Source organism: Schistosoma haematobium, chromosome 5 (assembly GCF_000699445.3).
Source record: "Schistosoma haematobium chromosome 5, whole genome shotgun sequence".
NCBI classification, from domain to species: Eukaryota; Metazoa; Platyhelminthes; class Trematoda; order Strigeidida; family Schistosomatidae; genus Schistosoma; species Schistosoma haematobium.
Genome location: NC_067200.1, coordinates 8,987,570 through 9,131,748, shown reverse-complemented (window position 1 = coordinate 9,131,748; position 144,179 = coordinate 8,987,570). Strand labels below are relative to the sequence as shown.

At 35.9% G+C, this 144,179-nt stretch overlaps 4 protein-coding genes across 8 annotated transcripts; 3 read left to right on the top strand and 1 right to left on the bottom strand.

The window, feature by feature from the left end:
- Positions 1–20,107: 20,107 nt before the first annotated feature.
- Positions 20,108–43,688, top strand: EIF3L_1 (Eukaryotic translation initiation factor 3 subunit L). 2 transcript variants are annotated; one of them, XM_012942537.3, is made up of 12 exons: positions 20,108–20,404; positions 20,438–20,514; positions 20,550–20,681; positions 22,496–22,738; positions 24,218–24,372; positions 25,932–26,236; positions 28,759–29,002; positions 30,985–31,236; positions 32,431–32,659; positions 36,354–36,494; positions 38,037–38,242; positions 42,617–43,688. In XM_012942537.3, the coding sequence occupies exons 1-9, from the start codon at positions 20,280–20,282 to the stop codon at positions 32,515–32,517; spliced, it is 1,620 nt and encodes a 539-aa protein (XP_012797991.2). In that variant the 5' UTR covers positions 20,108–20,279; the 3' UTR covers positions 32,518–32,659; positions 36,354–36,494; positions 38,037–38,242; positions 42,617–43,688. The 2 variants fall into 2 exon arrangements, with proteins under 2 accessions (XP_012797991.2, XP_051064851.1); XM_051217451.1 differs by having other exon boundaries at positions 24,218–26,236; positions 32,431–36,494.
- A 2,625-nt stretch (positions 43,689–46,313) lies between these two features.
- On the top strand, positions 46,314–52,910 carry NOB1_1 (Nin1 binding protein; the record flags this gene model as incomplete). Of its 2 annotated transcripts, none has more annotated exons than XM_051217449.1 (8): positions 46,314–46,677; positions 48,963–49,045; positions 49,088–49,220; positions 49,262–49,383; positions 49,427–49,644; positions 50,522–50,692; positions 52,273–52,414; positions 52,459–52,910. In XM_051217449.1, exons 2-8 carry the CDS (start codon positions 48,974–48,976, stop codon positions 52,840–52,842), a joined length of 1,242 nt encoding a protein of 413 aa, XP_051064850.1. In that variant the 5' UTR covers positions 46,314–46,677; positions 48,963–48,973. The 2 variants fall into 2 exon arrangements, with proteins under 2 accessions (XP_051064850.1, XP_012797993.3); XM_012942539.3 differs by lacking the exon at positions 46,314–46,677 and adding an exon at positions 46,678–48,560 and having other exon boundaries at positions 48,895–49,045; positions 52,459–52,842.
- Positions 52,911–55,657: 2,747 nt separating this feature from the next.
- Positions 55,658–65,262, bottom strand: SYF2_1 (pre-mRNA-splicing factor syf2; the record flags this gene model as incomplete). Of its 2 annotated transcripts, none has more annotated exons than XM_012942540.2 (4): positions 55,658–56,207; positions 59,048–59,385; positions 62,314–62,389; positions 65,234–65,262. In XM_012942540.2, 4 exons carry the CDS (start codon positions 65,260–65,262, stop codon positions 55,943–55,945), a joined length of 708 nt encoding a protein of 235 aa, XP_012797994.1. In that variant the 3' UTR covers positions 55,658–55,942. The 2 variants fall into 2 exon arrangements, with proteins under 2 accessions (XP_012797994.1, XP_051064849.1); XM_051217448.1 differs by lacking the exon at positions 65,234–65,262 and adding an exon at positions 64,773–64,969.
- A 16,836-nt stretch (positions 65,263–82,098) lies between these two features.
- On the top strand, positions 82,099–143,921 carry ASCC3_3 (activating signal cointegrator 1 complex subunit). 2 transcript variants are annotated; one of them, XM_051217446.1, is made up of 34 exons: positions 82,099–82,140; positions 84,433–85,178; positions 86,387–86,627; positions 88,664–88,757; positions 90,251–90,282; positions 91,090–91,323; positions 92,759–92,887; positions 94,798–95,001; positions 97,184–97,324; positions 99,317–99,481; positions 100,973–101,221; positions 102,772–102,906; positions 107,847–108,104; positions 109,648–109,806; positions 111,820–111,939; positions 113,128–113,379; positions 115,448–115,723; positions 117,921–118,059; positions 119,536–119,792; positions 120,343–120,511; positions 121,943–122,163; positions 123,049–123,134; positions 124,433–124,625; positions 125,351–125,651; positions 127,275–127,417; positions 128,620–128,757; positions 129,925–130,045; positions 131,053–131,311; positions 132,727–132,982; positions 135,543–135,767; positions 137,271–137,428; positions 139,584–139,710; positions 141,881–142,108; positions 143,039–143,921. In XM_051217446.1, the coding sequence occupies exons 2-34, from the start codon at positions 84,454–84,456 to the stop codon at positions 143,483–143,485; spliced, it is 6,882 nt and encodes a 2,293-aa protein (XP_051064847.1). In that variant the 5' UTR covers positions 82,099–82,140; positions 84,433–84,453; the 3' UTR covers positions 143,486–143,921. The 2 variants fall into 2 exon arrangements, with proteins under 2 accessions (XP_051064847.1, XP_051064848.1); XM_051217447.1 differs by having other exon boundaries at positions 125,351–127,179.
- The last annotated feature ends 258 nt before the right edge of the window (positions 143,922–144,179 follow it).

Genomic DNA, 144,179 nt, shown 5'->3' with positions numbered 1-144,179 from the left:
AACTTTCAGTTGGTGATAATTCTTTATCATCCAAATCAATAAGTTTACTGATTTTCATCTTATTCGAATGCGAATTAAAAAGTAAATAATTAGAAATAAAGAGGAAATTTCTAATAAATAAATTCGACATTTAGAGAATTATAAATAAGATCATTTTGGTGAGATAATAACTTATGACGTAAAAATCACCCAACTTCATCGCGAGGCAAGCGTCAACTTGGGATTGTGAAGAGAAAATGAAAAGAGGAAGGCTAAAGAACAGATTGCACTGGGAATCGGAAGCAGACATCTAAAAGATAAATAGCATCTGGAAAACACTGGAAAAGATTGTTCAGGACAGAATTCGAAGGAGAATGTTGGTGGGTGGCGTATGCTCCTCGACGCGGAGTAAAAGGCGTAAGTAAGTTTTTTTTTATTTTGAGCAACCGTTGAGTGACTGAAGTGACATTGAGAATATCCACCTACTTGCTAGGGCTAAATGAAGGTTATAAACTAGTGTGAGGAATTAGGATGATGATTTACACTTGCTGATTAAGGTTAAAAATTAGATTCAGAGTGTTTGTTACAAATTAACATCAGCAAAACTGCCAAAACGTTATTTAGTCAAATAGATAAATAAATATCGCACCAAAATCCAAGATCTGTCATCCTTATTCTGATTAGTGCTTTGATAAATTATAGTGTCGCCATGATCTTTTGTTCTTATCGAGATAGTATTGATTAATTCCCTTAATTTTATCTAGTTCAAATGATTCAATTAAAAACAATCAGATAAATTTTAATAATAAACATCGTGTATAAGTGACGACATACCTGATGTCTCTATCATAGTTATCAAGATGAAATATAATAAATGAAATTATTTAAAATCAATCTCTTAAAATTCGGTTTATACAGTACAATTTTTAATCTCATTAATGTATATAAATGGTAATGACAAAAAATACTTTGCTTTTTTGGCATAAGATGATACAACGTTTCGTCTTTCTATTATGCTGTATATATACTGAGTGGTAGTTGGAGTATATCCCTATATGGTCCAAGATCTTTGATTTTTTCGCACGATTGTCCGTCAGTGTGAATGTTGTTAACTAATGACTCCCTTACTGTTTGTTACAACACTTAAACAAACAATTTTTTTCATTTTGATGTTTTGTCAAATTCTACACCGGGGTGCCCAAACAGAATCAGGTGGTTTTCTTTGGGTACCACATGGAGCCTTTAACCTGAAGGTCTAATCTACAAGATAACTGAACAATATTAGGAGATGCAATCTTATGTTAGCCGATGTTTCATACGCCATTTGTTTCCTCAGTATCCTAGAATCCATGTGCACCAGTGGTTTGAAATCAGGGTTTTCCAATCCCCTTAGGTGGATCCTCCGTGTTCATCAACCCGACTAAAGTTCAGGACACTCACTTTTCGTCCTCCCGATTTCGTAAACAAACTTTCCGTTGTGAGAAGGTAGTGCGTAAGACTTCCCTGACAGAGGCTGTATACGCATATCCATGTAAGGGCATTAGGGAAGGGAGAACGGACTCTCCCACCCTCGGCTATACCAGTGCATTTGGGAGCATCACACAACATGTACAATAAAGATGTAAAAATAAGTTATTGAGATCAAAACTAATCAATTTGCATAAATGTAGGCTGGTCATATATTCTCGTATTAGCTCAGACAATATGACTTCCTACTTACTCTTGGTCTTCTTACTCATGTAGCTGGTTTAGATAAGCATAGAGTTTGCCTTTTATATCATTAGCAGAATCGAACGACCGTACAATATGAAAATTTATTTTCAAAAATCTATCTCCCTTAATCTAAACTGATCAGAACCTTTTCATGAGTATAAAATGAAGTATTTAAACTATCGATGAGCAAGTATCTACAACTGCCGTCGATTTCTAGATGTTCAACACTAATCGATAGTGAAATACCTGGCGGCAGATATTTATGAAGATCGAAGAGAAGAGAACAAGAACAAAGAGTGATTGGTGTACAAAAAAATACGAAGAATCATTCAAGTTTGATACAATTGATTAACATTTACTGTATGGTTCACAGATTTTACTAATCGATTATGTAATTTTGTTTTCAATTACATCCGACTGTTCCCAATCATGTTCTCGTTCACTACAACCATTCAATTACATAATGTAAAAATAAATGTAAATCTAATATTTAATTATTAATTGCACATCATAACAGACCTGTTGTTGATTCTAATTTCATTAGAACAATGAAAATTAAACAAAGATTATAAGGTTATAATTTCATTTGATTTGATTTTACGTTTATATTGTCTATACAATCAAAGTGTAAACAGAATTATTAAGTAAGTAATGATGGATAGTGGCTAGGAGTGGAATCGAGGGCACGTGTTTCGTTCTATTTGGGACTCGTCAACTGGATGTACCTGCATCTGTGTTGATGTTTACTCTGGGACTCGAACCCAGTACCATTCGCTTCAAACAGACTGATCAATTGCAGTCCTAAACCTCAATGGGAAAATACAAGCCAAACAATACCAAGTGAAGAACTATTAAGGTTAGTTTTTTATGGACATAGAATAAACCTATCAATATCAGTCAATCTGATTTTAGTGTTGTTTCGAAAAAGTTCATTTTTTATGGAATGGAATTACTAACCCTATCCTAACCCTTCTCATTTATCTAGGCTTAAAAGTGTTAGCAACCCTAGAAGGGCTTCAGATGGAGTTACGTTTATTTAATTATTAGTTCCAAAAACAATATGGAAGCTGTAGAAAACATCGAAGGCACCAGAAGAATATATATTCTAAGGATATCAAACGTTTGATAAGGAACGAAATAATTTATTGTTAAGTTAACGTGTTTGTTAGATGATAATAATAGTACTAATAGTAATATTTCTACTTTTGTCTCTTTTACAAACAAAAGGATGACAACATTATAGAAAATTCTCTTTCAACTCCTACTTTATCATTTCAGCCCAATATAAGTTGGATTAATCGTGTAACTTAAGCAATATTTTGCTATTGAAGTATAGTATAATTTTCCTTAAGTGGCTATTATCTTCCAGTTCATTTGATTCTATGGAGCAAGAAAGTTTTACTTTGGTTAAACTTTGCTTTCCAACATGTATCCGATAATGTATACTAGAATGGTTCTACAAGAATGTTATAAAAACAATTAGAAGTTTAATTTCCAAACATTTAAGTAACTTTTATCATCTGACTGACGCACAGACTGGTTTTAAGGTTATTTTATGATACCATCGTGGCCCACCAAGATCTATTCCTTCTTAACCGCTTAAAATAAAACATGCTATGACGAACCATGAGAAGTAACCGTAACTGAGTATGAGAAAGAAAGAAATATGTCCGGTCATTGACTTAACTTCGATCTTAACACATTACCTTTACCATTATTAATTTAATTTGTAACAATTTGGTTTATCCCGTAATTAGTATTTAATTTGGACTTTGAACAGTCCTAGTTGACATATGTGCATCCTGAGCATACCTGTGAATTCATACTAACTGAACAAGCAGGCGACGGTCGGGATTCAGTAGGTAAATATATAACGTGTTGATGTTCGAAACAAAAGTCACTGGGTCCGAGTCACGAGGTGAACATCAACTCTTAGATTAGTTACATCCAGATGACAAGTTTCAAATAGGACAAATGGACAGCCTCATTTCCACTACAATCCACATTCCATCTATTCTTCATAAACTTTACCGTTACTATTATCATTTGTCTAAAAACAACTGAAATCCTTGAAATAATTTTCAGTTCTTTTTCATTTTTCTAATAATCATTGATTGTCAGTCTGCAAGGACCCTAGATTTCAGCAGATTTCATAGTTTGTAACATGAACTGATCTTAGTTGTTGAAAACAGCGAAGCACTGGATAAGTGTTTCCTTTTAGTATGGAACTTTACAGTAGTGATCATATATAATCTCGCTGACGATTGAAACCAAGACCTTCAGTTCTTATGGCGACCAATTGATCTTTATACCACTGAGTCGGTATCCACTGGTTTACATGTCTAGATTTAATCGATGGTTATCGAACCAAGAACCATCCATGATATAAACCATTAAATTTTAATCATTTACAGTATAATATCATTTAATTTTCTTGATGCTTTTTTATGATGGAATTAATGGAATAACAAATGCTTGTTTATAGTTAGAACACTGAATTCACATTGTAAGTCATCGTTAGTTATCTACACATTTATCCATATTTCCTCATATCCTGTAGATGTTAGATAATCTATATTTAAAGACATTGAATAGCATGGCTCAAAATCAATCGCTATGGCTCATATTCATTCAATTTTGCTTCTCGATTACTTTGTCTGCGTTTAATCCTTTTTAATACTAATGTAACTGCCACATTTGTCATGGTAATTTTCTTTTGATGTAGTGATATGTTGTAGCAACTTGAACCGATGCATATATCTGTCAGCTTCCATATCGCTTATGACTGACTGACACGATTTTTATTTATACCTCTAATTATAACATTATGATGATTATGGCGGAGTTTTGTTCTCTGAGCTGGATGGTTTGGTCGTCCTGAGCTACAAATCTTCTCCACCATCTCATTATGATGATTATTTGTTGTTCATATTTCTTGATGAAATCAGTCTTTCAAATTTGTATATATATTTGTGTTTATGAATGTACATCGTGATGATAAGCCCACTAAAAATATAATGATTCACTAAATCTTATGCCTTTGATTTTGTAATGAGAATTATCAATATCTCAGTACATTTGGTTTATGTATAGCAGTGAAACCTAGAACTTATGTTCCGTCCTGTTTTGGATTTATCATCCAAATGCACCTTCATCCATGTTGATGTTCATACTAAGGCTCAAACCCGGTACTTTTCAATTTAAAGATCCATTGTATCATTGAGTGAACTACTTAACCCACAAAGTTTAACCATTTTCAATTACATACGACCTCGTATTTAACTACTTCAGCTAGAAACATTTGAAATAAAAAAAATTTTTAAGTATGACATTTAGTTAACCGTTGAACATAAGAACGTACCTGTTGTCGTTGTTGTTGCTACTAATATTTTCAAGAAAATTTAAGAAACTACCATTATTATGTATAACTAATTTGTCCATATGAAAGTTTTTAAAAGTCTTTCTAGAAAATTCGCAATTTATTTAGTGTCGTATCACTAGTTGAATAGTGTAAATTCGATATAAAAATGATCAAATAATCTCACAAGATTTAGTGATTATTGAGATTATATCAGTATAAGGTTGTGGAGATTATCGAGTTTTGGTCGAGATTGTGAATTGATCAGTGTTAAACCACTATTGAAGACGTGGTAGAAATGAATGGCCGTTCCATCCTAGTATGCGGCTGAACAGTGCACATCCACGACCTCGTATGTGGGGTTCGGGCATAGGACGTTCGGTCTTGCAAGAGAATGCCTAACCTCTAGACTTCTGGGTCGGAATCAAACGATGTTATTTTCTAAATTCAACCAATCCACGATACCGTGCGACCATTTTTCATTGTCTTCGGTGGGTAGTTGCCTCGCACTCGACACGGATTAATACGATTGGTCACGAACATTATAGTCTTATTTTGATCTGTTAACTGCTTCAGTAAAGTCTAAAATGTATGTACCTTACAAAATGAAAACTACTCACTCAAAGGTGATGTATACAATAAGTTTAAACTAGTTACCACATGAGATCTTCGTTCATAGACTCATTTCTGAAACAACATTACTAATGAGATTTCCTTTCTAAATTCCTTGAAAAGAAATGTTGATTTACTTTACGAGAGACTATGAATGCTTAATCTAAAGTAAACCTCTGTAACAACACTTAAGCAAATCATCATGTCCACAATAAAACCCTTTCTATAATCTTCATATTTGTTCTATTCCGATTACCAACCACTCCTTTAAATGATTCGGTGTTTAATAATTGGGATTATTTAACTATTAGCATTAATTTATCATTTATAAAAACCTGTTTTCATATACTATCGGTTTTTCTCCTAGAATATTCTCTTATCGAATGATCGATAGAATCCCTATATATTAACTTATTGTAGTGAAATTACTTCTATGTGATCTGTATCCTCGATCAAATCTATTCTCTGAAAACAATATAAACAAAGTATTTACACTAATTAATCGAATAATGATCACTTTTCAGTTGAATAATCAATAGCAAGTCTATGAAACAAATGAATTCATACAATTCCACCATGACTGTTGCATTCGATACATTTAAATTTTGTAGAATGAAGGGTTGTGCAGATTGTAGTAATTTTAAATAGTTGGATTCATGAATCGATTTAAGCTAGACCACTATTCATCCCCAGTGCTCTAGAGGTTAAGCGTTCGCGTGCGAAAATGTAGGTTCTGGGTTCGAGCTTTGTATTCGAGATCACGAATGCGTACTGCTGAGGAGTTTCATACTAGGATGAAACGGCCATCCAATGCTTCCAGGTTTTCATTGGTGGTTTAGTTTAAATGGAATCGTGAATTCAACTATTAAATAGTTACGTTAAAAAGTTCAGAATGTTTATTTAGTTCTACTAATAAACTCATCAATGAACATCATGAACATACCTGTAGTTGTTGCTAATATCATCAAAATAAAAGTAAATTGTGATAACACTAGCGATATTTCATTCCTTTAAATTCGATTTTTCTATTCTTGTTTCTACGACTATGATAAAACTTGTACAACCTTTTATTCCTTTTAATAAACAACTAATTCTATGACTTACTATTGTACATAATCTATGTTTCTTACTAATTAACTACTTAATAATAAAATGTGTCTATAATATTGAGAGAACTAATAATCTCTGTCATCTCTAAATATTTATCACCCAATGTTACTAGTCAGAAACATTATCACTATACTATTCTACTTTCAAGTGTCTATCTACTGGATTAAATAATAACTATTTTCATCTTTATATTATATTAAGTAGCGATTATTTGAAATAAACTTTAGAGAATTGTGATTATCTAATACTGATTACTAGGATTACTTAGTTTACTCAATTGAATTTTTTTATAGGCGAATAATATAACTAAGCAAAGATGGATAGTGGCTAGTAGTGGAATACAGGACGCGCATTTCATCGTATTTTAGATTCGTCAGCTGACATATGCCACATATGCCAATAGGAGAGTGATCATTTGCAGTCCCAAAAAAACAGTGGGAAGGTACAAGTAAACAATACCAAGTGAATTTGAAACTGCACCCCATTACACAAGCAAGTGGCTATCACGTCTCAGTAATTAATTGGATTACGCGATGGTGTTTGAAGAGAACGGTAGTGGGTTCGAGTTGTGGAGTAAACATCAAATCTGAGATACAGGTACATTCAGTTAACTAGTCTCAAAGAGGATGAAAAGCGCGTCCTAGATTCCACTCCTAGCCACTATCTATCTTTGCTCAGAGTGCTTGTGATATAAGGCAATATCAAAGCAATACGAACAGTATGCACATATGCCAATAAGTGACTGATCATTTGCAGTTCTAAACATCAGTGTGAAGATTCACGCAAACAATACCAAGTGAACAATATAACTATTTGAAAATTCCAGAATATTTCCATTAAATAATGTAGGTCAAAATCAAAATTTGATATTTGATTTAATCACCGTACACAATTACAAACCTACTACTGATTTGATTTTTCGTCAAAATAGTACAAATTAAGTCATATTCTAAGTGTATTAAATGTTTAAAATTCAATTTTCAATATGTTTCTGTATTTCATACTTTTCTTAGGTAGAAATAATTTGTTATAAATACGAATACATGATACCCTATTCTAAGACGATCTGTTTGAAGATCTGGGTTACCTGTTCCTGTCATCTAGATATTTCAACAAATTATCTGTCTTTCACTAGATCATTATGTCAATCAATTGCACAACTTATTCAGGTGCGTTTGTGAAAAGTTCACGACTTTTCGCTGTGAAAGTTAGAAAAGAACACAATCAAAGACATGGTTGCTGGCTATATACATCGAAAAGAATTTACATTATTCAGATATCGATTTCTGAACTGAAAACTATCTAATTGGCGATCACTCAATATTTATCGTCAGGATCGATCAAGAAACAAGAAACGGAAACTTGTTGAAATACTTCGCGCTGAGAAATCTATATTGTACCAAAAATATAATACTGAATAAAGCCATTAATAATAATTTTAGAAGTTGAAATCATGAGTCAATTGAAGCTAGACCATCATGGAAAACCTGGAAGCACTGGACGGCCGTTTCGTCCTGATATGGGACTCCTCAGCTGTGCACATCCACGACCCCGCACCTCGCGGGATTCGAACCCAGGACCTACTGTTTTCGCACACGAGCACTTAACCATTAGAGCACTGCTGAGGAGTCCCATACTAGGACGAAACGGCCGTCTAGTGCTTCCAGGTTTTCCATGGTGGTCTAGCTTCAATTGACTCATGGTTTCAACTTGTAAAATTTCTAAAAATCTCCACAAAACCCATTCTGATATTAATAATAATAATAATAAAGGACAAAGCTATGAAATGTAAAAATCGGTAACATACTTGTTTGTGTTGAGACTACCAATCAGTTTAATTACATAATTATTGTTAAAAGAAGTTTATATAATGGTAATTATATTTTAACAATTACAGCTGAAGAAAACATTTTTTGTTATAACTTGTGACCTTGTGCCCTATTAATATATAACGTAATAATATCGCTAATCAGAGAACACTGATTTATCGACTGGACAAATGATGCATAAACATGTACGAGCAGTCCACACTATTTATCACTCGCTCCTACTTCCTGCCTAGCCCTACCTAGTGAGTCTAGAACACCAATCTCAACTTCCACGATATGATTCATGTATTTCAAGCATACTTCGTATATATATAAACCAAACAGACCACATCGCGCAACAAAATGGGGAACAACATTTGTACAAGATCTAATCAAAGGTGTCTGTGAATGTGGGAGACTGTAATTAATAGAGTGGACATAACTCAAGAACGATAAATCGTATAATAATAGTTAATAGGTCAAAGTAAATCTTGTAATAAGAGGAATATAGATGTACATAATCTAGCTGCTAAATAGTTATACATTCAGGATATACGTATAATATTTGTGCATAAATAGTCGTCAGAAGTTACCATTCATAATTCTCGTCGGGATATATCACCTTTTTCTTATATATTTTAATCGATTGTATAAGTGTGCTCCTGATGTTCTCTTAAATAATCAGTATAATTTATAGTTCCTTTTGTGAATGAAGAAAATAAATCTTCGTTCTAGGCAAAGGGTTATGTCTACAATATAAACATGAAATAGTTATATAGGTGTATTGAACGATAACACTTTAGAATGTGTGCGTGAATTTTATTGAAACTATTATAAATGTATTTGAGACACAAACATGGTATGCCATTATAATCCACGATAAATGTTCTGTTGTTTACAAGAAGCAGTTACAAATAGAAAATATATTAACAATTTTATTTATTTAGTCAGTAAATAGGATGACATACGTCCTGTGTTTTCTGCATCCAAGAAAACAAAATACATTAATTTCATTATTATAATATAAACTTTAACTCTTTCAAAATGAAAGAACAGATTTATATATTATGTTACTTTCATTGTTTATATCATTGGCTGGTCTTAGTTAAACAACCATTGAGAATCAGTAGGTTTTCGACGGCTGCCTTGTTATGGTGTGGGACTCCTTAGAGGTACTCACCTACGACTTTATCACAGATAGAACCCATGGCCTTTAGGTCTTGCTAAGAGAACTGAATCTCAAGACCACTGAGTCAGTATTCAATTGTATATATGTCTAGGTCGGGTCAGTTCACGATATTTTGCGACCATCATCCACTGTTGAAGGTGAACACCTATCACACATCCGATATGCTTGAACTCCATTAGTCACATCTTTACATTTGAACTCCTGGAATTACAACTAGAAGTTAATCACTAGTGAGTAGATGATTATAAGTAATTTTTTGGTGGAGACTGTAGAGTTTTCATAGTTTACATTACTGATCTTTGTTAGACAACCATTGTATGAATATATCTTAATTGTTGCTTTGTTGAGACCCTAAAGTAATTTTATGAGTACGGAAGGAAATTTGTTAAGTTTCCTTGTATAATGTTCATATGCACCGAAAAGCAAGACGACTATGTACATCTGAATGAAATGCTAATTTCGACTATTAGTATACATTTAACTGATTGATATGATCTCCATATTCCTTGAATGAGAATTTCTACTTTTCCAATAGACTCAAGTAGTCATCAGGTAACAAAGCCAATCAGATTATCAGTTTCATCATGAAAATATGGAATGTAGAAATACACAGTTTGTTCAATAGTTATGAGAAATGAGGTTACATTTTGATTAATATCTTGAAACGATTGATGTTAAACCACCATTGAAAATCTGGAAGCACTGGACGGCCGTTTCATCCTATCGTTGGACTCCTCAGAAGTGCGCATCCACTATTCCGCTCGAGGGACTCGAACCCGGGGTCTTCAGTCACGAGCACAAACGCTCAACCTACCAGACCACTGAACCGGCATCCAACGGTGTTAATGCCTAACCTCAACCTTATCTGATGCAAACGTTGATGTAAATCAATATTCTCTTCCATGAAATATTCCTGATTAATGACAATACAGTCCTCCCAGTACTTAGAAAGTTAAACTGTTAACCACATCATCATTTCTCCGGTAGCTTATGGTCAACTATCAGCAAATGTGGGACGATTTTCGCAAATAATTTTCTCATTTCTATTTGTTTTACTAGAATGGTATACAAGAATGATCTTACCGAATACAGTTCATAAGTAATCATCCGAAAAAAAAGCAGTCATTTAAGAATAGTAGAGAGTCAACATGTTTGATCTCTCCATTATTACACGAAGTAAACGGGGATCCTGACATTTAATCACTGGCAGGGTCTACAAGACCTATACAATTTAATCCAACCTTCGGATAGATAAATCATTTTAATCCTTCAAGTTATTCTGTCACCCATGTATTTGCCCTGTCAACTACTCACGTGTAACCTTGACCATGTTATGTATATTTTTTAATGATAATGTTTGCCTATCCACTTCTTGTATTTCTTGCAATAAATTATATAAACTGAGTTATTTTGTTATTCGGTGTATTATCATACTCCAGTATTTTATACAATCTCTCCATCTTCTGTTGCTTGTCTACCGTTCAACATAAGCATATCTGAAATATACGAATCTTAAATATAATTTGTATTCAACTTTCAATATACCATTGTTCTAAACCTGTCAACCTGACAGAACATTCACAAAGTTAAGTAGGATATGTATCTTATTACCATATTTTTTTATCATACTGAACGAGCTGAACAGGCACTTAACCTTCACTGATATATCAGTATAAGGATTCGTTGAGATGGTAGTACTTTCACTGTAGAAATCACAAGTCAATCTAAGCTAGACTATCATTGAAAACCAAGAAGGTGTCCCACACTCAGGCGAAAGGCCTGTTCAAAGAGTTATTAATTTGTGTTCATAATTCAATTTGCGAATTTGTTAGGATGATTATCCACAATTTGTCATACAGGTTGAAAGTAGTCATCTATTTGTTATGTGATAATTGATAAAATATGAAAAGTTTTGTATATTGGCTTTTAAGTTTCATTAGAATGAATGTAATTCTAATGTAAATAAATTTCCCCAATTATAATTAACTATATGAACTCATGATCAGTTTGTACAAACGTATAACCGTGGAAAAACGAATCTCTTGTCTCATTACTTCAAAACTAACATATGGATATGGACATAGGGTTAATGATCCCATCCCGTAGACCACTAACTAGCTATAAAAAAACGCTAACCAGAAAATTCATCATTTTTCACCAATGAAAGGATAATATGATGTCATGCACAACTTTTTCTGATTGGCAGATCGTAACCGTTTTGTAAACCACATTCTATTAATCATATATGTGAATGAATGATATTTGGATCAAATGTTAAAGCGTAAGAAGCGTGTGAAACTTTTTGAATTTCATAATTTACATCACGAAATGATTATAGTCTGACAACCGCTGAATTCTACGAAGCACTAAACAGTTGTTTCATCTTAGTATAAATCCCCTCAATTGTGTGCATCCACAACTGTACTCAGGATCTAATCCACGATTTTCAGGTCTTCTGTGAAACACTTAACCTATAGACCATTAAGTCAAAATCGAATAGTTTACACATCTCACTTTGATCAGTTACATAATAAGATGTAACAACTGTTGAATGCATTGTAGTTTACAATCATTAATTTGTGTTGTATGCTAAGAAGCAGAATGTTTTGATTTAGTAATAAAATACCCAATGTATCAAAAATCAACTATTCAACTGATTGCTTACGACTTCGACCAACTGATATCATTAATAACACAATAATTAAACAATAAAGTAAACAGTTTAGTTCAATAGTTTATATAATGTTAATTGTAATGAATACGAATCATCAAGAGATAACTGAAAAAGTAATTTCTTAAACTTTGGTTCACATAGATTAACTCCTTAAGAGGAATAAACATGTAAAGGGCAGATAGGTATTCTTTTGATAAGTTATTTAACACGGTGTTTATTGACAACTCTTTTACGTAAATAAAAGAAAAACGTTTTCATTGATAACTGATTGTTGCTTTTACACAGATACATATTATTTTATTGGTAAGTATTCCATTCTCTTCGTTAGAGATGTTAAAGATTAGGTATTGATCAGTTTCTTTTGGTAGTTATCCATCCTGAGCTGATTCTCTTAATATTTCTACGTAGTTACAAGTACTTTAATAAAGATGAATAGTAGTAACTAGTGAAATCTAGGACAAACATTTCATTCATTTTATTTGGAACACGTCAGCTGAATGTACCCGGATCCCTGAAGTATACTCAGCCGATTAGTTTCAATTAGCAAAAAATACACGGTCTAGATCCCACTGATAGATAGTGTCTATATCTACCTAAATTAATATTGAACTTTATGTCACATAGTTACCATTATTATCTTGAAGACAGTAAATACAAAGATTTTAACAAATTTCATTTCATTTCGCTGATTTCTCATCATCTGTTGCTTACAGATGGTACTATTTTAAAATTATAGTTATTCTACAAAGTTAACATACATGGTTACAAGTGAAATCAGTTAGAAGTAACTACGTACAATTATGGTGAAGTGAATATTCAAAGAGATTTGATATAACATCCAAGAGAAAATTCTAGAATACCAAGATGGCAACTAACAATCATTGAGCTAAACATTTATTGATTACTTAATGAAAAAGCTGATTAAGCTCAACTCATATTATTTTAAATTACCCTTATCTTTACTCCATCACGATGTTTACATATTTAGTTTTAAACAACTTCACTTGTATGTTAACTTCCATGTACAATTTTGAAATTTTCTTTTAAACCGTTGGTTGTAAGCAGCATTTAATGAGAACCTAACAAAGTAACTAGATTTATGTTGATCGACTTCAATTTTATATTCTTTCTCTCTTCAAGATCATTTTTATTTCTAAATAGATGTATTATAATGAATTGACAGATATCATTTTCTGAGAACAAAACTCTCAGATATCTTTATTTCTTCATCTATCGGATTTTCAAAAAAATGGTGTTATGGTTTGTACTACTGATATCAACAGATATAAGTAGTATGTATTTTCAATCGAGAGTGAAATGTCTGACAACAGAAGGTTAAGAAGATCACAGTAATGAGAATGAGAACAGAGAGTGATTGGTTTGGTAACGAAGGAACAGTCAATTCTAAGACCATTGATTGACTTTTTTTCAAATGAAGATTTTACTGTATAGTTCTCAGATTTTACTAATAGATTCTGTAACTTAATGTTCAGCTACATTCAATTGTCCTCACTTGTATTCTCGTTCACTACAGTATGACCAGATAGATAAGTTGTCAAAAAGTGTAAATTACCATTACAAACATTCCTATGGTTAAAATAATTTGTAAAACGCAAGTAAACATGAAACTCCAAACAATCCACACGTAACTTACATTTATCTGTAAACATTAAATTCACAATGCATGATCTCATTATAAAGAGATGAATCAAAATGATGATTTCATTTTCCTTTTATAGGATATATGAAATTTTAATCGATCATTTCTGAATAGTTACGATTCATGTTCTAAGAATATTCATCTTCTTTATACTACAATGCCGATAATAAGTTTTCATTATATAACTGATGAATTTCATTTTTAAAAAAACAACCCAGATACATCACAATTCCATGAAATCACCACGTGAACTTGATGTCATCTTGTCTATTATGTAAAAAAACTGACATAATATTGTTGAGTAGGCTAGTATTTACATAAAGTGGTTATTAACACTGGGTTATTAACACAATTGAAGATTGTTACAAAACGTACAATGCCAAAGATGTATTCATTTTATGAAATCCAACTAAATGAAATCAAATCTTAAACAGTATTTGGGAAGTATGAATTGTAAAAGAAAAGTTGTTCATCTACAAAGATGATGTGTCTACAATAAAGTTACAAAGAAGTTGGCTAACTAATTTATCAATCCCTTTATGCAATGTAATTGTTAAGAATATTGCATACTGTTTAGTGATCTCATTATTGGTGGTCAATTCTTAAGAACAACTCTAAATTTCATATAAATACACATTCATCTTCATTGTTGAGTTGATTGACCATAACACTTCTGTGTTTATTTTGTTGTCTAGATTATCCAGTGTTGAGTGGAAAGTTATTGAAAGTATAATGATAAATTGGTGGTGAGTACTTCCATGTGGTTACTGTTGTCTATGAGAACTGCTCATCTGGGCTTTTACTTTACACTTACAATAACCCAAAAGATAAATCATTAGGTAGTTTTAATTGTAATATTATTAAAAACAAACATAAATAGTTTACTCACATGAAGCTAAATATAATAACAGTGATAATAAAAGTAATTAATGACAAGTCGATTAGTTACGACTGAAATATATAAATTGTGTGCAGATTTCTTTGATATTATTTGGGAGCTGAAAGTGATAGATGAATGGTTGGACTCTCAAAAGGAATATCATCATTAGAAAAATACAGAATACTTGGAAGACGTCAAGATAATTGAAACTGATTATTATCATTTCTCACATTGGATACCAAAATAATGACGTTAAAGAATTTGGAAGGTGTTTTCAATATTATCACCACTGGTGAAATCCTTAGATAATAAATCATATTTTCCTAATATCTTGCAACGACTTGCCTCAAAGACAACCAATGAAGAAAAGTAATAATGATATGAAGGAAATGTATATTTGATGGTGTCTAAAGGTACAGAAATAGTAGACTTTTAAATGAATCATCTGGAGGAGAATAAGTGTTTCATACCATACGATACCGTGATCTGATGGTATTACGTGATTAAGTGCAATCATCTAGTACTATCCATTAAAACTAACATGATTAGAATCAATATTGAATGAATACAACACTATTTATTATTGAATATAAATGAACTTATTTCATTAACTATATACACGTTAACTTACCTTTAATTGATGTAATTCCTGTTTGAATAATTAAAATTACATACCATAATAAAAACATGAATTGAGACATCTATATGAAATTTTGTTAATCAAAAGTAATAATCATACAGTTTTATAATAAGTTCACACCCAAAAAGAGAATGTAATGGGTTTTACAATACGGTACAACTTAAAAGGAAATAACCAATAAACAATAAATAGAATGTTTGTTTAAATAAAGATGTATGAAATATGACAGTACACATACTATTGATTGATTTAACTATTTTTTTAAAATAACTTACTTAAGCCTGTTACTCCCAGTGTAGCATAGGCTGCCGACCAGCATTCTCCAACCCACTCTGTCCTGGACCTTCTTTTCCATTTCTATCCAATTGTTGTTTATCCTTCTCATGTCTGTCTCCATTTCTCGGCGTAATGAGTTTTTTGATCTTCCCCTTTTTCTTTGGCCTTGAGGATTCCATGTGAGGGCTTGCCTTGTGATGTAATTGGGTTCTTCCCTCAATGTGTGTCCTATTCACTTCCAGAGCTTCTTCGTCTTGATTTATTCCTACGCTGAGATTCCAGAAATAAACTTTGTCTTATTTACTGTGTATAGTGGAAGCGTTGTAAAATTATCAAGAATCTTATTTTTGCAAAATATCAACTTTATTATATACAATTTATCTTTAACATTTTGATTGAAAGTTATCTTGATAAAGAATAAATTTTCCTAAAATGTTAAAACCTTTGAGAAATTTCTGTTATGAAATATTCGAAACATTTTCTGTTGATTCACTGGGTACTGTTTACTTGAATATTAAAATTGATGGTTAGGACTGCAATTGATCAGTCTCTTATTGGCATATGTGCAAACTGTGAGTAATGCGTCGATATTGCCTTAATTCACAAGCATTATAGACAAAGATGGATGGTGGTTAGCAGTAGAATCCAGGACGTACTTGTGACATTAGGCGATATCGAGGCAGTACTCACAGGGTACACATATACTATATTATCTTTATGCCTTTTAAATTGACTAATAATTCGAACCGTTTCTACCATTTTCAACTAAACTCATCATAGTAGTTATTATTACAGTCATTTGGGTTTAAAAAATGGTGTTTAACGTCGGTAAGTCAACAAAGTCACCGTATTAAGACATACTCAATGTCGACAAATTAACCTTATGGTGACATATATTCAGTGATTTTTTGTAACAACAAAAATAAAAACCACGTTTTTTCTCTAACTTGTCACACTTTATTTGTAACCACGTTTTTATTCAATATCTGTTGTTTTGCTGTATCACTTGTTAAAAAGACGATGATAATTGTTTCGATGAATGATATACGATTCTACTACCGCGTTGTTTAAAATATAGAACACTATCTACGCCGTTTGTTCTTCTGTTTTATTGGCCACCGTTTTAATTGAAGACTATAATAGTATTATAACGTCATTATAGGCCTTCCGACTCAACGTTGGACTTTTGGCGCGGATTACTATTGTATAGTACTATTGGATGCCGTCTTCCTCATTACGTCATTGGTGCAGTCACTTGCAGAGGAGCACTTGTCAATCAAGTGAACTCAGTTTGTGGTCGTTGTTCTCACGAGGCAGTTCACAAGTAACATTCATTCTATAGTAACTGTTAGTGTCTGTTTGTTTAATATACCTTTTGTATTGCTAACGGTATTTTGTTACCTTTGGTTTTACTAACGGACAGACATCTAGGTTTCTTTACTATTATTTTTTTTTGGTATACCACTATTAACCTAGTGTATCAATATATTTTGTGTAAGCTCCTCTTGTTTGGGAACCACCACAACCTACAGTTGTTACTAAATAATGTTTTCTCGTGGTTATCGTGTAGTGGCATCGGACCCTAACCACACGACCTTTGAAGCTGAGCATATAATTATTGAAGAGATTTATATTCGACGACTGACACGAAATGTTAATAACAGAGAACACAGAAACATTCATTCATTCCATCAGATGTCATTGATTAGCCTCGCACACGTGGTCATTCTGTATAACTTGTCCTTACTCACATTGAATATATCATTCCATCTTTAGCTTTGTTGTATTCTTTAGAAGCTATGGACAATATGTTGCTGATTGTTACAATACGACGAGTCAGAATAGACAATGATGTAACTTCCACGTTAAACCTTATGAATCAGGCAGTCACATCATGACATATCTATAATTTCAGGGTAAGGTCCATCATCATAATGATAATAACAAAGTGGAACATAATTCTACAATCTCTATCTATTATAGAATATTTCAGCATGTTTTTCTACCACTTGTTCATTTAGATAACATCTCTAAACCTTGTCAGTCTAATTGAGGGTTTAGCCTTACGATCATGCACGCAGATCATCAGTATAAGCAGTTGAGCGAATCTCCTGCAAACTGAAAACACTGTCGAATTTACCGCAACACTGACAAAGGTTCATGCCATTATCATAGACATGGGTTTGGAACTGTATTCTTCTTGGCTACAACTTATGCTCTCCCTGATAATCGCATGAACAGCATTCACAGTTTGTAATCTCGTAAATATCTGTTTAACCGTACAACACCATGTCACCTTAATTTGTAGCACAACGGCTTTATCGATTTCAACATCTTATATCACTCAAGTTCATATAAATCGATCTTTATATTATCTTGTAGTGACTCACATTTATCACGAGAACACGACTGGTTTAATAAAAACAATTATTATTATTATAACCAACTGTACCAGTGTTTGTTTTAACGTGCTTTTGTTTGACTGTGCTAATGACAGCTATTTTGTGCTTCCATTCTTATACTTACACTTTTGATTGTAACTTCGCGCGAATTCGGTCACGTTCTGTAACCAAGCTTGTATCCTGGCACGATCTCGGTATCCTTTCGATGCCACGAGATCGCCAGCAAATAAACATCGACTTGGTCCATTAATTGCCTTCTGGTATTTGGCTTCTCGGAGATTTTATGGGTTTCTTTGGTTACGTTCAACCTACGCCTTCTGATTTATTTGGCACGTGTTTCTTTGTAGCGGTGTTCATAGTTAACCTCAACTCGACACCACGCTACAATCTCAAACTCGATACCTTCAACTCATATGTATACAGCGTCGACCAGCATTCAACTCATTCGAACTACATTTTAATATGAACGTTGACTAACTTTATAATTTTGAGCAAAGTTAATACCAATTTGTATCTTAATGAGACCTGTTAAAAATATCTCCGCTAAATCATTCTTCATTGTTATAATCCTGCTTTGCTCGACGTATAAGTAATGTTCATGTGGATTCTCATTTTAAGCGTGTTAAGCATGCAAGAAAACATTTTGGAATTATTATGTGTTTCCCGATCAGTTACTGCCAACATCTTTTTGATTTGTCTTTCTGTCTACCAATGTCCTCTTCTCTTGGTAACCTCCAGAGCGCGACAATCTCACCCGACTTGGTATTAAACCAACGTAAAGTTGGGAGAGTGATGTAGTGCACTGGTTCCTAACTACACGATTTTTGAAGCTAAACACAGAATTACTGGATAGATTTATGTCCAACTTATAATAGTGGACGTGGGAACATAGCACAGCCTCATAGACATGGTCGTTCTGCAAAGCTTGTCGTTAATCACATTAAATATATTATTCTATCTTGATGGCAAACATATTCATCAAAAGCACTAGATGTTAAATTGCTGATTCTTACGATACGGCGAGTCAGCGTGAGATCTAAAAGATTAGGTGGTCATACCACGACAAACCTACAATTTTAGGATTTAGTGTATCAGAGTAAGACTAAAACCGAGCTAAGCCATAATTCCACAAATATATGAAATCGAGTTATAACACAAGCAGTGTCACAGGTATCCCGAGTTTGACAACGCCTCTATACGTAACATTTCTATAATTGAAGAATGCCAGCTCATTTAAATCAGAACTCGGAAATGAAGTGGTCGGAACATATATTTAGAAGACTATCGTGAAGCAGTTGATTTCAGATGGCTAACTGTTGCAAGGGATGCGTAGTAGGGTGTGCTCACTTGTGATCTGGTGTGGATGCGTGACCAAACACCTTCAGCTAGATGTGACCGTTAAAATGTTGAAGACTTACAAAACCATTTAATTTGGGGATTAATTTACTGCTACAACACTGTGAAACAGTTGACGTTGGTGACGGAAAGCATCAGAACAAGAAAGACTAACAATAATAACAATACATAGATCTAGCCTTGAACAGGTGTGAGGTCATTTTTAGATGGAATTCAGAAGTATCGGGCATTGCTTTATGTGGTAATTCAATGAAACGCAGAGATAGAGTAGATGGGTACTGTGACTCTTGCAGAATTTTTGAAAATATCACGAAAAAGCTTAATCATTTGGAGGTTAATACAGGAATTTTGAGAAACGAAGAAGTGCTTGTCTAGAACTATAAATTAAAGAATTGCGTAATAGCTGAACAAAATTATAAGGGTTTACAGAATATTCAATTTCATTCCAGTGTGCCTTATGAACTGCTGCATATTGTCTTTGTTATAAATAAAATTCTCGAGCTGTAGGACCTCTTCTTAGAACGATTTCACAATAATGCTGTGAAAATTGCTGACGAATGAACTTTTTGTATTGAATGATATTCGCGGGAAATAGAAGGCTTGCGGTGTAACACGCATAAAAATGAGCAAACAGTTTTCAGAAGGATATTCTTCACTGCGTGAAGATGTGAGAGCCTTCATCGTAAATTTACATATCCACATTAAAGAGCAAAATGTCGTGGAGATTGAAAATGACACTCAAGTTAAGTGAGTTACAATTAATTGATAAATAAAATATAGGTTTCCCAAACTAACGGAGCAGTATTTCATGACTACCAGATGGCCAAGCGTAGATATCATTAAACAAATTGTTGACGGTAATATCATTTTTTGTCTTACTCAACGTTTGCAGATTCATTTTTTCTCATGCTGTATAACGAACTCTATTATCGACACATTTACGCTCACGTGAGCACCGGTTTAACAGTTGAAGATAGGATTCAGTCATATTTAAACTATACTAGTTTATTTAATGCACTTTTAGGTAAGTGAGATCTTATCCGTCAGTAATTTAAAGACTTTGAAATTGCACTAATTATTACTAGTTATGGATCGGTGTCAACAACTGAACATAGCGTTGTACATATCCCTATATATCAAGAGCAAAAGTGGCTTGAGGTTATCTAAAATACATTAGGCTCCGTCAGGATTTTAACATAATCATGCTAGGCTGGATATACACTTCTGTAACACTAAATTAGGGCGATACTATGATTTATAGACGAACCAATCCGATATAAGATAACGAGTCACAAATTTTGGCGCGAAATTCGTCCACACATTCGGCTAAATAGAGTTTTGGCATTATAGCTGACGTCAGTTCGTGATGAAAACCGTAATTCTGGTCTTTAGCCCTAACTATTAACTGTAAATGAGAACTCCAATTGCTCTATAATCCTCATTTACTCCTTATCAGTAGGTGTCCCCTCTCAAGACCACTTCAGCGTCGCTCTAAGGTTGTCCAAAAATTATAGTTTCACCCTAATTAGCATTAGGTCGTATTAATCCTACCCAACATCAGAGCTTACAATTTCCGAAAAATATTTGTGTTCTGCCGTCACTCCCCAAATGATAGCTAACACCATGATTATATCGAGGAAGTGATGCTTCTGTCATATCAAATAGTTATATCGATGGATTAGATAAACTTTGCTCGTGTCACATTGGCCTTCATACTTCTCATGATAGAGAAGTAGCCTGTTTGTACAGTTGCACAGCAAACGTAAAAGCAAAACTACTGCGTTGGCGTTCTGTTAAGAAGCAATGACTTAAAAATCACCAGTATTTGAAGTCTAGATATAAAGTGACCTCATGATTCATTATAAAGCTAATGATTGTATCCCTTATCTAGTTAAATATACCTCTAATATTGGTTGTTTTCCATATAACGGAGCGGCACTAGTAGTGAGTGGAGTAAATCCATTAAATATCAGAATGAACACTCAATACACTAGATACTTGCCTGCGTGTATACGACTTAACATTTGAAAAACATTATATACGATAATTTGTTGACACAAATTACAAGCAGTCAATACAGTTAAGTCCAGAGTAGGTCATTCTTTTAGTACCATAGTACTTTAAACTATACCCTTTTAATACTCCTATTGCTATTGTGATAACGCTTTTCATCGTTGTGTTTTTTGAACCATTGATATCTAGTGTTGTGACACACTTCTTGACTGTCCATGATTATTAAATTAATCATCAAGCGTTTTCGTCCTATTGGTTTTATTTTGGTATTAATGATTATTTATCTATCTGTAGTTGAAAGTTCTTTAATATGGGCAAATAGTCTCCTGTATGTAACGACTCGAGTCAAATTTATTGCACACTGGAACTTGAAAAAATGAGATTTTTGGGTGAGATGTCCCTATTAGTAAATTGTAATAGACAAACCAAACCATTATACCAGAGTAATAGTAATCAGTAAAACTCTCTACTTTGTATGTCAAGGAAATGGCATTTAGCTCATATGTGTTTTCCGGAGGAGTTCCGTTGATATTGATCTATCAATGTTTTTTCATACTAGCAACGCAAGTTTTATTCAACTTACCAATAGTCAGTTTTTATACTAAACACCCCGATTGACTACTTGTATGGTTGATATCAATAGGTAGGATTTTGTACGATTGGGAGTGTAAAGAAAGCAGCATAGATCGTATGACCTGATATTCCCCTTTTGTACTCGTAACTGTTCTTGTTTCTCTGTATACGACAAATGTGTTTTCGGTAGTTGGTGAATCTCAGCTTGTCTTTTTGGTTCATATGAATATACATTTTAATATTTCATTACAGTTGCTGAGCAACCAGTTAATTTGGTTCTCCCTAATCAGTGGTTGTGGGATATAATAGACGAGTTTCTTTACCAGTTTCAAAAGTTCTGCAGTTTCCGCAGTCGGTTAAAACTCAAGCCTGAAGATGAAGCTCAACTTTTAAAGAATCCAAAAATATGGAGCATACATAGCGTTTTGAATGTTCTATACTCTTTAGTTGCCAAGTCAAACATCAATGAGCTACTAAGCTATTATGCTCAGCAAGGTTAGTTACATTTTTCTGTACGTTTCTACCAGACAGAAACGCTTATTTTTTCGTAAAACTTATGTGGACTTCGTATTGTTTAGGGTTTTTCTTGTGATTCCTAAGGGACTTCATCATCATAATTTCGCTGCTGAAAGCGAGTATTTATTTGCAGTGAACAGGCTCTTGAAACTAAGCGAAATATCAATGGGTGGTTAAATCCCATTAAATGTACTACGTAATCAGAAGCTAAAATATGTTAGTAGCCTAAATTGTTTAGACTTCACCAAGATACAATATTGAGAAGCGGAAAAGTATTTGTCGAATACAATCCAGTCACTCTGTAAATCCCTTTCTCTGACATTTGAATAGATATGATGCACAAGAAGTCAAGTTTGATTGATAGTTAAATCTTAATTCTGTGGGTTGGTTAGTAGTTATTAGTCAATCTAGAATGCAACTAGTTCTATCTTTTTCAGCCATATTTATATTTTAAAGTCTTGTCTTTCAGTATTTTATCTAGCTACTTTCTGTTTAAAATAGAGTTTTTATTACTTATCATTATATAATATTCCTACGTTATAACATGTAAACAACTTACGTCATTGATGCTTAACCGTAAAATGTACTATAACCCTATGAAAAACTATTGCGCCAAGTATGACGTTCTTGTTGAGAGCCCCCAAGAGTTTCTCGATTTTATTTTATTATTATTTATTATTATAACACATAGATATTGGTACAAGAAGGCACCAAATACACGTGCGCCACACAAATCTTATTCCATATGTGTGAGGGCTGTGATACTGCCCGGGTGCCCAAACCGAAGCAGGTGGTTTTCATAGGGGGCCACTCCCCGAGCCTTTGACCTGAAGGTCTGACCCACAAGGCAGTGGAGCATCGTAAGGAGATGCAGTCCCATGGTAGCCGGTGACCAAAGATTGGTTCATACGCCATTTGTTCCCGCAGGATACTGGAGCCCATGTGCACCATCAGTTTGGGATCCGGTTAAAGCGCCGGACATTCGCTTTTCGTCCTCTCATTTTTGTAAATAACACCCCCGCCACGAGAAGGCAGTGAGTAGGACTTCCCTGGCAGAGGCTGTATACGCGTGGCCGTGTGAGAGTATTTCGAGAGGGAGAGCGGACTCTCCCCACTCTCGGCCGTACCAGGGCATTTGGGGGCAAATCATCTCACCCAATCAGTATCAAATAAAAAATATCTAGAAAAACTAGGGATTGTGTGTTGCAATTTGATTGAAAAACTGCCTATTTTACCATAAAATTCAGGGCGTTTCTTCAAGCTTATAAGAGGTAAAGGCAACCTGTAAACCTATAAAGATGCTCATTTTCTTTACATAGGTAAACCTTAAAGTAAAGCTTCCATTCTTCACGCATTTCTTCTACTATTTGAGGCTCAATTGTAAGAAGTTAATGTCAAGCGTCCGAGCAACACATATCATTTCTGCACACTGTTTTTGTTATTTGTTTTAAATTTAAGGCGACCCGGATGACATTGCAGATGATTTTGGTCGTTGCGTACTCTACAAAATGCTCGGGTTCTTCAGTCTTATTGGACTTTGTCGATTACATTGTTTACTAGGTGATTATTATACAGCTATTAAAGTTTTGGAAAATATTAAATTCAATCGTCTTGTAAGTTCTTTTTTCTCAATTACTATTGTCATAAATTCCAACTTCTGTATCCGCACCCATCAATAGAATTACTGATTTGAGTCCATTAATAAGAATATCTGCCTTACTCTTAATATTCCCAACCACCACTTTACCCCTATAAAATCAATATCACCGCCAATAACGACTGCATATCTCGGTTCCCATTGGTCCACACAGCTCTAGTTTTTATCCTAAATTGCAAGTGAGAACACGAAAATAGCCAGCCGAATTATTCTCAAAATTTATCTTTTTTCTACTCATTGTATTACTGTGTGACTCAAAAACTCATGATTAGTTACATCAATTACAGGACCACAATGCATCGTAAGTAATAAATTACAATATTTACCTGAATAAGTCATTTGTAGTAGAAAACTGAGTGATAGGTATATTATTAATTAACTGTAAACTATGATCAATTAACGATATGTGACTTTACTTATAATTATTTCAGTATAAAAATATTACTGTAGCCTAAATATCTGGTAAACATACGATAAAAAATATAATCTATCGTTGGATAGTCCTCATCGTTCCACCCTTTTTCACATCCTTCCAAATCTTACAACTTTCTACTCCATCAGATACAATTGTTTGTCAGTTAATCCTTAAGAATATTTCTTCCGGTTGACTGTACTTGGTGATTTGGATATTTGACTAAAATTATCTACTTACTTATCTGTATATCAACCAACACTTTTGATCTCTATCACTTTGTCAATTTTTATCATCTATTAACTCAAATTTTGCGGCTTCTAATAGTTATTTGTGCTTATTCAAACTCTTGTCGTCAATTATTTTGACATCACTAAACTCACTTGTTCGATGTAATAATTCTTTATTTGCAGTTACGTTTAATGGCCAAGGCATTTAGCTTTATATCATCAGATCGCATATTTGAACCCTGCCCTCGGTTAGTGTTAAGTAGCTCTCAAATCAAAAGTATCACACGAATTTGATGATATCAACCTTTGCTCAAGTTTACCATTGTTTCATTTGAATCGACTGCACATTTATTTGTACACCATAGATGTAACATTGATTTAGTTTGCAGGGAAGACTAGAATTTAACAAAAGTTTGAAGCAAGTCACTAAACCCTTTAGTCCATACATTTCCGTATATATATATATATATATATATATATATATATATATATATATAACTTGGTTATTGCTTGTTATTTATTATAGACCACTCAAAGATATATTACTTGGAATCTGGAATTACCCACCTTACTTAAACCTGTTATCCCTCTTGGAACATGCTTCCGATCAGGGATCTCCAAGCAACTCTGTCCTAGACTCTCCTTTCTGTCTGTCGACGAGTGTCTTTCACGGCTATAATGTTTACTTCCAATTCCCGGCTCCTGATACCAACAGTAATTCTAGACAGGTGCTCCGGGTCGAGTTGATAGCTTACGTTACATGTATGAAATTATGTATGTTTTCTTTACTTACCTAATACCAACATGCTTGCTTGTTTGCGTTTTGCTCATCTCACTTACTGTAAATATGTGTATCCATTATCATATTGTTAGGAAATGTATCATGAAGTACCTACTTGTCATATTACAACTGGTTATTATGTTGGATTTTCTTATATGATGATGCGCTCGTATCATAATGCTGTATCTACATTATTAGCCACATTGTCATATAAATCACGTGCAATAGGTCTTATATCTCAACGTGCTGATCTAAAAGAATATGTTAATAAACAGGCGGATCAAATGATGTCTTTGTTAGCTATCTGTGTAACTATGATTCCCACTTCGGTTGATTACAATATTGATTTGGATAAACGAGAGAAATTCACGGAGACGCTTAATCGATTGCAACAGATGTAAGTATATTTGTGTATTTGAGTAGCGCATATATATATATATATATATATATATATATACTTCGACTTATATCGCATTAGCTTAGCTAAATTTTGCAAACTGACCATTGTCCTATTGCGCGGTTTTTATAATATCACACTTACCAGTAATCATAACATTTGTATTTTGGCTGGGATATTGCCCATGGGTTCAAATCAAAGTGGATAACTTTTTAGGGAGCGATTCTTCAGACCTTTGACCTACAGATCAAATCCACAAGGCAGTTGAGTGACGTCAGGATATGTTTTCCCATGGTATCCGATGATCTAATCAAGTTCATACTCTATTCCTGAGACCTATTTACTCTATTTGTTTGGAGTCAGTGTTTTCAAATTCCTGTAAGTGCTCTCCGTATCTATCAACTCAGGTTACTCACCGGATATTCAATTTTCATCATCTCACTTTCGCAAAAATAATTGCACAGCTTATTGGCAGTGAGAAATGCTTACCTCATGGCCGATAGATTAATGGGAGCGAATCAGTAGTACGATCAACTTAGTACCTGTAGTCACGATACAACGTCAACTATGGTAATTCACATATACTTTGTGATTATCTACTTGACTAATTATGTTTCTAATTTACCGGTAGATCTATTATTCAAAAATTATCCTTATTGTTAACGGTGTCTTAGCGACACATTTTTCCATGCTTCTAAAATTATCAAATGAATAATGTAGTTACTTTTAATAATTTTTGAAGATGAAATGTTTGACAAGTTTTAAATTAATGTCTTTAAAATATTATGTTCTATATCTATTTTATGTGGCATTGTACTGCAGTAATGCAATGTATTTAGTAACTATCCCGTCTTATTTACAGTAGACATTATTTTAAGGTTGAACTCCCCCAGTTTAGCGTTACAAATACCCAAAAAATAAACTGAGTCATGTTAGTAGATTCAGAGTATCTGGTTGAGGTCTATGTGGTTATCGTAATCAATTGATTGGAGATGTTGAATGACAAGTTTCAGAATCGGTTACAATAGTGCAGATTCATTCCCTCTTTGTCTTCCCTTAGATCATAAGTCTTAAAATATCCAAATACCTCTTATTGTTAATGTAATCTTTCTCGAATCATATTCCCATGCTTAATCTTCTTTGCCATCAATAGCATCACTGTTATTTTACCAACTACTTTGATATTCATCTTAATAATCTCATACTAATGTGATAGTAACAATAATAATAATAATAATAATAATAATAATAATAATAATAATAATAATAATAATATGTAATATCAACTCGAACTGATTTACATATGTTGTGGTTTTATGTCAATTTTGGATGACTGGATTTGAAATGCAGTAGATAACATCGCCGACAATACCATTTTCAACTACATAGTTATCTCCAATTAATATTTTAGTACGTAGTCTATCGTTGCCTTCGTTTATCTCGTGGCTGTAAGATATATATTAACTCATTCACTAGGTACTTGAGAATAAGTCTAATAATACTATCTGGTTGCTCAAACCAAATTAGGTAAAGCGGGGTTCGAGGCTAGAGGTCGAACGCCTTAATTACTAAGCTACCGCTTCATTGTACGGGATATAGAAGTAGTGTGTTCAAAAATCAAGAAAAATTTTTGTGTTACAACTAAATTGTGCAGAGTGAAATGTTATTTGTGAAGATTAGTACTTTCCTGTTGTTAAAGCGATGTATGTTAGGTTTAATTCTTAGTTTGTAGATTTTACGCTAAAATTTAGATTCACCTAATTATTAAGTTTTAAATTGCGTTGAAATTCCCATCTGTTATTCTACTGTTTGGTACTAACAGCAAATGTTTCAATCGTTGCAGTTCACTATTTTGATGTCTCTAATTTACTGGAGTTCAATCCGTGTCGGGTGGAAACAGTTATCCACTTCAGACTACGGATAAAGGATCGTGCAGGATTATGGATCGATTGAAGTTAGACATTAACACCGTTGGATGCCGGCTCAGTGGTCTGGAGATCAAGCGTTCGCGCGCAAGACCGACGGTCCTGGGTTTGAGCCCCACGTGCAGGATCGTGGATGTGCACTACTAAGAAGTGCCATACTAGGACAGGACGGCCGTCCAGTACTTCCAGGTTTTCAATGGTGGTCTAGTTTAGATCGACTCACCAATTCAACCATTAAAATTATTGCAATCTCCACAAATCCCCATTCTGATTTATGTCAATTCCAAAGTATAACCGAATAGCACACTGTATATTGCCGAAGTCATGATATCATATCGTTCCTTATAAATAATTCCATTATAATATCGCTACATTCTAATGGTATTTTTAATTACTACTGTTCATAGCCTTCTGAACTCATTAGTTTAGTGGGTAACGTGTTGCTGTTTGAAGCGAATAGTTCTTGGTTCAAGTCTCGGTTTAGGCATCAACACTTGAATGCAGTTACATACAACTGAAATGTTCTAAACAGTATATAACGCGCATCCTGGCTTCCACCGCCTAGCTTTCGTATTAATTACTGTTGTTATTTTGTAGAGATGAAGCCGAATTCGCTAGTTCATTTGATCTTGGCTGCCCAAAATTTATCTCACCAGAAACTCCGTATTACGCCAAAGCTTTACCAATAAGTGATTCAATCACTCCTTTGGAACCACAACGTCAACAAACTGATTTATTCAAAACAGAAATTATTCAACAAATTGAACTATTACGTCTTCGTTCATATCTTAAGCTTTATACAAATATCTCTGCATCGAAATTGGCTAATTTCATGAGTGTAGTGAGTCTTTTATGTATAATTTTCAGATTGTGAAACTTATCCGCTGTCAGTTGTAGGATTCCGTGTGCTTACAGATGATACTTCTCATTAGACCCCTATACTGTCGTAAACAGAGTCTCAGCAAATCTTTAGTCAAAATAGGCCAAAAATTAGTCGAAATTAGCATATCTACTCAGACAATTATCAGTTATGCATGTTACTTTCTAACTGTTATGTGATGATCAATATATCGAAAGAAACTAAAGTAGATTATCAACAAATTGCACAACATTTAAAAATCTTTTTAAATGTTCTGATAATTACTATAGTCTTGAACATAGATTCTGTCGAAATCTTTTTTGTTACTGCTATAGATTCTTGAATTTTTGTTTGCTTTTCTACTTTTACCAATAAATAATAGCTCTGATGAACAAGAAACGCCTTAATGACTCATTTTCAGTTCATACTACCCCTATTATAGGAATGGTCTTTTTTACTTTGAGTTTGCTATTTTCGTTATGTCTCAAAGGCATAGTTGTTGTATTCAACATTCAGCTACATGGCTGCAAGTTTGAATCTCTATGTTGGTTTTTACAACCTGGTAGTATCATTAGTTCAAAGCTAGGTAACATGAATTTGTACTTGGTAAATAATTTTAAACGATTTTGTTAAGAGACATTTACCGAAATCGAACAATCCATTGAACTGAATTGTTGTCAAATTCTAGTTAATAATTACCACTTAAAGTTGATCATATTGTAATTACGTCACATTTAATATTGTCTACAAAACTCTATAGAATTGGTTAATCATAGCTAATAATAAAATTCAGAACATACATTTCATCCTATTTTGAACTATTTGTCAGCTAAATGTACATGCATGTCAGTGTTGATGTTCACATTGGAACTCGAACCCCTAGTACCTTTCACTTTAAATAGCCACTAAAATCAAGTATATTCAAATGGTTATTTACGTGGTATTATTTATTAGCAGTATGAATTATTACATTTTTTGATATTCAAGACGAAATGTTTTTGACCAATCTATTCATTTCAAACTATTATGATCACAATTTATGCCTATTCTTCTTTTTATTTGTGTATTTAAGTGCTTTGTTGTGTTTTACACAAACATTCTGGTACAGTTGTGAACCAAAAAAGGTATACGCCACACAAATTAAGCCGCAATATTGTGAATATATAGAAGATAGTGAGACAAAAAGTACAATCTACTATCAGGAATAAGTAAATAAAAATATAGCATATAATTTAAGATGTATTTTTGTGAGAAATATAACCAAAAAAACTCGTTTAAGAGGATCCTTCTCACTTTTATGAAGAATGTGACAGAAAACTACGTCAAGATCAGTACTGGTTTCTGCCTTAAGTTATGTTTGATAACATCTCAAGCCTCTTAGATACATCATCTGTAGAACCTCAACCAGGAAGTTAGTCAATCATATGTGCGTTGTTTCAAGTTGTCACATATCAGCAGAGAAATAAGGCAGTAGCATAAGGGGTAACTATGATTAATAGTATAAGAGATTAGGCACAAAAGCTATGATTTGAGAAGAAAATATGAATTTGTTCAGTGGTTGAGATGACTTAAAACCTTATAATATAAGGAAAGACACTGAATAAGTGCACTAGAGCTATTGCAAACTGTTTTGAGTTGTGTACCTAAAAGTCTATAACTATTAGTTATGATAATCATTCGGACTTTAACCAGAAAGTCTGAACCTACCTACACTAGTCAGTCCAACAGTCACTGACTTCATAGATTAGCATATCTTGGTTTGATCGCCCCAGGAAGCCATGATCAACTAACGAATGCCAATCATATTCAAATTTCCTGGATACCACGGGACTAATGTCATAAACTGACTTACTACTTCATATCTTTTTGTACACAGTTCATTTCATTGTGTTTTCTACATTTATGCTTCATTCGTATCATTGTTATTATTTTTTTACTGCTCAACGTTTCTATTCAAACAATAGTCTGAACCATCTTTACATATGGAATTAATGGCTTACAAGTATCGGTTAAAACAAACTATGAGTCAAGCTATTGACGCTGCAAAAGATGGTAACGGTTTTGGTACATCGATCAATTCTGATTTGAACAGTTCTCAGCAAATGCATCCACATTTGGATTTTTATGTTGATAATGATACAATTTATGTCGCTGATACAACTGTTGATAGAAGATTTTCAGAATATTTCATTCTTCATATTGAACAATTACAACAGGTGAGATTATTTTAGATATTTTTGTCTTTTTTTGTAATCGTCCTATTTTCTGTTAGCAAGTTTTAAACCATCCCACTTTCATTGTTCGGGATTAAGTTTGATTAGTTTTAATTGATATATTTGCATACTAGGTGAATTACCTTGATGTAACCATCTCGCCACAAGTTTTTTTATAGAATAGATAGATTATGGCTAGCAGTGAAACCGAGAACGCTCGTTGGTAACGTGTTGATACTGGAGCTTAAGTTCCAATGCGGACATCATCAACACTGAGATGTGGATATACCTGCATATCAGAGTTAATGTTCACTGTGGAACTCGAACCCAGTACCGTTCGCTTCAAACGCCATCGCGTTATCCACTTAGCTATCAAGTTCTGATAGCCACCTTCTTGTGCAATGGGGTGAATTCCACTGCTAGCCACTATCCATCTTTGCTTATAAAACTTGCGACTTGAGGAAATATCGAGGCAATCCGTGCAGGATGCACATATGCCAATAAGAGACTGATCAATTGCAGTCCTAAATAACAATGGGAAGATACAAGCAAACAACACCAAGTGAATGTAAATAGTATTTATATTTTTATGCCTAAAAGTAGTTTAGGAATCAGGACTATGGTTTATAGAATTCAAGTCATTATGACCACTTTTCAGTCCTAGCCCGTTCGTGGCTCTGGTTTAGTGTTAATTCCTACCATATCATCCAAGTTCGATAAAAAACATCCTAAAAGCTTCAAACTCATTGCCTGAGGTCAAAGTTTTGCTTCTGACTGTACAGTAGCAGAATGTTTCGTTCGGATAACCAGCATCTGGAGTAGTGCTGCCTTCTCATAACGAAAGGACGAGGTCAGAAATTGTCGAACCTAAATATCGTACACATCACATATTTCCGTCTCTGATGGACATGTATTAAAAATAAGATGATAACATCTAAAACCACTTTCAAAAGAGCCGTATTTGACTCACCTCGTGCATTCCTCCCTTGAGCCCTGCCATCACACTCTCAAGTCATCAAGATCACCCCCTACCCAATTATCTTCCCATGTGCCTCGAAACAATATATCATCCCACGCCATAGGGAACCAGGAGCTGATATCCATTCTTATAACTCTAATAGCAATCAGAATAACTGACTTCAGATTCGATAATTGCCAAAATTACATCCTTCTGTTTTCTGTTGTTTTTGTTTTTAGATGAACAAGACATTGGATACATTGGAACGACGTATACATGAAGCAAATGTTCAAGAACCAAATGATGCAGCTCAACTCAGATCTTAGCTTCATCATGAATTCATGCTACATTCTGTTAAGTGTCTACTCTGTATCGTTTATTGTTTAATAAAGTTGATCACTTGGACAAAGCTGTTGTGTTTGGTTTTTTTTCTACTATTCTCACTGGACTGTTTGCTTATTAATAGTAGTATGTATGCAAATCATAGTATTTTCATTTTGTACTAACATAATTAGAGGTGATTTTATGCGGTTATTACTCCTCTCGCTCAGTTTTTAAGAAAAACAAGTGTCTAGTATAGTAAGATGAACAAATATAAGTATATAAATAAATAATAAGTTTGTAATATCCCAATGAGTAGAAAAATTAGATTTCGTGACTTAGTGTAAGTCACTTCTTCAGAAAATAAATTACCAAATTAAAATTAATCCAAGTTTAAATAGTACAACGGAACAATAAGAATAATATGTGATCAATCAAAAATGGGTCTGAACAAGTGGATGTCATGTCATTCCTGTCAAGGTGATTCATAAGTGATATGTATGTAAATTTGTGTGTATGTATGTGTGCACTGTTTAAGGATGAAAAATTGTGTGACATTTATGGTGAGAAAACATCAGCATTAAAATCTAATTCGAATGATCTAAGAAGAATTGTTCATAATCTCTCGGACAGAAGCTTAACCAGTCATGAAATCACTCTACTGGAGAAAGGATTCAATTTCAATTTACATAGAAAACCACTTAGTACTGTTGAAATTGCTCCAATTATAGAACCAAGAATCGCACAACTACCGGAAAAAGAGTCGCATTTATTACGTCGAAAACACATTACACCAAACATTTCAAAAGAAGAATTAAAGGCTCTGAATTCGCTTCAAAAAGACGAAACGATTATCATCACAAAAGCCAACAAAGGCAACTCAATAGTAGTCATGAATAAAGCTACTGAACATCTCTCAACAGGACCATACGAAAAGATCAATCAGAAAAAATTCTCAAACGATTAAAAGTAAAGTCAAATCAGAAACAAGTCAACTTTTGAAAGAGCTAAAACCAGTCATTGGTGTCTCGCTTTGGTTTGCTCTGCATCCCAAATCATGTAATTTTTCACGGTTTTATGGTTTATCAAAAATTCATAAACCAGATATCCCTCTAAGACCGATATTAGACTTTACCAACACATGCGTTATCGAAATATCTAAGCAAAATATTAAAACCACTACAGCTTAACTTACATAATATGATTTAAGATACATATTACTTTAAATCAAAATTATCAAGAAGAATGAGATCATGGTAAGCCTTGATGTCGTCTCTTTATACACCAGTATTCCCATTGATAAATGCTTAGAATTCATTAGTGCCTTACTAGAGAACGACAATACTCTTTCTGACAGATGTCCTTTGAGCATCAGTCTAATCATGAAATCTTTAAAACTCTGCTTAAATCCGACTCTATTCACTTTTAACGGGATGTTATATAAACAAACTAACAGTGTAGCAATGGGATCCCCCGTGTCCCCGATTGTAGCCAACCTTTTTATGACACACATAGAATCAAATATCTTCGCCCACGACATTATACCACGAATTTGGCTTAGATATGTAGATGATACATTTGTTGTGATAAAAAAGACTCATCTAAAATCTTTTTCAAAAGAGATAAATACACTTTCATCTCACATCAAATTCACGAATGAAAATGAACATGGTAAGCTACCATTCGTAGACTGCTTAGTGAAAAAAAATCTAAATGGAATTCTAAATCTATCCATCTACCGAAAGCCTACACACTAGTCGCTATACTGACTTCCATTCAGCACATCCTTTCAGTGCTAAGATCTCGCTAGCCTTAAATCATTTTAGGAGAGCTAACAAGATCACATCAGAAGAAGACAAACAAAAAGAACGAAAGAATGTAATTAGTATCTTAAAATTTAATAATTTTCTTATGAAGATTATCAGAAGTATATTAAAACAAGACGGTTTAGTGCGTTATAATAATAATTCGAATGAAATGCCATGGATTGGTACTGCAGTTCTGCAATACCGTTATGGCACAACAGAAAAGCTTCAAAGAGTCTTAAAACAACACAGAATTAAAGTATATTACAAAACAACGAAAACACTCTGAAATACTTTAGTTCGCTTGAAAGAAAAAATCCCTTCCATGTCCACACAGAACTGCGTCTACAAATTAGGTTGTATCGATTTTGATGCCTTCTCTATTGGAGAGTCATCCCGCGAAATCTTGACTAGAGCCAAGGAACATATTAGGTACACAAAGAAGCCTCTTAACAATCCCTTACAATTGGATAAACTTCAAAATAAATCGGCACTAGCAGTTCATGCCATTTTCAAAGACCACCAAATTGATTTCAAAAATATCAAAATATTGCAAAAAGGCTTTTCCAATTACAAAGATAGGAGAGTAGCTGAAGCGTTCCATATAATGCTTAATCCTACTTCTCTCAATACAAAAGAAGGCCTTACCATACATCCTACGTAAACTATCTATCCTAGCCATTCAGTCTGATCTTATTTATAATTCACACTGTCATCTCACAAATTAAACTCTATCCTTTCGCACTTTAAATGTCACACAATTTTTCATCCTTAAACAGTACACACATACATACAAATTTACATACATATCACTTATAAATCACCTTGACCAAAATGACATGACATTAACTTGTTCAGACCTGTAATTCAGATGCTGTATTTCATTTACCAGAAATAGACGCGTTTTTTTCTGTAATCTTAACCGTTATGTAAGCAGTGAAGTGCCCAACATAATTGTTTTGTTGTTTTACTGAATTTCCGTGACTTAATTTTTGTTAACTATAAAATCCTCTATTTGGTGATTTCTATACACTGAAATGGAAACGATACTCATAAGTTTATCATGACCACAGTATGTAAAAAATAATGGTAAGCAAATTTGTAAAACCCTTCATAATCTTTTGGGATAATGAGTTCGCCTGTTGATTAACTCATCTGTTCATCTTTGTGAAGATCGCAAATTCAAACGTTACTTCACCACTTTCACTAGGATTAAGCGTAAAGCATCATTAAAAAGCATAGCACAAAAGCGTCTGACTTATGAAGCGCGAATTACGTAACCATATATATTAGGTAAACAATACAAAGTGATAGTAAGTAGTCCACCGGTTTTCTCGCTATCAATCTTTACTTATTATGTGTGGTTCCATAATCTATTTCATCGGGATCACTGACTCATAAGCTACCTAGATTTATTTAATATTTTCACATACATATATAAATATTCATTTATATTACAGTAATGCCTTATAATGATCTTACTGAAAACAACATTATTCGCCTATTTTTGTTGTTCCAATTTTCATCTTAACCATACACCATATTGTAAACTTTTGAAATTTACCATTTAAATAGTACTATTTTCATCTCTCCTAAGTCATGTGGTATATCCATCCGTTTGTGTGTATATGTTGTGTGGCAAAAGAATTCATTTACGGTTGATACCAAAGGATACCTGATAGTATCTACATTAACCGTACAGTGAAGAAGCAGTTTGTCTTATTTCCCAACAGCTAAATCAATCGTAAGTCAGTCATTGGTAATGTGAGATGAGTGTCACATGGAATAAAGATAGAGGCAAATGGATCTTCCGTTCTATCCCTTGTATGTGTACGCCGATAAAAGAGAGGGAGTCATGAATAATAATGTGGCAGTTGTCCAATACTTTTCGGCTTTTCTTGCAATTCCAACTCGTCAGTTTGTAGTGGAAATAACTTCCACACTATATTTTTTCTTTAATCACAGTTCAATTGTAACTATTATTACTGTTATTCATTTGAAGATCGAGTTTCTTTCTTTTTCTTGTGAACATTTAGAAATTCTCTTCTCTATGCTAGAAAATCTAAATCCAGTGTTACATGTACCTGTAAAGCCTCGGCTAAATAGACTAGGCTTAAATATTAATAACTTTGAGTGGGATGGTCAACGTCAACTTATTGATAAAGCAGAAATATTTGGTGAGTTTTATTTCATTTTGATTCTTATCGTTTCCCTAATTTTTTTATTCTTGAGTATGGATGAAATATTAATTCTTGCTTTTAACGACATAGGTTGTATTTACCATAGAGCGATCTCAGGTGAGGTGCCACTAAAAGCAAGAGGACACTGGGCAACTGTTCCACTTTCGTATGGAACTCAGCGGTGTGCACCTGTAACTGATGATCAGCGATCGAACCCAGGACCCTCATATCTCACACTTAACCATTTGAACCGCTGTTTTGGTACAGATTTTTGCGTCTGCCGTCCGATCACGTACAGATATACACACTTACTGTACTCGAGTCCATGCAAGCGAGGATCATAATAATAAGCAGGAGGCTGTAATCAGCCACTGAGTCTAAATCTTCATAGACTAAGATGGTTGGGCCGTGTGTTACATATGCATAAACACCGATTACCACGATGTGCAATGCTCACTAGTGCGGGGGATGGTTGGAAGAAAGTTATGGGCGGACAAACCAAAGCGCGGCATCAGTCCTTGAATTCACTAACTTCTGGTCTGAGCCATGTTGGTAGATCCAGACTACTTGGTTGGAGTCCGTGTGACTATCATAACCAATAGTTGGAGACTATGGGTGACATGGCTCAGAATGGATCACAGTGGCGTAGGTGTATCTACTCTTTGTCTTCTCTTATACCGTTAGATTAAAATTGCTTTATACCTTTATTTATACGAACTAATTCTTTCTTCCTGTATTATATCCTTATACACGATCTCTTTTATATATTACTACGATTGAAGTAACTACTTCTATAAATTTGGTATTCATCTTGCTGTGTTAATGAGATGTGGTAACTTGGACCGATGCATATATGTGCCTGGTCCTACGTTGCAGCTGACTGACTGACCGAATGATCATGTGCACAAATCATTGGTATATATAACCCTCAGAGACATGAGCTAAGACTTTCACAAACTGCATAATCAACTTTGTCTAATAACCTACCTTATTTATCATCTCTCACCTAACTCTTGACTTTTAAAAAGTATGTGAGCACAAATACGTCTTATGTCTAGCTTTTCTCAGTCTACTACAATTTCAGCTTCAAGCATTTCGATACATAACACGATAATCATTCAGTTTCATTGGCGCTAGCTGTTTCATGCTTAACATGTCTAAACTCCACTAGTCAATACTTCTTACTGGGATGAGACAGTTGATCAGTGCTCCTTGATTTTCATCAGTACCCCGGCTGACATCATGTAGTACTTTTCAATTTTCTTTATCAATTAAAGCGCATAGTTTTATCTTTCATTTCTACACTCGCAAGTGATCACCTATTGTTAAATTAACTGTTAGGTGATCATAACTAGGTTTATAATACTACTTCGTTATTTTATTAAATGATATTTTATCAACTTCCGTATGAGTTCCATAATATGGTTTGCTAAAAACGAAAATAAATAAAATTTTATTATTTATAATCAAACAAATCCATACTATCTCAATACTTGTTGTAGCATATTTTATATTATTAATCTTAAATTATGTATTAAGATCATATTCGTGATATTCGAGATCCTGAACATCCTCATAGTCTTGAAGTGTTAAGTGTACTGACTGATGATTGGATTAATGTGAATGATGCCGAAAGTTGGGTTTGTGTTGAATATTCACCTACAATCCCTGGTTGCAGTATGGCTACATTAATTGGATTGGCTATTAAAGTGAAATTAATTCGTTCACTTCCCCGACGATTTAAAGTGAGTTTTCCTATTAAGATCTATTTTTGTTTCAAACACCAGTTTTTAATTGGCTTTTATTAGGTGATTGTTTTATCTAAAGTATATAGTTAGGCTGTTTGCATGCAACTATATGACCTTAACACTTCCGAACAGTTTGTTTTCTCATCATATGACCTATGGTTGATTAGATTAATAGATTTATATTGAATGGATTACAAAACAACACTCACTTAATTAAAGAAAAAAACATATGATAATTGTTTATTCTGGTGCAACATCTGACCTGTAACTGTATCAGTAATACATATATATTAGGTAACGTAAATTTACACCAGGAAAACATTTGAATGATTTCAATTCATTAGTTAGACTGAATAAAATTACATAGACCATGTAACAGCCTAATGCTTCTCGTTAATTTCAAATATTGATTAGTAATTCGTAACGTAACTAAAACCAACTGAACATTACTGTCATTGAATAGAATGTGTAATGTCCTCTTATCGATACACCAACTATGAAGTATTATCAATATGTGGTGATTGTAAAAGCAAGTTGTTTTAGTCATTATAACATGGAACTATTTGTAAGGTAAGATTATACTTCATTTTAATGGTTGCTAATTCAAGAAACCAGTCAGCTTCTAATTTATAGTTTTCATTCATGGTTATATCACTGTGTATTAATGTGATCATATGTTGATTGCTGATTCACTTTATTTTGATTATAGACCATCATATTAATTGTACTAATTGTCACTTTGTTTTGTGAATATATACATCTTAGTGGAGAAATCTCTAATTATTCAAGTTGTACACCTTGGATTTAAAACTTTAAAATTTAATGTTTATAAAAAATTCAGTCACTTGTTTGTATCATTGAAGAAATGATTAAATACGCTTTCCGGCCCCTCTCATTCTTTCATTTGCTCATTGGGCTTGTTGCGTCGTGGGTGGAACTAAGTTAGTGATTAGTTATCAATACCAAGGTTGGACTTAATAGTTTCAAATAAATTTAGCATTTGGTAGAGATTTAATAATAAACATATTATTTACTCTGAAGAAGTGACCTACATTAAGTCACGAAACGTCAGAAATGCATTCTTTTCTAATCATTGGGTTATATAACACAAAATATATATTTATTATTCGCGTTTAGTTGTTTTCTTCAAACATTTATGGAGATAGTCTGATAGATATTTAGCTTGTGTTCATCCTAAGCAAATTAGCATTCAATTAGTTAGTGTAAAGGAGAAATCGAGTGTTAGCGGGACGTAGATTAGATTAAGGTATACTCAATGCACGATTGCGTTGGTGCACGCTGATTGGCTAATTCTTATCCAATCAGCACTAGTCGATACTTCAGAACGCTTTAGAATCTTCTCATGTAAAAACTATAAATATACTAACATTTTTCCTACTGTGCTTCTTACTTCCATCTAACCTTGTTATTTGGAATATAATCTCTTTCCTGCTCAATCATGTTCTGATTTGGGGACTTGTCGAGTGAATTGGTGTCCAAGTATACTAAGCAATAGGATTAACTGGGTTGTAATAAGAAAGAATTATAACGTCGATTTTTATTTCAGAGGCGTTGAGACTATAATGTATGGACGACTTTTAAATGACCCTAAAGTGACCTTGATAAAATTCACTTATTTACTTAGGTTAAAAAAAGTGGTAAATTAGTGTTAGAAATCTGCATTAGGATTTAGTATTAGAAGTTAGGGTTATGTATTAGAATTAAGGTTTTCATTACTAACTGACATCAGCTATAGTGCCAAAATGCTACTAGACTATATGATTGAATAAATTTAGCCCAAAAACCAAAACTTTCTACCTGAAAAATCTCATTGGTTTGTTCAGAAATTATATAATTGAAAGTTTAACAGCCTAATTCCACTGTCAAATGAACATATCAGAGAATTTCAAATATAACGCATGTTTGCTTTTAAAAATTATATGATTGTAGATCATATCAACCTGGGTTATAGCTTCCTAAGAAAACCACTTCGGTCTGGGCACCCGGGTAATATAGCCCACACACAAATCAAGTGACTTGTGTGACGCATATGTATTCGGTGCCCCTTTGTACCAACATCTATGTGTTCAAATAAATAACCATGTCAACCACTTTTGATTGATAAGATTTATATAGCTAAGATGGACTATCTTATACATTTATACATATGGTGTTGCATATTTTATCTCAGTTTATATTTCGTTGTGTTATTCCTTGAATTAAAATGCTTATATGTGTAATTCAGTTATAATGCTGAGGATAAATTTAGTTCACTGATTCAATTACATTTCATTCCTTACTATTTTAATTATTATTTTTCATCTTTTTCTTTTAATGTGATGTAATAATAGTAATGGTAATTATAAATCTTTATGAACTATTCTGTTAAATGTCAACAGTAATTATATTTTCTTTCGTATAGTCATTTGATTGTGTGATTTGACACACAGTGCCCCTTTGTCTAAAGAATTACTTATTATAAACCAATTCTAATTCTGTAATTTCGTATCTTTGTACTCTATTGTTAGTTCTTGTATGATAAGTAAGTAGTCCATAAGATATCAAAATGGTTCCTTCGTTGCTGGGATTAATAAATGGTATACAGCATTTTATATCATGTTATACCAGTGTCTTGATCTTGTCTTATTGTAGTAATACTTAATATTTAGGATCCATTACTATCGGTAAACTGTTTTTCATTATCGTTCATTTATCATTTCAACCGTAATAAACTTCCTTTTTTCCACTGCTTTTCATTTTTACAAAAATACGTTGGTCTAAATGTTTTTATTTTGATTCACAATTATAAAGTGCAAATGTTGCGTTGATATCGGTGGTTTTATTGTTTTGTTTTACCGTTTTATGTTAACTGTTTTCAACTAAGCACTAGGTAGGGATAGCGGATCGATTGATGGATTTGTATATCTTCACCGATTAAAATAGATAGGACTTTTCACATATACCAAACCTCAGAGTAGCTTAATGGGTGATGTTAGCCTGTGTGACAGGTGATTGGTAAGAAAACTAACGGATGTCAAACAAGAACGTGAAATTAGTCCATGAAGTCATTGACTTTCGAAATAGTCAGAAGTGGTATGCATAGACGACCTAGTTGAGGTCTTCATGATTTCCATAATTAATAGTTGGAGACATTGTATGACACGGCTCTAAATCAGTCATAACAATCCACTTTCATTCGCTCTTCGTTTTCTTTGAATATTTCAATCTTAAAATTTTATTCAACAAATTAATTTTTTCTCCCCGAATTCATAGTGCCTATGCCTGACTTTTTCTTCTTTTGTCGATATTATTACTGCTTATACTACTCCACCATTGATCTTTGAAATTTCTCCCCGATGTCCTTATGTCTAGCTGTGACATCTTGAATCGATGCGCATACATTTGCCAGATTCTACGTTACTTATTACTACTGATTGCCAGCTTTGATATTTAAAGCAATTAATCCCTTTGATAAATTTCAATAATGTGATAAGAAGACGGAAATTATCAGAACTATGTGATATATTAGCACAATACAGTTCGAACAATCTGATCACACATATACTTGTTAAGAGCATTTATGTATAAAAATAAAAGGTCAACTAGACTGGAAATGGGGTAAGAGGAGATAAGGATAGTAATAAGAGTAATAATAATGTGAACACAATTCGAAACCTAATCACTCTGGATAATAAGTCAATATTACCAGGGTAGGTTTAAGGTAAGAACAAACTGTTTTTGAATACACAAAGGGGATTTGAATTTTCGTATGGCGAAGGCTTCAATAAACCTTAGTATACACCCTTTTACACTTAGATACTACATAACAAAAGCCGAGTTTAGATTAATCTTATGGCCTGTTTCAATTTTATGTTTAGCAATAGAGGATGATGGATGTTTATCCTCTGCTCTTATTGGGTCACTTGATTGTACTTGTTTCTGAAACGATTTTGGTACATGTTCACACACCCTAATGTGTGAAGTCTTGAGTGATGTGCTGACTGACATCTGTTCAACAATGCCTAAACTAGATATCTCCGAGCATAATTTGGATTGATTCGGAGCTACTGAATTCAACCATGCTGATACAAGATGAGGAAAGTCCTTGCGGCAGCATCAGATACTCGGAACGTGATTTAACTCCCACTGCTAACTTCTATTTCACCTTTTATTTTTATACATAAATGCTCTTAACAAGTATATGTGGGCTCAGATTGTTCGGAATGTATTGCGCTAATATATCACATAGTTCTGATAATCTTCGTCCTCTTATTATATTATCGAAACTTTGATATTTCCCCTAAAATATTTGTATCACTTACCTCCATATTTTTCTGTCCCTCTTTTTTTCCTGTTTTTTTTCCTCTATAGATTGAAGTCAAGGTGAAACCTGGTACACATGATTCTGAAGATGAAATTAATAAGCAACTTGCTGATAAAGAACGTGTGGCAGCTGCTTTGGAAAATCCCGCCCTGCTTAAACTAGTAAATAATTGTCTAGCAGTTCAAAATGAGTAAAGTATATTTCAGATGGCCCTACTCATTCACTTGTCATTACTTGAAAACAACATTACATGTATATTAACTGAAAGAATGTTTGACTTTTATTTCATAAATTCTTGTATATTGTTGTGAATAAATAGTAATTTAAATGTACTTCTGAAAAGTTATTTATTCTTTCGTTACTAATCTTTAGTATCAAGTTTTAAAGAAGTTTGTAATTAAACTGTAAACTTACATTTTTAGATCAAACTTGTTCACTTCTTTTTCAACTATTTTTAAATTTCACTGGTAACAATTTTACAAAATAAACCTCATTATTTGGTCCTCAGTTTTACACAATCTAGATCATTCACGCGCAGACATGCTTCAGTCCAATGATAATGCACAATTAAACCAAGGTGACAGAAATGCGTAGAATTTTTGTTTCGTGCCTGTTGGAACTGTACAATTTTGATTATTCTTAATCTTCGGTTAGTAGCCGGCCAACATTACTCTGGATTCGAACACCTTGTCAGTCGATCTAACAATGAAACAACTTTTTTGGCCAAACTTTATTTTGGATACAGATTTCGTGCATAAGGATATACTAACCTCGATCACAGATTGTGATAAGAAAGGCAGTTTCCCTTAAGCGAGTTACTACAAAATTAATGGACACACGAGGGTACATATACTGATCTCTACAAACTAGTACTGCAGCACGAAAAAAAATGAAAAATACCTGAATACCATCTTCCAAAAGAGCGGCTACCCAATCAACTTCAGAAAATCACCAGCCACACACATCATCAGGAACAAAGTGAAGTACAGAAATCAACAAAAGGGTCACCCTACCGTACATCGAAGGCATATAAGAAACAACAAGACTGTTGAAACCCTTCGGAATAGGTGTTGCGCACAAACCAACAAAATCACTACATCAGACCTATGGAAACCAAAGAATGAAATGACTAAAGGAGACAAACCAAACATCATCTACCAAATAAATTGTGCCGATTGCAAAAAATACTATCGGGCAAAGCGGACACTTCATCGTCGCCTGCATGAACAATAATTAGCGGTCAAACGCCTTGACATATCCTCGCTTATATCAATGCATGAGGACATACATTCGACGGAGAAAATGTCGAAATTTTAAATAGAGGCAACTCCAAAAACACCAGGAAATCTTCAGAAGCCCAGCACTCAGGTCAACCAACGAGCATATCGAAGTCGATCTGATTATGGACAAACATAGGAACAAAAATCAAACCAACGAGAGATACAACAGAAACAAAAAAGTAAACAATGATAGGCTTCAGGTCAAAATGAACCAGTCAACATCGAGGTCTACAGGACAAACTGTGGACAACATGTGAAGAAATTCAAACACTTCACTTCTACCTGAAGTTTTCGCTGATGATGTCGTTCAGAAGAACGATGTAAGCTCCACGACCAAACCATCCAGATCAGAGAACAAAACTTCAAGTCCATCCACCTGAGCCACAAATCTCCACCATCTCAGCATCTGTTTTAAGGCTGATTAATGCTCGAACATAGATTTATCCATTTGGGATATTATGCATATGCAGCCTAATATGCCATTGGCAAATCAAAGAGGTAAGTTAAAGGTGAACAGCCGTTTGTCAAGATATACAGCCAATATCAGGGAAATCGTTCTCACGGCGGAAATTTTTTTTGTGAAATTGGGAGGACGAAAAGCGAATGTTCGGCACTATAACCTGGTTGGTGAATATGGAGCATCCACCTAGGACAGTTGGGAAACCTGATTTCAAACCAATGGTGCATATGGGCTAAAAGACCCCAAGGAAACAAATGGTGTACGAACCCATTGTTAGCCACCATTTGCATGGTACTTCATCTAACGTTAATCCGCTGTCTTTTCGATTAGACCACTAGGTCAAAGGCTTAGGAGTTGCCCTTTACGAAATCTACCTGATAAATTCAACCAAACCCTTTACCCCTATCGGTCCTCGAGGTCATTTCTTACCCGACAGGAAATCAGACGCCAATAGGAGGCAGATTAGTTCTCTGATGTACCCTATTCACTTAGAGATATGGGATCATGCAACCATATGGTTAGATTGCTTGATCATACAGAACACCAAATAAGGCGTCACATTTCGATCACAATCGAACCACGAACAGAGGAGGGCATAGAAAGCACTGTAAGACGCTTTTTGGAAGTGCTGTATTAGTGTATATGGAAATCCCTCTGCCTTTATATTTTCGCAAATTACTTATTTTTGTCCCTCAATTGAGGTTTTGGTACTGGTTAAGATGGCTTAATTTGTGTTTTATCGTTGTTTTAGCTCATTGAAGTACTGTTTTCCAAAACTACATCTACATTCTTTTACTCGACGTGTTGGACATGGTGGATGTTGGATTGATTGAATGAGCGGAAAAGTGTATTGGACTACCAGATAATATGCACAAATACTTATTTTTGTATATATCATACTAACTCATTAGATATTGATCCGTTTCTTAGCCAAAGAGATGCACTTGTCCCTTGGGTCACTTCTGATTGGCCTACAATATTGGTTAAATAGCTGAGCGATAATCTTTGTTTAGGCAGTAATTTGCACTTTAATTTATATTATTATGTACAATATAACTAACAAAACCGCCTTGTCTATGACGTTGACTGTACAGGAGCACACGTGTTCAGACTAACCGCAGCAGTTATTCTTCGTTCCAAACCACTTCATTTTAGAATCTCCAAGTAGAATGTAACTAATAAGTAATGATTAAAGTCACCAAAATGCGTATCAGTTGAGTCTACTGGAAGCTTACAAAAGGGTCATATAGAAATATAACAATACAGGTATCTAATAGTTATACGATAAATATTCATATAGCAGTGGTTCAGAAAACAGGGATGGGTGGATAGCCAAGTCCGAGTCAATCTGTCTCCACAACCCTGAATAGAATTAGAGTTACATAAATCTGAAAAAAATTGATGACACTAAAAGTTATATCAGAATATAAAGAATGTAATTACATTGGCCTTAGAGCAAGTAACAGACTTATATGTTATCATGTAGTGTACAGAATTGCATTCAGCTCACCAGTAGCACGTACGAAGCAGACTGCCCGTAAGAGTACAGGTGGGAAGGCTCCAAGAAAGCATTTGGCTACCAAAGCGGCACGAAAGAGTTCGCCAGCTATAGGTGTCCTTAAGAAACCTCATCGTTATCGTCCTGGAACAGATGCCCTACGTGAAATTCGTCGTTATCAAAAGTCCACCGAGCTACTGATACGCGAACTGCCCTCCCAGTTTTGTTCCGGGAGATCGCGCAAGACTTCAAGACTGACCTTCGTTTCCGAAGCTTTGCAGTTTCTGCCCTTCAAGAAGGAAGCGAAGCCTGCCTTCCTGGCTTTTTCGAAGACACTAATTTGTGTGACATCCATGTCAAACGTGTAACTATTATGCCAAAGGACATTCAACTGGCTTGCCGAGTCCGAGATGAACGCGCCCAAGTCGACCTATAATATTCAATGACCCAACTGACGGATGATTTGGCTTGGGCTCAGTGAAATTTCGCTGGCACTACAACGTAAAAACTTTCCAACACTGGTGTTTCAGTCTTTTCTGATGAAACTCTCCTATTTTGAAGATCCCTCAAAGGAAGACATTTTTCATTGTTAAGAGGGTTAATATGATATAAGAGTGATAACCTGTCTAGTAACAGCATGTGACGAGTCTTGTTGCAAATTGATACATAATCTGACCAAGATTCTTGACCCGCCACACTAAGCTAGTAGTTTGTCTTGCGAATTAACTATGTTTATAATTAATATTGAAAGGTTACAAGTCGTTCATAGAGAGAGATTATTTTCCTCTGGTGTTTGAAGCTTGAAAGTATGCTAGTCACACTTCCGAATTTCGCACTACACGGGTGGTTGGATCATATGTTGTTTTGAAGGTCAGTGGGTCCTATACTATACAACTTCGATGGATTGCTCGAGGACTTTGTTTCGAATAATTTTATTTTGCATGTATTACATAGATTTACGGTAGGGTTTTTCTATGTAATTGAATCCCACTGCGTAGTTGGGTAAGCATGTACGTATACATACATGCTTATTTTAATATATGCTAAAACCTTGGTTGTAATACAACTGCCTGTCATTAGAAAAACCAATCAAGATTTAATCTTAATTTTAAATTAACAGTTAAAACTTTCCGACAAATAGTTACCAGTTTATTGTTTTTATACTAGTATTTTGAACGAAGCAACTTCTACTGCCATACTTTTTCCATCAAATCTTAAGGTTGGTTATTAGATCTAAATATCTGTTCATATTAATAAAAGTAAACTTGAGTGGTAAAAGTTAATTTGTGTTCGTGGAGTTCTCACATGGTCACTTAGTCACTTGGTTGTTGTTCATACATCTGGAGTCCATATGCCAACTAAATAGCAGTATCGCTGCTCGTACTAATCATAGCTCATCGTGCACCTTTTGTCTAATAATTCGGTGATGTTCCACCTAGCAGAACACAACACTACCAAAAGCACTCGTCAGCTAAATCTTTTCCATCATTCCTGTACATATAGTGGTAGAATTACGGTGTACCAACGCCCCTCAGTCAGTCAACCAGAATTAAAATAAAGCTCTATGTATTTTACATGAAGTTTAGTAATAGATAACTTGTACGCTATCATCAGCTGATTAAAAATTATTAATAACTGATGCCCCACAATCGTAGTATTTCTCGACCTTAAGGTGGAATTTGACTCTGTTGATCGTGAGGTTCTATGACCGTGTTTGTCACTGAAAGTAGTACCATAGAAGTACATTAACCTTGTAAAGGCTCTCTACTCGAACACAGCTGGTTGGGTGAGAAGTTATGGCGAACTGTCATCAGAATTGATCACCTCATGTGGTGTTCGTCAGGGTTGTCCACTTTACTCTTGTTTAACTTTATTGTAGACATGCTTTTAGAGTTATCACCTTCCTCATCTAAATTTCCAGAGGTTGAACTTCTACCGGGAGATCCACTTGTTGACTTAGAATATGCCGATGATATAGTTCTATTTGGTGAAGACGCTGACAAAATGCAGTCTTCTGACCACTCTAAGCAGCAATGCAAGCATGTTCGGGATGCGATTCTCTCCCTCGAAATGCAAAATGTTGCTTCAGGATTGGGTTACATCGACACCCGAACTAGTGATAGGGAGTGAAGTGGTTGAGTGTGTCGACCGTTTCCCTTATCTTGGAAGTCTCATCAGCCATTGTGGTCTGGTGTGTGACGAAATCTCATCACGGATACAGAAGGCTCGACTAGCTTTTGCCAACTTGCGTCATTTATAGCGTAGGCGAGATATCCGTCTATCAACCAAAGGACGTGTTTACTGTGCAGCAGTTCGTTCCGTCCTACTTTATGGCAGTGAAACATGGCCAGTGAGAGTAGAGGATATTCGTAGGTTACTAGTATCCGATCATAGATGTCTTCGAAACATCGCTCGTATATCCAGGGACCACCGGATAAGTAATGGAGTTGTTAGGAAACGGGTACTGAATAAGGATGGCAAATCAATTGATGAAGTAGTGAAACTTCGTCAGTTGAGATGGCTGGGACACGTGTTACGTATGCCCAACAACCGACTGCCCCGAAGTGCGATGTTTTATGGTGTAGGAGTAGGTTGGAAGAAAGCTAGGGGCAGCCAGACCAAAACATAACACAAGACCATGGAGTCACTAACTAGTGGACTGAGTCATGTTGGTAGGTGTAGACTACCTGGTTGGGGTCCGCGAGATGATAGCAACCGATGGTTAGAGACCCTGAATGACATGGCTCAAAATCGTTTGCCATGGCGCAGGTGCATCCACTCTTTGTGTTCTGCCGAATTCTAATCTTCTGAATTCATGTCTCTTTTTTCCTCTTTCCAAATTTATTTCACTGGATTATACTCCTTTCGGATTACTGCTCATACTCTTACTACCTCTACCACTATGAGATTTGAATCGACAACTGCACCTCTGCTAATGTGGTGTGGCAACTCGAACGTACGTACGAAGTTCTACGTTGTTACTGACTGATTAACATCTGATCCTTAAAATGCTCGAAATCCAAAAGGTGGGTTTAAGACGGTAAATTACAGTATAATATAGTATGAAGCACTAATATCACGATAAAGGTGTATTGCTTATTTATTTCTTACTCCTCGACGTTTACTTCCTTTCCTTCTCTGGATGCACTTCCTAGCTTCTTTATTCATGGTTCTCAATGAGCGTACGTCACATATTGTTGTTGATACAGCACCTTTTGTAAAACGTACACGTCTTGAGGTAAGTGAAATTCGTAAAATCTTTCATCATGTGCGTTTCTAGACTTTCGGTGCAAGTATTTACACTATACCACAAGTTTTAGCTGAAATAAAAGATGTTCAAACACGTGAATATATGAATTGTTTACCATATGCCCTGAATTGTCAAGTACCAGAAACTAATTCTATTAACATAAGTAAGTATCAAGAAAATCTGGTACCTTAGTTATTATCATAGTTAAAGGTATTGCAAAACAAACTGGGGATCTGTCAGTTCTTTCTGCAACAGATATTAACGTGATCGCTTTAACTTATGAACTGCATAAAAGATATATCGGCGAACCAAAAATTAAGGATGTGGTAAGTCATTGTTATATCACTATACATATACCCATACCGTCAGAAACCTTTGCCCAGTAACCTTGGGTCTTTAGCTCGTTCTCAATTGCCAAAATCGAACACAAAAAGCAATCCATCCGTTGATGTATGTGATGGGGCAGAAACATCTGGATCTGAAATCAGTGATACAGAAACATCTGAACCGGATGATGATGATTGGATAACAGAAAATAACTTTGATGAGAAGGCCATGACTAATTTTGGGCTTGGAGGAAAAATTGCGTATGCTAACCTTTTTGATGGTGTTTGGTTGTTTCTAACTAATCGGTTACTGTATTTATTGATTTATTTGCTCAATTCATGGACGGTCTTAAATTTATGTATTTCAGTTAACCTATGTAATTTTGCATGCTGTTCCTTCCGATACAGTTGCGCAAGGTTCAGGGTAGTGCCTAACAGAATAAGATTTGAATCTGGTACGCACTGGCCAAATGTCACATTTTTAAATGGCTGACATATGGGTCTAATATTTTTATGATGTAGATATAACAATGTCTCAACAGCATTGTACGTAACACTTTTTATGCCTAACTTTTAATATGACAGTTGACTCAAAGATAGATTAAATGTATGGCGTCGCCACATTTAGTGAATTTCCCCAAACACTAATTTTTCATGCATTTATCACTGATCTTGTGAAGATTTCCATTAATTTATATATTTCCTTGTGCGAGTTTCGCTAATATTCTGCAAAGTAATTCAACCAATAGATCGAAGGTTTTTATACTCTCTCGTTTACTTTAGTTTGGGCATGCAAGTAAAATTACATTTTAAGCTCTAGAACTGATACATACTTTTTGTAACAGAGAGTCGTCCTTCTCGAATCATATCTAAGCGTAATGCTCTTTATTACCACTGATACTGTTACTACTTCTATTACCCTGGTATTTGTCTGGTTGTGCTATGTTGTGGCAACCAATAAATATAAGTGATAAACTGTACGTTGCTTATAACTGATTGTCTGACACAGCAGTACATCTGTAAGCGGGAAATACCAAGTAGTATTTGATAAACAAGATACAGTAGAATAAATAATTATTCATTCTCTTTATTTTAATTTTCTGGATTTGTTTCTTGATACAAACGTATTTTGTTTTAGAGATATACTGGAACCAATCAATGAAGTTGAAACAAACGTTGTAGCTTGCTTGACAACTGATTTTGCTATGCAAAATGTTCTTTTCCACGCAGGTCTCGACATAGTAAGCATAAATGGTTTGCGTATTCGCCAACCAAGAACACATTTACTTTGGTGTTGTGCTTGCTTTAAGTGAGTCTAGGAAACATATGGTTTATATTTACCTATTGATTAATAATGGTGTAATGACCAAGTTTGTAAGTGGTCTACTGGTGATATGATCACTCGTAAATACCCACTTCATTTTCAAATGACCATGTTCAACTGCCACCAGCCTAAATTCCCCATTGCGATTTGCGTGGAAGTAGGTTGTAAAAATGCTTGGGGATGGCCAAACTAAGACAAAGCACTAGTTCATGGTATTATTGACTGTTGGTGGATAAAAAACTATCCAGATGTCGTTTGCATCATAAAATCATAATCACTTATTATACATCGTTGGGTGACATGGCTAAAAATCAGTCGCGTATTGAAAGGATATTCACCGTTTAATCTCACTTCACTTTTCAAATTATATTTTCTATGTTTAGTTATTTTCACCATTACAGACTCCATTATTTCTTCGACTACTGTACTAATACATCTTATTAATTTACTCACGTGCTGCACAGATGTTAGAATTCGAACTAATGCACATTCGTGACTTATTTATTTGTTTAAATTATAATTGATTCGAACTCAAAGTGTTCAGTAGAAGTATTTCCGTTGCTCACTTGACAAGTTTCCCGTGTATCCGTTGTGCAGTGTAGAACTTGACAGCGCTCTGATGTAATAGTGACTGGTGACTTTAGTGCTCAAGTAGGTAAACTAAACGAAAAGGAAAGACATTTGGGCGGACGTTATGGTGTCGATAGCAACCGATGGTTAGAGACCCTGAATGACATGGCTCAAAATCGTTTGCAGTGGTACAGGTGCATCCACTCTTCTAATCTTCTGAATTCTTCATGTCCGTTTTTTCTCTTTCCAAATTTATTTCACTGGATTATACTCCTTGAATAACATCTTCAAACCCTAATCCTCCCGTTTACTGCTTATACTTTTACTACCTCTACCATTATGGGATTTGAAACGACAATTGTATCTGTGATAATGTGATATGGCAACTTAAACTCATGTACGTACGTACGACGTTCTACGTTGTTGCTGACTAACTGGTACTCTATGTCTGACTCAATGATCTCAAAATACGAGACCAATGGTCTGAAAACATCCATAGTCGAATACTAGTACATTACGAATATCCTTTATTCTTAACGAACATGCCTTACGTCTATAAAGCAGAACAAAGCACACTGCTGCACAGTAAACTTGCCCTTTGGTTACCAGAAATATTCTCGTCTACCCCACAGGTAACGCAATTTAGTAAAAGCCAACCGAATTTTTTGAATTCGTGTCAAGATTTCATTAAACATCAGGGATAGTGTTTTATTTGTAGGATTTGAACTATTTTACTAAGTAGTTGACTTGTCCCAGCGAAGATCATCTCAAATCTTACTAATATACTCAAGTTAAACCTGTGAGACACTAGTGACAGTCCTTATAGAATTTAGGAACTGCGAACATTTAAAGAGAAAGAGCAAAATACTTGATTGATTGCATATTGTTCAGTAATGAGTTTATCACATCACGCTTCACTGTCCTGCTTGACGCAAATGAATCTTGATGGATTTTAATATAATTGAGTTCAATTTTTCTCCATTTTATTACTACAGGCCTACTAAACGTACGGACACCTACTTTTGCCCATGGTGTGGACATGCTAGTCTACGTCGAATCCCAGTTACTTTACACGAAGATGGCCAGTTAGAATTTCACTTTGCGAAAAGATTTGTGCACAGACGGCGCGGTTTAAAAGTAAGTAGTATATACTGAATGATGTCATTTTGTTTTGTTCGTAGCAACCAGTAAGAATCCCAAAGGGTGGAAAGTATGCTGACGAACCAATTTATTGTGCAGACCAACGTATTCCTGACCGAAGACCAGCCCGTCCTAAAAATCCAAAAGTGCTTCCATTAGCTACTAACGGCTTATTAGGATTTGAAGATGAAGAACTATCCAATGTTTTGGAATTCCAATGTAATTTAAGCAATGCATCATCAGTGGTGTTCCCATTAAATGACGTTACTAGTCGATCTGCACTCTGTGGTATCCGATCTGATCATCAAGTACCAAGCAGAAGCTATTTACAAGGTGTACATGCTGAGCATGGCCTTAAACCAACAAGAGGCAAGGCTCATATAGTTAGACCAAGAACAGGAAATAAGAAGAAACATAAATCTTAAATGTGATTTTCTTCATTGTATATTTCTAGAATATACATTATTTTATCAATATATATATTTCATTTCCTTGGTTTTTCATTAATCACATGCCTTGCTAGTGTATATCAAGTAGTTGTAGAAGGAACTAACCTTCGAACGGCAACTAAACCCAAGTCTACCAGCCAAAAAGTGCGATATGTTGGAACCAGATTTAAAAATCAAGCACATCCTAATTCGTTTTGTCACTACTTACAAATCATTTATCATCAAATAAACCTTAATGTGTTTTAACTACTTTCACACCTTACTGTCTTCGGAAACAGAACGTGCCGTTTGTCGGCTAAGCAGTAGAGTCATGTAGTTTTATTAGCCTATAGTTTTGTATTAACAAACCTCTTTATTAATGCTTCCATAGTAATACAAGAAGACAGATATCTACATAACCTGTTGGTTGTTTACACTCCTACTTTGTAGTTGGATAAGGAGATTCTTTAAAAAATATCGCGTTAACACGCTCTTATTAACAGAAGTCACTTAGCAATATAGCCAAGCGAATTAATACGACGATAAGAGCGAATCTTAACTAAAAACACACAAATAACAACAAGTAGCTGTTCCTCCGATTACCTTAAATCTTACTAAACCACATACATATCAGAAGACAACACCTAACATGTAAATGCAAAAATTTACTACTTAGCAGAAGTACAAACGCATTTTTAACTAATCAAAAGTCCAATGGAAAAATGATTGGGAAGTTTGTGCTGAATAATTAAGTGGTATAATGGATGATTGTTGGATAAGGTTATTTAAACCATATGACCCTATGATTTAATGAACACCACACAAAAATCCTTACTTCAATGACCAAAAACCTAAGACGTTAATTTTTAATCTAGTGTTATTAGACTTTAAATTAAACACCTTATAATAAAAATCGTCATACGCTTACTAAACTGATGTCAAAATGTGATACCTGGGTTTCTGGTGACAAGCCGTGATTGATAGGGTCCAACTTCGTTGTACATGAAACAAATATTACCAATGGTAGTAGATGGCGGTCGCGTAGTATCGCGAATGGGCTGACGTCAGAGATGTCAGTCATTGAATGACAACTCAGTAATTTCAAAGTTAAGCACTCGCCGCGAAGCTTAAGGATTGTATATTCGATCTCTTGTGAAAGCGCATTACCAGAACGAAATAGCAGTTCAGTGATTATATAGGCACAACCAATTCTTCGTCATGTGAAACTTCGATATCAACAATTTCCACGACATCCTGTAATAATAATTTAGTCATTTCCTATCACAGTGGTGATCCTTTTCTAGTTAAATTTAACAAAATCAGCCAAATAACTTGTGACTATTGCTAGGTTAGTACGAGTGGCCTTCAGAATTATTTATTAATCTCATGTTTTTAAGCTGATTTCGACCGTAAAGAATTGCTAGTTACTAAGGTGGATAGTTATCGTGTCATTACGAAAGTAATAACTGACATCTCGGGCCAATCAGAAGTCGGCTAAGTGTAAAGTGCACATGATTAACCAAGAAATGGCTTTCATTCCTAGAGGATGGAACACGAATGGTGGCTTAACTCTCCTAGGGAGATATATATGATCCTCAAAGTCGTGCATGGAGGACAGCTGGCAGACGCATTCCAAGTAGGGACCGAAGTCAGACAAGGCCGTCTATTCTCCTCGTTTCTGTTCTGGTGGTTGACTGGATTATGAAGACCTGGACATCTCAAGTAAATCACAGAATACAATGGACAGGTTGGATGCAACTACATGATTTGGACTTCGCAGATGAATTAGCCGTTCTATCCCATACACCAACAAATGCATATGGAGCAGCAGCCTCTGTATCACTAGACATCAACATACACAAGGGAAAAGCAACAAGTTCAAATACAACACGGAGAACACCAACCCAATCACACTTGATGGAGAAACTCTCGGAGAGGTGGAAACATTCACGTACCTGGTCAGCAGCATAATCGATGAACAAGAAGGACTCGATGTAGACGTGAAGGCAAGGATTGACAAAGCAAGGGTGGTACTCCTACAGTTGAAGAACATATAGAACTCAAAAATACTCAACTAATATCACAGTCGGAATCTTTAATACGAACGTCGACAGCTTTATTGTATGGAGCTGAAAGTTGAAGAACTACTACAACCATCATAAAAATGTACAAGTATTTCTAAACAATTATCTGCGTAATATACTGAATGTGCGTTGACCGGATACCATCAGCAACAGCCTGCTGAAGGAAAGAACAAACCAGGTTCCAGCTGAGGAAATAACACTGGAAGTGGATAGGACATACATAATGGGAATCACGAAGCAAACGTTAACTTGGAATCCCGAAGGGAAACGAAAAATAGGAAGGCCAAAGAACACACTGCATCGAGAATTGGAAGCAGACATGAAAAGAATGAATAGCAACTGGAAAGGATTGTCCAGGACAGAGATAGATGAAGAATGCTGATGAACGACCTATGCTCCTTCACGACGGGTAACAGGCGTAAGCAATATATCATTCAGTTTGATCAGTAAGCTTTCTTTCTCATTCACTCTTTCCGCTTGAGTGACCAGTTGAGCTCATATCAAGGCAAATTATGTATCAGTTTCAACTCTGGCATACCACATGTCACAACATTATTAGCATCAATTAACCTTGGAGACGAATAGACATGAGATTAAAGCATCTCGAATACCTAATTTCTGAGAATATCTCTTACTCATGTGTTTTTATTCCTTTGAGGACCATATGCCAAAGGATACAGTTTTTGGCCGATTCTACTGAAGCTAAGATGAACAATTCTAATCATTCTAGCAGTTATCATCTAATTGCTGTGATTTAAATACAATCAACACATCAGTTCTAACGTCACACTGAAATCAAAGTGCAATTATTTCAACTGTTAATATGTGTTTCGAAAAAAATAGTCAACTTCAATCAAAAAATAATGTTTAAAAAAATTCAGCATCCTTGTACAATTTGTAGAAATGAAATGAAAGTTACGATAAACCAAACCCACTTCTTGACAAAATAAACATGAATTAGGCGATGAATTCTTTTACGATACAAGAACTGTACATAGTGTTTTCCAAATAAATTATATCGCTGTGCCTCTTTCAAGGTTTTGTTTAATTTCAGCTGTATATTTCCCATAATGTCGGTCAAGTAACTCATTATATCGTTTGTTACGCTCATTAATATAGTCAATATCAGCATCGGCATCGAATGGACGTCTCCGACTGTAAGCTTTACGCTTGACACCTTGTTCAATTATTTGTTTAGCTAGACGCTCAACAGCTTCAGGTGTGTCTTTGCGATCTGTTAATCCTATTGTATCAGCAGTTGGAAAGGCTAAATCTCCTCTGAAGAAGAAAAACAAACGTTTGTGCTAGAATTAATAAACATAACAGTACTAATCTAATCAATCATTATGTTCCTCTTTTTGTGAAAGTAAATCATAGCAACGTTGAATTAAAGACGTACGTGTTTAGCTTCAGGTTATCACCAACTCGGCATAGCAAGATAAAATTGTCAAGAAAAATGCTAGTGTAATAGAATTAACCAGCCGTATAAATAGTTGTAAAATAAAACAGCAACGAAATGCTTTATAACTTAGGATTTAAGGAGTACCTGCATTAGTGAGACTGATTCTGAACCATGCCACCCAAATTTTTCAAACATTGGTCACAACAATAACGCAGACCCCGAACAAGCAGTCTGTATCTACTTACACAGTTCAGTACAATAGTCAACGACTTGGCGGACTGATTCCACTTTTTGGTTTGACCGCCTCTAGCCTGCTTGGTATATCAGCAAACATTACACATCGAGTTAGGCAGTGGACGGACATACATAATACATGTACCTACCACCTTAGCTGAAGATTGACTGGCTTATCAGTCGACTTGTCATTTTTATCTAATACCCTGTCCTAACCTTAGCACTACCAACTCTTATCCCAAGATACGCTTCGAAATGGCACAAGGAAACATCTGTATAACCTAGAAAACAGTGAATACTTTATGAGCAGTTTATTGTACAGGACTTAATCAACCATGATAAATATTCAGATGAGACCAGGTTTGATTGTTTTCCTTGAGGTTCTTTGATGCTGGTGGTATTTATCATGACTTCGTGATTAACACAAGTACTAATTTGTAAAAATCTCACATAGGTAGGCGTAAGGGTGAGAAATTTTACTCCAGTAAATGATAAAAGTGGTCTAGCTTCAACTGACTCATGATCTTAACCATTGAAATTACTACAATCTCCACAAAAACCCATCTGATATTAATCAAAAATATGCTCACTAGTGACTGGCTTCACGAGGTATATCCTGGAGTTCTAGTGAGAAGTAGTGACCAATGGAGTTCAACCAGGTCTGTTGTGAGGTAGTAACTCACTGAAGACAATGGTGAATGTGTCGCTCAATTTCGTGGATTAGTTGAAGTTAGACATTAACACCGTTGGATGCCGGCTCAGTGGTTAAGTGCTCGGGCGCGAAACCAGTAGGTCCTGGGTTCGAATCTCGCAGGGGGCGAGGTCGTGGATGCGCACTGCTGAGGAGTCCCACAATAGGACGAAACGGCCGTCCAGTGCTTCCAGGTTTCCCATGGTGGTCTAGCTTCAACTGACTCATGATCTTAACCATTTAAAAGTTAATAGTCAGCATATGGAGTTAACTGTGAAATATCAGGAAGAAGCAAATGTGCGAATCAGTAGTTTATCATACAGTTAGTTAGTGCAGTTAAATCTATTGACATTTTAAATTGCATACACCCAGTTATTGATTATTTGCAGTTATTATTAGGAGCCCAACCAGGTAGGTTATATCTATCAATGAGCTTCATGAACTGATGGCACGTTTTGGTTTGGTAGCCCCTATCTTCATTCTAGTCTAGTCATATACAACAGAGCATCACTCACCAAGGTAGATGGTGGCTAGACATATATATGTTCTAAGATTTACAACCGACTTTCCATCTTTACCTAGTATACTATGTCTTACATCAACATTGGTCACATGTTGGTCTAAAAATATATGAGTAACGCTTTCAAGATACCCATGATTAAGAACTTGGAGCCTATGCACACTTTCTACTTTCATACACCATGATTCACAGCCCATAAAATAGAACAGAACGAACTGCTGCGTAGTATAAATGCTATTTGGTTGGTAGACGGATATCTCGTGTAAGACACAAGTGAAGAAAACTGGCAAACGCCAAACGGGCTATCAAAACATGTGCCAAGATTTCGTCAGACACCCACTCACCAAGGCTGATGAGACTTCCAAGATAAGTGAAGTGGTCGATGTATTTAGTTATTTTATTCCCCATCACCAGTTCAACGGTTAACCCAGACCAGTTTTGGAGAGACATTTTGCACTTAGAAGGAGAGAAACGGATCTCGAAAATGTTAGCATTGAGGACCAAGGGTCATAGTCAAAAATGACTTAGCAAATATCGGGTAGTTAGTTTTTCTACTATTACTACTATCAAGACATTATATCACTCGGTTTATCAATGAAGTAGCATTGTTAAAATGAAAGGCATTAGGATTGGAATAAAACGCGAGACTATTTTAATTTAATGTGATGTTTATTTATTCTACTTCTAATTTGATATGAAGTCTGTTTAGAACAATATCTGATTTGTTTTAGTATGATACTTATTCAGTATAATATTCTTTTATATTAACTTGGTGTAATATTTGTTAAGCCTAACATGCAACACACCGTGTTGATTCTGCGTAAAATGTATTTTTATACTTCCCTTATTTCGTTTATATATCATATTTGTTAACTAATCATCAATGCTAGTAAAATCTATTCAGACCTAAATAAATATATTCGACTAGAGCGACCAAATTTTCAGAAGATCAGTAAAACCTTTATTCTTTCATTAGATTTGTCTTTTCCCTATGTCGCCTAAATCTCAGTTTTCTTTCTGCTTTAAGTAACAGTTTCCACAGTTATAAGAAATAAAAACGAAGATGGCATTTTCTTTCATTCGGGATATAGGAAATATGGACCCTTCATAGATTCCATTTGAAAAATAATACAAAAATATGAAGGGCAGTGATTGGAGCGGGATTCGGACTTGGTGGTTAAGAGTTGAACACCTTTAACCTACGGAATTACGGCTCAATAAAAATAAATTTACAACATAACATAAAAATTCCAAACACACGCGTAACTTACAATTTTTCTTTCTCCTTTTGATAAGCAATCAAATCTGGTTTAATCTGTTTAGTCATTTTAAGATATTTACGATGTGATGCATCAGCGTATGTTGAAAATCCTTCATCTGTATTACATTTTTTTCTTCGTCTTATTTCAAGACGATCGGCGATTTCAGCACTAACATTTAATGCACGCATTCGATCTGGATCAATTTTTTGTTGATTACATTCCAATCTAAATAGTTCATCTTCTTCTTCCCATTGTAATCGTTTTTGTCGTACTTCCCAGTTTGATGGAAGTTTTGATCGCTTATCCTCTTCAACAACCTGAATATGATTAGATTTTCTAGCCTCATTCTAAAAAAAGACAAGAAACTCAAATTTGTTTTATCATAATAAACAATCACTGTAATCAATATTACACGTTAGTTCGGTAGTATAATAATTCGCAAAACTTTATTTATTTTTTAGTAGTGATAGTGATTGAAATATGTTTTGACGGAGCTAATACTGGGAGTATTGCAACGTTTGGACTTGTTTTACAGACTATTATCGTTTACACGTTTACTATACATGTACCTGGGTTATTGTATGAATCTTCCCATCTGTTGGACTCACTAACTATTGTTATACGACATACTGTTCCTTACTTAATTACGCCTGTTACTCCTCGTGGAGAAGCATAGGCCGCCCAACAGCACTCTCCATCCAACCCTGTCCTGGGTAATCCTTTCCAGCTCTTTCCAGTCGTTATTCATCCTTTTCATATCTGCTTCTATTTCCCGACGTAATGTGTTCTTCGGCCTTCCTCTTTTCCGCTTCCCTTCACGATTCCAAGTTAGGGCTTGCCTTGTGATGAAGTTTGGTGATTTCCGTAATGTATGTCCTATCCATTCCCATTGTCTTTTCCTAGTTTTCTCTTCAGCTGGAAGTTGATTGGATGGATGTTGAGTATCTTGCGTAGACAGCTATTTATAAATACTTGAACCTTGATGATGGTTGTAGTAGTTCCCCAGGTTTCAGCTCCGTACAGTAGAACTATCTTGCATTTCGCATTGAAGAGTCTGACTTTGATATCAGTTGACAGTTTTTTTCGAGTTCCATATGTTCTTCAATTGTAGGAATGGGGCCATTGCTTTGCCAATCTTTGTCTTTACGTCTGCATTTGATCTTCCTTGTCCATCGATGGTGCTTCCCAAGTACGTGGAGGACTCCACATCTTCTTGAGTTTCGCCATCAGGTGTGATTGGGTTGATGTTCTCCGTATTGTATTTGAGGATCTTGCTTTTTCCTTTATGTATGTCGAGGCTGCTGCGGCTACACTAGTTGTCTTCATCTGCATTTGTTCGTGTGTATGGGATAGAAGGGCTATGTCATCTGCGAAGTCCAAATCGTCTAATTGGTTCTGAGCTGTCCATTGTATGCCGCGTTTTCCCTCAGATGTCGAGGTCTTCATAATCCAGTCTACCACCATAAGAAAAAGGAAGGGGGAGAGTAGGCAGCCTTGTCTGAAAACGCTAACCAGAAAAATATTGTTCCTTAAATATTATTAGTTATTTATGAACCGTTTGATCCGATCTCGGCCACTTACGGAAAAATATGGATAAAATCCCCATACCTACGATTCATATGTATAAACCAATGTGTTTAAGATAGATATGCTGGGTACTTTAAATTTAATGATAAAAGATTACTTGCGGTGTTCTCATTCGAACCCAAGGAGCGGTAAATGCTTGTATTGACGGACCACTAACATTTAAAATTATGTCGTCAGTGTACAAGGTTACTCCTGTTAGTTTACGAGTCCTATTGGTCAAGTTAAGTAATAAGGTGGTAGATGGACTAGAATACTCGGACTCGAAAATACCAATAAGAGATTCAACTGCTGCACTTTTTCATGAGTTATAGACTACGAAGTTGCAGGCTTGGGAATATCAAGAGATTTGACAAGTTTCAGCGTAGTTTGGCTTGTGTATATACTGTGACGTTTTAGAGTGACATTTCTTTTATTAAAATACAGTAAATAGACAGATTGACTACTTGGAAAGCTTCAAATTGTTGGTTTCACACGATTGTCATATGACTGGATCTGACCTTAAAAGTGACGAGTATATGACGATCGTTCTCATTAGTTTTACTTAACCTAGTGTTACAATGTTCACAATTTAATTGAACTAAATACCAGTCTTTTGACGACTGATGTTTTGGTCACAACGCTTATATCAATTGGATACAAAACAAACTTTACTTAATTAATATAAGAATTTTCTGACTAATTAATTGAATAAATATAATGTACTTCATAACTGTGTTTGATTAGCAAGACGATGAAATTTAGTGCAGCACAGTATGCGTGTGGATTGTCAACTTAAAATGATGAGACATTGTTGACCCGTAACATGTAAAGCTGTTGAATTTCCCTCAGAAATTAAGATCTTTGAGTATTATTTTAAATGTAAGTATAATCTTTGTTGTTACGGGCTAAGTATAGTGATGAGTTCCATACTTGTTCATTTATTAGAAGACAATTGAGGAATACATGTCGGTTCGATTTTAAGACAGAAATTGATATTTAACTAAAAAGCTAACAGTATTGCAAATTAATAGGAATATACTGGTTAAATGGCATACACGTCATATGTGTGTAAAAAGGCATAAAGTATGGATAACCACGAAGATGATTCAACACCCCAAACGCCCTGGTACAACTAAGAGAAGAGTGTCAGCTCTCCTCTCGAAATGCTCTCACATGGCCACGTGCATACAACCACTACCAGGGAAGTCCTATTCACTGCCTTCTCGTGGCCGAGGTGTTGTTTATGAACGTGAGAGGACAAAAAGGGAATATCCGACCCTTTAACGTGGTTGGTAGACATACAGGATCCACCTAGGGGAGTTGGAAAACTTTGATTCCAAACCAATGGTGTACATGGGCTTCAAAATACTAAGGGAAAAATGGCGTATGAACCTATTGTAGGTCACTGGCTACCATGGGACTGCATCTCCTTACGTTGCTCCACTGTATTGTGGATTAGACCTCTAGGCCAAAGATTCGGGGTGTGGCCCCCTAGGAAAACCATCTGCTTCGGTTTGGGCACCCGAGCAGTATCCCAGACCTTACACAAATCGGATGATTTATGTGGCGCGTATATATTTGGTGCTTCCTTGTACCAATGTTTATGTGATGCAATAAATAAACAAACTTATTTTTAGAACGTAGGCTATTATTACGGCTGTTTAGAAGAATATATGTTTTATATAAACGAATAGAGATCTCGAACCTACCACTCTTAAGTGAAGTTCCCTGAGTTTTTCCATATACTTTGAGGACCCATTGGCCCCGGTTGTGGACATCTTTAGTCTATATAAACGGATAAACAAAATTAATAACAATTATCACTATAGAGTTTTGACTGGATTATTTCAAATAAATGGATGATTAGGTGTTTCATTCATAATATAAGAGATACCTTGACTCAAATAAAAAAGCATTCACATGATTGAACGTATTACGATCATATTGAATGTTCTACCTTGTTCTTTCGTACCATGTAAACTTGAGTTGATTTAGTTCAGGAATTTATGTATTTTCTACAGAAGAAACTTACACTATGCTGTTAGACATCTGAAATCTAGTTTACTAACCAACAGCATATTACAAACATACTGGTATTACCATAAAATTAACAGACATGCGCCCTGATATGCTTTATTTGAACAACAAACTGTCTCTGTAGTGTGTTCTATTTTGAAAGCCCAGTTGGATCAGATTAGTGTGAGAACAAAGCATATAAAGCTAGTCAAAATCCAGTCGAAACAACTAGCAAAAATATCTGTTTTATTAAAATGTCTATTCATACACCTAAATGACAAAATGAAGTATCCCAATGATCAATCTAACCCACTGTCCTAGAAAAGAATTGAGAGATTGAAACGCACGCGTAAGATGACATGATAAGTTACCTTTCGTAGAAGATAGCCTAACAAGACAGTTATACTACTAGATTGTAGAAGAAACTTTACATAGACGTCTGATGCATGAAATAACCTATTCGATCAGTTACTGACGTCGAAATCCTGACTGAGGATGACAACAAAACACTGGAAGCGCTGAACAACACCCGTTACCAATGAGAGCTGAGAATTGTGTGATGCAGAAAGGAAAATGAAGACGGAAATCTTTGCATCACACGCGTTTTTATTAAGACTGAATCTTAGTCGTCATTCAATAGGGGTAAGAGAGCACCATTAGGCACAACTTACAATCCGAGATCAATAACATGGTACGGTCAGAACACTAGGGATTTTCCTAACCACTTAAACAGAGAAAGTCGTTTAGTTTGAATGAGAGCTTTTTCCAGCGTTTACTTTGAGTAGAAATGCTCAAAATCCATCGCATAGGAATAAATAAAACGAGGGGAATTTATTGGGAATAAACGCTTAATAATAAAATAACCTAAGTTACTATCTCAAGGACTTTTACGACGTAAACAAATGAAGCCTGAGTTATATCATCCGAACCACGAAAACCAACATCTGGAAGACCTGTGTAGGTTTGAACTTTGAAAGACCTTATAAATGGCACAAATATATCCGAGAGATTTACTTGAACTCCAAGCAAAATGAGGGTAATTGTATATATGTACCATTCTTTGAGTGGACTGATGTCTGCCTGATGTCCTACTTCAAGGTAATCTTTTTAAAGAAACTAGTTATATGCGAAATATACGACGTTATCTGTATGAAAGCATGAAGATTTAAAGGTGTTAGTGTAGTGATGCAGTTAAACAACTGATGAATCGTATCACTATACATTACGTGGACTCGTGCTACCCAAAGTAAGAAACTATAAAGATTTAGGAGTCATATTAAGCAATGATCTCAAAGCCACTAGTCACTGTAAAGCTGCTGCTGCAAAAGGCTATAGGGTATTATGGTCAATTCATAGGTCTTTCCAGTATTTAGACGATGAAATGTTTAGATTACTATACCCGATTTATGTGCGACCACATTTAGAATACGGGATTCAAGCAGTGTGTCCTTGTTTCAAGTATGAAGCAGATATGCTGGAAAGAGTCCAAAGACGAGGTACTAAGATGGTAAAAGATTTATCTGGTCTGTCATATGAAGACAGACTGAGACACCTTAACTTATTTCCGTTATCTTACCGTAGAATACGGGGTGATCTAATATTGGCTTATCGTATACTGAACGATGACCTTGATATTAACATGTCTTATCTCTTGCTTCCGTCTAGGACCGATCATTTGAGAATACATTCGAAGAAAGTTCCAAAACCGAGATCAAAACGTTTACGTCTGGAGTTCCGTTTCTCGCACCGAGTAGTGAATTACTGGAATTCTCTACCGGAACACGTAATATCAGCACCTGCTGTTAACACATTCAAAAAGAGATTAGACCTCCACAGTATTACAAACTGCAAGGATCATTATAGGTCGATAGACCTCCTATCCTTATTACTGAAGACTGAACATTACCAACAGTATTTATAATTGCTAATTAACTATGGGAAATCCAAAAGCCTTAACTTTTTAATCCAACCCTAATCAACTATAATTTTTACCACCAATATGGATTTAAAGTAAGTTTAAATTGTTAGTACACAGCCTGTTCTACATATATGTAGTAAGAAAAAAAATTCCCTGAAGTTTTTTAGTTGATATATAATGAGAATATAACCTCAAACTTCATTGAAAAGCACACAAAAAATTGTTTCTTATTACCACGATTAAAATTGAATGTTTTCAGGAGGGATCCTGTAAACAAATAAGTGTGTCTCAGTAGATGAGTAAAGTAACGCACATTACAAAAAACGCCATGACTTCTTGTACAGTAAACAATATCTATCGATTCAATTCAGCATCCAATGATAGAAATGTCAGATCACTTGACTACGTCGGTCGCTGAACACGCTTTGACGTACGGCTTTTTAAAACAGAATGTTCGTAGATTGATCAAAGAGTACTTTGTTCAGAAAGACGTTACAACGTGCTTAGAAAAAAGGGATCTTACTTCAAATTCGTGAACCTTCTTCCGATAATTTTAAGACTTTGACGTGATGTCATACAGACAGTAGTATGCGAAACGTAATCCCATTGTGTTCTACGGAAAGGGAATAAGGATGAGGCATTTCTTGCCCTAATAGACACATTATGGTAAGGTCACTGAATAACGTAAAACTCACTTTTTTGAAACATTTGAGAACATCAGCATTTCCAATAATATTTCAAATATTTGATTGGACCTAGTGATTTATTACGGTCCTAGGTGCGTGTGACATAAAACGCGAAGATAAGCTTCCTTAACTGATTCAAAGGTTCCGGAAAATGTGTTAAGGCTTCCGGAACTGCTAGATTACTATATAATCGTTTTTAAGCCATGAACTAAAAATCTAATCAAGTCTTTGTTCGCTTAAGCTTGAGGAAGTGGCATCACAGTAATGGTGGACCAATGAGTACTTGTTAAATCAATGCAGTTGGACTACAGTTCATTCACACACAATGCATGGGATGCTCGCCAAACTCTGACTTGGCACTTAGTCATGTGGTTCAGCATGGGGATCGTGCTTAAGATGATCACTAACTTTTGCTTCTATCACCATATGCAGAGAAGTACTGAAAACTGCCATGTCAATCCATTTATATAGTTAAAATATTAGCGGGCTTAGGACAATATTTTCTTCCAAGTCGCGTGGTATTTATATTCATTTATACAACATCCTATATACTTCTGCCAGTTGTCTTCGACAAAGGAGCAGGTTTTCTAACCAAACCCTATGTTTTCTTGTAACCATGAATTTTGAGTGCTTCTTTTTTCGTCCTGCTCAACTTCTGATCTTGTGGTAAAAATTAGTACCACATTAATGCATTACGTCAAAATACAATTGTAGGTTGATGTCATATTAGTATTGTATTTATTCAGCTTCGACTTTATAACCGAGGAAAATTTTAAGTGGGATCTCCAATACAAATGTTCTTCAAAACATATTTAAGTGGTTGTATTAATTAGCGTTGATAAAATACTACGTGTCCTTAGAATATCTATAGATTGCAATACTATTAGATGAATGGGAGATTTAGCAGAACGGGTTTATTCTTCATTTGCCTGAAAGGATTCCGAACTTCTCGGAGTCGAAGGGAGATGTCGGAATTTCCTATTTTTGATCCAGTCTTTCAGATATCTAACGTGAATGAAAACCGCTATGACTACCATGTGTTGTACCTCAGGAAAATTCTAATTGAACTGGGTACGATAACAGTGATAAAACATATGATCAGGGATATTTCTTCTCTATTGCCTGGATAATACGATAGTACGTTAATGCGATAATAAGACTAGTCACGTAATGTCAGAACCAGGATTCACGACCCAAAATGGAAAACCAGATAACGGATTAGATGGTGCTTTATTCAACAAAGTTACGATCAGTCACGCTAGGTGAGTCCGGTATAGAAATCAGTGGCAGCCAGGAAAATCACATACCTAATAGTCTAAAGATTATCGTTGTTTGCCGGCGCTACATGGTCAGTCACATTTTTATTTTACTACCAAACATCAAACAGTGAGTCAAATAATCACTGTGAATAAATATTGTATGGTTAAATGGCTTTGTAGGTCACCAATGTAGATTGTCTTTGTCGAATGATTGTGGGATTACTTGAGCTAGACGTGAATGGCGTGACTAACAGCTAACGTCAACGTCACACCTCTCGGTCAGCACCTTACAAAGATTACCCCCTCGTCGTATATAAGTATTGTGGATGCATTAAAGACTGTCCAAACAAAGGACGTTATTACAGGAATATATTAGTTGAAGTAGGCACAAACGAAAGTATGACAACCACCGTATAGGCTAGTCGATGGCGTTTGTTTGTCTGCGACCATGAAAGCAGCCGAGGATCTGTTCGATATTCTGTGACATGACTTCCGGATGATTTGACCAGGGCTCAGTAACATTTCACTGGCCCTACCATTTCTTGGCACATCAGCCTGTACTCTGCAATAAGTATAGATTCAGTAACCACCAACAAAGTGCGACCGACCTATCAACGGGATTTCGAAGAGAACAAACCGCAGTCAAGTGACAATACTCCTTAGTGGTCGATAAGTCCCCCAGACAAATAGGTCCGTAAATCTTCAACATTGATGCCAACCGTATGGGTCTTACTAGACAAACCCTAGCTGGAAGCGCCCAGTCACGCATTGATTATTCGAAAATGTGAAGTCGCCAATTCGTTGGAGAAACAATCAGACGCCAGCCCGCTTAAACTGGGTATTTATAAACGAAGAATTTCCGGTTGATAACCTCTCAACCCTGGGTTCCCAGGGTAGAAGCGATCACGCCGTCCCAGCCTTCAGCTTCATCGGCAAAACTGAGCTAAAACATAACGCCAACAAAAGGTGCTGGGATTTCAAACGGTTGGATGTGTGAGCTCTAAAGAACTATCTACAACAGGTGGATTGGAATGTTCACCCTCAACTTGACATGGATGCTCATTAGGATTTCCTACTGCACACAATCTTTTGTGCTAAAAAGCGGTCTGTTCCTCAAATGACCCCGCAAATCTGCAAGCAAACTACAATCGTCAAGAAGCACACTCTTCGTTTTCTAAGCCACAAAGGTACTATTGGGTAGAATACAAAGGAATTGATAACAATGGCGTGTACAGGCAATACAAACATATAAGGAACACATGCACAGAGGTAATAAGAGAGGACAGGCTTCAGTACCAGATAAAGCTTATGGATAAACTTGTCTCCAATCCGAAAAGCTTATTCCGTTATGAAGCCTCTCGACAAGTCAAGACGGGAGTTTTCCAAATGCTAGGTATCAATGGCCCGACCAACAACGACGGTGACGTCGCTAACCTTCTGGATGAACATTACTCTCAGACATTTCAACCGAACCACATTAACCATATTAATGAAAGCTTTATCTGTAAATGCGCAGGACCTTCCGAGGTGAACCTGATCGCTGACTTGGTGTACCGGAATCTGCAGCATCTAAGATAAGACGCTAATCCTGGCCCGTATATGGTTCATTCTGCTATATCAAGAGGAGCAGCTTCACTCCTGGCAACACCGCTTAGCGTGATGTTCTCACACTCGTTAAGCCGTGGCAAACTACCGGAGATTTGGAGTCCGGCTCACACCACACCGATTTCCAAAGGAGTTCAACGCAGAGAACATTCAGTCTGCCGACCGGTGGCTCTTTCGTGTCTATAGGTAACCCTCGTGCTATTGATAGAAGAAACCAGACAAGTAGTGAATAGGTCTTTATTTCGATCTTAGCGCAGTCACAGTGGAGCGTGGGATTATCTGTTCAGACAAACAAAGGCTCTCAACATTCAATATAAGATAATAGGGAATATAACGCTTATACAAAACAAGGAAGTGAATGAATACTTGAACAATACTGTTTTGGCATATACTTGGTTGTTTGGAGTCAACTCTTGACCAACCAACCTAAGCTGTTACATTAGCTTCCCCCTAGAATCGACTTCCGTAGGAACGTCGGTTCGATTAACCTATCTATCGAAAACACCTTAGTTTTATTTCTCATCCCAAGGGAAAATTATCAACTCGCTCACTGTTTGACTTACAATCAGCGACGACTGACGCTGTCAACGATAGTCCATGGATGTCTCTTCTTTGCTAGCTTGTCATCTTATTTTGTAGCATGTGATTTCTTCTACAACTATCGACGACGGTCTGCTGCGTGCTTCCAAGAGAAAGTGTGAGAATGTGGAATAAGAATATCTGAGGAAGTGCCGCGAGCGGGCTACCCAACACCATGTTGGTGAGGTACGATTTTTCCGTGCTCAGACCGGCTATCAGGTGTTTACTCACCTGCCTCTTGAGTCGCCCTCAAGTAAAAAGTAAAGAAGAATCTACTTCAAAGGTAATGGTGAAAATCAAGCAAACCTGAAGAACTGCTCCACTGCCTACATAAAATAATAAGATACAAAATGGAAATACATAAATGTAATTGATAATTGTTCGGTTCCATGTAAGTGCTTGGTCTCCAGAACGGATTGGTATTCTGGAAGAGAATAGACATAGTGTAGATATCTTGTGCACGAAAAACCATGAAAACAAAAAAATACTCTTTTGTAATGCATATATGTAAAAGGGTAAACTTGCTAGAAGTTGGACTTTAACAAAATCGATCAAACGCATGACCTTGAGCCTGTGACGACCGCGTTCTACAACTAGGTGCGTAACCAAGGGTGCATCAGAATACTCCACGAAAAGGAAAGGAATATACGGTTAAGAAGCAAAAACATTGTGTAGAGTATGCGGATCAAGTACAGTTGTGTCAAATACCCTTTTCTTGTTTGATTTAGGTATGCATGATATATTGAAGCAATATATCGTCAATTCATCCAAGTAACGAATTGGTTTGCACCTCAGAAGTGTGTAAGTCCTATTACTCATTAGTATTATGAGTGATTAATTGGTGTAAGGAAATATTGAGGTCACTTTCTCCGTGGTCTGATGTGGCTTAACGGCTAAGCACGCGGTCTAGCATTCAGGAGGATAGAGGTTCGAGTGCGTGTGGAGCCTGCGTTTTTGTTCACCAGGCCCACCTTCAATACGATATTTGTTGCCCGTAAGTCGCGCACATATGAGAGAAAAAATGACAAGAGGACAGATTGATATATCAAAGTGCCATATTGGAAAAGTATAAGTTCTTTGTTTACATGAATATTATCACTATAGAAAAAAAAACTACAAGTTTAGTAAATTTCCATTTTACGTTATATTTAAACTAACGAATATATATATATCAGTTATTGACATAAAATGTCTTTTTTATAACGCTAATGTTAAGTTCCAGGACTTTGTATGGGCCACTAATAATAATTGGTTTAACGTTAGCATAGTCGTGATATTCATATTGTCAGTTCAATGTTATGATTACTAAACAGTTCCCGTATAAGTTGTTTAAAATTAGGTATGTGGAATCAATGCGGCTGACATAGTAACCTTACAGTAACGCACTGTACTATATCTTCACGGTTATTGATTCTTAAATGTCAGAAATTAAAAAAATTCTGAATATTGCCAATAAAGATGGGTTATATGATCACACTAAAAAGCATGCTGCAGGGAAACTGGTTAAGTCATTACGTAAGTTTCCTAAACATGAAAAAAAATGATGAGAACTTTAATAAGTACTTGACTATGGTTTAATCCAAAATGTTTTGTCTAGAAAACTACTTATTAATGGTAGTATTAATCGTATCAAGCTACTAAACATATCCTCAACCGAAAACTTTTAGAAGTAGTTCATATGGTATATATGTATAGCCAGTCTACGTGAAAAATGTATATAAATATATAAGAAGTACAGCCAACATAGTTAATTAACCAGAAAAAGAAATTATAAAACTCGCCTGGGTTGCTTTTTGGATTCGTTGTATTTGCCAGTGTTAGTTGTTTGAGTTTGATTAAAATCCTCAGCCATCGTTGCGGAATACCTAGCTTATGTGTCCAGTATTTAAAAAAAAATATTTAACATAACACGTATATATCAAAGGTAAAAGGTCTGGGGAGTTGTCGGTGAGACGGAATGAGGTGAAAAAATTATTTTTAAGTAGATGCAGGGTGTGATTAGCTGCGTGGTTAGATTTTATCCTGCAGCCGAAACTGTCAACATCCTTGACTGACTAATTGGATGTGCCCAGCGAACCGTTTTAGTCATTTGTAAAGATTTATTATCTTTACATTTCGATTCCGTAATGGATTTGTCAGTTAAACGATCTAACAACACGTATGGTGGTTCATGATCTAGATAAGCCGGCTTTAGCCTATCAATACTTACTGTGTCGATGTTTCCATGTTTTTCTATCACGAAATATTTAGATTTTCTTGAGACGACTTTGAAAGGACCTTCAAATGGAGGACTGAGTGGTGCTTTTATTTTGTCACATCTTATCCAGACGTGCGTGCAATTGCTTAGGTCTTTAGGTATATATACGGCGCGCGATTGTTCACGAGTATTAATCGGCTTAATTTTAGACATGTGGTCCCGTAGTTGATCTACATAATTTTCTAAATTAAGTTTTTGACTGTTAGTATTAGGGTTAATAAATTCACCTGGTAGTCTCAGAGTTGTTCCGAAAACCAGTTCCGCAGCTGAACACTGTGCGTCAGTTTTGACAGATGTTCGTATTCCCAACATAACTAACGGTAGGAATTCTGTCCACTGATTGGGGTTTGAGTGAGATATAAGGGCGGTTTTTAGCTGACGGTGAAAACGTTCTACCATCCCATTAGCCTGAGGATGATATGCAGTGCAGCGTATCCTATTGGAGCCTAGAAGTTTAGCCAAGTTATTAAATAGTTCGGATTCGAATTGCGCTCCTCTATCCGTCGTTATTGTTATGGGTGTACCAAAAATGGTTACCCAGTTCTGCATGAAAACTTTGGCTACTGTTTCCGCTGTGATGTCCGCTATCGGGATGGCTATAGGGAATCTGGTAAATCGATCTATGCATGTAAACAGATAATTAAAACCGTTTGAACGTGGTAAAGGACCTACCAAGTCGATATGCACATGGGCAAAACGTGCATCTGGTTGCGAGAAAACACCTATGGGTGAATTTGTGTGACGATTAATCTTTGATTGTTGACATGCTAAACACTCTCTAACCCATTTGTGTACATCCTTCTGTAAATTCGGCCATATATATCTGGCATTGATTAGTTTTGTTGAAGCTTTTGCGCCAGGATGAGACAAAGAATGAAAGTTATCATATATCAACTTTCGCATATTTTTGGGAACGAAAGGTCGCGGCATTGCCTTGGTCGTGTCACAATAAATTAGAATACCATCGATAGGTGATGGGAATTGTTTTAAATTAAGACTTGAATTGTTTGTTTTAAGTAGGTTTTGTAATTCTAGGTCCTGCTCTTGTTCGTGTCTCAACGTTTCGAAGTTTACTGTAGACTGCTGTAGCACGTTCATTTCTAGTCTGGATAAAGCATCTGCCGCCTGATTGTCCTGACCTTTGACATGTCGGATATCGCTTGTGAACTGTGATATATAGTCAAGGTGTCGGACTTCTCGAGGTGAGTATTTATCGGCTCTCGCTTTTAATGCATTCGTTAATGGTTTGTGATCCGTAAAGACTATAAATTCCCTACCTTCTAACATGTGTCGGAAGTGTTTAATGGTCAGGTAGATTGCAAGAAGTTCTCGCCCGAAGGTAGAATACCTTGTTTCGGCTGGAGCGAGTCTTTTCGAGAAGAAAGCAATTGGTTTCCAGGCGTTTTTAACCAGTTGGTTAAGGGTACCGCCTACTGCTTTATCTGAAGCATCCACCATCAAAGCAAGTGGGGAAAGAGAATTCGGATATATCAACGTAGTTGCTTGAGCCAGTTTATCTTTAAGCTGTTTAATAGCTTCGATGGCGTCAGAAGACAGTTTGAATTCTTTTGGTTTTCCTTTAAGTGAATCTGTCAAAGGTTGCATTAATTGTGCACAACCTGGTATGAATCTGCGATAAAAGTTAATTAGACCTAGAAAACTTCTCAGTTGTGTTAGAGAACTGGGTATGGGGTATTGTTTGATGGTATCCACTTCTTTTTTGATAGGTTTAATCCCTTCTGGGCTTATTGTGTGACCGAGAAATTCTAAAGTTTGAACACCGAAAACACACTTACTTTGATGTATGTTTATTCCATGTTCATCCAGTCTTTTCAACACTGCTTGTACATGCTGTTCGTGTGATTGCAAATCGGGGCTGGCAATTAACAAGTCGTCTATATACCCCTGCGCAAATGGCATATCTCGAAGTAGGTTATCTATGAATCTTTGAAATGTCTGTGCCGCATTTCTCAGGCCGAATGGCATGCGTACAAACTCGAATAAGCCAAAGGGTGTAGTAATAGCTGTGATGATGTCACAGGTATTCAGTGTTTGACAACGCTTCTACCAGTAACACCTTCTAATATATTTCGTTCCCACCAAGAGAAATCAAAAGACAGAGTCGAGGAGATCGGAAGAGTATATTTGGCGATGACCAATATATCGGAATTCTCTGATCTAATCTGGCTAGCGATTGCGGTTGATGTTGAGCACGGCGTTACCACACGTGATCTGGTGCGGATGCCTGACCGAGCGCCTTCAGCTAGATGAGTCCACTAAAACATATGGTCAGCATCCAATGTCGAAAACTTAATGCTATTTATTTTGGGGATTTATTTACCGCTACAGATCACTCCCCCCCCTAGTGGGGCAGTGACGACCCTAAGACGTGGCCAGCCAGAAGTTTAAACCCAACGAGTTTGTCGTTGGTAAACACTCTTCTGATAGCTTACTAAATTTAGCAGCGTCTGGTCGTCTTTCCTTACTATATGGGACGGAGGTACAACATAGTAAAAAAGAAAATGTACAATGAAAATTTCGGATCCTCATAAACGTCATCGTTCTTTTCCAGCCGTCCTGGAAAAGAAAAAAAAAAATGTAAGTGCATGTCGAAATACACTCGTATGTGCGTAAAAGCACAATGTCGGCGGAAAAAATGGAAAATAAACTCATGAACACGTAATAGCATTAAAAAAATTGTTTTTTTTTGTTTTGTTTTTTTTAAATAGAAATAAAAATATATAAGCATATTAAAATTTTTTTTTTTAAAAATAATATAAAATGTCGAGAAGTGCCTTACGTGCAATAGTCGTTTAAATGTTCTGGAAATCTCACCCTTCTTCCAGAACGCGTCGTTTTAAGTTTATTTTCGGATACTGTCGAAGTATCATCGTGTGTGTTGGTTGTCGGATGAGGTATTGTAAGTGTCGGAGTCGTGTCGTTCGATTGTACCGAAGGAAAATCGACGTGGATAGGATTTCCTTCTAAATACGCTGCTTTTAAGCGATCGATGCTGATGCTATCGTTTGTTCCGTTCTTATCGACTATATAGTACTTAGATTCACGTTGAAGAACTTTGAAGGGTCCTTCGTATGCTGATTCGAATGGTCGTCGATGCGAGTCTCGACGAATGAAAACGTGTGTACTATATCGTAAGTCAGGTTGAACGAAAACATCAGTTGATTGAGGTCGAGTGAAAGCAGGTTTAACTGAACGCATTGCGTTTGTAAGCCTGTTCGTGTAGGAGGTTAGATCCATGTTCATTGAAGAGGATGAAGGATCCACGAATTCTCCTGGAAGTCGAAGTGTCGTTCCATAAACGAGTTGAGACGCAGTGTATCCAATGTCAGCTTTCACTGCATTGCGGATACCTAGTAAGACGAGTGGAAGAGCGTCGGTCCACTGTGAAACGTTTGCTGCTGATAGCGAAGCTTTCAGTTGTCGGTGAAAACGTTCTACCAACCCGTTTGCTTGTGGATGGTAGGCGGTCGTTCGGAAGCGAGTGATTCCTAAAAGTGTGGTCAGACGACGGAAAAGATCAGATTCAAACTGACGTCCGCGGTCTGTAGTGATGGTTGAAGGGCAACCGAAGTTTGCTACCCATCGTTCGACGAAGGTGCGGGCCACTGTTTCAGCAGTGATGTCCTTAATAGGTACTGCTTCTGGCCATCGAGTGAAACGGTCAACGCAGGTTAAGAGATAAGAGTATCCATTTGAATCTGGTAAAGGTCCTACCAAATCCAGATGAACATGGTCGAAACGGGCATCGGGAGTTTTAAACGAGCCTAAGGGACATTTATTGTGTCTGATAACCTTAGATTTTTGGCAGCTTACACAGGAGCGTGCCCACTCCCTCACGTCTTTATTCATTCCAGGCCAGCAAAACCTTTCTGCTATAAGCTTGATGGTTGCACGAACACCTGGATGCGAAAGTTTGTGCAATGTGTTGAAGACATTGCGTCGATAATGTTTCGGCACGATTGGGCGATCCCTACCTGTAGATGTGTCACAAAGTAAGGTTTCTTTACCTGTTCCCATCTGTTTGATGCGTAGTTTAAGTGTTGTGGACGATAACTCGTGCTGAAGATCACTGTCTTCTTTTTGAAGCTCGGCGAGTTTAAGAAGGTCGATTCCTTGGAAACTGTTCAAGGAAGTTATACGAGATAAAGCGTCTGCAACTACATTGTTTGCTCCAGAGATGTGTTGAATATCTGAAGTAAACTGCGAAATGTAGTCCAGTTGTCGAGACTCACGAGGAGAGTACTTGTCAGAAGGAGAGCTTAACGAGAAAGTGAGCGGTTTATGGTCCGTGAAAAGAGTGAATTCACGACCTTCGATGTAGTGTTGGAAATGCCGTACAGCACAATACATAGCTAGGAGTTCCCTACCGAATGTGCTGTACCTCGATTCGGTGTCTAGCAACCTTCTAGAGAAAAATGCCAAGGGTTGCCAGGAGTTGTTAACCCATTGTTGTAAGACTCCTCCGATTGCTGAGTCGGATGCGTCTACTGCGATGCTAATGGGTGCTCGGGTGTCCTGATGTGCGAGCATTGTTGCTTTAGCAATCAGTTCCTTAACTGTGGAGAATGCTTTTCGTGCGGTGTCGTCCAAATTAATGGATTTCGCATTTCCACGAAGTTGGTCGGTCAGAGGTTTCATAAGTAATGCGCATTTGGGTATGAAACGTCTATAGAAACTTACCAGGCCGTTGAACGTGCGTAATTGCTTGACGGTGGTCGGTTCTGGGTAATCCAGAATGGCCGCCACTTTGGTCCTAAGAGGTCGAATGCCTTGAGCATCGATAGTGTGTCCCAGAAAGTCTAACGAGTCGGTTCCGAATTGGCATTTCTGAACGTTTACAGTAATGCCATGTTTTTGAAGTCGTTCGAAAACAAGATCCAGATGCTTGAGATGTGTTTCTCTGTCCGGACTTGCGATTAGACAGTCATCAACATACGCGTGTACGAAGTTGAGACCTCGAAAACGTCGTCTATGAATCTTTGGAATGTTTGAGCAGCATTCCTTAGACCGAAAGGCATTCGCAAAAATTCATAGAGTCCGAAAGGAGTTATGATAGCTGTTTTCGGTATGTCGTCAGTAGCCATAGGGATTTGGTTATACGCTTTAACCAAGTCGATTTTCGAAAAGACAGTTGTATCTTTCAAGGTAGCTGTCAAATCGTGAATGTGAGGCAACGGGTAACGATCGGGAATGGTTTTCGCGTTCAATCGCCGATAGTCACCAGTTGGACGCCAATCGTTGCTGTCCTTTTTAGGGACCATGTGCAACGGAGATGCATATGGGCTACTTGACGGTCGTATGATTCCTAAGTCCATCATGTGATCGAATTCGTTTTTCGCTAACCTTAGCTTTTCAGGAGCTAGTCGTCGTGCTTTAGAGAATACAGGTGGTCCTGTAGTCGTGATGTGATGTGTAACGTTGCTGGTTACACACGGTAGTTTCGGTTGAGTTTGTTGTATCCCAGGGTACTTATCGAGTAGTGGTTGATAGAGTGGGTCTATCATATGTTTAACTGTGACTGGGGATACTCTACAACCAGTAAAAGAAGTTACGCAAACGGACAAATTAGTGTTCCCGTCTACTAGCCTCCGTTTGCGCGTATCGATGATCAGATTGTGGTGTTGTAGAAGGTCCATACCAATGATTGGCATAGAAACATCTGCAACAACGAAAATCCAGTGTATGGGTTTGCGTAAACCCACGTTAAGGTAAACGTACCTTTTGCCATACGTAGCGATCGGTTTTCCGTTTGCCGCCTGTAAGTTTAGGGTCGATTCGTGTAGTCGGTCGTTAGGATTTGCTGGGAGAACGCTAACTTCTGCGCCAGTGTCGACGAGGTAGCGAACTCTCGTTGTCACATCTGTGACGAATAACAGACGGCTTTGTTCGCCGGCTACGGTTGCCGTTAACGCGTGCCGGCTTGGAAGTTTCCCGAATTGTTTTTCGAATCAGTCGGTTTCGTGTTGGGAAAATTGCAGTGTTTTCTGCAATTTCTGAAAAGCTTTCCATACTGGTTATGATACCAGCACCAGTCGGGGTTATCTGTCTCTCGTGGTCTAGAGACAGATCACTTACGAGAAATGCTTCTACGTGGTGTGCGCGATCTCTTACGGTCGGTACGAAGACTAAGATAACGCGTGAGTGTGTGACATAAGTCGGTTATATCATTCTGAGTCGTGTGAGGCCTTTCTTTGACTGAAAATACCTCGGTAGTAGAAGGTTTCGTAATTTCTAGAATGCGGTCGGCAGATGCAGCTAGCTCGTCTAAGCTGTTGTTCTGGAACGAGACCAGAACTGCTTGCACCTGTTGGGGAAGTTTTGACAAGAAGAGTTGTTTGAATAGACCTTCGTCGAAAGTTCTTAGGCCTATAACCTCTCTCATCCGTTGCAACATGTCTGTCGCAGAACCGTGTTGCAGGTCGATGTTATTGAAGAGTTGATCTAACCTTTGTCGATCGGTTAGATCTCCTCGTTTAAGAATCGAGCGTTTTAAGATTTCGTAAGGATCGGAAACATCACTAGTAAACATACTAGGTGTTACGTACCTGTTGAATTCGCGCGGTAGTGCCTTGACTACTGCGAGGAATTGTGCACGTGTGTCGATCACGCCGTGCTCGGAGAAGTCGGCTTCTGCGTAGCAAAACCAGGCTTCGACGTTGTCGGGCCAGAAAGGCATCAGTTGAAACGAAGGTGGGGACAAAGTCTTAAGCTTGAGTATTTTAGGTGTCTGTTCAGTCATGATGAAGTATGAAGTACGATAATGAACGAGGGGAAAATATATATATATCCAAGAAAAAACACGAAAAAAAAATCACAATGTTTAAAAAAAGTAAAAAATAAGGCAATGATATATAAAAATCCCAAAAAAGAACAGACTCACAGTTGCAATTAGGTGTACCAGATCACGTCGGTCTCACCAATGATGATGTCACAGGTATTCAGTGTTTGACAACGCTTCTACCAGTAACACCTTCTAATATATTTCGTTCCCACCAAGAGAAATCAAAAGACAGAGTCGAGGAGATCGGAAGAGTATATTTGGCGATGACCAATATATCGGAATTCTCTGATCTAATCTGGCTAGCGATTGCGGTTGATGTTGAGCACGGCGTTACCACACGTGATCTGGTGCGGATGCCTGACCGAGCGCCTTCAGCTAGATGAGTCCACTAAAACATATGGTCAGCATCCAATGTCGAAAACTTAATGCTATTTATTTTGGGGATTTATTTACCGCTACAGCTGTCCTGGGAATATCTTCATCAGCCACCGGGATATTGTGATATGCCCTGACTAAATCAATTTTAGTGAATATGTTCATACCCTGTAAACCGTTTGTGAAATCTTGGATATGAGGTATTGGGTACCTATCTGGTACGGTTTGACGGTTTAGGGCTCTGTAATCCCCGCACGGTCGCCAGTCACCTTCATTCTTCTTTGGGACCATATGCAAAGGGGATGCCCATTGACTATCAGAGGGACGGATAATACCCAATTGTAGCATATAATCAAACTCAGCCCTAGCGATTTTGAGCTTATCTGGTGCTAGTCTCCTGGGTTTTGCAAAAACCGGTGCACCTTCGGTTTTGATAGTGTGACTTACTTTTAGTTTGTCTTTAGAAGGCTGTGGGTTTGGTTTAGTTAAGTTTGGAAATTCCGCGAGTATATCTTGGAATTTCGCTGTTGTTACTGGGGGAGTTTGAATCAAGTTAAGAGAGCTGATGTGACTTTCTTTGCCTTTTGTGTAATACGAAGTTTCTTTTAGTGTTAATCGCCGTTTCTTGGTGTCAACTAGAAATTCGTATCTCTCTAGAAAGTCCATCCCCAGTATTGCCAGATCTAAGTCGGCTACCGTGAAAACCCAAGGGAATTGCCTCCTGAACCCCAAATCTAGGGTTAAAGTTTTCTGCCCAAATGTCGCGATTTTAGTTTTATCTGCAGCTTGAAGTGTAATTGATGATGTTTCTCGACTAATCTCAGTATTTTGAGGGATGATGCTAAGAGCAGCGCCAGTATCCACCAAGAAATTCAAGCCCGAGTTTCTGTCTCTAACATAAAACAAGCGACTGTTTAGGCGCCCCTCCTCAGTCGTCGCGACCTGGGGAGGGGTTACTCGTTTCCCGCTGCCTTAGGATTATGCTTAGGCCAGGCGCATGGTTGCGTGCACTTGGTTGAGTTGACACCAAACTTCCAGTGGTACCAACAAAACTGCCCAGATTGTCTGGACATTTCTGACCTGTTTTGTGACTTGGCTCGTGGTCGTTGTGGTGACTTGCTCCTGTTTCTATGACCCATTTGCATTCTGGTGACAGCCTCAGTGAGACTCTTAACACTCGCAATGAGTCCTTCTATTACGGGGTCTTTTGCTGATTCTACTTTTTGTGTGTGATTTATTGTGCCTGATCCAGTTAGAGGACCTCTTTCCATTATTCTGTCGGCTATACGCGCTAAATGAGATAATGAGGTTTCAGGATCTTGTGCATCCAAACAGTGTTGGACGTAGCATGGGAGAGCTTGTATCCATCCTTGTTTTAGGACTGCTTCACCCACTGTGTTATCACCCACTAAGACTTGGAGGTGACGTAAAAACTGTGACGGCGACCGATCACCTAGTGTTTCACCTTGAAAAAGTCTTTGAATTCTTTGACTATCTGATAATGATAAACGGTTCATTATCTCTCGTCTTAAGATGGTGTATGGTTGTGGTGATGGTGGATCTAAAATCAAGTCACGGACTTCTTTGGCGACTGAAGGAGGAAGGATAGAACACAAATCTCTATAGCGAATCCCTTCAGATTTGATATTGTGTCTCGTGAAATAATGCTCTAGTTGAGCAAACCACAACTCAGGATCACTACGATCAAATTCTGGAAGTCGGGATTTCGTAGTCATAACAGTGTCTATCTCCACTGGTGACAAATCATCCAGATTATGGGTTTCTATTGAGTCTGACATGAGGTATGTGACAAATATAGCAATAAAGTTAGCACGAAAAAATGGTTTCTATAACACGAATAACTTAAGGTAATTAAAAAAAAGAAAAAAACTATTTATATATCCAACTTAGTTTACGGATAATCAGGTCTACTTTTACGATTGAGTACAAAAAATATAATATTAATAACAAAAATGAGGTTAAATTTGTGTTCAAAAGGGCTCACCAATTTCGTGTCTATAGGTAACCCTCGTGCTATTGATAGAAGAAACCAGACAAGTAGTGAATAGGTCTTTATTTCGATCTTAGCGCAGTCACAGTGGAGCGTGGGATTATCTGTTCAGACAAACAAAGGCTCTCAACATTCAATATAAGATAATAGGGAATATAACGCTTATACAAAACAAGGAAGTGAATGAATACTTGAACAATACTGTTTTGGCATATACTTGGTTGTTTGGGGTCAACTCTTAACCAACCAACCTAAGCTGTTACAGCTCTTCTCTCCATACCTTCGAAAATCATGTAGTCCCTGATAAGCGATGCTATACATGACTATCCATTAAGCTAAAACTTCTTTTCACCCCAACATCATGGTTTCAGGAGGCGTCATTCTTGTATAATCAACCTGATGACCACGATGAACAGATGGACAACCATCCTTGATCGCGAAGGGATGGTTGAAGTCATTAACCCTGACTTCTTATAAGCTTTCGCTAGGGTCAATCATATATCTTTTATCAGTAAGCTCAAACGATTAGGTATCAGATCACCTCTAATTGATTGGCTCACTTCATATCTAAAAATCGACATTTTAAGGTCAGGGTTAACTTCCCTTTCTCTCAGGCTATGGAATGTCCTAGTGGGGTCTCCCAGGGCTCAGTACTGAAACTTCTTTTCTTGATTTATAAAAACGATCTTCCACAAAAGGTATCGTCTGAGTTATTACTTTTTGCTGATTATGTGAGACTCTGGAGAGAGGTACGCAACCAAAACGATATACAGGCACTTCAGGAGGATCTGACTCGAATTCAAAATTCGGCAGACAACAACGGACTTACCTTTAACATTTCAGTGTAAAATAGGTCATCTGAGACATCTTGCAGATGCTCTGGAACGTATCCAAAGGCGAGTCACGAAATCAGTTTGGGGATCAGATTCAAGCTTTATGAAGAGCGCCTGAACTCACTAAACCTTTACCGATTAGAGTATAGGAATCTTAGAGACGATCTCCTTATGGCTTACAGTATCCTTAACACTTCTGGACATCCTCTTAAACACCTACTTAAGTTTAGCTCCAACACAAACCTAAGGAGTAACACCTAGAAGCTGGAGATGCAACATATCAGAATGAACTGTAGACACAACTTATACTCCTTAAGAGTTGTCAAATGCTGGAATTCGATGCCGGCTGAGCTAGTCCAAGCGACTTCCCAGGAGTCTTTTAAAAAGGCAACTTGACTTGTTCTTAAGGATCATGGATAATATTTTACTATGACTTATCAATTGATTTTTTTCCTCTATTATCGTTAATATACCTAGGTTGCTGCCACGAGGTTGAAGATGGCACAGGTATTCAGTGTTTGACAACGCTTCTACCAGTAACACCTTCTAATATAATTCGTAACCACCCAGAGAAATCAAAAGACAGAGTCGAGGAGATCGGAAGAGTGTATTTGGCGATAACCAATATATCGGAATTCTCTGATCTAATCTGGCTAGCGATTGCGGTTGATGTTGAGCACGGCGTTACCACACGTGATCTGGTGCGGATGCCTGACCGAGCGCCTTCAGCTAGATGAGTCCACTAAAACATATGGTCAGCATCCAATGTCGAAAACTTACAGGGCTATTTATTTTGGGGATTTATTTACCGCTACAAGGTATTGGTGATCCACTGCTACTAGACACGGAAGCCCGTTAAGCGAGAGCTTCTTCTATTCATTCCACAATCATTTGAACCATTTGAATATTCTTAAAGTCCGAGGTCAGTGTGTCACCCTTATTTCTTGATACTTTATTTACTTCTGTTTATTTCATGTAACAAGGTCCCGACTCGTATGAACAGACAATCTAGTACCAATAGATGCAAAAGCCTAATGGGCAGGAGTTCATTCTATTCGAGAGTTAAAAGTTCAAAAAAAATTAAACAATGTCGAATACATTGCAAGTTATGTGGGTACAAACAAAGTTTGAGGCTAGTTTGAACTGAAGGTCAGGCGGACTTCTGAAATAACGTGAAAATAAGGTATTTAGAGCAGTAAGTCACCAGCTTCTAGTTCAGATAATTGGCTTATCTTGACCTCACGCCTGTGATATTTTTAATCTATAGCTTACATTCTGAAAAGTAGGTTCATTCTGCGTTCATGCAAGTCGTCGGTTCACTTCCTATTTTGTTTTCTTAATTCTCTCACTCTACTTTCACTACCGCAACCCACAAAGTACTTCAAGGCTAGGCACAAATCCATCAAGAACTGAACACTACATGAATCTATTCTTTGGAGGTGATTTTCCAGACTTCAAGGCTTCTTGAGATTTTATGGTTAGTGTCCCCAATCGCACTCTCTTGGGAAGAAACCCCAAAGTGTTATAAGATTCTGTAAGAATGTTGAGGAGGAAAATTACTCAAAAATTTTTGAGATTTTTCCCAGACCTGGGGGAATTTCGAGGTTTTTGTGCCATTTCCCCAAAGTTTTCTATAGTGGTTTCTTCAAAATTGACCTGAACCGGACAAAAATTTCCCCAAAATTCCGTGATTGGGTCCCGATCATTAGGGACGTAATTACGTCTTAATATACTGTTAAGAACACTTTTAGGACAATGTGCTAACAGTACCAACATTAAGGTACTTTGGTTGGTCACATAGAAAAAGCACGATTCTAGTTTACAGGCTTTTATGCATGTCTTCTATTGCTTTGTTACGATTCTGAAAGTGGTGAGTACTAAAACAAACCATCCTTAACAGTTTTTAAAGGGGTCTTCAAGGAGTTTCTCATATAGTTCTCCGTTCACCATCACTTTTCACCCTATCGTGTACAAATTCGCTAACAAGCTTAGCGTTTTTTTATCGCAGGTTTAAAGAGTTCTGGCATAAACCGTAACTGGGGTACTTCATGAATAGCCTGGTTAAAGTCAATAAGCGTTATTTCATCGGAGACTTTGTTCTCTTGGGCAGTTATCTGTCCCCACTTGACAAGGCTCATTGGCAGAAGTTACTATCGCTTCCCAGAAAAAAACTCCAGTTGATTTGACAGTTTTTTGCCTTGAGACTGGAAGTCCTGGACTCGGCCGCAGGTAGAGTCATATACACTCATTGATGAGGACGTAGCGACTGTCCATCGCGTCTCAGTTCTCACTGGTTGTTAAAACATGGTCAACCTTTGACGATAACTATATATATATATATATATATATATATATATATATATATATATATATATATATATATATGGCCACGTGCATACAACCACTACCAGGGAAGTCCTATTCACTGCCTTCTCGTGGCCGAGGTGTTGTTTATGAACGTGAGAGGACAAAAAGGGAATATCCGACCCTTTAACGTGGTTGGTAGACATACAGGATCCACCTAGGGGAGTTGGAAAACTTTGATTCCAAACCAATGGTGTACATGGGCTTCAAAATACTAAGGGAAAAATGGCGTATGAACCTATTGTAGGTCACTGGCTACCATGGGACTGCATCTCCTTATGTTGCTCCACTGTATTGTCGATTAGACCTCTAGGCCAAAGATTCGGGGTGTGGCCCCCTAGGAAAACCATCTGCTTCGGTTTGGGCACCCGAGCAGTATCCCAGACCTTACACAAATCGGATGATTTATGTGGCGCGTATATATTTGGTGCTTTCGTGTACCAATGTTCATGTGTTTAAATAAATAAATATTTCGATCATGAAAAGTTCCCCATTTTGTGTGAATTTAACCATGCATGAAAGCTTATTTCAGGCATTTGATATACGTTATTTATCCTCTAAACCTACTTCCCACCAAAGTAGTCCTGCATCATCTAGTTTAAAAACCTAACTGCATTACATTTGATTGCATATGACCTCGTTTAATTCTTTTCGATGAATCTTACCAAGACTAATAAGTTGCCTCCGTTGTATTTCTAGACTGATACCAATGGACAACTTAATTTAGTTGTTACTCCACATTTTGGTTTGTGATGTTTAGAAGTATTTGAATTATTATACGGACTTGAAGTTCACGAGATTTTTACAGCAATAAAACTAGATAGGCACAAATGAACGTACGGTATTCGGAACTCGAAATTAGGCGAACATTAAGTACAAAAGAATAATTAGTTCATACAATCACCACAGTTTTGTTTGGCCTTAGGTTATTATCTAAGTGAAATAGATATTTTTTATGAGGGAAGTTAAAATACTCTATTTCTTGAGGAAATTAGTTTGTTAATGTACTTTAAGTAGGCAGAGCTTTGTTTTGAGTTGATGTCCAATTTTAGAGAATGAGATATCGGTTTACGTAGTAAATGTAATTTTTAGTTTCCACCAACCCTATATACATTTTTTTTAGTTTTAACAGATCACCTGACAGATGGTTAATTTGGGATTTAATAATAATACGTTACAAGATTTAAATGAATCTTCCACTCAGTCTTGTTCTAGCAGAAATTTTCCAAATTTTCTTGGAGAAAGAAATTATGCTGATTTGAAATGTATAAAGGGTAAAAGTCTTCGAGAGAAATTTCATGAATTATTGCCTCCTAATCATTCTGCACATCTAAAATCTGAACTTGATAAACGTATCGATCGTTTCAGGGAATCTTGTTTACACTTGGTTGGAAAAGATTCAGTTAATATCAAAGAGCTTGGTACATGTGCAATGTTTATTTTATTAGGCGATATGGGTGAACAGTTGATGGAATTGTTAAATCGAGGCGTTTCTGTGATGGACGTACCTCGTCATTGTTCTGTCAAAATCTTAAAACCAAAAATCTTGAGTAAAATTGGTGGTTCTGGTGCTGATGATGTTGATATTGCTTGGATAGAAGTATGTAAATGTCTAGGTGGGATACTAGCGTTTCATCCGTTTAAAACAACCAATCAAGATGAGTTTAGTCAACTTTTCCGTTGTTGTCGTGTGGTTTATCAAAGTGATGAGTTCATCACAAAATCAACCAATACTCACAAACATAAGAAAATTATCATGAGAAATGTTACATGTAAAAAATCTTCGGTGGTTCATAATGTGAAAGAAAAAAATGTGGATATAAAAGAAACAAACGGTTTTTATGATACTGAAATAAGTGATCCATTAAGGTAAGTTATCTACGAATCAGAAATTATTATTCTTAATTCTCGCTTTGTGGAGCGGTAGCTTAATGGTTAGGGCGTTTAACTTTCAACTACTAAGTCCCAGGTTCGACCACTCACCGTATCTACTTCGGCTTGAACAACCGGGTAACATCATTAGTCCTCGCACTTAGAGTGTGGCTCATACCTAAGTACCTGGTAAATGTGTTAATTGAAAATGAGTCCCGTTTTATTATCAGACATTAAAGATCTTAAAGATTGGTTCACTGCATTGTTGATTTTTTACTTCTGATATGCAACGAATAGTGACACTTGAGTTTATTGTGAAACAGACTTTTCAAAAGCGTACACTCTGAGCATTGAAAGCGTTAAACAATTTGATGTTTCACTTTCTATTCCGAATTTGTAAGACATGCTTTTCAACAACTACAGTGTACCGAGATAGAGTGGTGGCTTAACTTAGCAACATGAACTGATCTCAGTTAAACAACCACTAAAAATCAGGGAGTACTGGATAGCTGTTTCTTTCTAGTACGGGAATTAAAGTTCAACCATATCGAGTGAGGCAGTCAGCTACCAAGTACATTAGTTGGTGGTACGATATTACGGATTGATTGAAGTTAAACTTGTAAAAGTCTGGGTACTAATTCCTCGTTCTAGAGATTTAACGCTCATGTTCGAGAACAAAGATCCTGAGTTCGGTCTCCAGTAGCGATTTCATAGGTGATCACTGCTGCGAAGTCCCATACTATAGAACAAAACAGCTTTCCATTGCCTCCTGGTCTTCAGTGGTTGTTTAACTAAAATCAGTCGGTGATATTAACTGTAAAAAGTAAGTCTTCGCAAACCCGTTTAGTAATACGTATTTTCAACCATTGGAAACCAACCTATCTACTTCACTTGCTACAATGGGAGTTCGTCCTTCAAGTCTTCCAACGAATGCATAACATTTATGCTACTGACTCGTCGTCCATTGGTTTGCACTTCTAATTTCAATCAATTCACGATGTTTCTTAATAATTTTTAAGTGTCATCCGTTAGTAAGTGGCTCATTTCCGCCGTGGTTAAGCCCTATTGATTTTAGCTTCCCACTAAATCTCCGGAAATTATCTCTAGAAATTGATTACAAATAAACACATAGTAATTATCATTACTATAGAGCGGAGTTTGCTAGATTATGCCATAAATCGCTTTTCCTTTCTATTCTATTTCAGACGACTTCTTCTTACTCCACTTATAGAACAAGATCAAAAAAGAAATTCTAATCAACCTGGAACATCGTCTTTGCTTTTTTCCTCTTCTACTTCTACATCGTTACAAGCAACTAATTTAATTAATTTAACACAGAAATTATCTTGTAAAGCTAAACAGTTAGATATTACAAAAGAGCAATTTATTCAAATGATTTTTGATATTTTGGCTTCATCCAAATCAAATGATGAAGTACAAGAAGAGGTAAATAAATCATAGATTAATTAAAATTAAATAAAATAGGATTATCTGGCTAGTGGTAAAATCCAAAATGCACAGTTTCGTCGTATATGAGACGTGTCAATCAAATGTACACGTATACACCTACAGTCAAATCCTCATGCTTCTAAACGGTCAGTGCTTAGTGGCTCTTTGTTTTGAAGCCAATTAGATCGGACGATGATTGCTATTGAAATGTACATCCCGGCTACCCTCGTATATAATCATTGACTTAACTCACGTTAGTGAATAACGGAATTAAATAACTCAAATGCGAATACGAGAATAAAGTTTGAATATGCGTGTTTCACACAGTGTTGAACCAGACAGACGACCAGAGAAACGAAGCGAAGAGGAGAGAGCGAAACGATGCGTGGTGTCGGCGAGTGAGCCAACTCCCATTTAATGGAGTGTGAGTCGATATTTCTGGTCAAACAAATATAAGTTACAGACACAATGAATAGGGTAAGTAATTAACACACACACGATCATATGAAAACAGTCAGGGTTAATAAGTGAATAATTGATAAAGTCAAAATGTGGCTTGAGAAGAATGAATAATCTAGTCAGCTCGGAAACTAGGATAGCCTATGTGGGCTTAACATAGTAGCAACCGCTACAAGTGAATTAAACATCATAACTTTTCTCTACAAACGCCTAACATAATTTTCATGAGTTCAGTTATCTGTTGGCTTGTATTAACCACTACTCAGCTTTACAAAAAGAGTATTTAAATCGCACATTCGAGGCAATCCTCTCAGGGTGTAACACATACTAATAGAGAGATTGATTAATTAAAGACCTTAAAGCTAACACAACGAGATAATCAAAGTTCCTACAAATCAAACTAATAACTGAGTTTTATTTTGTGAATTGGATATAAATTAACATGTTTTTATACAGTCAGGCATGTCAACTTGGACGTTATTTAAATAAATTATAACCCTGATTTTTAATAAAAATTGGTTAATGAGATAAGTACGTTTTTATCGATTAAGGTGGTCGAAATATGTATTAATAAGTATGTTCAACTATCGTCTATCTCGACGGTTGATATTTACTTGTGTGGAAGTTGAAGGAAAGTTATGAATGAACAGACCAATACATGACATTAGTTCACGGAGCTATTGACTTCGTTTAAATTATGTTGGTAGGTACACACTACTTGTCTAGGGTCCGTGTGATCATCATAACCATTGGTCGGAGATCGATAACATAGCTTCGGATAGTGAAGATATTTTGCATGTTGAGTGGTGGCATAATTCCTAAAACACTTTGATTTCAGCCCGTAGTTTACAGGTTTAAAATCCCACTTCATCTATCTGTTTATCGCCAGTTGAGTGTTGTTGTCAAACCTCACGAAAAGGCATTATACTTCAAAGCCGGTTATCATAAACTTCTACCTTCAAGTGGTCTGGTACGACCGATGGTGAGGAATCTGCTCTTCCTCTTGAAATACCTGAATGCAGCCATGCATTCATAGCCTCTGCCAGGAACGTCCCTTCATCCATCGGGAATATTGTTCACAAAAGTAAGACGATGGAAAGCGAACATCTGACTCTTAGACCGGATTCAGTCAGTTGCAACGGCTCAAATTACCATACTTCATTAACATAGTGATAAAATTGTCAGGTCGAATCCCAGGACAGAGGAGGTAACAACAGTATTAATGATGATGGTGGATAAGGAGTGCCCAACAAGGGTAGTTTTGAAACTCTGATCCCAAACCAATGGTGTATATTGGCTGCAGGTTCCTGATTAGCGTATGAGCCTGACGCTGCTTCAATGTATTGTGGAGTATACCTTCAGATTCGAATGCTCGGAAGTGGTCTTCTGAGGAAAGCACCTGCTTCGATTTAAGCACTCTGATATTATCCTAGTCCATATATAAATATAACAAGCAAATCTATCGTTTTATATTTGTTAATTAATTTTATCCTTTATCTTTATTTTATATTTGCATTTATTTTTATCATATAACACTCCTCGATGATATTTTGTTATATTCTCTCTGTTTAAAGTTATTTGAATTGATTGGATTGGATTGTGTCGATGTGATTTTTGATCTGATCAGTCGCCGTGCTGAGTGGACAAATGTTTATTTTACAACGGAAGGTATATATATATATATATATATATATATATCATAAGCTTTCATTTAACCTATTGACTACTGTTATACAATTTACCATCCTTAATTTATTCTTAATCTACTAGTTACAGCCTCCTATAATCACAGCAACTTTCGGTTTGGTCTTGCATAATAATTATTTTTTATTTTATGGTGTGATGCTGTGTGGTCTACTTGTATATAAACCAATTATGTCTAAAATATAGATTCATATAACGGAGGGCAGTATTTGTGTTCTCAACTGAACAGACAGGTAAGACGAGAAGCCACTATTTCGGGGACCGATGGAGAATTAGCATTGACTCAAGGTTGCTGGTACTGGTTGACATGTGATTGGTTTAGCATGGGGGCAAGATCATAAAAGTTGGTATTCAGATTAGCGATTTAGTCATAGAACATAGGACATAACAAATTGGTGACGTGGATTAAAAAAAAGCCATAATAATAAAGTTACTAACTGACGTCGTGTTGTCTAGTTTGTCAGTGCTGGTCGGATTCTGTTGACCAAGTTGGAATGTGGCTGCTAATCTCAGTGATTCAAAGATATGGTATTCACTATATCTTGGTGTTAGGTAATAGAAGCTAATCAACGGTAAGCCCTAGTCTTTGGTTTCTTACTATTTGTTACTCGTTAACAAGATGTACCTGTTAGTTTGTGAGTAATGATGGTGTGTGTGAAGTCTGAGTCGGTATCACTCATTATCGTAGTCAGAGACATTACCAATTAGTGATGGGGATCCGCATCCTACTGCGATCAGATACGTCTTGCTGATATTTGCCGGTCATCAGGAAACCTAGGGAAAACAAGGCTTCGTGTTAGCTACCAAATATGCGCGGTCGAGTCAGTTGAACTAGTGGCAAAATTACAACTTGATCAGTAAGTAGGGACTAACGAACCAAACGAACATTGTATTGGACGCTACTCAGTAATCAATCAATCGTAGTTAATTGTCACAGCCCTACTTGCTTAATGTTTACGTCTCAGACATGGCTTGAATTCTATAGAAATAGTCTGTCCCCTCAAGATCCTAGGTACACTTTGTTGACAAGTAACAACCGGTTAGTAACTTAGATTCATAGTGTTAAATTTTTTTGTACGACCCAACTACTCTTAGTGCTTAGTATTTTTCGCACATTTTGCTTCAAACAAACAGTCCTCAAAATCAGAACAGAGCTTGGACAGGTAAGTAATAATATTCCTAAATAAAGCAAGTTGAATGGTAGTAACAATCAGTGAAAATTTATAAATTATACACAAAAATATTGTAGTCTTTCTGATCTATCTATCAATCAAAATTGGGCCAATCTTTGGCCTGATAACACGGGGTTTCTTGCCGACTACCTTCAACCATTTGAGACATCCTTTTAACTATGCCTTCGTAAACAAATTAACCTAACTTGTAAGAAAGAATTTTTCTTTCGAATAGCTTATTTATTGTTATTATTATTTTTATTTCCTATTTTGTTGTTTTTTAAGGATCTTCTGAACAGAATGATGCAAAACAATCCGTAAGTCAGATGTACACTGTTGAGTTTATGCGAGATGCATTCTTGTTTTCAAACATTTATACCTGTTAACAAAGATTGATTTACATACGAGGTATTATACTTTGCTATTATCTTCTACTGCTCATTAATCTGTAGAAGGTCGTTTTGCTTAAAGCCAAATTTATGTCACACGTGATGTAATGCATATAAGCCGTATTTGTCACAGATTAAGGTTTCAGTTGTTGGGATACCATTGAAAGCCAGGATTCATCAGGCACCCGTTTCTTCCTAGTGTAGGACTATTCCTAAATGCCCACCGATAATCCCACTAGAAATCGAAATCAAGCCCTTCAGATTCAGCGACAAGTACTTGGTCGTTATGCAACGGTTAAATTACAAATCCAGTTTCACACAAGGTAAATATTAATGATGTTGTTCAAAATGATAATGAAAACTCAATTAAATCTTCTATTTCCTCGTATTCAACGACACCAAAAGTATCCAATTAAGCTTCAAGTTTTCTTTATCACCTCAGTAATTAATATAGTTGAAAGTTGGTTGGTTTTTAACTTTTGAATCTTCGGTTCGCAATAATGATACAACTTTACTGTCATAGATATTTTGTGTAATTATATTTTAAGGTTTAATCTTCTATGCTTGCGCTATCGGTTACTTATCTGAGGTTTTATACAACTAGCATCGTGGTAGATCAAGTAGGTGGCATGTAATAAATTTGATAATAAATGTATCACTATTCTATCTTCTTTTTCAACAATGCTTGAAATTAGACATTATTTTTCGTCATTCTTTTCTCTTTTTTTTTCAAAGGAACAAATTAAAAATGATGATGTAAACAATTCCAATGTTTTCGCTGATCCATTGACTGCGTCTAATACACGTCAAGCAAGAATTGAAGAGAATGCATTGAAAACCATGGAACGTTTACGTAAAGCTTTGAATAATCGATCATCCGGATCTCAGTCAAATGATAATGATTTACCTCATGTTTATGATGCATCAGCTAAATTACGAAAAAATTCTATTATGACAGATACTTCTAAAGTAAGCACATATAACTTCTCTCCCATTCTTACTCACTTTTCTCTCATACACTACAAATTTTATTTGTTTGGTATGTTGAATAGCATTAATGATTCAGACCATTGAGATTTCATTTTCAACTGAATGTACTTTGACGTCAGTGTGTACTGGTCATGTATTACTATAAGTGAAAGTTGACTCAGTGTTATCCTATGTATAGTGTATTCTTTATATATAACATGACAGCACTATCGATCGTTGCGTTAATAATTTGTTTGTTTTACATAACGACTTATACTTAGTCTTCTTGTATCGAATGTGTAGACAGAAAGACAGGGAACCAGCTTCATGTCAGGTAGTTTTATTTAAAACTTGCTACGTATTCATGTCAACCTACTTAGTCTTAAACAAATTGTAGACTGAATTGTCTGTATCTTTTTTTACAGTGATCGTTGTTTAATCAACTCAAACTGTATAGTGTTCTGACACAAAGTAGGTTTAAACTATTTGAAAAATCGATGAAATTCATCATCTATCTGTCTTACGTAAGAATACCTACTTCAGCATTTTCATCGAAAAATGTTGAGCAATCTGACATACTGTCAAAAAGTTAACTTAAAAATAAATCGTCTTACCATATGTGATAAGTTCTTCAGAAACTTACAAGAATTCTGAAGCCCTTTGGAACCAACGTCGCTTACAAACCAACACAATCACTTTGTTACATTTTAACGTAGACTGAAAAAACAATAACATAATAAGACAAATCCAACATCCACCAAATATATTGCCCTAACTGCGAAAAATGTTGCACTGAAAAAAAAGACACTACGCTTCACCTACGCATACATAAACACACATTAGCAGTGAGGCAACATGATGTGTTATTAATGATACTATTGAAGGTGGACAATGATAGATATGAATTCGATTGAAGGGGTGCTGTAATTGTGAATCGGAACAAAACTTTGGTTATGCCATTGAATTTCTAGAGGCCTGTCATTAAAACCAATTAGCAATCTATAGACACTTTGACATAGTTTCAATTTACCAGCCTATATGGAAGGTCAGTCAACCACATGGTCAGAAGTAAACCAGTAAATCCAATTAATGTGAATGTAAGAACATGTTAAGCCACAGCCAATCGGCCAATTAATATATAACATTTGTGGCATAACTGTGGAGTAACTCACTTGTACTCAAAGTGAGCGTTGCTACTGTTTTTCAAAACGATAATGGAGGCTCCACAATTAAACGATTTAGCTCAGAAAATACAATACCACCAAAATTTTGTCTTCATTTACCTATTGAACATTTAATGACCTTGGTAATAAATACCATTAACACAGCTTTTATCCGTATGTAGACTTCCAAACTAAGTTGTTTTCGAATTTAATGGGGAGTGAGAAAATTAATCAATCAAATATATATATGTGGGCTTTTCTTTTTTTCTTAGCTTTTATTACCGGAAAATGTGAAATATCAACAGTTGGCACTATGTGATCAAGTCGAATTTCCTTTATCCGCTAAGCCGCCGGAAGATATACTGAACGTGAAGCGGGTTAAAATTAGCTCTTTAGATGAAGTAAGTTGTGAGAGTCAATTATCATTACTATAATATCACCATTATTGTTATTGTATATGTCTGTGTGTGTGTGTGTGAAGCCTAGGTTCAAAACACAATGATTTATCTAAAGAACGGTTCTATCATTAAAAATATATTTACAAGTTGTTTACAAGACTCAACTTGTAGGGTATCAACGGTAGTTAACATGTGTGTAAGTCTTGAGACAGAAAGGTTTCCTATAATGGTAACATAAAGATCATTTACAACATTCCATAGCACAAATGAAAGTTGGGCGAGACTCTAATTTAGGGACGACCTTTGAACGAATCTTAAATGACCTTGACAATTATTAGCTAATCAGAAGACAGTTAGTATAAAGTAAGAATATAGTATAAGAAAGTAGTGAACTACGACGGATATTCTTCTTTTACATGATTTAAAAACTTGTTAAGGTTTGATAATGGTTCAGAGGATCTGAATTCATAATACATACGGTATAGAAACTCGGCCATAGGGTTAGGGGTTAGGGTTAGGATTAGGTTAGGGTTAGAGCTAGGGTAGTGAGATTCTAATTTAGGGACAAGCCAAAAAGAAGCGTTTGAGCAATTTTAACGTCACGGAGCCAAGTTCAACACGTGATGTTAACGTACGATCGGTTTACAGCGGATTTTCGAGCAGGTGTTTATTGAGAGGGTACAACCCGTATGCATTATGAATCCAGATCCTCTGAACCATTATCAAACCTTAACAAGTTTTTAAATCATGTAAAAGAAGAATATCCACTGTAATTCATTACTTTCTTATAATATATTTTTACTTTATACTAACTGTCTTCTGATTGGCTAATAATTGAAATTGCTCATACGCTTCTGATTGGCTCGTCCCTAAATTAGAGTCTCGCCGAAAGTTGTTATCCGTGCTTTGTGTAAATAATGACTACGAAAAATCAGAATAGAAACCAAGACCACATAAAATGGGAGCTGTCGCGCTGAAGCAAAGATTCAGGGGATTTAAAAAGCTGGGGACAACTTTGAAAAGGCTTGAGGGAACGTAATTACACTAATACATACAGAGGAAATGCGTTCGAAAATTATCATAAACGAAACTGGTTACTGAATATGAGCAAGTAGTATAAAGCAATACACAAAAATGAGTCCAGCCAGTGGAAAAAAGGGGGAGAGGATGCAAACAAACTTAACACTGGTAATGCGGTGTAGATAGTTTTTAAATCCCCTTCATTTTAAATTTTTATAACGTAGAACAACTTTGGTCAGGCAAATTTTAAAGACTGAGAAGCACTGGATAGTATGGGGCTCCTCAACGATGCTCATACACGATGCTAACAGGAATCGGACCCAAGACATTTAGGTCATTCAGCGAGCGCCTAATTTCAATTCCAATAAATTAGCATTCAGTGGTTTAAATTTCCAATTCCAACCAATCCACGATATTACGTCATTATTAGCTCCATTCCTTGCCATATTCATCTCATTCGCATGAAATATTTATCCATTGCTTCTTGGTCTTCATTAGGTGTCTAACCAAAGTTAGTCCACAATGCAAAACTTAAGATTCTATTGTCTTCATAATACCCTTCATTTTGTTTAACATTTTGTCATAATTTTGGTACGAGCCATGTTATCACAATCAGTTTACGAAATTAAACGCAATTGTGCCAGACAATGACAATCAATTTGATCTCCAGTTTGAGACAATTGATTGACATTTTGCAAATGAACAATTTGATTGTGTGGTTCTCAGATTTTGCTAAACGTTTCTGTAACTTTGTGTCCAAATACATTTGGTTGTCTCCGCCTATGTTCCCGTTCACTACAATGTAAACAACAAAATAGAGTTGATAACGTTACAACTTATTTGTTCGATCATCTCTCTTTTAACTAATCAGTATTTTATTGTTAATTATATAGATTGGTCAAATGGTATTTCATGGGATGAAAGAATTAAATTTAATCCAGTCAGTCGTCTATCCACTTGCTTATCATACATCAGAAAATCTTTTAATCTCAGCTCCAACTGGTGCGGGTAAAACAAATGTTGCACTGCTTACTATTGTTCAATTACTTCGTACTTATATGAAAGAGGATAATGTTTTAGACTTGAAAGCGTTTAAAGTAAGTAGCTTCTATCATTTGAATTGTTGCATTTCAATTTTGGTTATTTAAACTACTAATTTTGTTACGTTATTAATGATACGGGTTTTCAGCTGCAGAAATGTATAACATGTCTGAATCTGTTAGGCGGTTGGAAGTACACCCTTCATGAAATAGGCTTCTTGCTTGCTGGAAATCGTCAACAGTATGTCTTAAGGGAACTGGTGTCTGGACCGAATAGCTCAGCGATAATATTTGAGACTGTGAAGCTCGGTGACTGAGATTAAAATCCCATAAGAGTCATCAGTTTTCTCAACAGTGCGAGTGTACATGCTAACAATTACTAATCAGTACGAAACATAAGTTTAAGATTTCCAACTATCTACCTCCAACCACCTAATATCAAAACATAGTGTAGGGGATGTCAAGTTATTCAGACTAGACTGCAATTTAATCAACAGAATTTGATTAACAGTTAAGGACTAGGCAAACTTGACATCTCTTACTAAATAGTCAGGGATCAATTACAAATATACTGGATCTCGAAATAGGAGTTCCTAAATGCCCTGGTACAGCCGGGAGTGGGGAGAGTCAGCTCGCCTTGTCAAAATGATCTCACATAGCCACGCGCCAACAACCACTGCCAGGGACATCCTACTCACTGTCTTCTCATGGCGGGGGTGTTTAAGAAATCGATAGGACAAAAAGCGAATATCCGACCCTTTAACAGTATCACAGCCCTCACACAAATCAAATGATTTATATGGTGCATATATATTTGGTGCCTCTTTGCACCAATGTTGCCATGTGAGACCGTTTCGAGAGGGAAAGCTGTGTTCCCTGACCCTCGACCGTATCAGGGCATTTGTTAGGAATCCGTTGGGAATTTCCCAAACAATTTTAGAAAGACGATGGACTATGTATTGAAAAGAGCAAGAACAAGCACACCATGTATGAATATCAGATTTTGTGTACCTCCCGTCACAACATACAGAACCTAGTTTATTTTAACAAACATCAAATGTATGAACATTTATAAAAGATGATTACTGGTTTAAATTGTTATTCTATGTTGTCTAATGGTAGAATTGTTAAATTTAATTCTCCATCTTGCTTCGGAACCATCATTCTCTCATTTTTCAGCAGTTTATGCTAAACTCGTATTTTTTCAACTTAATCAACTAAGCTTTTTTGTTACATGTTTATATTCATAGGTGATGAATAATTGAACGGATAATTGTATCCCATAACTTCGACATTAGGTTCTACAGTTACTAGTCCATAATTATGTTACAAAGGTTAAAATATGGCATGGATAAGTGAATTATACAATATTATTAATTAAAAAAGGTTGTCGTGGACCAAGCTAAACACTGCGGCTAAATATACCTTTTTTTGGAATAAGAAGTTGAATCTCCTAAAGTTGATCCTGTTGGTTTTTACCATTTAGAGTTGTAATTTTACTCCTTTAGTGAGATTGTTTGGAACGTGATAGAAAGCAGAGTAAGGTTCATTCGTTTTAATATGATATAACAAGTGAGAAAAAATCGTGTTGTTTGTACACATTTCGTGACATATTTTCTAAATCCTTTCAGTACTTATTCACGACAACTCAAAAATGAAACCTGAGTACGGCCTATGTAACTAATTCCACAGAATCAGTTGACTTGGTATCCACATATGGAGGAGTTCATCATCGGTAATATGTCATCGATTCGTTGTGTAAATACTGGTTTGATTGAGAAAATCATATGGAACTTGGCAGAGTTGAATGTCTTTTCAATAGATTGTTCAGGTTACCGTGTTCATAAATTGCCATCCGCTATGTCTCCTTTTAAGTCGGCTTCTAAATCAATGGTTATTTCACTGACAATGTCGGACTTTTTCATTGTTTTTATGAAATTGATTATGTAACTAACCGTTCTAACCTTTTGTAAATAACCTTTCTAATTTATAAATGACACCTTTCTGAAGTATTTAGTCTATGATTATCATTGTTTTAACATATAATGTTGCTTAATTCACTTGCATATCTTATGTTGTCCCTTGTAATATAACACAATAATAATAAACTTGCAAGTGTAAAGCACGGTAACGAATTTATTGTAAACAATTTTCCGCTCAAATACTCTTTGTTTTTGAATATATTTTGGAAATTTGTATACTACTGATATGTATATATAGTAATATGAATTTATTTCAGATTGTTTATTTAGCTCCAATGAAAGCGTTGGCAGCTGAAATGGCCGATACATTTTCAAAACGTCTTAGTCCTTTAGGAGTACATGTTAGAGAATGTACTGGTGATATGCACTTAAGTAAACAAGAGTTACTTGAAACTCAGGTAGGTATTTGGTTTCCTACGTATATTGTTTGTTTTCTTTTTTCGAGAAGTCTGTTTAATTTTTGTAAAATCTTGTATAAATTTTATGGAGTCTGAATTTAATTGTTTACAAAAATGAACTATCTTGATATTTTAGTGAGGCTGGATAGGCGCTATCAGTGGAATTTACGATGTTTGTTTACCTTGTTTAGAACTCATAAGGAAAGTATAAGTAAGTCATTATATGCGAAAATTAGAACTCATCAACTGGGTTTACCATTATCTCTGTGTCAATGATTTACACTGAGAGTCTGAACCCGTTTGTTATGACTTATGACCCTGTCTAATATCGTGTGGCGAAAACAGCAGTTGGAATCGTCTTCACTACTAATAACCTTGAGTCAACGGATTAGTTCTTATTGGTCCTCGATGTGATAGAATTTCTCCCTGTGCTGGCCGTTGAGTCCAGAACACAGTCATCGGCCTCCAGTATACGAATATTGTATTCCAAGCATACGTAGCTTATATAAAAGCATACTCAACCATATCACATCATAAGATGAAAAAAAGTATTATGTATGATCAAGCGAAAAGTGGCTGTGAATAGGGTGAATAGACTATGAATAATAAACTGAAAACATGCTAAGAATAATAAAACATACAACTATTAATATTTGTTTGAACAAATAAACATTGGTACAAGGAGGCACCAAATATATATGCGCCACATAAATCATTTGATGTTTGTGACAGCTGTGATACTGCTCGGGTGCCCAAACCGAGGCAGGTAGTTTTCTTAGGGAGTCTCACACCTGGAGCCTTTGACCTAAATGTCTGATCCATAAGCTAGTGTAGCAACGTCAGGAAATGTAGTCCCACGGTAACCGGTAACCAATAATTGGTTCGTACGCCATTTATTCCCTCAGGATATTGGGACCCATGTTCACCATTGGTTTGGGATGAGGGTTGTCCAACCCCCTCAGGTTGATCTTCTATATCTACTATCCCGGTTAAAGGGTTGGATATTCGTTTTTCATCCACTCAATTTCGTAAAAAATACCCCCGCCGCGAAAAGTCAGTGAATAGGATGTTCCTGGCAGTGGTTGTTGGCGCGTGGCCATGTGAGATCATTTCGAGAAGGTGAGCTGACTCTCCCCACTCTCGGCCGTACCAGGGCATTTGGGGTGTTATCCACGCTCAGTGATTACTCATATATCACTCACTACCACATATTATTGATACTATGGTAAAGAAATCAATAATATGATAAATATATTAGTTTCTGATAGATGTTTATCTCTTAAAATGTATGAAGTTCTTTTTAAAAAATAATTACTTATTTACATAGATGGATGAAATGACTAGCAGTAGAATGTAGGATGCGCGTTCCAATCTACTTCGGACTCATCAGTTGGATGTACCTTCATGCATCCCAGATTTGATGTTCACTCTTCTTCGAATTATGTTTAATGTGTTTCTTCTTAAAATGATTTTGTGTATGATCACTGAACATGGACGGATAGACAGTCAACTATTATTTTGATTTGTTCTCTACACTCATTGAGTGTAATTGTATGGAGTAAAGTATTCCCCAGACTGTAAAATACTTTAGTTTTTATATTTGACCGTGAATAGTGTATTTAGTATATAGTGATCCCAGTCTGCGCATGTCTTATCGATGGAATGTCTTGTTTAATGATAGTAAAATCCTGTTTATCGATTGTATTGTTACTAATAAGAACTTTCGTCTAAATTTGAACGAATAGTCTCACAAACTTTGGGCGCCGAGTTGATGTGAGACATTAGAGATTTAACAAATACATTCTTCCTCTTTAATATATTGTTATCATACTATAGTAGTATGTCTTGAGAAAACAGAATGTTTTTTTCATTCGTTATATCAGTAGTAAAAATAATGTCATAATCAGTTAGTGTTCATCTAGTTAGTTTACTAATCTGTTTTATACTTTATAACAACAAATGTTTCTACTCTAATTCACTGTATAAATTTAGATGCTTGTTAGTACACCAGAAAAATGGGATGTTATCTCACGTAAAGGTACTGGGGATGCCAATTTAGTTAAATTAGTCAAACTACTTATTATTGATGAAGTTCATTTATTACATGAAGAACGTGGTGCTGTTATTGAAGCCTTAGTTGCACGTACTCTTCGACAAGTAAGTTATTATTAATACTATGCAATAATATAGATATACATATCGATAAATATTTGTTGTTGTTGTTTTACACCACAGAATAATTTTAGTTAAATAACCGTTAGAAACCAGGAAGTTCTGGACAGTTGTTTTGTCCTATTATGACCTTACCAGAAGTGGGATCCAGAATCTTCAGGCCCATGGGTAACTTTCAGTGGTTGTCTAACTGAAGTCACTCTATGTTGTTAACCACTGGAGTTCGACGATGTAAGGTGTGGGGCAGTTACCCAATAATTGCTTTAAAAGTTGATTGCACAGTATCGTGAACTGATTCGTACGGATTTCTGTTGTGTATTCAAGATCATTATCTACGTCAATGCACGAACCTTCAGGGGCAGTTCGATTCAAGAGGTTGCATAAGTCCACGAAGTTCAGGGGCTGTCGGACTAAACCGTTTAGGTAGGTGTAAACTATTTGGTTGCGATTTACGCGATTATCTTAACCCAGGACTGGAGAATTTTAATGACGCGACTCGTTCTCAATGACGCAAATGCATTCAATCTTTGTATTTCCTGCTCCCTTTAGTTCAGAAACTACCCTATCAAATTCTTTTTCATTAAGTCCATATTTTAAAATCATATCTTCGATGCCGAAATTCTTTATTGCCATTAATACCGTCACTATGTCTACTGTTCTGGGATTTTCCTTGTTAATTTTATTTCACTGTGCCAATAGGGTATGGCAACTTGAAATGATGAGTTCGTTTATTAAGTTTTACTTTGTTATGACTAACTTACTGACAAATTGATTAAACTTTGACATTTAGAACACTGAACACTGGCTCTGTAATCTGAAAGCTAAGCGCTCTCCGTAGAACCCATAAATCCTGAGTTCGATCCCTAGTAGTGTTGCGAATTTTTAGTGGTCCATTGATCTGACCCCAACTCGGATACTATGAGCATAAATGTTTCATTTAATTCCGTATATTACCTAGGCTAACGCCGTTTGTGTGGCGGCGCTAATAAGAAGCCAGCTACAGGTTTCGCTGGATGGATTTATTTCAAGCACCCGTTTGTGCAGATAGGTAAGCAAAGCAAAACGAAGAATGCAAGTGTGCCAACTCGATTTGATCAAACGTAACCCAATATTTATAACCAGATAAAAATAAGCTACAGACCTGTGATGAATAGAGTAAGCGGTACACGCACATGTGCTTATATAAAGACAGTCAAGGTTAATGAGGGAATAATTAGCAAGGTCAATATATAACTGAAGAAGACTTAATAAATTGGAATGTTCAGAAGCTAGAATAACCTATGTTGGCTCGACATAATACTAGACGCTACAGATTCACATTATTGGGGAGTATGACTCTCAATGCTCCATGATGTAAACTATAAAAAAACTTATTGGAAATTCTATCTCAGTACTTGGCATAACATTTTCATTCAAAATGTAAGTTGATATTTTTGCTTAATCTATTTCTGTCTCTGTTGTTATTGTCCCTTTCAGGTTGAAAGTTCACAAACGATGATCCGATTAGTTGGTCTATCAGCTACTCTACCGAATTATATCGATGTGGCTCGATTTCTATGCGTAAATTTACAACGTGGTTTATTCTATTTCGATTCACGTTTTCGACCTGTACCATTGGCCATGTCATTTATTGGTATTCGTGGATCAAATCGAAAAGTCCAAGATTTAAATATGAGTATAATTTGTTATGAGAAAGTTTTGGAACAAGTTAAACAAGGTGAACAGGTAAAAGAAGCAATAAAATATATGTCAGTTTTTCCATTGACAATGTTATGGTTTTCAAATTAACCAATATTAATATTTTTCAAATATATTTGTGGTATATCGATTGCAGTGGAATCTCATATGGCCGTTTCTTCCTCTTTACTATTTGTTTGTTAGATGTAGTTATTAGTTATTCGGATTCAGTAGCTAAGTGGATAGTTAATGTGTTCGGTATGTGAAGCTTGAAGTGTGAATGCCAACACAGGGAGATGTGTGCATCCTAGATAGGGCGAAACGCGCGTTCTAAACACCAATGCTAGCCATAAATCCATCTGCTCTATTGAAGAAAAATTGTAAAATTGGCTATATTAAGGCAATCCACACAGAATGTACATATTCTAATAAAGACCGATCAATATTTAGTCAAGATTATCAGCAATGGGATAAATATAAATCATCTTTAGTCATGATATAAATTGCACTGATTTCTGTATCTGTCCCAGCTTTTACATTGATTCTGATTAGTGGATGAAGCGTTGTAATTTTCTCATCAAATTCCGCATAGTTGATTAGTGCACTGATAGACTATTGATCTTTTATTCATAACAGGAACCAAAGTAATTGATACAGCAATAAAATAACCTGACTAAATTCCATATTCAACTTCTTTGTTCCATCCTCATCTCTTCACTCTTAATTAACTATATTGTATTCACTTGAATTTTAATGAACATAATTTGAATCATTCTAAGGCATTTTTTTTTCGATGTGTTCGAACGATTACACACAGTGGATGCGCACTGTCGAGGTGTCCCGTACTAGGACGAAACTGCTGTTCAGTGCTTCCTTGTTTTCAGTGGTGATCTAGCTTAGGTCGACTCGTGATTTCATCTGTGAAAATGATAATCACTTATATAAAATTATGATTATTGTAATATAATTAGGGATTTATTGGAAATTGTATAGTGTAGAATGGAAACTGAAATTAGTTGTACACTCATCAAAACCAGAATTACTGGGCAACTATTTTGTCTTAATATCGTATCCATAGCAGTGCATATCCATGACCTTAACGGGGATTGAATTCAGTTTTAGAAAACAATTATTCTTTGTTTTAATGTTCGATATTTGGAAGTAAGCTACAAACTTAAGTTTCATGTTGGATAACATTCATAGATTAGCCATGTTTACATGCATGCTGAAAACTGATACAGTTCATAGAATTCCATTCCATTCCCTTCCAGTTATTCTACTGTCAGCTATATTATGGAAAAATTTAAATACTTTACTTTTACTTGAAGCTTGTAGTGATGATGCATGTTAAGAACAAAAAAGCTTCACAATTAAATCATCCACCACTCAAAGAACTAAACTCTATCAAAATTCATGAGAATCCCACACATCGCTCTGGATTAAAAAAACACAGTTACCCTTTCAGTTATTATAGTCATGTTTTCTCTTCTTTTTTTGTTGATCAAACACTACCATTATTAAATTATTCCTTTACTAAAAAAAGATTTCTATTTAATTGCATATACTATTTATTTGTCTTTTAAAAATGTATATTACAGGTGATGGTATTTGTTCATTCACGTGGTGATACATTTCGAACAGCTCGTGCTCTTCGTACATCTGCTCAACAACTTAATCATATGATGTATTTTAGAAATAATGATAGTTCAACTATAAAAATCTGTTTAAAAAAGGTAATATATGATAGATACCATGTTTGTTAATTATATTTTCATTTTTCATTTTTTATTCATTGATACATTATTTTACTATTTATCATTTATTTGAACACAAATACTGGTACAAAGGGGCTCCAACTACATATGCGCCACATTGATCATTCGAGTTGTGTGACGGCTGTGATACTGTCCGGGTGCGCAGACTGAAGCAGGTGGTTTTCTTATGGGGCCACACCCAGAGCCTTCGACCTGAAGGTCTGATCCACAAGGCAGTGGAGCATCGTAAGGAGATACAATCCCATGGTAGCCGGTGATCAATAATTGGTTAGTACGCCGTTTGTTCCCTCAGGATTTTGGAGCCCATGTTCACCATTGGTTTGGAATGAGGATTTTCCAACTCTCTAGGTGAACTCTATGTGTCCACCAACCCGGTTAAAGCGCCGGACATTAGCTTTTCGTCCTCTCAATTCCGTAAACAACACCCCTGGTGTGAGAAGGCAGTGAGTAGTACTTCCCTTGCAGAGGCTGTATACGTGTGGCCATATGAGAGCATTTCGAGAGGAAGAGCTAAATCTCCCCCACTCTCGACCATACCAGGGCATTTGGGGGTACCTATATTGTCAGTAGGACCGTTAACCTATTTATCAATTGACACGTTGACTAATAAATGACAGTTGAGATCCTAAAGCTTATTTACCATCGAGGTGTTTATAACTCAGTAACTAATCAGAAGACTCAAATAAGAAGCGGATTAGTTCTCTATTGTACTCAATTCAACCTTGAATCAAATACATACTATAATATACTGAAAATGAATGATCACATAGCACATTAAATAAACTGTAATTTACGTACATTCATATTATTTGTGATAGACGGTCGATGGTTGGTGAACCATTGTCAGTCCGTGTCCCCCGAATGCCCTGGTACGGCCGAGAGTGGGGTGAGTCCGCTCTCCCTCTCGAAATACTCTCACACGGCCGCGCGTATACAGCCTCTGCCACGGAAGTCCTTCTCATTGCCTTCTCGTGGCGGGGGTGTTGTTTACGAAAATGAGAGGACGAAAAGCGAATGTCCGGCGCTTTAACCGGATCCCAAACTGATGGTGCACATGGGCTCCAGTATCCTGCGGGAACAAATGGCGTATGAACCAATCTTTGGTCACCGGCTACCATGGGATTGCATCTCCTTACGATGCTCCACTGCCTTGTGGGTTAGACCTTTAGGTCAAAGGCTCGGGGAGTGGCCCCCTATGAAAACCACTTGCTTCGGTTTGGGCACCCGGACAGTATCACAGCCCACACACAAACGATGAACTCTATGTCTTTGGCAACTACTTTTATCGCTCCGAAAAACAATCAGTCGATTCAAATAATTATCATTACTATTATTGTCATTATTAATACTGTTATTATTACTATTATTGTCGTTATTATTATTATTATTTCCCACATTATTCACCCTCTTTTATACCTATACAGCGGCTCGTCTTTGGTGGAAATCCGACTGTATCTAAACGTTCTCGAGTCACTGTCCGGTTGAAAGTTGTATGTTACCATCGAATATGAGTACTGAAGCAGTTTTTCTGAAACCACGTGCGCCATTCAAACTGGCTGCCTTCAACGTTCGCACATTTATGCAGGTCGGACAACAGATAGGGCTGGCTATGTCTTTGGAAAGTCTTAATATTGATGTTTGTTGTCTATCCGAGACCCGTATTCAAGACTCTAGCGAAGTACTACAAATTCGCTCTCCATCTGTCGCTCCAAAGAGCTTGTTTCACGTGCGCTTATCTGGGGACCCTGTGGCATCTTCGTCTGGTCTTGCAGGCGTTGGTGTCGCACTAAGCGCTAGAGCTGAGGCAGCACTAGTCGATTGGATCCCCATTAACAGTCGGTTATGTGCTGTTAGATTAGAAAGTTCCATCAAAGTGAGAAGAAATCGGCGTGAGAAACGATGTCTTTTCGTCATCTCCGCCTATGCCCCGACAAATTGCAGCCCGGATGCAATCAAGGATGAGTTTTACCACCAGTTATCAATTCTTCTCCAGAAAGTGCGTTCGACAGATATTGTGGTACTAGCCGGAGACTTGAATGCTCAGGTCGGGCGTCTAGGCACAGAAGGGAGTCGTTTAGGTGGCCGATGGGGACTTGTTGGTCGCAGGTCAGATAACGGGGACCGTCTACTGCAACTGTGCACAGACCACAACCTGTTTCTGGCTAGCACTAACTTTCTGCACAGTCATCGCCGATGTGCCACCTGGCGTCCTCCCTCTGCATCCCAAGCTTGGACTCAGATTGATCACATCGCGATCAGCTACCGCTGGCGTGGTTGTGTACAAGACTGCCGCTCCTTTTGGAGTACCTATCTGGACTCTGACCATGCCTTGGTCTGCGCCAATCTTGCCTTACTTTTCAGTGGCCAACGAAGTGACCACCACCAAAAGATTGATGTTAGCAAGCTGGTTGCAACTTCTGTTGCAAATAAGTATCGAACCGAGCTAGCCTCTAGGCTAGCTACCACTCCACCGAAAAGTATAGATGAGCATTGGTTGCAATTGCATGACGCCATGAAAATGGCGGGAACAGTCAGTTGTGGGTTTGCGAAACGTCCCGCTTTTAAGCACTGGGTTTCTTCTGGTTCCTTACAACTCATTGAAGCCCGTCGGTCTACTCCGGGTGACCGTGAGTTTGACCATAAACGAAGGATGTTATGTAAGGAAATTGGGCAAAGCTTGCGTAAGGACCGAGAAGCCTGGTGGTCGAAGCGTGCTAATGAGCTGGAAGCAGCAGCTGCATCTGGTAATTACCGGAAGCTCTTCCAGCTCATCCGAGCCACTGGCAGCAAGAAGTCTGGTGTGAGTGAAACAATCTGCGAGGATGATGGGATGCCAATCACTAACATCCATCGACGTCTTGGACGGTGGGCAGAATTTTTCGAAGGGCAGTTCAACTGGCCTGCTGCTCCGGCAACATCGGTCAGACTGTCCTGCCCTCCATGGCCGGTGACGACTGATCCACCAAACGAGGAGGAAGTCCGCAAGGAACTCCAACTCTTGAAGCGTTACAAATCACCTGGCCCAGATGACTTACCTCCGGCTCATTTTAAAGATGGTGGTGACTTTTTGACTAAGGAATTGACGACGTTGTTTACAAAGGTTTGGGAACTAGAGAGTGTGCCAACGTCATGGAATGAGTCGATAGTTGTCCCTATCTTTAAAAGGGTTCACGTCGTTCCTGTAACAACTATCGGGGATAAGTCTACTTCCGATTGCGTCCAAGCTATTGGCTTCCGTCATACTTCGTAGGTTGTTCAAAACCCGAGAAAGATTGACTCGCGAGGAGCAGGCTGGGTTTCGTTCTGGTCGAGGATGTATTGATCATATCTTCACCCTCCGCCAAATGTTAGAACACCGCCATACTTATCAAAGGCCAACAATCGTAGTGTTTCTTGATATCAGGGCTGCCTTCGATTCGTTGGACAGAACTGTTCTCTGGGATTGTCTATTGAAGAAGGGTGTGCCTGAGAAGTTTATTAACATCCTAAAAGCCCTATATAAAAACACCTCAGGCAGAGTGAGGGCATACAACCACCTCTCTCCATTGTTCCATTCGAGTAGTGGGGTTAGGCAGGGTTGCCCAATCTCACCATTCCTCTTCAACTTTGCCATCGATGACATTCTGGAAACAGCTCTGATGAATGTAAGTAATGGCGGTGTGGATCTGTTGCCTGGAGAAAGACTTCTCGACCTTGAGTATGCGGACGATATTGTCTTACTGTGCGATAATGCCCAAGGCATGCAATCCGCACTTAATCAGTTGGCAATCAGTGTCCGTAGGTATGGTATGTGCTTTGCACCTTCGAAGTGCAAAGTACTCCTACAAGACTGGCAGGATTCCAATCCTGTACTCACCCTGGATGGTGAGCAGATAGACGTAGTCGAGAAGTTCGTGTATCTGGGTAGCTGCATAAGTGCTGGTGGGGGTGTGAGTGATGAGATCAATGCACGTATAATGAAAGCCAGAGCGGCTTATGCCAATCTGGGCCATCTATGGCGCCTTCGTGATGTTAGTCTGGCCGTAAAAGGTCGGATCTACAACGCGTCGGTGAGAGCAGTTTTGCTCTATGCTTGTGAAACCTGGCCTCTCCGAGTTGAGGACGTTAGACGACTCTCTGTGTTCGATCATCGCTGTCTCCGAAGGATTGCTGACATTCAGTGGCAACACCATGTCAGTAATGCAGAGGTTCGGCATCGTGTGTTCGGGCACAGAGATGATAATTCAATTGGTGTCACAATCTTGAAACATCGACTTCGGTGGCTTGGACATGTTCTCCGAATGTCGTCCCAGAGGATTCCACGTCGTGCATTATTTGCCGACTCTGGGACTGGTTGGAAGAAGCGGAGAGGTGGTCAGTGCATGACATGGTGTCGTGGCATGAAAGAAAGCTGCAAAGGACTGGCTTGTGTTGGTCCTTCACGACTCCTGGTTGGGGTCTGAGAGATGGTGCTACACAGTGGCTAGAGACCTTATCAGATATGGCTCAGAATAGAAGCCAGTGGCGATCCTGCTGTAACCTTCTTTTACTTTCTTCATAAAAAGTGGTTCTGTCTCCCTTACCTGAAAGATTTCTTCCGATTGTACCTTTGCGTTCCCTGATTACTAGCACATTACCTTACACCAATCTCTTCGTTATTGTTCTCTCTTTTTTTGTTGCGCTCCTTAGCTTTTTTTTTCATTCTTTGTATTCCTCTCGAATTTTCATTGTTTTGTGTGGCGCATATATGTTGGCGCTCTCTTGTACCAATATTCATGTGTCCGTGACATAAATTAAAAATCATGAAAGCTGCAATATTTTTCATTATTAAGCTACTGATATATTTGTAGACCAGAGCGTGTTAGTATACTCTTATGTCCTAACATTTTTCTTTAAATATTTGTATATGTATCTTTTAGATACAAAAATCATCTGATTCTACTATCAAAGACCTAGTACCTGATGGTTTTGCTTGTCATCATGCTGGAATGTTACGCGTTGATCGAACTCTTGTTGAAAAGCTATTTGCAGATGGTCATATACGTGTACTTGTTTGTACTGCAACCTTAGCATGGGGTGTTAATCTGCCAGCACATGCTGTTATTATTAAAGGTACACGTGTTTATAAAGCGGAAAAATCAGATTTTGTCAATTTAGATATATTGGATGTTTTACAAGTGAGTAATGTTTTATATATCCAAAGTTTGTGCAGCTTGCTTTCATCTAATTAATACATATTTGGTGGTGCCAGTCAGTCATGTGCAACGTAAAACTTGACATATATATATGCTGATCGATTCAAATTAATGGACTAAATGAACTACATTGAAATGAAACTATCAAGATAAATGTCAAAATAATGGTGATAGTAATAGTATTGGTGGTAGTAAAAAACTTTGAAGATAAACAATTTAATTTATGAAGAGGTATTTGAATGAAAATTTATACAATCTTTTCCTAACTCAAGATCTGAAAGAAAAAAAATGGCGAATAGATCTGTTATCGGAATCGATTATTAGTCATATCATCCAATACCTCTCACTATTGGTTACGGCAATGTATGTGATTATAACCAATGTGATCTACACCTCTCATAGATGGTTCAGTTTAGCGGTCAGTTTCCCATAGCTTTCTGACCTAATATTACTTTTGATAATGTTGTTATTGTGGTCTTTGGGATTCAGTTTGTCCAACTCTAAAGCTATCACCGTAGCCATGTAAGAAGGCAATATGCAGGAGGAAGGTACATTTATGATAACAAGTTACAAAGTGTTTACACACTACCCGCAAAAAATATTGTGAGCAGTGTCCACTACAGTTAGAATGACAAAGAAACACGGTTAAATTATTGAATTCAGTTTAAGTTACTACATAAAAGCATCCATCTTAACTGCGTATCCTTTATTTGTTATTTGAAAATCTTATGGGCGTAACACGCTATTGTGATTATTAATTATCAGTAATCTTTGGTTCTTAAATTTATGCATCGATCGTCTGATCAGTTAATTCGTAACTATAAAATCGAAATTCCCTTTATATGATTAGCAGTTAAATGGTTCAACGTCAACTAGTGGGCTGGAGGTTCGGACCTCTGTCTGGGTACTTTGGTTTTCCAGCCCGTGTAGTATCGCTGGGATCCACATAGAAAGCATGTATCCAAAAGCTATAATGTTAGCTGTGAACAGCTCAACTGTAACGTCGTGGACTGTGGGAATGGGTGATACGCGTCTGAATACCACCTGCTGCATCAGTTTCTTCAGGATTACAATTATGCCTTACTAACGAATAAAGCCTGGGTCTAGGGCTTTCTGTCATCTATTTACCTTCAACCACTTAACATCGAATTATGAATTTCTACTTGACAAACGTGTTACATTACCCTTATACATGGGTCTCATCTTGTGTTTTGCATAAACTGGCAATTGCTATCAATTTTTCACAATAGCTACATGGTTTACAAGTATCTGTATAATCCCGTAGGTCTGTACCAAATATTTTAATAGTTGTCCAAATCAATTCATGCCTTGAGAGATAATGAATTGTGCTAAACAGGTTTCACTGTTTGCTGTATATACATTTTAATTTTTTAAGCATACGAGAAGAGTGCTTTTTTGCATTATTTCATTTCCCCTTTCGTTCTTTTGTTTACACTTAATCAATGATATTTACTTTTTTCTTATTTGTATATCATATTTATATGTGTCTTTTTGTAATATGTAGATATTTGGTCGTGCTGGTCGACCACAATTTGATACTCATGGTCAAGCTACTTTAATAACTAATCAAGAATCACTAGCCCATTATTTACGTTTCATAACAAATCAAGGTCCGATTGAAAGTAATTTACTCACTAATTTACATGATCATTTAAATGCTGAGGTTAGTTGAATTTGACTCTTTCAATATTATAAAAACCGTGTTCACTCGTTGTTTTTAAGTTGATTTTTGTTTCCTCATAAATTTATTCAAATATAATTTCATATGATTAAGTAAAGTAATACGACAGTAGGATCGGAATTCTACTAAAATTCGGTTTCATATATGACTTTATTTATTTATTTAAACACAAATATTGGTACAAGCGGGCACCAAATATATATGCGCCACACCTCATCATTCGATTTGTGTGAAGACAGGAGTGCTACCTGGACACCCAAGCCAGGTAATTTTCTTAGGAGGATACTCCCAAAAACTTTGACCCAATGGTCTAATCCACAAGACAATGAATTAACGTTACGAAATGCAGTTCCATGGTAACCGATGACCAACAGTAGGTTCATACGCTACTTGTTTCTCATGATCCTGGAGCCCATGTTCACCATTGATTTGCAATCAGGGTTGTCCAACTCCTCTAGGTGGATCTTCTATATCCTCCAACCTGGTTAAACGGTCGGACATTCTCTCTTCCTCTTCCCAATTTCGTAAACTTCACCTGTGTCATGAGAAGGCAGTGAGTAGGACTTCTGTTGAAGTGGCTGTGTACGTGTGACCATGTGAGAGCATTTCGAGAGTGAGATCGGACTCTCCTCACTCTCTACCGTACTAAGGAATTTGAGGGCAAGCGATGTGCGTCGGCCTTCCAATACCTTTTTTCCTATTTATCTCAGTCACTAACTTAAAGTAATATCAGACGACATGTGGTATGTGACTAAAGAATTACTAGCGACAATTTAGTTAGACATACTTTTATTTTCTCTTTTAAAAATAAATTTCTACTCGTAGCACGTAGTGTGTATCATTGCAGTTTTGTTGACTGATGGTGTTGTGTGCTTTGAGCTGGATAATCCCATTCATGAAGGTTTCGATATTTTGCTAGGCCACATCTTACCATACATCGTAAAGAAGGGAGTAGTTAGAATTTTTTCACAAATGTAATCACCAGCTTGTTTTTTTTGACATGGAACTCGATTAGTTGATTCTAAAAATATATGCTCGATCGAGTTATTCAGAAAGGTAATGAACGATTCATGAATAAACATCTAATACAGGCCAAGAAGAACGCAACATCTCACCAAACAACAAATTCGAATCATTTAAATAATATCTATGTATGTGAGTGAGGCATTCTACTTGATAACAATCGTTGAACTATGTAAGCACTAACTATTGTGAATTATAGACATAAAAATTTCTGTCCTCCTTCTTAGTCGCAGCTATTTTAAAGAGTTGAGTATCATATTTATGAGCCATGTTATGATGTACAAATTTCGTCTCAGAATATTTTTAAAATGTCTAGTCAGAAAACAAAGTAATCGACATTATATGTTAACGTTGACATGATAATTGATGAAATTGACCTTTTAAAGCGAAATTGTAGTTTGGAATGAGATTCGAATTCAAACAGTTTCACTAGTAGTAGTACTCTGTTAGGCATTTGCGAGAATATCAGGGTTTTTTTCGTTTTGTACGTCAAAACTAATTGTGATGACTAGAAAAAATCTTCATTGACCATGTCTTATCTCAAATTGATCACTTAACCTATCTAGCTTTTTGTGAATTTGTCATATTTTTCTATTGTCTCGTATAAACTATTTACTCAGAGTAATTATATCATATTTTCTGGATACAGTAAGGATTTTGTTCCCTTCTTCTCTATTACGTCTACTGATATGCATGCTACTTGGTAGTCTTGTTATAGTAAAATAACAGTAGTATAAAGTTAGATACGTATTAATCGGTTGTATTCATCCTGTAAAAATAAGTATATATATTTGCGATTGTACAGCTTTGAAAATGAATTCGCCGAAAAGAGAACTCTTCGCTGAACTACTCTTTCTTATTTAATGTCCTAATGGGTATATTCCGTTTATTCGGTTGCATTTGATATACTAATGATAATGTCGATTTCTCACTTTCTAATTAGATTTTGAATATAATTTCTATCCTATTTAGATTTCTTTAGGTACAGTTTCTAATATTGATGAAGCTGTAACATGGTTGAGTTACACGTATTTATTTATACGACTAAGACAAAATCCGCTGAATTATGGATTAACTACAGCTGTTCTTGAAGTAAGTATTGAATTACGAACCAATTGTATACAAATGAATAACAATATTCTATTAACTATCATGTTTGTTACAATCCGCGATATTCGTATCAGATACACACAATTCCTATACAGTTGCCCAATAAGGTATACACAAATGAGAAGATCAAGTCATTGTTGGAAAACTGTAATTAACAAACCGAATAAACGTGTACATAAATCATTAATACAGATATAGTTCTCTTTCTGATCTATATAATTTCTCACCTATCGTTTGACATTAAGACAGCAGTGGCTTAGTACAGGCAACTAATAGGCCGGCAGTATAATTTGAAATATACGGAACACATCAGCAACTATTCGCAAAATAGTTATGTCACCGAGCTCGAACGGTTTCCTTTCGAGCTCTATGGTCATGTTTCCAAATTATCCAAACCATCCCTTATCCAGTTTCTTTTTTAAAGTCATCGGGAAAAAATATCTTTGCATGATGTGAGTAACCGTGGCGTTCTAAACACTCATTTACCTACCAACCCTCGATGTCATGAGGGCTGAGCTCAAATATTTCAAATTTCACAATAAATAAAACCTAGTTGATCACTTCACTTAATGGCTATCGAGTCTATATTTATTTACTAATCTAGAATGAATTTATCACTGACATTATCTTTTAAATTGTAATAGGTTTGAATATCCTACGGTTGATATTTTGACTAAAATTAGATCAGTCTTAGCATATGTGCGTCCTGTGCAGATATATGTACAGTACGACACAGGTTTACATATAACAGATGGGATATAGCTAGCAATGGAATCTAGGATCCTCATTTCGTCCCTTTTCGGACCCGTAAACTAGGTGTATCTACACCCTGGAGTCGATGTTCACTGCTGGACTCGAACCCAGTAACGTTCACTTCAAACAACAATATTTCATGCCCTTAGCTACTGAGACCACGTAACCACTCACTAGTACAACCGGTATGAATTTTAGTCCAATTTGAAATGAGTTGAACTATCTCATTATTGATATCTTCATTGTGTTCGAGTCCCGGAGTAACTGTCAACTTTGGGTGGGACACAAATATGTTCAGCTTTGGTCGATCCCAGATAGAATAAAGGGCGCATATTTCGTCTATCATATAAAAACATCGTTTTTCCTTAGAAGACTTACCAATGACTTTTGCTCCCGCTTGTTTTTTTCTTACGGCAGCGTGATCCTGATCTAGTTGAATTCTTAGGTCGTGTTGTGCGTACTTGTGCTACCGACTTAGATTGTGCTGAAATGGTCCGTTACGAGCCAGCTACTGGTCAATTAGCATCAACAGATCGTGGACGTACGGCTAGCTTATTTTATATACGTTATGAAACCGCAGCTATGGTTAAAGATGCCTTAGAACCAACAATGATGATTCCACAAATATTTGCTATGTTAAGTGAAGCATCAGAATTTGCATCAATGAAGGTTTGTGTTCATTATTTAAACTACGGTTTTATTATTCTTGTTATATATGAATGATTAATCGTTTCTAAAATCAAGTGAATATTTATAGCAGTGAAAGATTTTTATTGGTTAACTTCAATCATCTCCCATCATAGAAACTGTTACTTACGTACTAATGGGCTTCGTTGATTATTACACTACATTGCGATTATTCAAAACTGGATATATTGACTATTGGTTGCAAAGACAGTGGTATCTGTGCGAAGCTAGGATGGTTCCTTTATCAGATCTGTTAGTGTGGGCAAGCACCTGTCCACTTCTAATAGATTTTTAACTTTTTGCTAGCTGCTGTCACTTCGTGGCTGAGATTCATCTTTGAAATCCCATGATAGTCTTTAAAATACCACAGTGTTGTCATATATAACTCGTCTTGTCTAGCATTGAGTAACACCTTGACTGTACTTCTATAGTTACTTACTTAAGGTTTCAGAAATTTGTTTCGGTTGATTTAAAACTTGTTAACTGAATATACCTGAACATTGACATTTGTTCACAGTCCATTCAATTAGAGTTGTCAACTTCTACACCTGACTGAGAAATTTATATCCTTTACTCAATGATTTGCAGTTACTTGCTCATTTGACTTGATTTTACTGTATGCTGTTAACTTACGTGGTTTTATCAAGTCGCTTCACTATTGGTGATTAGTTTTCCGGATAACGTGTTTGTTTTTTCTAGGTCGAGTCCGGAACTAGTATGAAAAATTAATGGGAGAATGGTATTAGGATCAATTATAATTATATCTCAGTGCTATAGGAGGTCAGTCGCTGTCGGATTAGTTCACTGGTAACGTCTTTGACTGTAGAACTGGGTTACTTGAAATTAAGTCCACCAAAGAACACCAATTTCCTCAATATTACAGATATACCTTGTTAACAAGTGCCAAATAGCAGGAAACCTAGGTACAAGGTTCTCTATCGATTATGTTCAACCACCTTATAAAGAGAATTTTCCTATTGTACATTATCGATGGTGAAAATGATGTTCAATGTAACAAATATGCAGTTGTTGTAATTCATTTGTCAGGTACAAATTCATGTGGTTGAATTCAAACTAATCTTTATATGTGGGAGGTAGTGATCATAATGCTTCTACGTATCTCAATCAAAGTAAGTAGATGAAAGCTCGAAGGTACGATCCAATGGTTGAAAGCTGAATGTTTTGATGCTTTATCCGTATTGTGTATTTAGTATACCTCAGTTGCCAAAACCAAAATTTGTTCTCTTTATTATCACAAGTCACAACATAACAGATATTGTTACACAAGATTTCCTACCATGTAACCCAACATCTCTGTGATGGTTCGACTTAACCTTCAGTAGTTGGTTCATACAACTTTTAAACCTCCCAGTCAATATGAATACCTGTTGACCAATATATCATAGAAATATATTTGTATAATTATCTCATTATATTGATCACATTGTTATGTTCTTGATCTGTCTACCCAATAGTATTCAGGAGAGAACGTATCTCGATCTAGATTAAGGCCTTGACACTAAAGGCTTACTGGTTCAACATTGAGGCTAGAAACGCGTGAGTTCGAACTAAGACTAACGACTTGGGGTAAATAGACGGAAAATATTCTACCAGCTATTTTGTTGACAGGCAAGTGAAAGAGAGAAGGCGAGTCAGCTGGAATACTGCTCGATTTATTCCCGATTTCGATCAGTGTAAAAAGATTCATGAATGAATTGATGAGTAACACGACCATAACGGACAACCAATTAGGTAAATACAATTATGTCCAAAACTAGGCGTTAGGGTAAAAAATGAGTACCAAGGTTACATTTAAATTACAGTAGTTCAGGAATAGAAAAGGATATGGCAGTGAACCATACATTAAACGAAAGCTTATGGTTTAGAGAGTAAAGAAGAGAAAATTAAATGGTAGTGTTTCTCTGTACAAACTTTGAATAGAGTGAAATAAGTTCACCCAAAAATAGCCTTCGTTGTTTGTCATGGCTTCTTTGTTTCTCTATTCACAGCACACATTATTATGTTTATTTATTATTCAATATTTCTCAAGGTACGTGAAGAGGAAGGCACTGAATTAATTGATATTAAGAATAAAGTTTGTCATTTACCGATTCAACAAGCTGGCACAGTTGATACAGATGTTATTGCAAAAGTGAATGCACTATTACAAGGTTACATAAGTCGTCATAATCCCAGCTGTCATTCACTTTCATCTGATATGAATTTTGTTCAACAAAATGCTGGACGTTTAGTACGATATCTTTTCGAAATTTCATTACGTCAAGGTTGGTCACAATGTGCCACGATAACATTGACTTTGGCTAGAGTAAGTATAACTATTCGTGTATTTATCACTTTATTATGATATATCTTTTATATTGTTCAAATTTTAATCATTTGAAAGATTTTCACTGAAGTTCTCTTTTTTTTTGCTTGTTCACGTTTACTAGTCACGTTTTATTGATGTCTAACTTAGATGTAATCATTTCATACCCTTTTAAACCGTGGATTTCAGTTTGTCGTTTGTGAACATCAGTTTTATTTTATGCTTGTAATATCTGGCTCGTCTATTCAAGAACGCTGTCACTCTATGTGTGTTTGATTATCCTTTTCTTAAAAGAACTATTGTACATGTGTTAACAACACTTATTAAGTAATTCCATAGTCTTGTAGTATGTATTGGGCTCAATAATAATTATCTATTTAGTGATATAGCCTTGAAATACCGAATTAGGTGACTTTTACTTAGTTTTTGACTAATATCTTCTCAACAGCTTCCATATGATGTTCAAGCTGGATAGAAAAACTGCAATAACAAATTGCCGTGGTCTCATAGATAGTTGTCAATTGATCAATCCGTCGTAAGTAACGTAGAATTCGGCTCATGTATGTATCGGTTCAAGTTATCGCTCCATGTCAATACAGCAAGATGAAATTATTATGTTAAGTCTCAGAATAGTAAAAAAAATTAGTGATAGTATCTGCGGTAATAGAATAGATTAGGCATATACCATACGATTCGAGAAGAATGAATCAATTTGTGAAATATATTATAATGTAAGACAATTGTAAAACCCAAATTCTAGTGGAAGATAGTGGTTGAGCCATGTGACTATACATCTTCAACATCTACCTCAAACCGACTAGAATCTCAAGATAATACATGTGACATCGCATTAATTATATTATCGGTCACACTGCAACTTGATCGTCAGAATCCGATGAGCACTAAGAGGACTAGAAAAGCATGATATTTACAACTACTACTCAGTAGTCAGTCAGTTGTACGTCTCTAATCACTGGTTACGGTAATCATATAGATCTCCCTCTACATTGCTAATCTCCACCTCTTTAACATCTATTTGTTCTTCACAACTTCTTGTGTAGGGCTCACTTATATATTTTATTGATCCTTTCACATTGTATGATTATGAAGTAGGTCACTGTAGGATGAACTGTACACTGGTATCTCTCATCAATCCAACACAATACATAAGTCAGTGTTGGTAAAATGTTTTGTTATGAAATGGTTACATTAACACTGGTACACTACGTCACGCTGTCCACCAAGGTAAAATATCAGTGTTTTTTATATTAACAAACTGAGTCACTAATTTTGGTAGTGTTAGTTCATTAACGTGATAAATTCAGACTATTTGGCTTTTCGCTAGTCCAGTATAATACAGGCTCATTTTGTTTTGTATACTCTATAATAATGGCTTTCTTAATCAACCATGGTTACCGAACTGATAATTCTCTCAGAAAATCAATCATCAAATTTCAATTGAATAAATTTGAGTACACCGGATCTCTAGTCTGTTGATGGAGTAAGTGAATATCTATTGTGAATGAAGGTTACTATTTATAGATTCAATATTCAACGAAGATAATGTCACCAGATAACAAATGGTTAATTAGTAGCTTACTGATTAAGATATTGGACTATCAGCTGATGAATCTCAGGTTCAAACACTAACCCACCTATTTCCTCTTAGGCAAATAAACAGTTTCACTAAACCCTCTCACTTAGTGTGCAACTGAAAGCCACAGATACGTTACTGTTTATAGTAAATTAGTTTGTCGTAATCATTAGAACAAGTTACTAACCAAATAAAAAAAGCAAATCGAAAGTCGCAAGGAAACCAATAAAGCTGCTTATTTTACACACCATGAAAGACTATTGATCAACATAATTTCCACTTTTGGTGGCGTTTTGTTCTCTGAGCTGGATGGACCAAACTATCAGCTCAGAGAACACCTCATCCACATGAGCTACAAATCCTCTCCACCATCTCATAATTTCCACTTTCAGTCGTTTCACATTAAATATCGTATTATTTGTGTTGGTTAACTAATTAGGATTAGATCATCCATCTTAATGACAACTGATTGATTAACCATAATATCGTCAAAAACCGGACTAGTGCAGCGTTAATATTAATACATTTATGTAACTTTATTACATTATGTAATATATATTATTTCTAAAATATATCTTTTTAAAAAATTATTATTATGTTTAGATGTTTGAACAAAGATTATGGAATGACCAAAGTCCATTGTGGCAATTTGTAGAAAATGGTAAACAACGGTTAATTCAACGTGTTGAAGAACTCCAATTCTCAGTTGATCGCATTCGTGAAACTGATGTCAATGAATTAGGTGGGTTATTATTTTTGTTTGATATAAGTAGTTTCTTTTTTTGTTAAAATATTAATAAATGTTTTGTATATATGTCGATCGACAATGAAATTGGACACTATACTGACTCTGCGAGTGTGATTGTTAAGAAAATAGGCTTATTTTTATAGTTACATTTTTTACAGCATGGTATCAAATCGTGAAGTATTTTGAAAATGTGAAAATGCTACTTAACTATTTCACCTAGCCATGCACACCGGTGACTTCTCTGTTGAGTTGGAACTTGAACATTCTATGTCTTATATTTAGCGGTGTAATTTTATACCTTCAAGTTTGACCTCGGGATATTACATTTACAACTTCCAGTTAATCACAATACTCATTCAGTACAATGGCTGATAATTATTCAACTATCAGTCGATCACAATATCTATATGTAATTTTGAGCTTTCTTAGAAAATCATTCAACTAAGAAAGGGTATATCATACAGCTATCCACTAATAGTATTGAACTGTAGTTGCTAAATATCATGAATTTGTTGAAGTTAGAAATATAAGTCATTGTTTATTGACTCAATGATTTTCAAGTTGAAGACCCCCAGATACCCTGGTACGGCTGAAAGTGGAGCGAGTCCGGTTTCCCTCTCGAATCGCTCTCACATGGCCACGCATATACAGCCACTTCCACGGAAGTTCTACTCACTACCTTCTCACGGTGGGGGTGTAGTTTACGAAACTGAGAGGACGAAAAGCGAATGTCCGACCCTTTAACCGAGTTGCAGGATATAAAGGATCCACCTAGAGTAGTTGGAAAACCCTGATTGCAAACCAGTGGTGAACATGGGCTCCAGGATCATGGGAAACAAGTAGCGTATGAACCTATTGTTGGTGATCGGTTACCATGGGACTGCATCTCGTAACGTTAATTAGTTGTCTTGTGGATTAGACCATATAGTCAAATATTTGGGTAGTGTCCTCCTAAGAAAACTACCTGATTTGGCTTGGGTGGTCCAGGTAGCATTCCTGTCCTCACACAAACCGAACGTTAAATTGTGGTGTATATATATGTGGTACCTTGTTCTATTAGTGTTTATGTGTTCAAATAAATAAATTAGTTAAAGGATCCAGTTCGAGATTATATAAAGTTTCGGGTTCCAATCCGTATTGGGGTCACGCATATACATGATTGATGAGTTTCATGCTAGGACGAAACAGTTGTCGAGTGCTTCATGGTATCCAGTCGTTTTTCAACTGAGCTCACTTCATGATGTATCATCTCTTAAGGTTTTGTCTTTAACATCCTAACAACTGTTAATATCCTCTTATTTACTGGATGCTTCATTTATACGTTGATTTTTTTCACACATTTTTTGATTAATCTCTGTAATGTTAACTTACTGTATGCTATTTACCATGTAGTTAGTAATGTCTACTATTTTCTATCACGTACCTATGACCTGTTCATCGATTGTCACTCATGTTTTTTTTCTAATTTAGCTTACCTCTTTCACTACCAAGGAAAAGACGGTGCTCGCGAAATTCGACGTTTAGCTTTCTATGTACCAAAAGTACAATTGGCTGTAGAATCACAACCTATTACACGTACCATTCTTCGTGTTAAGCTTACAATTGAGCCAGATTTTACTTGGTCAAATCCAATTCATGGATTACAGCAATCATATTGGGTATGGATTGAAGATCCTGATCAAGGTGTTATATTTCATTCAGAATATTGGACATTGACTAAACGCATGGTATATTATGGGTTGAGTTGATTTGTTTTTTAAATTTTGTTTATTATTAGCAAAGCTGTGGCTTGTTGGTAAAAACGTCTTTGGCCTGCAATTAGTAGGGTTGTATGCTTGAATCATAGCCTACCTACTTGTTACTTCTTGTGAAAAATAGTGACCAGTGTGGTTTGACCATAAATGTGGTAGGGATCATCATTTGCGATGAATAATTATCGCATAATATCATGGGTTGCCTGAACTTTGGAATGGAAATCATATTAATTGCCAACTCAGCTATCTGAAGATTAACCACTTTATATAAGACATAAAGGTTTTGGGTTTGGCCTCAAGTAGGAGGGTTGGATCCACCCTACTGAATAGTTCTGTGTTAGGACCAAACGGCTGTTCGTTCTCTCTTGGTTTTCAGTGATCATCTGTATAATATAAACTATTTAACTTGTTATTTTATCAATCTACTTGTTTTTCACAAAAATTTGATTTGTGTATAACTGCTTCTTGGGTAGAAGAGTGTTATTAAATTTCATCTATATTTCTTTGTTCATTCAAATTATAGTTCAATTCAAAAACCCCACAAATTTTGAATTTCACTATTCCATTGTATGAACCTTATCCAACTCAATATTTTGTTCGTATTCTCAGTGACTGTTGGCTTGGAACTGATTCAACCTGTCCAATTTCATTGAAACGTCTCATTCTACCGAGTAGTGATCCACCTCATACAGGTATTCATTTACATGTATTTGTTATTTCAAGATCATGTACCAAGAAGAACCTAGCAGTTGACTTAAGGTTACTATTGCTAGTTAGACATAATGATTAACTCAGAGACAATAAGTCATAGAAATCAAGATTCTGATTAGTAATTTTATCACATTATTTCGGTCAGTAGTCAGAGACTTAATACGTTCTATGACTGATTAATTAATGCGATTCTGTTACACAATGCTACCAATGCGCATACATTTGAATCATTATTCATATACATAAAGAAAACATTACGAAGAAATTAATTGTAATAATACGTATAATCTTACTTCATAGCTACACTAAAATGATAAGTAGTGAAATAAAGTGATTAAAGTGAATGAGTATTTCCTTCCATTGGAACATTGATACATGATCATGATAATGCGAACAATTATTTTGACATAGGAAGTAGGTTAAAACTTACATCAATGAATATGTATTCTTAGTTGTTTCAAAAAATTATGTAATGTAAAGTATATAAACCATCAGTCTAAGTATACTAGTTGTCAAGAGTCAACATCAAAGAAAAGGGAGTAGAGAGTAACAAATGAACGATAGAAGGAATTCGTAATATCTTCTGTTAATTTTTCTTTGACTAAGGAATAGACAAAGGTGTTACAAATCCTTTTCAAATACAAAGTCTAGGGTTCCTAACTCGAATCCCTAAATCTTTTATAAGTGAGAAAACTTGATAATACTAGATTTATCATTCAAAATGTTTCTTTCCTATCTGCTAGTTGACAATGATCTATCAGTTGTGATAGGACAGAGATGAGTATTAGCTTCATCTGACCACTCGCAAGTCATGAGTGGAAATACTCTGTCTCATTGGTTAAGTTGTCTGGTAGTACGCTCAATAAAGCATCCTCCACCAGAATAGCTTAATTAATAAATTCACATCAAATTGGCTAAATCAAGGAACTTATCCTCTATTTGAGCAATCACCATTGTTCAATTAGAAAATGACAAAGATTCGTTGCATATAGAGTTCTTTTCACAATTTAAAACCACTAGACAGCTGAAGATCATAAGTTTTGAGAAGTTTCCTGGATGATTTGATCAATGGAAACGAATGTAAGACAAGTGTGTTGATGTAAATGAGATGTATTTTTACTTAGGAGGAGAGGATAAGCGTAATTAGTAAAATGTATAAATTCAGTTTAGATCATTCTTAGTCTTTTAACAGTTTGTAACAGTTTGACCAAGTGCATATTAAGTGTATTTATCTTTAACTAAATCGAACAACTACGGAACGTCATACGCGTGCGTAGGTAGCTAGATAGATAAATACAAGTTATAATGTTCACGACCACTTTTTCTCCATTATGTAACAAAATAATTATCATTCCTTTTCTTATAGTCTATGTTTGCTTTCTTTCTCTCTTTCTTTTTGAATTCAACAATAGATTTACTTAAATTACAACCATTACCAGTGACAGCCTTGAAAAATGCTAATTATGAGTTATTATATAACTTTCCATATTTTAATCCTATACAAACTCAATTATTTCATACATTATATCATCAAAATGTCAATGTACTATTAGGTGCACCTACTGGTTCCGGCAAAACTGTTGCTGCTGAGTTAGCCATTTTTCGTGTATTTAATGAATATCCGAAACAAAAAGTTTGTTTATTGGCTTTTTTTATTTGTTTTTTCTCGTTTGCTTGTTTGAATTGTATTCAATTCTCATTGATTTTGACTTATTTACTAATATCAAGGTTTATTTACTTATCTTAGGTTCGTGGATTAGTTGAAGTTAGACATTAACACCGTCAGATGCCGCCGGCTCAGTGGTTGGTTAGGCGCCTGTCGCGGGACTTGCAGGTTCTGGGTTCGAATCCCGCGGGGTGCGGGATCGTGGATGCGAATTGCTGAGGAGCTCCATAGTAGGACGAAACGGCCGTCCAGTGCTTCCAGGTTTTCCATGGTGGTCTAGTTTCAATTGACTCATGATTTCAACAAGTGAATTTATCTTAGATTTGTAAAGGTTTGTAGTCTTTCGAACAATTCTGATACAATCGTAGGTTTGTAACTTCATTCAGAAAAATCATACTCAATGTTTTCATTAGGATGAAGTGTTTTTTAAAAAAAAGGTGAATAAAAGCAGATGATTAAGACTCGTTTTGTGTTCGCTAAATTAGCTATAAGTTATTTAGAATTTCACCATCACGTACTATTGTTACTCTGTAGATAAACTATTACACACATCTACGAACCTTTGAGTTTACTTCTTTTCATTCGAGGTGGTGTAGAGGCAAGCTTGACTAAAAATTCTTTTTTTTGTTAACTGGTGGTTCGGATTTAGAGTCAACTGGGAGCGTTACTCGACCCAGATCTTCATGCCAGTCAGTATTTACCATCAAAGTATATCTGGAACCTTGAAGGAACTGATATTCCCTGTTAGTGTAGACGAACCTGACATAGTTCAAAACTCAGTGATTAATTACTGTTTATTTGTAAATGCGATTGATTACATTGTAATAATTTTCTTCACTTATTTTTTACTAGTGTGTGTATATTGCTCCATTAAAAGCACTTGTACGTGAACGTATTGATGATTGGAATATTCGAATCGGCCAAAAATTAAAGAAACGGTTAGTATTTAAAATAAATGTGATTTTGTTTAATCTTTATGTTTACGCTGATTTATGCCAGGTAAAATCCTACTCATACTTTCACGAGGTACCTTGGAGATAGTGGAACTTTGTTTGGTGAACTAACACGAGCGGCTAGGCTGCGATCGGGATTACTTCAACTCTGCTTACATCAATAGAGATCGGACTAGTCCCCCACTCTATCGTAAATGTATACTGCCTGAAACAAGCATGTGGCAAAGATAAGTGTGAAATGAATAACCTGACGAGGAACGTATTACTTTTGGTGCCTAAATGAATTATCTCTAGGACAGGTCATTAAGTTTGTTGCAAACCAGGGCGATGTTCATAAACTGTACTTTAACCAGTGCACAGGGATCGACACTAAACTTGTTTATGATATAAGCATGGAGTAGTTGATCATCAATAGGCGACTTACAACCCAAGTTATTTAAAGGCAAGTAATGCATTCACTTACTACTGCTAATGGCCTCCGGCCATAGGGCAACAACATCGAATCACATCCATGTCTGTGTTTATGGATTCTATAAATGCATGTAATGCATGCGTGTGATGTTATCCACGTTCCATACTGGTATATTCATTATAACTCTTGACGCTTTTGGGTTGTTAAAAATTTTTCGGGTAGAAACGTCCTTATTGCAGCTGTGCAGAGACAGACTATTACCGTGTCGATGTGCTTTACTAAAGTGTGGTTGAACCAAAGTGCCTAATTGCATAAGAGTTATTGCAAAATAAACTGCTTGCTTGTCTGTATGCCTTGCATTCTGCTGTTTCACATATTTTATCAAGCTCTTTTATTTTCTCGATAAACCAATCGACATTTTTAATTAGTTGGATGATTTAAGCAAATAAATATGTTATGTGGTTGGGCGTAGACCGACAGGAAAATTAAACCTAAGTTTGGGGTTAGTTGGCAAGTAGTGGCCACGTTGCAACTTGGTCAATAGAATTCAATCATAACTTGAAGGATTAGATAAAAATTATATTGACCACTTATTACTCAGTAATCATTATTATATGAGCGAATGGGTGTAAAAGGAAACATATGACCAGTTTGTGACATGTTTCTGTGGTATGAAAGAAATCTGTTCTGATTTAGACATCTGTTGATCCATAATAAGTTCTCTGTTTAGTTTCAGAGATAGTGTTGTAACCCAGTGGTTTGTGATGTTATCAGACATGGCTTTGAAAATAAAAGTATTCTTGTTCACACATTTATTTATTGTGATTGTACTTCCATTTCTTCGTTTATTTTATCAAAATATCATCTTTAGAGTTGTTGAATTAACTGGTGATATCACTCCAGATATTAAACAGTTACTACGATCTGATTTAATAGTTACTACACCTGAGAAATGGGATGGTATTTCACGATCATGGCAGCATAGATCATATGTTCGTCAAGTTGCATTAATTATTATTGATGAAATTCATTTACTTGGCGAAGAACGAGGTCCTGTATTGGAAGTAAGTATCTGTGAAATGGATGCTCTATGTTAGTTTGAGACTGTTTTTTGAATCGTTTTTTTTCATTGAATAGAAATTATTTAAACTGAATAATGACTGTTTACATCACGAAATGGTATCAACTAGCGAAACTGAGAGTCCCATATAGTTTAGCATTGTTCAACATTACCCACCCACGACCCTGCATAAGATCTAACTCATAAATTCCAGATTCTATGGTGACTAGAATAACGTTTAGTTCACTGAATTACGTTTCAAGAGTTCACAGGCATTCAACTTCATTCTCTTCGCTGTATAATGGACTGATCATCTATTCACTAACATGAATATTACTTGTTCGACGTCTGTAAATCCACACAAATCGAGCAGATGAAATATGAAATAATTAAGAAAAATGTCGATTATTTAACCAATAAAATCTATTGGTTTATGTTAACTGTATACGAAGCTGTATTTTATCATCCGAATGAATGATAAGTCATGAATTATGTTTGATGCACCATATTACAAATCGAAAGACATTTAATGTTGCAATTAATGAAATCTCAACTTAGTATTTCGTTACTTGCTTTGGAATTGATTAAATTTACAAGTTGTTCAATTAAATTGACCTTAATGTACTCTTTTTGAGAGTTCTGGACCATCATTTACCCTAGACAAGGTCTCCAAACTAAGTTATAATTATTATCAACGTAACAGGTGATTTACTATTTTTCTCTCTATAGGTTCTTGTTTCTCGAGCAAATTACATCGCAAATCAACTTGGTCAACCAATTAGAATTATTGGTTTGTCTACAGCGTTAGCCAATGCACCAGATCTGGCTGCATGGTTACATGTTCCATTCACTATGACGTCCATTGCAGAGGTTGCTTCGATTTCTGGCACTAGTTATGGATTAACTGGTAGAGGTTTATTTAATTTTCGACCATCTGTCAGACCAGTTCCTTTGGAAGTTCATATACAGGGTTATCCAGGTAGACATTATTGTCCACGTATGGCTACCATGAATAGGCCAATTTTTCAAGGTAAAACTATCGATTGAATGAATTTTATTTTTGAAAATCAAGTTTCTAATACATATAAATTATAGCTATCAATCGTATCCTGGAGTGTTGGTTTAATATTATATGGAACTTGTCAATTAGATTCACCGGGATTTTTATACAGAATAGAACCTGGTAGAGACAAGTTCAAAGTCCAATGTTTTACCCAAACCACAGTACCTCTGACAATACAAAAAATGGTTTACTCCACATTGACTACACAAGTACAAACATTGAAGAGAAGAACATCATCACGGTACAGTTTCATCAATTGACGTACCGGAAAGTTCGTATCATTTATTAATCAACAGACTTGCTTGATGTTGATTTAATCTATGAACCTATACCAAAAAGTTCAATCAGTCACAAGCTCAGAGATAATCCAACGAAGACAGTCCATCTGTATCCAAAGGAAAATGAAGACGACGAAATTTACGAAGATGTAAAAATCACAAACAAGGTCAATGTAATGAACCGATATAATACTTATGGAATAACTAGAAAGCTTACTTCTACATGAAGTAGGCACTGAAGATATTGTTTATAATGACAATGAAAGCTCCCCAGTTAAATCATCTAGCTCGAAGAACTCAACATCATCAAAAGCATCCGCTCTAGCTACACATTTACTCCATCATTTCAAACTACTGAACTCAATTAGTCATTAAAGTATTTGGCAGTTATTTATTTGTGTTTGTTCGGTGAAAGACAAACATTTACTGATATGATAAAACAAAAAAGAGATATTATTCCAGGCGGTTTTTTAATGTCAACTTAGTATGAATGCTGTCCAACATGACAGGTGTGAACACTCGTTCAGTGTGACTATATTTCGGGATAAAACAGAGGCGATTCGGATATAATATTTTCGAATGAAAAAGAATATTATTCAGAAAAGACCAATATCACAAAACGACATAAGCTAAGAATGCATTCGTCATCGGGGTTTATTTGACAGTTGTTTTACCTTAATTTCGAGCTCCTATGTGGTATGCACCCACGGCTTAATCAGACATCGTTCTATGCAGTAGTATTATTCGTTAACCTTTTGGTCGTCGAATCACTGTGGCCATTTTTTTCATTTCATGGTGGTCGTTTGGTTCGAACAATCTTCCAGGATGTTGTAAATATGTCGAGGCCTTCATCTTATTCATTAACGAGTTTTATACAGAAAAAGAAACTAATTATTAAATGTTTTTTAATAAACTTACTATTAATGTAGCAGGTTTGTGAAGGATTTCGAATTGCATAGTGTGCATCTGATGAGAAACTGTGATCAACAGAATTTAGTCACGTTTGGTGTGATGAAGAAGTGCTTGTCCACATAATAGCATCTAAGTTGGTTGTTCAGCATCACGAAGCGATTAAAGACTAAGCAATCACCGCGAAACCTGAATGTCCTATGTTTGATCCTTAAAGGGGGTTTGTAGATGTACATTGATGTGGAGTCCCGCACTATGATAAAACAGTACTTTGGTTGTTCTTGATTTTCAAATGCTATCTGATTACAGTGAGTTCATGATGTAACCTAAAAATTTTCTTAGTGTTTCAAATGAAATAAGCATACATGTTTATGTATACATCACTGGTGTACATTTTTTTCAGCAATTAATAGTCATTCTCCGAATAAACCTGTCCTAATATTTGTATCAAGTCGTCGACAAACTAGATTAACTGCTTTGGATTTGGTTAGCTATGTTGCAGCTTCTGATAATTCCAAATGTTGGTTGCATATGAAACCAGAAGAAGTAAGCTTTTTCTCTTTTTAAATAAACTAAAAAATAGTTTACACTGACGACATTTATTTAATAATGAACAAAGGGGGGTTCATTTATGCTTAACTAAAACTGTTTCTTTTTTAATCACCGGAATGTCTTACTATCTGTAAAGTCAGTATGCGGTTGTGGAGATTATTAAGCTTTTGATTAAGATGTTTGTTAGCATTAAATCACTGAAATACAAGAAATGAAACTGAATAATTAACAGATCTCGTTACTCATGAGTAATACAGTAATAATAAATGAATCTCATAATAAACACTTGATTAGCTAAATATTGGTTACTAGCTAAAAATGATCAAACAGAGTTAATAATATAATCATATGTAAAGTCAGTTACCACTTGTATAACCCAGTGATAATGTCTGTTCTCTATATGTAACACGGATTCGAATTCTGACAAAAAACATTTACTTCATGAAGATTGTAGAATATATCTTGCTATTGACTCAGGTCAATGAGTAGGAAAGTTAGATCACATGATTGTTAGCATTAAAAGAAAAAAATCGATTTCAACTTCATTTAGATTCTCGAAGTGAACAAACATAAACTGTTTTATTAGGGCTTGAACTGTACATCCAAACTTCACCGTATCTACTACTTTAATATTGTGATCCGTCTTGTATGTCGTAATAACCTAATCGATGTTTGTTGTCTAGATCACTTGTTTCTTTATCTTCTGTCATACCACGGATATCATTCGGAGAGTGGTGAAATTAAAAACAATTAATTCAAGTGTATTCGCTATAATGTGTTTTCCTCAAATACTTAGGGTCTACAGGATGCTGTCTTCACTCAGCGAAAGAATGGATTTTAGGAAACTATCGGCCTTAACAGTAGTGCGCTTCATCTTGTCCTACAAAATAAAGTCGCCAACGGAAACTTCTGAAAAGCTCAAAGCTAACACGTCTTAAATTGGTCCTCAACTAATTGTCCTCTGGCCCTCTAGATCAACCCCCTTCTTTTCCAAGTAATTCAAATAAAACCATCGTTCCACAATAATGGGGGACCAGAAAGTGATAATTACTCTCATCCCTACGTCAGCATTTAAGATCATCTTGACGTCGTATCCTTTGATTAGTGAAAAACATTTCTGTCGAAATTATTGTATTATTATTCCTGTTTTTTTATCGATGTCATTCGAAACTTACTCATCACTAATTTTTATCTAGATGGAATCAATTTGTGAAAATATACAAGAAACAAATTTACGTTTAACTTTAACCTTTGGTATTGGTTTACATCATGCTGGTTTACAGAATAAAGACCGTTCATTAGTCGAGGAGTTATTCACAAATCGAAAAATACAAGTATGCGTTTGATCGAGTGGATATTCTTTAGTTTGAAACTGTTTTTGAATGTTGTTATGCATTTATTCCTCTAAAAGATTCATAACTTAGCGATCATAATTTATCTGCAATACGGTACTGTAGTAAATACAGATGATAATAATCAAACTCTACAAACCTCGAACCATTCATGTGTAGATAACGCGTCAAAAGGAAAATCATTAGAAGACTATGTCCTCCTAATAAATTGATGAAAATTGATTTACAACAATAGAATGCAATTGTTTGAGAAAGTTCTTAGTAGTTAACAAGAATGAATTAAACATTGAAGGACGAAACCTTAGTGACCCGGGATCTAACTCCAAGTAGATCGTGTGAATGATTGTTATTGAAATATATATGTCGCCGATTCCCGTATATAATCATCGACCTAAATGGCGTTAGTCAATAACTGAATGAAATAAGTTTAATAACGAGAATGGACTTTTGAATACATATAATTTGGATATGAAGCGAATAAAACAGAGCGAAGCAAAACGATGCACATTGGAGATGGCGAGTAAGCCAACTCTATTTACCCAAGCGTTAATCAATATTTATAGTCACAAGTGGTACAAAACTCAGTTTACGTTTGATTATGTCATCATTCTGTTGTACGTAGTCTTGTGTTTTTGTCAAAGAAACATTAGTGAGGTTAAAAAACTCAGTGACTCATCAATTACATAGATTCTTAAACTTGACTTGGTGTCACACTTCTCTGTATGGATGGTGATCACTCAGTGTTAGTAAAAACCAAACCGTATATTTGTTTAATGGATTTTTGAAGATTTCTGAATTTCATAGTTTACATCGCAAAATGACTGTAATTAGGAAACCATTAAGCAAAGTCACAAATAAATTGAACTTAGGCATGTATACGATTGGATTACAGTTCCTGTGGTCTAAAAGTTAAGCGCTCTCCGGGTGAACTGAAGTTCCTTGGTTGGATGGACCCCTAATAGAGTCTTGGATTCAGACTTCTTGGGAATCCCAACGAAATAGCTACCCAGTGCTCCCCGGCATTCAATTATTATCTAGCTTCGTTAAAATTGTGATACAAATAAACCATATTCATCACAATTTCTTCACTTTACCTCATTAGCATCCCTTACACGTTGGACCTCATTGATTTATTTTCTTCCATTATAGATTTTAATCGCTACTTCAACATTAGCCTGGGGTGTCAATTTCCCAGCTCATTTGGTCATTGTCAAAGGTACCGAATATTATGACGGGAAAACAAAAACCTATGTGGATTATCCAATTACTGGTAGTTAATTCTCACTATTTTTGTGTAGATAGTATCGTAACATGGCTTTAACTCTAATTTCTTTAAGTTGTACTCAACACAGGTTGATAACAATTTGGATACGATTAAAACTATGTGGCACTAAACAGCTGTTTCGTCTTTATATGGGACTCTTCAGTGCTGCACACTTTTGACCCAGTCAGGGATCGAAATTAAGGCCTTAAGACCTTGTAGCCAAGGCGTAATCACTAAAATCAACTTTTTTTCAAGTAAACTATATTTTTTCTTGATAGAATATATCCACCATTTACTGTATGTAATTGATATAAAACTAGTGGACGATCATGCATCTCATTTACCAAGTATATTCTTGTGTACCTAGCTTTAAAACTCGTTTTTTTAAAGGCTACCTGATTTCCCAAACTGAAGTGGATCAGGTGCAGTTCGAACTTGAGAACAATGGTTTAATAGCCATATTGTCTAACTATTCAGTAAATACCTCGTCACAATACCGTAGATGAAGTTGTAACATCTTGTTAAAGAAAAAAATATTTTATATCTTATCTGAGACTGATCTTCACTATGACGGTTGTCTTTGTGTTTTTATCGACATAGGTACTCAGCACGCATCCTTTTTAACTTACAGCAAAACATTACTCTATGGGTTTTAATAATCTCTTGCTTTTCATTTAAATATTTTTAAAGTGAAGTCCAATTGTTCCTCAGTTCAATGGATGAAATTTTGAGATTTATGGGGTTTTGATGATTGGATTCACAGAAATCGACTAGCATTACAGGATTATACAAACATGACACTGACTACTCTATTCAGTGGTCAATCAGCTATGAATGTCTGAGTTGTATATGAAACCATTCACGATCTGGATATACCACAAAGAGTATTAAGTAGCATAGAACCTAGATGAAAAAGCGTTTTTCACCAACTACCTTTGATCACTTGACATTATGAAGTAGTCATGAATGATATGATTACATTATACATAATTTCTACATTAATTATTTTACAGATGTTCTTCAAATGATGGGACGTGCTGGACGTCCACAATTCGATGATCGAGGCAAAGCTGTAATTATGGTGCAGAATTCAAAGAAAACGTTTTATAAAAGATTTCTATATGAACCATTTCCTGTAGAAAGTTATTTACTACATGTACTGCCGGATCATTTGAATGCGGAAATAGTAGCTGGTACAATAACGACTATGCAAGAAGCTTTAGATTATTTAACGTGGACATTCTTTTTTCGACGATTATACTCAAATCCATGGTACTTTTGTTTGATTTTTTCTAATTTTCTATCATTCATTTATGTAATTATTTGTTTGTTTTAAGTGTAGTTGAATAGATTAGTTATGTATCCGTCGCACATTACTTACCTGTTACTTCTTGTGGAGGAGCATAGGCCGCCTACTAGTATTCTCCATCGAAATCTGTCCTGGGCAATCCTTTCCAGCTGCTATTTGTTCTTTGATGCTTGCTTCCAATTCTCGATGCAACGTGTTCCTTGGTTTTCATCTTTTTCTTTTACCTTCAGGACTTCATGCTAGGGATTGCCTCGTGAACTGATTTTAAGGTTTACTAAGTGTATGTCTTATCCACCTCCAGAGTCATTTCCTAACTTTCTCTTCAGGATGTCAAGCTACTGTGCTTGTAACTCTTCTAGGGTTACTGCTGGTCCTAAACCTAAGTAAAGGAGGGTTAGATATGCGGTCAGCAACCTCATTCCGTAGAATGCAGACAATGAAAACTTCAAGATCCAAGCTATTCTAATCAAAGAACCCAACTATAATAAAATCATTTTTCATCGCTACAAATCATTTACAGATTATTTGTAATCAGTATGAATACATTACAACTTGATTGTAAAATCACACTATTAATCTATGTTTAGCAATAATTAGATGGATATCAATAAGGAATCATTTTTAATGTGTTGATATTTCAAGAAAAATTGACTAATGTACTTCAGCTCCGTAGTGTGAAGGTATTTTGCTGAAATCCACATTTAAATATCTTATGCTAGATTGTTTGATGGTGACTGTGTGTGTAGTGCTCAGTAATGCCAGAATATAAAGCTTTTGTTCATTTTATCTCATTATATTATCTAACATTAGACGTGCAAAGATTTCCACGTTGATATCTTTCCCAGATTGCAATCTTTGTATTCAGTGTATTCCAGGAAATCGCATATTGAATCATCACTGTTGAACTGGATTTTAAATTTTAACACCTACTAGTGATTCATTATAAAAGATGAACAAACGGTCGGTTAGTCATAAAATTTAGTAGCACTGTGCATTAACCCAACTCTCCATACACGGCTAGATGAAGTAAAGAAGATGAATACCATGATAGTAGAATTTGTAGTAATGTCAGTGATCGTCTCAAAGTTAAAGGTATGATTGATACTGAAGTTATGAAAAAAAGTGACATAAATGGATCCATGCCACTACAACAGATTCTGAGATATATCATTCAACATCTCCAGCCATTGATCACAACAGTTAGACACTTCAACCAGGTGGTCTAAATATATCAGAATGTCTCAGACCAACAGTCAGTAATTTCATGGACTGATGCCACATTACTTCTAATTATCTCAGCAACTAATATAAGATGTTCCATACAAATTATAGTCTTTCATCCAGTTTTTCTTTTTTTCGTCTTGACGATTTTTTTCAGTTATTACGGTCTAGAAAGTTGCGATACAAAATCGGTGAATAATTTCTTATCTGGGCTTATTACAAATGCATGTGACCAGTTACGAGATTCTTCATGTTTACAATATGATCAAACTGATCATAATCAGTATGTACTGATACCAACTACTCTTGGTCGTTTGGCGTCATATTATTATTTATCACACTTAACTATGAAATTATTTACCACAACAATTCAGTCAACATCGAGTATCCATGATTTATTGAGAATATTATCAGTAAGTGTGTGGGCATCTTTTAGGAGATTTGTTTTCTAAAGTGGTCATTTTGGGAGAGGACAGTCCATTTTTCACCACTTAACACATTAGAATTCGACTTTTGGTAAAAAACTATTGAAGGTATACTTTATTTTAAAACCTTATCAGTTCACCTCCCAGTTGTGTCTGTCAACTGCTATCAAGTTATTGTCGAGCTAGTATGACTCAAATTTTATTGATCGTCGTTTTATCCAGTGAATCTAAGGAATAGGAAATAAAAGTCAAGGAAACTTCCATCCCTTGTTTTCACTACGGAAATTCATACATATTATTTGGATAAAATCTTTTTATTATTGTATGGGTTTTTTCAGTACAAAGGTGCTAAAAAGACCTTAAATTGTTGTATGTCCGAAAATAAATGTAAACTTCTTTCATGTAACAATAACCACAATAACACATCCGCTCAATCTTTGGTGTTTTCTGTTTGGTTATCACCACTCTTAGTTTGCTAATTTTCCTATCCTAATGTCATTTTATGTTGCCCCGTATATATAGTCGTCAATTTTCAACTTCTCGACGTCTTATCACTATGGGGTTGCGGAAATTGTTGAGATTTAATTTTGATCATGAACCGATCAGTGTTAGGTCACCAGTGAAAACCTGGGAGCACTGGACGGCCGTTCCTTTCTAGTTTGAGGTCTCCTCAGCAGTGCTCATCCATGATCCCTCACTCGGGAATCAAACCCCGGACCTTTGGTCTTGCGCGATCGCTGAACCACTGAATCGGCATCCAATGATGTTAGTGTTCAACTTCAACCACCCCACGATATCGCGCGATTATTTTCCATTGTTTTCGGTGAGTAACTGCTTCATACTTGACATGGTTGAACTCAATTGATCACAGCTTTTCATTAGAACTCCAACTTCTGTTCGGAACATCCTGAAAGTTCCACCTTTTTTATCTCTTAATAGCAATATCGATTATTAAAGTTACTAAGTGTTGTCATGTATTTTAGTAGTCGTACTATCGTTTTCGTATCAGTTTCTTTTCGTAATAAAAGAAATCTTAATCCTATACAGTAAAGAACTACCATATGCCCAACCGAACCTATTACCCAAATCACAACCGATTTAAGGTATTTAATAATCTTATGTCTGAGTTCCCATTTGTAATTCGTTGCTCCTCATCTCAATTTCCTCATTCGTTGAGCTGATATGAGGCACAAAAGCTTTAATCGATGCACATTCTTATCAGGTCTTATGTTGGTTATGAATGACCACTTAATATCGGCGGCTATTCCACACAATATCACTGTTGAATAATATGATCTTGATTTCTGGTCGATGTTTATGGGCCACATGATGGAAGAATATGATGGAGCTGAACATACCCTTAGTAAGATCTGATCTTAGCAACGTATGAGCGTGACCACGTAGTGCTGGAGCCAAATGCATCAGGCCGGTCACATACGGCCTCTTTGTGAGTGGCTCTCGATATGTTAGCTATATTTTTAATACCTTACTGCCAACGACAGAAATCAGTAAGAGAGAGAAATGTAAGTTATTTATAGGAGTAACCCTTTCTGACATTTTTGTAATTTTTTCGAAAAGCAGTATCACTGTAGATATTGATTGTGTAAAGGAGACACTATACTGTCATCACAGCCAATTACAGTCAGCAATGCGACTTCACTTTTAGGCCTTGCTGCTTTTAGTCTGCCCATTCTCCAGCTGACCTGTACATCATGATAGCAACTTTAGGAAACAAATTTTTCAACCGACATGGCTCGATTTTCTCACCACCGTATGCGAACCCGATCATCGTGTCAATGTATTAGCTACGGTCGGATTACGTAGTGGAAATTCGCAGCAAAAATCTATCGACAAAGTCTCTATAGTTGAAGATTAGTGCTAGAGACGTTTTACACAATCAGTTTTGAATAGAAGCTTCCTAAATACATCTAGATAAATGAAGAATTGTGTCACATTTCGATCGAGTAATTACTTATATCGTTACTATATTTCATATTTTGTACAAAAATCCCTAGAAGACCAAAATCATAGTAAGCTCGGCGAGGCTATAATTTATAAATGAGTCAATCAGGTAAGAGATAACAGGTCTTAGATTTTGACGCGAAATTCATTCATCCATTTAGCGCAATACTATTTTAGCATTATGACTGATATCAGTTCGTGACGAAAACCCCAAATCTAATTCCTAAACTTAACCGTCAACTGTAAATCACAATTCTAGTTCCTCACGCAGGTTTATAATCTTCATTTGGTCCTAGTTATTAGGTAAAGACTCTCAAGGCCACTTTAGTGTCGTTCAAAGGTTGTCCATAAATCATGGTCTCATATTAAACCATGTAATTAGACTCAATTTTCTGTACATTTATTAACCTTAGTGTAAAGCTTTTACTCAACTTCATGTGTACAAATTAGTCTGAAGTTAAAATGTCTGTAACAAGCGTTGTAGCAGCAAACTTATAAATCTATAACCTTTGGTATATGCAATACGATGTTTCATTTAACAGTGTGTAAAGTAATATATATATACTCTGTTGTTGCTTCTTAAAAGAGTGCACATGAATACTTCCTATTACCTGTACGACATAATGAAGATGAAATGAATAAACTATTAGCCAATGAATTACCTTTACCACCTATCGGTCCAATGGATTCTCCACATACAAAAGCACATTTATTATTTCAAGCTCATTTTTCTCGTATTAAAGAATTGCCGATTATTGATTATCGTACAGATACACAATCGATTTTAGATCAAGCTATTCGAATATTACAAGTGAGTTGTATTATTTATTTTGTCACGTCATATCAAACTCTTCTTGGGAATTTTAAGAATTGTTTATTTTAGTCGAATATAATTCATTCATCACTCAGTATTAACCAGTATTATATTCCTATAGTTCATATAATCTAATTGTATCGCAGTTCTACAGAAGGTCAATCGTGACCTGAAAAACTCAGTTGTAACATCTAAGACCATGAAGCTGTGTAACGCGGTTTCGTATCCTGCACAAATATTTCATTCCGTAAAGACTATCAGATTTCCTTGCTAATGAATAAAATCTATTATGATACATATACCCAGGGTTTCCTGTCTATGACCTTCAGCCATCTAAAATCTCTAAATAATGCATATGATATCTGGTGACTTAGACAAGTTACCACATTGCTAATTTATCGAGAGAATTTGGTCATCACGAAATAACTCTCATTATACTAGGGTCAGGTTTTCTCCCTACATCTGAGTTCTTAGATATAATTTTAGTATGTATATTGAAGAGTGTATTTCACGCAAGTTCGAATACATCAACTACTGGATGTCTTGTCGTTATGAGTTGAAAAAAGAGAGAAACCTAATAATAACTAAAGTCAGTTAATTCAAATTTATTTTATAAACAAACTGTTTTATTTACTATTACTTTCATTTTATGCCATTACTAGCCAATATTTTTAAGAGGTAATTGTCGGCATTCCAGGACAAAGCTATGACTACTGTTGTTCAACCATGTCATGGATGAAACAAAATATAACAATGGTTGGTAGTTGTACCATAATAACCTGCCAGGTTTGTGGATGCATATTGGTATCATGTGACAGCTAGCTCGTAATTGCTATCTTTCAATGGTTATCTAACTAAGATCAGTCTGTGATTGGAAACATCAAATTCGTTGACTCCTACAGCAAACTCCTTTAAAAATAAATATTGGTTATTGATGTTAGATATTCTCTGGACGTTAGGTTGTAGTGGATTATCTTTGAAATAATTCCAGAAGCTTCATATATCACTCGTCTTGATAACCAATAGTATCTAAATTTCAGAAGACAATGCGAATCGTTGGCTACATTTTATTGTTATACAGCACACCACCATACATGCTCATACAAATATAGTGCTGAAAAGTTATTTACAAATTTTCAGTTTAGGGTTGTGGAGATTGTTGACCTTCCTTGAAATCATGAACTGGTCAATATTAGACCCTCGTGCAGGATCGTAGATGCGCATTGCTGAGGTGTCCACATACTAGGACGAAATGGTCGTCCAGTGCTCCCGAGTTTTCAGTGGTGACCTAACATTGATCGGTTCATAGTTTCAATAATATGCACGGATTGTTACTCTACTCTGATAACACTTTCAGTTAAATAATTTAATTGAAGGGCTTAACAAAATCAAATATATACATAGTCAAGTGTAGGTGAGATACTATAAGGCGATATTTCTTTTGGTATTGTTACATGACCTGTTTGTTCGTTTGTTTACTTTATATTAAACGATTTATAGGCAATGTTAGACGTTAGTGCTGAATGTGGTTGGCTTCGTACAAGTTTAAATTGTATAATTTTAATGCAAATGATTACACAAGGCTTATGGGTTGAAGAATACGCCAGTAGTATTTTACAATTACCGAAAATAACCAGTGAACATTTGGATTACTTCAGGTAGTTGGAAATATGCTTATATTTTTCTACAATAATCCAGGAATCTAATAATGAACTAGATATGATTTTTAGGATCACGTACAGTAGATTTTTTTATAGTTTACTGCATGAAAACACTAACTGCTAAAACTGAAACGTGTTGGTAGGTACAAACTAATTGGTTGGCAACTGTGCGATCATATTAACCAATGGTTAAAGACTGTGGGATTGGAATGAGAATCTTTTTCAATAACGCAGATGCACTTATTATTTGTATTTCCTGAGATCATTAGTTTATAAACTACCTTATCAAGTTTTTCTTCATTAGTTCATATTCTTTTAAATCATATGTTCGATGCTCATTAACACTAATACTGCTACTACCTGCAATGTTCTGTCGGCTCGCCTTAATAATTTCATCTCACTGTTCTAATGAAGTATGATAACTTGAACGGATGTACACATATGCCAGGTTATGTGTTTATGAATGACCGAGTGAGTTTTGAATTTAAGGTGGGTCACTAATGTGGCTGGTTCGCATGTGTTTTTCATATGCCCAGCTACCTACCTCACTTGGTGAATAATATTGCAGTAGAAAGAGAGCTAATGGCCTGTCAAATCAAAAAATGGTGGTATCCAGGTGTGTATGCGTGCGCGACTCGATCAAACAGCAAAATTGAATGAAGTACTGACAGCTAGCAAATATTAAATAATTTTTCCCTACAAAACCATCAATTCAATATTGTAGTGCAAGTGGAGAAATCAAAGAAAAGGAGGCAAGAACAACTATAACAAATAAAATAAGACTTAAACTACCTCATATTTACGTATTGTTTAACGTAGTTTAGACTACTTAATTTTAAGTAAGGAGTATATCATGAAACAAAACAAGTAGAAGCAATTTCAAAAGCAGGAAAGTCAAAAACAAAATCTATCGAAAATTCAGGTTGGCGAAATACTTGGTAACTACTGAACTTCGCATATTTGAATAATTTTAAGAAAATACATTTATAAGTTCAGTTAAAGTGTTTTCGCCCATGAGCAACTCTTATTGTTAATCATTTACATCATGAGCTGATTTAAGGCAATCATTAAAAAAACAGAAAGCATTGGTCAGGCGCTTCGTCCTGTTATGGGACTGCTCAAAAATAAAAATCCACCTTATACCAGTGACCGAAGCTAGAACTCTCAGGTGTCATAGTCAACACCTAACTTTTAGACCACTGTATCAGGGTATGATGGTCCACATTTCTAACTTCAATCACTTTGGGATTTAATCATTTAATTTAATGAATTATCATGATACCTTCAATGTAAAGGCAGTTTTAATTGTAGACTGGCATCATTTTATGAACCATTGGTAACTGGAGAGCGACGAATAGTTTTCCCGGCCTACTATGAGGTAATCTAGCTGTGTGCACTCAGAATCCCGTTAGAGATTGAACTTAAGACTTTCATATCTCTTCATAATAAAATTATCTTCACAATTTACTAGATTGAATAGAAATTGTTTATTCACCATTCTCTAACTTTGAAATAAATTACCGAATTATGAATGGGAAGTCATGACTAGAGAGGTGAAAACGTATCTATTATTTTTTAGTCTAGTTGGATTGTTGATCAACGCAGAATCCAGAACTCTCGTTTTGTTCTGTTTATGACTCATCAGATAGATATACCAATGTTCCTCTATCGATGCTCACATTGTGACCTGAATTCATTTTTTCTCTTTCAATACCAACACATTAATCACTGTGCTACTGAATCCACACAGCCTCCAACTTGTTAAGTGTGTATAATGTTTATATGATAAAAACCCCTTACTTATAATAATAAAAAATCTCTAAATTGTAATAATTATCATTAATGAAATTGGATGATAGTGAGGTATTAATATTGCGAATTGATGGAATTGGCGATTGTGTAACGGAAAAGCTGAGTTTAATCCATGGTAAGGTTGTGAATGATTACTGCATATGAAATTCACTATGGGACAAACAATTGTCAATTGTTCATCATTAGTTTTAAATGATCCATTGGTTAATGTTGTTTGACTGTTATGTAAATTCTCTTAATAGTTTTTATGTATTAATATTTTATTGATATAAAGAATATTTCATCCCTCCCTTTTACACCTCACTCTCTCTTCTTCCTTGCATAACAAACGACTTTACAGATGTGATCATAATCCTAACATAAGTTCATTACCAGAACTTATTGATTATGTGGCTGGTTCACCTAACCTATTAGATTCCATGCTACAAGGTCATGTTGAATCCGATGTTATCAATAGTGTTAAAAAGGTATATTCATTTGATTTGGTATAATTTCATGCTTTACATTCAATCTATGTTTATTAAATAATTCAATGTGTCATTAGCGTTGAATGCTCATTTGTGCACATAATTTCTGTCTAAAAAAATCCATAAAAAGAAAACAATATCTAAATCCCATGTTAACTTTACATTAGCAAAATACTTTGTAACTATAGTGATATAGAGAATCAATCAGAAGTGATCTAAACGTTAAGTGCATTTCATTGGCTAAGAAATTGATCAATTTCCTAAGGATTAGAGTCGTATATATTTATATATGAATGAGTATTTATGCATTTTATTCGGTAATCCAATACAATTTCGCTCAAGTAGCTAGTTGAGGTATTAGCGCGCGTAGCACACCATGTATGAATATCAGATTTTGGGTACGTCCCGTCACAACATATAGAACCTAGTTTATTTTAATAATTTTTTTATTAGAAAAAGTGGTTTTACCCACGGGCAACTCTTATTAATCATTTACATTACAAGCTGACCGTAACCCTATAGCCATTAAATAACAGATAGTACTGATTCTTTTGTCTTCACAACTTTATATCGAAGCTGCTACCTTGACGCGGTGGTCGGGCTTGCCTATCGTGATGACCCAACCGAGCTATATTGGCTGGAACATATGTTCCTGCAGGTTCTACCATGCCAGGCAGGTCGATTGGTGAACGGTAAGACTAAAAGCAGCAACTCAAGGTCTGAGGGCGAAGTCGTACTGCTGACTGTAGAGGGGTGTGACAGCAGTAAGGTGTTTCCCTCGGACATCCAGCATGACAGCGATGCTGCCTTCCCACAAGGAGGGGTGGGGTTAGAAAAGGTCGATCCTAAAAATGTCACACCTCACCTTACCTCACGGATTTCCGTCTCCGGCGGTAAGGCCCTCTGAAGAACGGAGCTAACACGTCAAAAACCTTCCACAAAAAGGCCGTGCGCGACCGGCCTCAAGCAGTTGTCCCTTGGGCTCTGCGGTCACGCTCCCAGGTCGTCAAGACCAACACTAATCCGATTTCCTTTTCAGGTTCCTCAAGAAATACCCTTCCACGGTGTGGGCAGCCGGAAAGTGACATCAGCCCTCATACCCGTAACAGCACACCTCAAGACTGACTGTTTAACTGTAAATAGTTTGAATTAGTCGATTTAATTCCTTTAAATTTTTTACTCTAGTTTAGTTGAGACTTATTATTAATATATGTGTGTATCTGTAAAATTGAAGATGTTTTCCCTTCAAATTCTCATTAATCGTAATTGAATACAACCATATACTTCAAAATAAAACTGTCTTGCACGAAATATTCAATACCAATTTTTTTTTAAAAAAAAAACACGATTTGTGTATAATATGGGAATGAATTTGAGAGGCTCGCATCATGGTAACGAGATTTGAAGCAATTTTTGAACGAGCCTATAAACATACAGTTTGTATACATCAAAATTATTTTGGAAATGAAGTAGTGATACTTGCAAGAGTGCAGTGATTTTAAGAAACTGTTTATCAGTATTCCGATGTTAATATTTTCATAACTTGCATAAATTCATTAATCTGACGTTAACTATATTTGATCACACTTATGGTTACTTTCTCATGGCTAGAGATCTCTATTTTTTTTTGGGGGGGGGTGAAAGGAGGAATTCATCATTAACTCCAAAAATTTTTAATAATAAGTTAGCTGAGAAGTTAGATAGATATAATATAATAATAATAATAATAATAATAATCTTGTCGCACTTGGAGATGCTTCACACCTATCATAATGAACAAAATTCACATAGAACATCTCGAATTTAAATAATGTTACAGTGGAAAAATATAAACTGAATATCGTACTGATTAAAATATCACACTGGAAGTAAAATAATGTTATGCTGAATAAGACGTTGAACATGTCATACTCAGTCAAAGAAAAATATAAACCCCTTCTTGCCCCGACTGGTTACTATTATCATTATTATTATTACTACGCTAATTGACTTGTTCTTATTCTATACCTTCACGTTGAAATATTCACATAAGTTAGCAAATCTTATCCACTACTAGTTGGTATGTTACATAATCAATGCTGATAACAGTAATCAATTAGATTTTGACAAATGAATAACTTCTTTTGAAAGCAATCTCTATTTTTAAAATGTTTTGTCTATTTGCTTTTAGGCGGTTAGACAACTACCTATTGTTGAAATACGCTCATGTTTAGTTGGTCCTGATCCATCTGTCTCATTGTCGTCATCATCACCAACACAGCTATCTCAGTCAGTTAGAGTATTTAAAATAAATACTATTGGACAAAGTTCAAATTGTCTAGATGTATATGCTGAAACGGAGTATCTTCTTCGTATACAACTAATACGATCTTCTATTGATCAGACAAGTGGAAATAAGGTAATTTTTTTATAATCCTTCTGTTTTCCAACTGTAGGAGTGTTTCTACTTTTAACATAACTTGGAAATTGTATAATCCGATTAATTAGATAGATGATTTTCTTCGTCTAACTCAGTCTATATGCTTCAAGGTGATATTTCGTTTATCAATACACACTACCAGCACTTTCGGAACAACTAATCGTGTGCGAAAACCTGTTACACTGTTTTTACTATCAAGCAGTTTCACTTGTGTGTTGGGGTTTGAAAAACCTTTTCCCTGGCATAAAAATGTTGACACACTTTAAGGTCGTTTACAGAATATCATTGTTAGTGAAATTATGAAGAAATGACGATGGTAGACAACCATGATATGCTCTACTATTGTTTATTTACAATCTAGGAACTTTTCGTCTGGATTCATTCTTCGTAAAGCGGTTTTGTATTACGACCTCACAGACTTTGATAAAGCGTTCAGACATACTTTTCTTCAACATTCCGTTGTAGAATTGATTCTTATCCAACAAATCGAACGCCGTATTGACTTGATGATGTGACGATTATTGAAGTACAGTACGTGTGAATAGTACTTTAGTTTTCGGTGAAAGGTAAATATGTGGTTACTGAACGATTTACACTCTTTCTTACTTATTTTTGGAAGTCACTTCAGTTGCTACCTTCTCATTCTCTAATAATTTTGCTTTGCACGTTATACTTATCATCTTTATGCTGGATTTTATCGAGGTACACCTTATCTCTAGACTAGTGAACCGGTACTCAACGATTTTCGTTTACAAATGTTAGATGTTAGGTCGTAGATGGACACTGATAAGAAGTCCCATACTAGAACGGAACAGTCTTCCATTTCTTTAAGTTTTTTTTCGTTGATTGCCTAACCAAAATCATTTTTACTCTATCTCTATATGTTATCTATTTCATTTACTCTTATAGCCAGTTATGACTGGATCTTTAATCAAATCGAAATCATACGAAGGTTGGTTTCTTCTATTGGGCAATTGTGAAGTCAATAAAAATTATGGTGGTAATTTATTAACATTGAAACGTGTCCCACCACAATCAATGACAATACTTAAAAAAGACAAAATGAACTCTTTGAATAATACTCGGAAACATTTTATCAATATACTTGTGAAATTTCCACTACCATTAACATTGTTACGTAATACCAATGGTAATAATAATGGTACTACTATTAATGATATCGAAGTGAAACAATCTTATCAATTAACATTATTTTTAATGTCTGATACTTATTTAGGCTTAGATCAACAGATTGAATTATTTTTTAATGTAATGTGTAAACCACCTACTCAGATTAATCATGATGATAAAAATGATAATGATGATATTGATGAATTGGAATATGATAAAGGTTAGTGCGGATACTGTCGAAATATCAAGATGATGTAACCATATTTAGGTATGATGATTACACGTGTAACTATGTATGATTTGAGTGTTTGTTGACCATACCAACGATGAGTTATTTTATGTAGTACAATAAGAATTCAATAATTTAGTCTTTCATTTAAAGTGTGAATATTTTTCTCTTTTTTTTCTTGTTCTGTATAAAATTTGCTCAAATCCAAATGGATCGATGTTAGTGAATAGTGTTTCATATAAAATTTTATCGCTTATCCCCTTTATGTTGTATTGTATTTTTCAACAGTATTTTCTTCTTCCTTTTCTTTCTGAAAAAATTATTCTTACCGCTTATTACAGTTTATTTTCTTATCTGTTCTATCGTTTTATCTTGTAAATTTAATTGAAATGTTATAAATTTCATGGTTTGAATTGTATGTGTGCTTATTTTGAATTAACACAACCGTTACTTACTACCTTGACTTGGTGGTGGTTGGGTTTGGCTATTATGATGAGTCAATCGAGCTAGATTTGCTGGAACAATCGTGCCTCAAAGTCCTATCATGTCAGATAGGTTGGTTAAAGAGTGGTAGGACTAAAATCAGAAAACTAAAGGTTCGAAAGCGAAGTCATACTCAAGCGGCAGCAATGTGTTTCCCCCCAGTAAACCAGTATAAATGCAATGCTGCCTTCCTATAAAGGAAGAGTG

Bases quoted from the DNA above. Each gene is read 5' to 3' on its own strand.
- ASCC3_3 (XM_051217446.1), top strand. From the start codon at position 84,454: ATGGTTAATTTGGGATTTAATAATAATACGTTACAAGATTTAAATGAA. The intron at 101,222-102,771 runs GTAAAAGAAGCA...TGTATATTACAG, and splicing joins AAGTTAAACAAGGTGAACAG to GTGATGGTATTTGTTCATTC. The intron at 113,380-115,447 runs GTTTGTGTTCAT...ATATTTCTCAAG, and splicing joins CAGAATTTGCATCAATGAAG to GTACGTGAAGAGGAAGGCAC.
- EIF3L_1 (XM_012942537.3), top strand. From the start codon at position 20,280: ATGAGCAAACAGTTTTCAGAAGGATATTCTTCACTGCGTGAAGATGTG. The intron at 20,405-20,437 runs GTGAGTTACAAT...AATAAAATATAG, and splicing joins GAAAATGACACTCAAGTTAA to GTTTCCCAAACTAACGGAGC. The intron at 20,682-22,495 runs GTAAGTGAGATC...ATTTCATTACAG, and splicing joins TTTATTTAATGCACTTTTAG to TTGCTGAGCAACCAGTTAAT.